Source organism: Delphinapterus leucas, chromosome 2 (assembly GCF_059928025.1).
Source record: "Delphinapterus leucas isolate spDelLeu-1000000601 "Yukka" chromosome 2, BTC_Dleu_Yukka2, whole genome shotgun sequence".
NCBI classification, from domain to species: Eukaryota; Metazoa; Chordata; class Mammalia; order Artiodactyla; family Monodontidae; genus Delphinapterus; species Delphinapterus leucas.
In genome coordinates this window covers 71,305,378-71,447,503 of record NC_143130.1, presented here as the reverse complement: position 1 = coordinate 71,447,503, position 142,126 = coordinate 71,305,378, and the positions used below count along the sequence as shown (strand labels likewise).

General features: G+C 51.3%; 1 protein-coding gene across 1 annotated transcript; it reads left to right on the top strand.

Annotated features, from left to right (window-relative positions):
* The first annotated feature begins 20,676 nt into the window (after positions 1-20,676).
* Positions 20,677-98,239, top strand: SMAD6 (SMAD family member 6). Its single transcript, XM_022579849.3, has 4 exons — positions 20,677-22,859; positions 30,482-30,538; positions 34,393-34,470; positions 95,735-98,239. The coding sequence occupies exons 1-4, from the start codon at positions 22,049-22,051 to the stop codon at positions 96,274-96,276; spliced, it is 1,488 nt and encodes a 495-aa protein (XP_022435557.2). The 5' UTR covers positions 20,677-22,048; the 3' UTR covers positions 96,277-98,239.
* The last annotated feature ends 43,887 nt before the right edge of the window (positions 98,240-142,126 follow it).

The following is a 142,126-nucleotide window of genomic DNA, read 5'->3' as shown; positions in this document are numbered from 1 at the left end:
CGGCTGCAGCCCCAGGAGGGCAGCCAACAAGGGGCCCGGCGGCTTATCGCTGCGCAGTGACTCTCCAGCGGGCAGACTGTCTCCGCTGCCGCTGAGCCAGGCTGATAAAGAGGACAGACCCTTGTGTTTACAGTGGCTGGGAGAGTGGGGCCTCCTGGGGGCGGCCCCATCTCCTCTGGGAACAGACTGTCTGTTTGCTGAGATACCATCGCATTCCTACAGCCCCAGGATGGATGAGGGCGGGATGGGGTGTGGAGATGGGAGGGAGGAGGACATATGACAGCTGCCGGCCCTCTGTTCCCCTGGGGCCCACACTGAGAAGGCTGACACTGGGTCTTCCGGTGGGTCTATGGTTTCCTGGTCTGATTGTTAAGCACTTCATAAAGGTCAATGATAGCCAACATGGGCATTTCTCTCTACAGTTTATAAAGTATTCTCAACATTTATCTTTTTTGGTCTTCCAGATAACCTTCCATTTAGGTAGTTTGGGGTCATAAAGTTTCATAGAAGAAAGATGCCTAACAAGACTGGAGCAGAGGACCAATGACGTGACCAGACATTGGAGCAGGGGCTCTGCATGACCCTCAGCTGACCAGGTCACCCCACAATAAAAGCCACCACTTACATAGCGCTTGCTGTGTGGCAGTGACTATCAAAAGCACTTGAGATATGTTAACTCATTTAATCTTCACAACAGCCCTTATGAGGTAGGTACTATCATTATACATTTTACAGATGAGGAAATTGAGGCAGACACAGGTTAAGTGACTTGCATACGTCACACAGGCAGAAAGTGGGAGGGCTGGGAACCCCAGCAGTATGACTCCAGCATCTCCAATTTAACCACTGGACTACACTGCCACCTTAAAGCCAGCTAATGATATGTATATGTCTCTACCCTGCTTACAAAGGCAGCAGGCGTTTACAACTGCAAAGGTGGCCTGGCTGAGGCAGGAACTGGCTTTGGAATTAGGCCTGTGTTCAACTTCCAGAACTGCCATTAATGACCCCTGAGGCTGACCCTCGCTTCTCTGAGTCTCAGCTTCCTTCTGTGGAAAGTGGAAACAGGACCGGCCTTAGCAGTGGGTGTCAGAGATGTTGTATGTGAAGGGTCTGAGACACGGTAGATTTTCGTTAAATAACTACTCTTATTACTGTGACAGCTGAGGTGGGGAGGTGACCTGCCCAAAGTTGAAACTTTAACGGAGTATCATTTAAAAAGAAAGGCCCGACCACTCAGCTATGGGAACACAGAGGAGGGGATTGGGTGGCTTCATAGGATGCACATATGGTTGGGACTCTGGCTTCAGAGCTGGACAGACTTGAGTTCGAATTCCAATATCCAGCCCTTACTTGCTGGGTAGGCTTGGGGAATTGCTTAACTTCTTTGAGTCTGTAAAATGAGACCACTAATAGAACCTTCCTTATAGGGTTGTAAAGAGTGGATGAGATTGTTCAGGATGGATGAGGGCGGGATGGGGTGTGGAGATGGGAGGGAGGGTGCACTGACAGGTACATGGCAAGTGCTCAATAAATACTGCTGCCATTATTGCTCCTGGGGGTGGGAGAGGGAGTGGTAGACAGAATAATTCTCCCCCGGACCAAAGACGTCCATGTCCTAATCCCTGGAACCTGTGACTGTGTTAGGTTATGTGGCACAGGCAAATTCAGGTTGCTGGTGGAATTAAGGTTGCTAGTCAGCTGACCTTGAGATGGGGAGATTATCCTGGATTATCACAGTAGGGCCAATGTCATCGCAAGCGTCCTTTTTTTTTTTTTTTTTTTTTTTTTTTGTGGTACACGGGCCTCTCACTGTTCTGGCCTCTCCCATTGCGGAGCACAGGCTCCAGATGCGCAGGCTCAGCGGCCATGGCTCACGGGCCCAGCCACTCTGCGGCATGTGGGATCTTCCTGGACCGGGCCACGAACCCGTGTCCCCTGCATCAGCAGGCGGACTCTCAACCACTGTGGCACCAGGGAAGCCCAAGTGTCCTTGTAAGTGGAGGAAGGAGGGAGAGATAGTCATTGTCAGAGTGACGTGAGTGACAAAGACTCCACCAGCCATTCTTGGCTTTGAAGATGGATGAAGGAGCCATGAACCAAGGAATGTGGGCTGCCTCTAGAAGCTGGAAAAGGCAAGAAAATGGACTCTCCCTTAGAGCTTCCAGAAGGTATGCAGCCCTGCCAGCGCTCTGATTTTAGCCCAGTGACACCCATTGTGGTTCAGACGTCCTGAACTATAAGGTAATAAAATTTGAGTTGTTTTAAACCACTAAGTTTGTGGTAATTTGTTATAGCAGCAAAAGGAAACTGATACAGGATGTGAGTTGGTCCTTGAAGACTGGCAGGATGTAATAGGCAGAGGTGGGGCTAGGACACACAGGAAGAGGAAACTGTACCCAGTGGCCTTTAGGCTAGAAAGCGCAAGGCATTTTTGTGTTCAGTGGGAAGCCCTGTGTGGTTCTTTGCAAAAACAGACACAATTCTCCATCCTAGTCCATATCCCCTAGTTACAGCTGCCTGTAACTAGGCAGCTCCCCCCATCGAGAGATAGAGTCTACTTCCCCATCCCTTGAATCTGCGCTTGGCCTTATGACTTGCTTTGATCAAACATATGCAGGTTCCAAGCCTGGGCCTCAAGAAGCCTTGCACACTTCTGGACTCACCTTGCTGTCCTTGGAACCCTGCCACCAGTTTATGACCAAGCCCAGGTGTGACAGGCAGCCCCTAAAATGGCTCCCAAGAATCTCCCCCTCCTGGGATTAATGCCCTGTGTAATCCCACAGTGTTGGCTGGGCCTAGTGCCTCGCTTCTAATGAGTAGAATACAGCAAAAGAGATGGGTTGGCACTTCTGCTATTAGGTTATGAAAAGACCGTGTGACTTCCATCTTGCTCTCCTTTTCTTACTCTCCTGCTGGCTTGCTTTGAGGGAATCCAACCACCATGCTGTGAGTGCCCTGTGGAGGAGCCCACACGGCGTGGATACGATGTCTCTGGTCAAAAGCCAGCGAGGACCCGAGACCCGCCAAAGTCACGTGAGTGAGCTGAGAAGCAGATCCTCCCCTATTTGAGCCTTGAGATGACTGAAGTCCTAGTTGATACCTTGCCTGTAGCCTTGTGAGAGGCCCTGGGTCAAAGACACCCAGCTAAGTGGCACTTGGATTCCTGACCCACAGAAACTGAGAAAATAAAGGTTTGTTGGTTTTAGCTGTGTAATTTGTTATGCCGCAACAGATAGCTAATGTACCACTAGGCTAGTCTGCTGGATTGAGTGACATCAGGCCCAGTCACTTCCTTTCACCCAGACGACAACCATACAACCACCAGACATGTGAGCGAGGCTGTCCCAGATCAGCTAGGCCCCAGCCAACCTGTTTGCTGCTTGCAGACATATGAGTGAGCCAAGCCAAGATCAGCCGACCCTGGCCCAGATCAGCAGAAGTTCTGCTGACCTTAGACTTGTTAGCAATAATAGACATTGTTGTTTTAAGCTACTGAGTCTTGGGGTTATTTTTTTTTTTTTTTTTACCCAGCAATAGCTGACTGATGTAACCTGTATTGCCAGTGGGTTATGGATGTAGTAGGAACTGAGGCTGAGAAGCTGGGTAGGGGCCTGAATGAGGAGGGATTTGATGTTAATTTGCAGGCAACAGGAGCAGGTTTTGGGCAGAAGGTTAAGATGATCAGAGCTGTGGTTAAGGAAGTTTCCTGTGGCAGCAGGGAATGGCATGAATCGGAGGCAGGTGGTCATTAGGAGGCTGCTGTCAGTGAGCAGATGAGCAGCGATAAGCCTGAAATTGGGTAGGGGTGAGGAATGGGAGACAGCAGAGGTAGAACCAATGGAACCTGCTCTGGATTAGGTTGGCGGCAGGGCAATGGGAAAGTGGGAGTCAACACCCAGGTTTTGATCCTGGGTGACTGAACGGTTGGTGGTGCTATTGACAGAGATGGGGAAGTCAGCATGGGGGCGTAAGGAGATGCATGCTATTTGGGATGAACAGAGGGTCAAGTGCTAAAAAGACCTTCTGGTAAGAGGCCCAGAGACAGTGATTCAATACTGCAAAGGGAGATTTATCCCCAGCCCAGTGTATCATCAGCTCTAGGGAAAGGTAGAGGATAGCACATTCAGACTGGGCAATCAAGAGAGATGGATAAAGGACTATTTACAAAGGTGCATGAAGGGTTTGGTATTGTGAGAGGAGTAGTGAAGTAGCCTGAGGCTAGCAATGGTGGGGAGCTGTTATCACCCCCTAGGACTGAGAAGACCCCAAGGGAGGGAGCAGGAACCAGAACCAGGAGAGCGTGTGGTATGGAGAGGGCTGCATTGCAGGAGCTGTGGGCTTTGGTAGAAGATGCAGATGACCGAGAAAGGAGGACACAGGGGATTAAATACCCTGACTGCTCCCTCTTCCTGTTCTGGGAGCACTTTCTGGTGTCCATTATTGGCTGGGTCCAACCAGGAGTCAGAGAGCAAGGTTGCCTGTTGATGCAGCCCAGACACATCAACCTCCCAGGACATAGAGAAGGTGGAGAAGGGGAAGGATGAATGGAAGATATCCAGCCACCTATCAGTTGAAATTTCTTTCTTTTTAAAAAAAATTTGTTGAAGTATAGCAAATGAAATTTCTCTACTTTAAGTCAATCAGTGACTCCGTTCTGGCAAATGAAATTTGAGGGGAATCTGCTAGGGAATTTCTGGAGAAAGGTTCTTTACTTTTAGGAAGGAGACAAGAAGAGAGCTGTTTCTCACTGTGTCTGATGTGATGCCTGGAACTGCAGCAGCTATCTTGCAACTGTGAGGGAAACCAGTCTAAGGCAAAACTGGCTTACAGAGGGTAGAAGAGAAAAGAGATGGAAAGAACTGGGTCCTTGATGACATTGCAGAGCTGCTGTGAGAATCTGTTCTATCTCTGTTTTGTTTTTTTTTAATGAAGTAATAAAGATTCTTATTGTTTGAACCACTTTGAGTTGGCTTTCCAGTTACTTGCAGCCCAAGGCTTGCTAATAACACAGCTGCCATCTACCATCTCCAAGCCTGTGTGCAAGCATTCTTGGCTCCCACAGACTGCAGGCCAAACCCTCCTGTTTTCCTCTGCTGAACACAGGCTTATACTGTGTGCATCAGATTCAATAGAATTTCAAATGCTTTTCTTTTTTTGTTAAATAAATCTTATTTATTTATTTATTTATTTTTGGCTGCATTGGGTCTTCATTGCTGCGCGCAGGCTTTCTCTAGTTGCAGCAAGCAGGGGCTACTCTTCGTTGTGGTGCACGGGCTTCTCATTGTGGTGTCTTCTCTTGTTGTGGAGCACGTGCTTTAGGCATGGGCTTCAGTAGTTGTGGCACGTGGGCTCAGTAGTTGTGGCTTGCAGGCTCTAGAGTGCAGGCTCAGTAGTTGTGGTGCATGGGCTTAGTTGCTCCGTGGCATGTGGGATCTTCCCGGACCAGGGCTCAAACCTGTGTCCCCTACATTAGCAGGCGGACTCTTAACCACTGCACCACTAGGGAAGCCCTCAAATGCTTTTCAGTCTGTGATGAAAGAAAGAGTCAGAAGTGGGGAGTGGGCTGTTATCTGCTATGCTGCTCTGTAGCTACAGATGGCTCCTGGTGGTAGCAATGACCACAGTAGAGAGACTTCCATGGAGGCAGGTGGTATAGGGTAGCTGGACGGCATAGGCCTTGCAGGTTGTCAGAACTGGCTTCAGGTCTAGGTCTGCTGCTTTCTAACTGTGTGACTTTGGGCAAGTTAATTAACCTCTCTGAGACTTGGTTTTCTCACTGGATGTGTTAAGGTTTGAATTAGATGAAAGGAAAACAGAAAACACTAATGCAAATCCTAGACCTGAGAGGCTGCCCTCGAAGGACTTCATCTCTCTCCCTTCCTATCCCTTTCCACCTCTGGATTGTGTGTGAGGGAGGTTGGGAAGGGTCCAAAGGGATATTGGCAAAAGAAGCAACCCAATCAAAGGAAGAATGTGAGCTCCCAGATAGCAGTGACTTGACTTGCCACATAGAGGGCATCCCCCCACCCCACCCCCAGTGTTTGATGTATAAATGTATGAATGAATGAAAGAAAAAGAATGAGTAAGAGGGCTAAAAAAATGGGGAAATTTCAGCCACAGAGAAAAAGGTTGAAGGAGGGCTTCATAAAATTCCACTGATCAATATCTATGGTGCAGATGGCAGATCAGTCAGGACAAGCTAAATAATGCTGTGGTAACAAACATCCCCCAAATTCCAGTGGCTTTACGACAGCCATGTTTAGGTACTACATGGTGAGTTATCAGGGTGGTCTGTTCTTCAAAGTCACTCAACCATCCAGCTGTGTAGGAAGCTCCATGTTGATATGCTTCCATAATGACAGCAGCAGGGAAAAGAGAATATGGCAAACCACACACTGGCTCTTAAATCACCTGCCCAGAAGTGTTGGCCAAAGGAAGTCACATGGACACATTTGAGTTCAATTGGGTCGAGAAGTACAATCCTACTATGTTCCCAGAAATGAAAGAACTGACTGTTTATCAACAGTTTTAATACCTACCATCAATGGTATAGGCCAGAGCGGGGCTTGGGCTGAATGCAGCTCAGACATGATTTGTTTGGCCTGTTCAGTACTTTAAATAATTTTATAAGGTTTCCAACAGGTATGACATCAATCTATAATCTATATCTGTATAATCTGGCTAAATTTGAAAAGTTGAACTATCTGGTGACAGTGAGCCCAGGTGTATTAATTAGGATTAAGTTGGGCAGATTATAACAGAAAATGTCAAAATAACAGTGGCTTAAATAAGATACATGTTTCTTTCTCATATAGAAGGAGCCAGGAGATAAGTAGGCAGCCCAGGACTGGGTAGGTAGATTCAAAAAGCCATCAGGGTCTTAGGCTTCTCTCTCGGTTCTGTTGTTTTCGGTGTATAGCTCCGATTTGCAAAGGTTGCTTCGTGGCCCATGGTGGCTTCCAGGGCTCCAGCCATCACATTCACACTCTAGGCCAGAGAAAGAAAAATTGAAGGCAAAAAGGGAGTCAGCTCTCTTTATACAGCCTTCCCAGAATTCCTGCACAAAGCTTCTACTTACAACTTATTGTCTAGATAGTCACATGGCTATACCAAGGGCAAGGGAGGATAGACATAGTCATGTGACTATGCTCAAGCCAAAGTAGTCTTTTTCCCCAGGATGAAATTTGCCCAGCTAAAATTAAATCATCTTTCTGCTATTAAAGAGAAAGGGGAAGAATCGAGGTTGCCATTGGCACTTAACAGCCTCTGCCAGGGGCCTGCAGTCCTGATTGTCTGGAGTAGCAGATGCCTCACTCACACTGGGCCTGAGCTCATGTGTTTCCCACAGACCCTACCATTCCCTGATGCCTCTCCAGCACTCCATGTCAATTACTATTTATCACTGGGCTTGTGTTGACTTTTTTTTTTTTCTTAGTGGAATTAAGAGGAGAAAGAAATATTTCCTATACTATGTCTCTGTTAAAAATCAAAAGAGTAAAAACTATACCAAGAGAATCATGTGCTTCAAGAAAAATGAGAGTGGAAGCATATTTCTCTGGGGAAGAGAAAAATATTCTTAGCTGTGTATCATGCAAACAAGGTATATTGAAAAAAATGCAACTTAATACACTCTTTTGAAACAGCTGACTTGCTTTACTCACCACTGTGGCCTGGCAAGCGTTCTACTGGTTGTATAGCTCCCTGGGAAGACAGTGGGCCTGAGATCTTCCTGGTTCTGTACAGCTCAGCCCTCTTCCTGGGAGGAGAACAGACCCATTTTGTCCAGTGTCTCTTACCCCTTATTTGGAATGATCTCGCCCTTCTTTGTATTCAGGACTTATTTTGAGCAAGTTCAAAACCGTCTTGCAAAGTTCAAGATCATTATGACAGGCAAAAATGCAGTGAAATAGCACACCACTGTCAGTTAATTACCAAAAATCCTTTAATAGCTGACATTATTATAAATTATATACCATTATGACAGGGACAGTTGGGCTCTCTGTTTTTCTTGCCCTCCATTGGAGCCCCAAACAATGCTGTCTTGTTGGGGAGAAAGACCTGGATGCACTTGGAGGCAAGTTGGGAGTTTACATGGGCGACCTATGCTGACCACAGCAGCCTGTGGGCCTCTAAGGACACCCTGTTGCTGGGTGGGGATGAGGCAGCTGCCTGAAAAGGCCTCAGAAACAACCCTTTTCCCATTCCTACCTGCCTGCCCCACTGCTGTGGCTACAAGAGTCTCTTCCCCAATGGGCCTCCCAACTCCCTCTGCCCTGTTCCCTGTTCTTCTCCCTGTCTAGGCCTACCTCAAAGAGGCCCTCTTCCAGGGAGCCTCCCCCGATTTTTCTTCCTAAAGCTCCAGGCACATGGTAGGTTAGTTCTCTTTTGTTTTTGTTCTTGAGTTGGGCACATAAAGTACACATCTTAAGTGTAAAACTTGGTGATTTTGTTGTTGTTGTTGTACGCGGGCCTCTCACTGTTGTGGCGACTCCCGTTGCGGACCACAGGCTCCGGATGCACAGGCTCAGCGGCCATGGCTCACGGGCCCAGCTGCTCCGCGGCATGTGGGATCTTCCCGGACCGGGACACGAACCTGTGTCCCCAGCATTGGCAGGCGGACTGTCAACCACTGTGCCACCAGGGAAGCTCCCAAACTTGGTGATTTATTACCTATGTGTGCACTGTGTAACCCTCTCCCAGATCAAGATATGGAATATAGGTCCTCTCTTAACTCAGAAGTGTTCCTGTGCATGAGAATCCCCTCTGGAGAATATGAAAAATGCAGCCTCTGGCCTAACCCAGAGATGCTGATTCAGTGGGTCTTGGGTGGCCCAGGACGGCAGATGAACAGCACTCAGGTCTTCAGGTGGAGGAGGTCTGCAGCCCACCCTTGGAGAAACGCACTCAGTGCTTGCTGGGGTAGGTCCCCTGTCTTCTTTGTTATCCCCCTGTCAGATGGGGGCGTGCTCTGCTCCCTTCGTCTCAGGACCCAGCAAGGTTCTGGGCCGAGAGTGGCATCCACAGGGGTGGATCCAGGCTGGTGCAGCCTGAAGCTAGGCGATTTGGGAGGCTGTCCCGGAGAAAAAGAATACTCTGTTGGGTGAGGGGCCTTGGAAGGACCTCCTACAAGTGAATTTTACCCTACTTTCAATCCACCTCTGGCAACCACTAAGAGTTCATGGTCTTAGATGTTGTCAGGGTGAGAAGTCCGTCTGCTGGACGGGACAGATCATTCCCCAGCTCACTCCTTCCACCCGCAGAAATGGCCACGGGGATGCTCAGCCCTGCTCCAGATTAGAATCACCTGGGGATGGTTAAAAAAAAAAAAGCCTAGCCCCACATCAGGTATTCTGATTTAATTGATCTGGGGTAGGGATTGAGCTTTAGTATTTTTTAAGCTCCCAGGTGATTCTAATGCACAGTCAAGGCTGAGAATACCTGAGCAGAGGCCTGGCTCTGAATTTTAATCTTTCTTTATCTGCTTCAGACTTATACTAAGAGTACATATATACTAAGAGTATATATAAGGCCAGGTGGCTGCACCTCCTCCCACTGCCTTCCTTCTGCCTTTTCTTCTGAAGGGGCCAGTACTCCTGGCTGGGGTTGGTGGCATCCACTCCAGCCATGTCCCTGGTCCACCTTCACAGCACCCGCTCCATCCCGGGGACAAATCAGCTAATAATATTGGGCATTTATTAAGCATCTAATGTTATTTCTAATCCTCATGGCAACACTGCATTTTAGCAGGAGGGAGGGAAACAGAACTCAGGAAGCCTTAGTGATTGCCTTCAGAGCCTCAGTGGGTAAGTGCTTGAGCTAGGATCACACCCAGGCCTTTAGGGCTCCAAAGCCCACGTGCATTTCCCTGGCCAGGCTGCTCCTGGAAGCAGTGCCTGTTTACTGAGCACCGGCCACGCCCAGGGCACAGGCCTGGGGCCCATTGATCCATTAGGCACAGCAGACACAGTGTCTAGGGCCCTCGGTAATTTTAGGAGGCCTACAAAATGCTTTAATTTTCATTTTGTTTGAAATCAGAAGAAAAGAAATAATAATGATAAACATACAACGATGAATCCAGCCTGGATTACACTTGTCTTTATGCCAATATACTTGTAAAATATATTATTTAATATTTTTTTATGGAAGAAGGGACCCATGAAGACAAGTGTCTAGGGACTATGGAATTCGCAATGCAGCCCTGCACACAGTCCTGGGCCCTGGAAGGCACTGACCATTGTGTTCCCCAGCCCTTCCCAGAGCACAGCCAGTGCTAGTGGGGATTGAGGCAAGAAATGTTTATTACACACCTCTGCATGCTGAGAGCTCTGGGAAGTAAACAAGAGCAACAGGTGTGTCCTGGTCTGGCTGGGAAGAGATGATGTACACACAGGAAACCAAGAGCGTGCTTTTTCCCAGTGTGGCCAGTTCTTCTATCTCTTCCTCTTATTCTTTTTGGCTGCGTTGGGTCTTGGTTGCTGCATGGCCAGTTCTTACTTCTCTCTCTTATTATTATTCTTTTTGGCTGCGTTGGGTCTTCGTTGCTGCACGTGGGCTTTCTCTAGTTGTGGCGAGTGGGGGCTCCTCTTCATTGCAGTGCTCAGGCTTCTCATTGCGGTGGCTTCTCTTGTTGCGGAGCATGGGCTCTAGGCACGTGGGCTTCTGTAGTTGCAGCACATGGGCTCAGTAGTTGTGGCTCGCGGGCTCTAGAGCGCAGGCTCAGTAGTTGTGGCGCACAGGCTCAGTCGCTCCGCAGCGTGTGGGATCTTCCCGTGTCCCCTGCATTGGCAGGTGGACTCCCAACCACTGCGCCACCAGGGAAGTCCCCTCTGTCTCTTATTTTTGTCATTTTATTCGTCACTTAGTTATGTCCTGCTTTGCAGGTTATTTAACTGTTTCATCTATTTAATGCTTCAATCAACTATTCTTTTGTGGATTTTTTTCCTTTCTTCAACAAAAAATTACTATTTTAATAATATATTTGTTATTTTAAAATATTGGATTTAATTGTCCAATTTAATTGAATGGGTAATTCAGCCCATGGTGCAGAAATTCAGAAGGTACTGAAGAAGGCTGAAGGCAGGGGAGAGAAGGAGGTTTCTTTTGCGCTGAACCTTTGGTCCTGTTTAGTTTGTGCCATGTGCAAGCATTACCTATCTAACGGCTGAAAACAAACAAGCAAACAAAACCCCAAACAGGTATGTGTTGAAAAGTTAATCTCCCTCTTACCCAGTTTCCAGCTTCCCTGTCACTCCCATCACCCCAGAGACAACCAACTTTCCCAGCTTACCATGGATCTTTCCAAAGACATTTTATGCATATGCAAGCATATATGTTTTTTAAAACATTTACCCAAATTGTAGCACACTGTACATGTTGTTAGTCACTTAAGGTCGTTTTTTCCAGTTATATATATATATAACATATATATATGTTTTTGAGATTATTTCCCTTTATAGGTTATTATAAGATATTTAATATATTGATAGTTCCCTGTGCTATACAGTAAATCCTGTTGCTTATCTATTTTATGTACAGTAGTTTGTATCTGTTAATCCCATACTCCTAATTTATCCCTCCCCGCTCCCTTTCCCCTTTGGGGATGTCTGTCCCCTTTTCTATGTCTGTGAGTCTGTTTCTGTTTTGTATATAGATTAATTTGTGTTATATTTTAGACTCCACATATAAGTGATATCATATAAAATTTGTCTTTCTCTGTCTGACCGCACTTAGTATAATATTCTCTAGGTCTATCCATGTTGATATAAATGGCAATATTTCTTTCTTTTTATATGGCTGAGTAATATTCCATTGTGTGTGTGTGTGAGTGTGTGTGTGTGAGTGTGTGTGTATATACATACATCACATCTTAAACCAGTCGTCTGTTGATGGGCACTTGGGTTGTTCCCATGTCCTGGCTATTGTAAATAGTGTTGCTGTGAACATTGGGGTGCATGCATCTTTTTGAATTAGAGTTTTCATCTTTTCCAAATATATGCCCAGGAGTGGGATTGTTGGATCATATGGTAGTTCTATTTTTAGTTTTTTAAGGAACCTCCATAGGGTCTGTACCAATTTACATTCCCACCAACAGTGCAGGAGGGCTCCCTTTTCTCCAGACCCTCTCCAGCATTTATTATTTGTAGATTTTTTAATGAAAGTCATTTGATGATAGCCTCTTTGTGGTTTTGATTTGCATTTCTCTAATAATTTGCGACGTTGAGCATCTTTTCGTGTGCCTGTTGGCCATCTGGGTGTCTTCTTTGGAGAAATGTGTATTTAGGTCTTCTGCCCATTTTTTCACTGAGTTGTTTGTTTTTAGTCACTTAATATTTTGATCTTTTCATACTGAGGGCTGCCTCATTCTTTTTCAACAGCTGGATGATATACCATAATTGATTTAACTAGATCCTCTATTGATAAGTTTGTTTCCAATCTCTGTTATAAAGTAAACTTATGGAGCATAACTCCCCACTCTTCCAGTTGTGCGTTAAGTAACTGTATATATACTTTTTTCACTATGTGCAAGCACATCTGTATGTCTGTTTAGAATGGAATCACAGTGTCAAGAGATGTGGACATTGTGCAGGGAGGGGAAGTTGGTACAACCTCCATGGGGAGGCCAATGTGGCCATACTTATCTAAATTAAATCCCTCCTCCCCAAACAATTTCTGGACCACCTCCTGGGTGCTGGGCTAGGGGTACAGAGGTGAGGAGCACTCAGGCTTTGCTCTTCGGGGGCTCTCAGGTTGGGACAGATCACTTGCAGCCCTGGGAAGGAGGGCTGTACAGATGCCAGGGCAGTGCAAGGAAGACAGCCATGGGCCTGTCACTCGGGAGAGAGGAAAAAAATGTTTGCTGGGAGGAAAAGAAGGAAGGGCACTGCAGGTAGGTGAACCAGCATGTGCAAAGGCCAGGTGTCACAGGGGAACTCTGGGGTGTTCTGGGGAGCAGGCCTTCTCTTGTTCAGGGTCCATGTGGTGGGAGGGGAAATGAGATGGAACCTGCACCTAACAGGGCTGGGAAGTGACTCTTTGATCTGTTGGTCATGGGGCTCCATTGAAGGGTTCTCAATGTGGTAGCCTCATGGTGAGAGAAATGCTAGAAGCCTCTCTCTGGCCGTGGTGTGGAGGAATGATTGAATGCCAATGTTTCTTCCAGTAAACTCCCAGTCCCTGAAGGACAGGCTTCCTGCACTAAAGGCCTTTAGCCCATAGCAAGTGTAGAAACAGGCAGTTGAATTATAGCCAAGAACCAAACTGAGCCATATTCCCTGGCATTGTCTCTGAAATGAGGGCTTCTGTATTCCCCTGAAGGCTGAGGGTTGTGAGCTTCCTCCAGGAGGCCCGGGCTCAGGTCTGGGCTCATGATCTGATGCTGCTCACAATGACTGTGACATTCTTTAGAAGTCTCTCATCTCTGTTCAAAAAAACGCCTCCAGGCTTCCCTGGTGACGCAGTGGTTGAGAGTCCGCTTGCCGATGCAGGGGACGCGGGTGCGTGCCCCAGTCTGGGAAGATCCCACATGCTGCGGAGCGGCTGGGCCCGTGAGCCATGACCACTGAGCCTGCGCGTCCGGAGCCTGTGCTCCGCAACGGGAGAGGCCACAGCAGTGAGAGGCCCGCGTACCGCAAAAAAAAAAAAAGCCTCCATTTTGCATACTATTCCCTGATATATCTAGGTTAGCTTTAACATTAAAATGGGATGTATTACAAATATAATATAAAGTAAGTTTCTCGGGACTTCCCTGGTGGCGCAGTGGTTAAGAATCTGCCTGCCAATGCAGGGGACACGGGAAGATCCCACACGCTGCGGAGCAACTGAGCCCGTGTGCCACAACTACTGAGCCTGTGCTCTAGAGCCTGTGAGCCACAACTACTGAGCCTGCATGCCACAACTACTGAAGCCCATGTGCTCTAGGGCCTGTGCTCCGCAACAATGAGAAGCCCGTGCACTGCAACAAGGAGTAGCCCCCACTCGCCGCAACTAGAGAAAGCCCGCACGCAGCAACGAAGACCCAACACAGCCAAAAATAAATAAATTAATTATTTTTAAACAAGTAAGTTTTTCTAACAGCTTTGAGTCAAATTAGCCCTCCAGAAAAATCCTTTGATTTCGAGGGGTCCGCCTAGTTTGAGAAGGATGGATGCAGGCAATCCAGTTTCACTGCAGCAAAGCTACAGTCCTCACCCTGGTCTCTGTGTAACTGCCTTCAGCTCTCTTAACCACCAGTAGACTTGCTGCACTTCACTCATCGATGCCTCTGTTCATTCATTCACCTAGTATTTCTGAAACCTGATAATGTGCAGGGCGTTGCCCTCTCCTATGACATCCACAAGGAGCAGAATAACAGTAGCGGCTCTAAATGCTTTTTGCATATATGATCTCAATCAATACAATGACCCTTTGAGGTACGTACTATTGTTATTAAACCCATTTTACAGACGGGGAAACTGAAACTCAGAGAGGGGTTAAAGGTAAAGTGACAGAGGCCACCCTGGAAGCAGCAGAGCCAGGATTAAGACTAGGCAGTCTGACCCCAAGGCTGCCCTTTTACCTCCTGTACTGTGTACACTGCGCAGTTGGGATGAGAAGCCTTAAGCACTGGGATAAGAGGCAAAGAGCCCTGGGAGCTGGAAAACCTCAGATCAACTTCCGGCTCCCTCCAAGCGGCACTGTGATCTTGGGCAAATCACCCTCCTTTCCTGGTTCTAGAATCTGCCCTGGCCCCCCCCTCCCTGCCCTATTCTGCTTTGAGCTACTTAGGCTATTTAGATAGCGGAGGGCTAAGTGCAGCCCGAGGGGTGTGACCAATAGCATTGAGAAGGGAAGTTTCTCTCGATTCTCTGGAGCTGCTGAGCCCTACAGTGTGCCAGGACCTTACTCATTTAACTCCCACCACAGTCGAGCAGGTCCTTTTTTTTTTTTTAAATTTTTAAATTATTTATTTATTTATTTTTTAAATTTTGGCCGTGCAGCATGTGAGACCTTAGTTCCCAAACCAGGGACTGAACTCACACCCCCTGCATTGGAAGCGCGGAGTCTTAACCACCGGACCGCCAGGCAAGTCCCCAAGCAGGTCCATTCTATTGATGAGGACACTGAGTCTCCCTGAGGTTAGTCGGTTGTTAGTTGAGTGGCTTAACCTGGTAACAACTAACTCCTTGCTTATTTCAATAATAATAGCTCCCATTTACTGAGCACTTATTAGGTGCCAGACACTGGGTAAGCATTTGAATCTTCAAAACAATCTCCCAATATTATTATTACTAGTTAAGTCTCAGGCTCCCCATAACCTGGGAATAATAATAGGCCCCTATTGGGGGTTGTTGTAGGAAATTAAGGAAGTTGCCCAAGGTCACACAGCTAAGAGGTAGCTGAACAGGATTTGCACCAAGGTCTGTTTGGTTCAATAAAGTGATGGTTAAGAACCATTACTCTGTGCTACCCAAGCACAGGCTGCCTGGAGTGGCAATAGTAAAATCGGCATTTGATTCATAGGGGCTATGGTAATAGGTCCCATAATTATAGACAGGACCAGGAAAAATCCTTGTCTCTGAGAGAGTGTAGGAAAAAGCAAACAAACAAAAAAGCCTAAAAGTGGGTGAGGGTAGGTATTGGTTAAACTGGTGTTCCCAACATTGCATGTATCCAGGTGGATATTAGGATAATTTCAGGTGATACACAGATAAACTTCCTATTTTATGTATTTATTTAAAAGTGATAAATATAACTAGCACATCTGTGACTCCATGGCTATTACTGCTTATGACAAGGCTAAATAAAAGTGGTGAACTGGGGCTTCCCTGGTGGCGCAGTGGTTGAGAGTCTGCCTGCCGATGCAGGGGACACGGGTTCGTGCCCCGGTCCGGGAAGATCCCACGTGCCGCGGAGCGGCTGGGCCCGTGAGCCATGGCCGATGAGCCTGTACGTCCGGAGCCTGTGCTCCGCAACGGGAAAGGCCACAACAGTGAGAGGTCCGCGTACCGCAAAAAAAAAAAAAAAAAAAAAAAGTGGTGAACTGATTTAAAAAATTAAGTAAATAAGCGTCAATAACATGTCTACACTGTTCAGATGTTCTTTCGCACTCTCAAATATGTAATGCAAGTCATGCTGGTTCTATCTTCAATATGTCCAGGATCTGACCTCTTCTCCCACGCCAGCATGGCTTCTCCTGGGCCACTGCAACAGTCTCCCACCAGGCCCCGCTCCCCGCCCTGCCCCTGCAGTCTGTTTTCCATATGGCGACTAGGGGGAGCCAGTTAAAACAGAAGGCAGATATGTCCCTCCCCCTCTCAGAACCTCCAGGGGCTCCCAGCTCAGAGGACAAGCCAAAGACCCACCAATGGCCTGTGTGACCCTATAATCTGCACGCCCCCTCCCCCTAGTATTTCTCCCATCTCATCACCTCTTTGATGGTCCTGGGACATGCCAGGCATGCTACCACCTCAGGACCCTTGCACTTGCTGTTCTCTGAGCCTGGAACATTCTTCCCCCAGATAGTGTCAGAGAGGTTCCCTTCACCATCAAGACCTTGCTCAAATGTCACCTTCCCAGAGAAGCATTCCCTGACCACTTTTTCTGAACCACATCTACCCTCTCCTGGCATTTCTGTCTCCTCTTCTCTGTTCCATTTTTAACCTTGGCATCTTTATCTTCCAAGATGCTGGATACCTGATGATTTTGTTTATGGTCTGTCTGTCCTCCCACTAGACTCCTTGAGCTTGGGAATTTTTGTTCTTGCTTGCTGCAGGATCCCTAGCACCTAGAACATGGCTTGGCACCCAATAGGAGCTCGATGAGTACATGTCATGTGGGTGAATACAAAGTTCCATTCGTGCACATGTGCATTTTTCAAGAGAGAAAGGGTCCAAAGCACTCATCAAAGTCTCAGAAGGGTTGTCTGCCGCCAAAGGGTACCCCAGCTCCCCTATTTGGGACCATGTTGGCCAATTAGATTTACTTTCTAAAGGGGCAGACAATACCACTTAGCCAGTTGGGCCTATAGTTTTTCTCCTGAGAGTTAATAAGTGAAGCCTTGGTTTATCCATTCGTTTTCTGTGAAGTGGGCTAGGATGAGTCAGTCTCCCTGCCAGTTCATCTCACCATAGCAAGAGGTGGCCCAGACTCCCTCTGTAATGCCTCTGTTCATAAGCAGTGGTCCCTAGAGCCTGCCTCTTCCCACCACCAAGAAGCAAGTTCTGCCTTGTATTATTTCTGCTGTTTCATACCTTGTGAATTCCCAGCTAATGTGGAAATATCCCAAGGGCAAAAGACCATGTTTTCTTTTCTAGGGTCAGATATTCAGAAGATGAACATTCAACTCAAGCAGCCTGGGGTTAAAGTCCCATCTCTGCCACTTGTTGGCTGTGTGACCAAAGACAAATTACTTAACCTCTCTGTTTCCTTCTCTAAAAAAATGGATTGTTTAAGAATAAGAACTTCCTCATTATGCTGTTGGAGGGATTTGATGAGATAGTGCATATAAGTGTTTGGTATGGGATGATGAGCATGGAGCTTGGTGAAGTGAGGGGTTTTAATCCAATCATGTCACAAATATTAAGTGCCTGCTATGTGACAGGTGTTATGCTAAGGACTGGGGAGAAGAAATAGGGCAGGTGCTGTCTTGTGTGAATTAGCTTCTTTGATGGTACAGACAGAGTGGCATCAAATGGCCTGTTTCTGACTCGCTCAGTGGGTCTGTGGGTGGCCTGTGCCTGACAGTTTCACCATCTCTAACCACGTGGGGCTTACATTCCAGAGGCAGAGGAGAATGGACACGGGGTTGCATGGGTTTATGAACTGTGAGAAAACACAGGGTACTTTGGGGGAATATTAGAATAATGGGGAGGGGGCAGATTTAAATCTCAGGGGTTAGAGTTATTTCTTTGTGAGTTACTTTGTGAATAACCTGGCTGCAGAGACCTGAGGAGCAGCAGCTGGGACCCTACCTTTCTCCTTTCCTGCACCCTCAGGGAATTTGAGCTTGTTCTCCAGAGGGGCGGTTTAGGAGGGTGCCCTAGGCTGAAGCTCTGAGGCCCTGCCCTCTGGGCACTGCCACACACACCCTCTAGTGGTCACAACACAGGCAGGCGCTAGGCTGGATGGGCCCTGGAATCCAAGGACAGTGGGACTGACTGTCACCATCCTTCTCTTCCTGATACTATCTCCATTGAGACTTGGTCTTCTTGGAATGAGGGATGACTCCAGGACCTCATGTCATTTAACTTTGGTAACCAACTGTAGCATGATTCCTATTCCCATTTTACAGATGAGAACCCCGAGGCTTAAAGAGGCGAGGGAGGTTAAGTAGGGTCAGTACTGAACTCAGGCCTACTAGACTCTGGTTTCCATGCTCTTCAGGTGTCATCCAGCTGGCACCTAATGGCACCCCACCCTCAATGCCACATCTCTGGGTGAGCAGGAGCAGAAGGCAAACTTTGTCCAAATTACTGCCCAGGGAAGAAGGCAGCCCTCCCCAGGAAGGTTCCTACTTCAGTCTCTCCTCGGCCTGAGGCCCCAAGCACAGGCCTGATATCCCTCAGGGTGCTCCACCAGGAACCCTGCAGAAAGGGATGCCCTGGTACCTTAGGGAGGTATGGGGGAATGGAGGGGGAAGGAGTCACAGTTCACAGATTTGCATCCAGGGGTGCTGAGCATTTGTGGAAGCCCTGAGAGGTAATCCATCCACCTGCTATCCTTTTCCTTTTGCTTCCCCTCACACACACATACCTCTTCCCCCAGCCAATGGGTTCAAATCCAACCTCTGCCACTAACTACAAGCTTGTGCAAGTTACTTAAGGTCTTTGTGCCTCAGTGTCCTTTAATGTAAATTAGTGGTGAATAACCATGCCTACCCCTAAAGTGTTGTTATATGGAGTCTGGGGCCTCAGCCCACAACACTTTGATTCAGCAGGTCCAGTGGACCACATTTTGGAAAGCAGTGTCCTGAAGGGTGTGCTCCGGCAACACAGACCCACACCACTTTCTAGCTGTTGGGGTGAGAGCACATACTGGTTTATGCCTCTCTGGTTTTAGTATCTTAGCAGTTTCAAGACTATCTTCATTTCAGTGGCAAATTAAATGAGTAAGTTTCTGTTCCTCAGTTTCCTCATCTGTGAAATGGAGGTAATAGTACTAATAGGATTGTTGTGAGAATGACTAAAATCTTTGTAATGCTTGCTTGGAACATGGCCTTGCCCATAGTAAGCACAAGCTATTATTGTAATCCACAGCCAAACCAGCAGATACCCTGATGAAAGAAAACACTTTACATCACATTAAGTTTCTCCTTGCATTTTAAGACGCATTCATTTCCCCAGGGGTCAGAAGTGACTGAAAAGGGGCCACAAGATCCGTTGTCCTCTAGGTGTTGCTTACACAGGTGTTTTGTTCACTTGTGAAAATTCACCCTGTTTGCTTACGATTTGTGCACTTAAAAGGCACTGTCTCCTAGGATCCTCATGGTTCTGTGAAGAAGGCAGGGCAGGCATCATCATCTCCGCTTTTCAAACGGAGGCCAAGACAGCTATTTTGATTGGGCCAAAGAAGAAAGGGATGAGGGTTGGGAAGCTTCTAAGTCCGGCCCTCCATTCGCGAGAGTAAACGCCTCTCCCAGAGGGAGCGGAGCGAACAGTACCTGGCTCCAGGTAAAGCTCAGCAAACGGTTCTAAGTCCTTCCTGCAAACACCGGCCTTCCCCCAGCGCACACACAACTCGGGCACGCCCGGGGACTAGCACCGCAGCACGCTCACAAGGCCAGTCCCACACGTGGGAACTCCCGAGGGAGGCCCGCGCGCCTGCAAACTCTCGGCCCCGGCGGGGGGAATGGCGTCCAGCCCCGGGCCAATGAGAGTAGCGGAATTTCTTTCATTCAGTGCTGGTCTGGTTCTTGCCCGGAAAGGGGCGGGACACCACGCCGGAGGCGGGGCCGCCGCGCGCCGGGGAGAGGGCGGTGCCCGCTCAGTGGCCCGGCCAATCGGCGCCGCGCCCGGGGTGGGAGGGGGGACCAAGCCTTTTTTCCCTCCGCGCGGGACCAATCCCGACTTTACAAGCTTGAACTTTTGCCACCCTCGGACTAGCAAGAGCGCCCGAGGAGGTACCCCGCCGCGCCGGCTCCAGGGGCAAGAGCGGCCTTAACCCTTACCTCGCCGGGCGGCTCGCTGCTGCCGCCGCGCTCCCACCAGCTCGCCCCGGATCAGGCGGGCCCCGGCCCCCCAACCCACCCCCATTGCCATGGTGAAACGTCGCTGGGGAAATCACGAGCCCTACCCACATCCCTCTTCGTGGTGCAGAGAATAAACTGGGGAAGGGAAGGGGGTGGAGGAGTCGCCCAGCCCCGGGACGGCTGGCGGCCCGCCTAGCTCCGAGGTAAAGAGACTTGGCGACAGAGAGGAGCCCGAGAGAAGACCTTCTCTGCCTCTACCCCACCCTCTGCAACTCCCCTACCTCGAGCAAGCCTAGAATCCCGCTGCGCGAGGCATTCCACGCCCCCCGGTTGGCCGGGCGGCCAACCCCTGACTTCGCGCAGGGGGTGTGGAAACCTCGTGCTATCACGCTAGCTCCCGCTACTCCAACAAATCAGCCGCCCCCTGCTCCCAAGAGACGCAAGCCAGGGAAGCATACACGCACACCCATTTTTATTAGCCTTCCCTGGGATGGGGGTTTGTACCAATTCTAAAGGGCAATGTGTGTTTGTAAGTTTGTGCACAAGCCAGGGAGAGGCAAAGCGCCCCGTTTGTGTCCGAGTCTTAGTGAGTCCGCCGAGCCCTCGAGCAGCCCGCCCGTGGTTTGTGTAACCGCGTGTGTGTGTGTGCGGGCGCACGCGAGCCAGAGAGCAGGCCGTGGGCGCTGTCAGGCTCGGGGCGGGGGGGCTGGGGCAAGCGTGGGGCGGGGGTCGGGGCTCGGCCCGCCCCGGGAGCCGGCCCCTCGGAGCCTCGGGCCCTGCAATGGGACGTGTTCTCCTTTAAGAGTTAAGAAACTTGAAACCTTGTTTGCGCAACAATCAGCGCCGCGGAGCCGCCAAAGTGTCTAGACTGGCATATGATGGGAGGCAGCCAATGACTCCGCGGCGCTCCTCCGGGGGCCCTCAGTGTGCGTTTGAGGAGAACAAAAAAGAGAGAGCCGAGCGGGGGAGCGAGCGAGGGAGACGAGCCGAGAGAAAGAGCCGCCGGGCGCTGCCTCGCCAGACCTCGCCGGGACCACGGGGCCACCGGGAGGCACTTTTTGTGGAGGGGGGAGGGGGGCGACCTCTGCAGCCGCAGCGTCCGGGGCGTCCGAGCGCAGCGTGGGGCGGGCTACGACCTCTGCCTCGGTGGATTGCATTTTTAATTAAGGATCCCCAGCAGCTCCTTGGGATTTTTACAGTTTCCACTCATGTGTTGACACCCGCGTTCTGGAGAAATTCGCTCCAAGTGCATCTAGCGCCTGGGACCTGAGACGGAGTTGGCTTTTCGTGCATGCAATTCCAGGGATTTTGGTTTTGTTTCGGGTTTCTTTTTCTTTCTTTCCTTTTTTTCTTTTTTTCTTTCTGCAGGGAGTAAGGAAGCCGAGGGTATCAACAAGCCTGCCTTTCGGATCCTGCAGGAAAAGCCCATGTAGTGAAGTGCTTGGGTTTTAAAGGCAGGGCTTCCCAGACACATTTGGGGGGTTCGGCGCGAGCGCTTTGTGCTCATGGACCAGCCGCGTAACTTTTGAAGGCTCTCCGGCCCATGCGGGGTCTTGCTGGCGGCGCGCAGTCTGCAGTCCCTCTAAAGCGCCGGGGCTGGAGTTGCTGAGCTGCCCGGGCGCCGGGGTCCATGTAGTCGCGGGCCGAGCGCGGACTGCGGCTCGGCGTGCGCGCGTTCCCCGCCGTCCTGCCCTGGCGAGCTCCCTCATGTTGCAGCCCTGCGGCGCCCCTTCGACGACAGGCTGTGCGCGGTCTGCACGGCGCCCGGCGGCAGAGCTTCATGTGGGGCTGCGGCCCGCGCAGCCGGCGCCTCGCTGAGGAAACGGACCCCCGGTAACCGGAGACCGCCTCCCCCCCACCCCCGGCGCCAAAGGATATCGTATGTTCAGGTCCAAACGCTCGGGGCTGGTGCGGCGACTTTGGCGAAGTCGTGTGGTCCCCGACCGGGAGGAAGGCAGCGGCGGCGGCGGCGACGAGGATGGGAGCGTGGGCAGCCGAGCTGAGCCGGCCCCGCGGGCACGAGAAGGCGGAGGCTGCGGCCGCCCCGAAGTCCGCCCGGTAGCCCTGAGGCGGCCCCGGGACGCGGTGGGACAGCGAGGCGCCCAGGGCGCTGGGAGGCGCCGGCGCGCAGGGGGCCCCCCGAGGCCCATGTCGGAGCCGGGGGCCGGCTCTGGGGGCTCCCCGCTGGACGTGGCGGAGCCGGGAGGCCGGGGCTGGCTGCCCGAAAGTGATTGCGAGACGGTGACCTGCTGTCTTTTCTCGGAGCGGGACGCCGCCGGCGCGCCCCGGGACGCCGGCGACCCCCTGGCCGGGGCGGCCCTGGAGCCGACGGGCGGCGGGCGGAGTCGTGAAGCCCGCTCGCGGCTGCTGCTGCTCGAGCAGGAGCTCAAGACGGTCACGTACTCGCTGCTGAAGCGGCTCAAGGAGCGCTCGCTGGACACGCTGCTGGAGGCGGTGGAGTCCCGCGGCGGCGTGCCGGGCGGCTGCGTGCTGGTGCCGCGCGCCGACCTCCGCCTGGGCGGCCAGCCCGCGCCGCCGCAGCTGCTGCTCGGCCGCCTCTTCCGCTGGCCCGACCTGCAGCACGCCGTGGAGCTCAAGCCCCTGTGCGGCTGCCACAGCTTCGCCGCCGCCGCCGCCGACGGCCCCACCGTGTGCTGCAACCCCTACCACTTCAGCCGGCTCTGCGGGCCAGGTGAGCGCGCCGCGCCCGGCGGGCCCTTGGGGTTCCCTTCCCGCCCCCTTCCGCGGCCTCCTGTCTCTCCTTGACACCTCTGGCGGGCGGGCGGGCGGGCGGAGCTGCGGGTGCTCCCCCGGGTGCCCCTGGAGCGTGGGAGCTCCCAGTGGAGGCGCCTCACGCTGGCAGGAAAGCCGGGGAGTGGGGATGTGGGCGCACACGGCAACTTCGTCTTAAGGCTCCGGCAAACTCAGAAGGGTGCGTGTTGGAGTTTTCTCTTCAGCTTCAGGGACCTGAGGCAGGCTCCGGCTTTCCAGACGGTGGAAGAGGAGCGCAGGTCTAGAAGAGGCCAAAGACTTGAGCGACCCCCTCCTCCAAGCCTATTTACCCCCAGTCCGTGCCCGGGCCTGTAGCATTTGTGTGTGTATGCCTATACCTACGGTATATTATGCTTTGTCGTATCCAGGTAGATATATGTCGTGAAATTGGGTGTAGGCAATTCATGGCTAGAGTCCAAAGTGTTTGTAAACTGTCCTACTTGTTCCTGTCTATACTTAGGAGCAAAGCTTTTGCGGGGTAACCCTTCTCAAGAGTGGAGACCACCCTCTTGCTCTCTTGCCTCTTGATTGTTGCCAGCATCCCTTGGGTGTCCAATGCCAGGACCTTCTGTCATCATCATTCTCAATCCTGTGCCCAGCTTTTCTAGAGAGCTGAGGGTCCTGGAGGTGTCTGGGTAGGGAAGGAAGCTGGATATTTTAGTACTTTTGAGAACTGCCCCCCTTCTTTGTCCTCTTCTTGGGATTTTTCTGCACACACCATCTACCCAGTCCTGCTTACCTGAGCAGGCCCTGGGTGCTGTAGCAGAGGTGAGGACAGAAGGAGACTCCAGGCAGGCCGGAAGCTTGCATCCTCACACACACCCCCCAGCGCCCCCTTCCCTTGCACTGCAGGGATCACACATTTTTAGCCTGTAGCATCTTCTGGGTGTATGCATCTTAAGTGGCACTGGGGGTTCTGCAGGGATGGGACTCTCTGAGGGTTATAGACTGTTGGGCCTGGGCAGGCTCTGAGTTCCTCCGGCCTGGCTCCTCTGGAGAGAGGCAGCACCCAGCCTGGGGGCATTTAAGAGGGTCAGATCACACAGGTCTCCTGACTCCCAGCGTGGAAGGGGAGGGTGGGGCTAGAAGCATGGATTGGTCCCAGGTGTCTTGTTGGTGTCTGGGGTGGTGGCTGGAGGGGAAGGACGGTGCCTCACTGGTGGTTCCTGAAGAGAGAGCACTGATGGGGGCTGGGGTGGGGAGAGGCAGCATTGATCTGGCTGCCCTGCGCCCCGCATGGTCAACTCCAGGCCTGATTCTCAGGGGCTTTGGGCAGTCGCTGGCCTGTGGCCCTCTGCGGGCTTTCTGTGCTCCTTGTTCTTCTTCTGACAGCTTTCCCTGGAAGTGGCTTTCTCTCCTCTTCCACCCTGGCTCCTCCCTGCCTCTGAGGAGGAGGGCCCTGTTTGTGGTTGCCCTGTCCCTGGTCCCGTTTTCAGGGGGAGAGAATTGGTGGGGGCCCCTCTGCTCTTCTAGAAGGCCCCGCTGGGCATTTCCTCTCTCACCACATCAGTCTGCTAGCGAGTATTTGTTGAGCACTTACTCTGTGCCAGGCAGCATGCTGGGTGCTGTAGTGGGGAGAGTGGAAATATGAGTAGGATCCATGCCCTCAAGAAACAGAATCTTCGGGTTGTGGCGGGGGGCGGGGGGAGAGTTGGGACAGAGATGGGGGAAGCAGGGCCAGGCCAGAGGGTCTGAACTCTCAGACCACTGTGGGGTGTGCATGTAACAGGAGCACCTCTAGGAGCCTCACAGCTCTAACCTGGAACAGGGCCTTGGAGGATGGATGGGTAAGGGGAGGTGGGTGTCGAGGGGGAGGAGGAGAGGGCCCGCTGGGAGTCAGGGTACCAGGCAGGCTCAGGTGTGAGGGTGGGAAGGGGTGGGGTAAAGAAAACTGGAGACAGGCAGGACCCACCCTGCCCGTACTCCTTGGATAAGTCAGCTTGGGTCTTGGTTTGAGTTTGGTGGCCTTGAGCAGTTTTAAGTTGATGGGCAAACTGCAGTGGAATGGTTCTGACCCATAGACCTGGTCCTAGGCTCTGCCCGGCCGGTATCGACAACTTGACCTTCGAGGAGTAACCTCTCCTCTTAGTCTTTCTGTGGGTCAGTGCGGGCGGCTCTAGAAACGCTCTCCACCTCAAATTCCAGACTAAGCATTGGCACGTGACTCCTCTCCTCCTCCCAGAAGGAGGCGCTGTTGCAGGGACTGTGCCTGTTCTCCTGCTACTTCGTTTGCCGAAGCCCCGCCCCCCACACCGCGTTCAAGCCACCCCGGGGGCCGTTGGGAGGACTGGTGGTCTGGGAAGAGTTTCCGGTAGGCACCAGGCTGACCCTCTTGCTCCATCCCATGCCTGATGGCTTGGGCCGCCAGGACTGAGGACTGGGGGAGCCCTTTGCTGTCCACCCCACCGCCGCCTCCTGGCCGCCAGCCTGGCTCCCGGAGCTGGGCGGGTGCATAGCTGGAGCTCAGCCGTGCGCGTCCTGATAAGGAGACTGCTCCTTCCCGGGCTCTGGGGGAGAGGGCTGGGGCACTGGGGCAGGTACACCCATAGAGAGTACGCTGGAACACCCAGCGGGCCAACTGAGGGACACCCACCGGCCCCCCAGTGCCCCCCAGGCCCCCACAGGGATCCCTAGTGAGAAGGCCCCTTTCTGGGCAGTGCGGCCCCCTGCTGCTCAGGGCAAACCCTGCTCCATCTTTCAACTTGCTTTGGGGCATTGGGGCCAATTCCCCTCTTTGGGCCTCTTTTCTCATCTGTAAAGCGAGGGAGTGGTGAACAGAATCTCTGAGGGTCTGCTGGGAGGATTCCAGGTGACACAGCCCTGCCCTCTCCCCCATGCTTGTCTCAGAAAGTGGGGTCCTGTGTGCCCAGCTCTGCCCTGGGCTTCCCGCTCCCGTGGGAGTCAGGCCCTAGCTTTCCCTCCCTCTGGTGTATCTTTCTGTCCCTGGAAAAGCCAGTTCGCTGAGCTTGGTGCCTATGTGGACGGAAATGTGGAGAAATACTTTAATCACAGTTCTAACCTGTGTTTATAGAGCTCCTTTCTCCCGAAAGTATCCATTAACTTTGGAATAAATCTCCTGCTCTTTGCTTCACCACTTTTTTTTTCTGTAATTATATTCAGTAAATTACTATTATCCAAATTGCGCCAGGGAAAGAGAGACGGAGCGAGAGAGAACTTCTAAACGACTGGAGGAGGCCGCCTAGGAAAACACAGGGTTCCCAGGCCAGGACTATAGGAATTAGAATGGGCTAGAAAGTTTTCCTTTTATTTGGCCTGGCATTATCCCTTTGAAATGAGATCAATTTCAAGTTGGGCTTCCAAGCCCCCGCCCTGCCCCTCTGGCGGCCCCTCTGGCGGCCCCTCGGCCCTGCCCGCCCTGCTCCTCCGAGCTCCTCCTTGGAGGTGAGGAAGGGGTGATAATGTGCAGTGTGCCTCTTGCTGGCGCCAGCCTGCCGCGCTGTTTATCTGGCTGCCGGGGGAATCTGGGCAATTAGGCTCTGCCGGCCTTAAAGCACCAGGAGCTTCTCTTCTGTGTTTCCCACCCTGGGCCTTGGGGTTGAGCCTTCAGGTCCTGGGGCTGGAGGGGAAAGGCACCCAGGAGGGCACCCCTTGGGAGGGTGAAAGCTGGGAGGCCCAGGGAGGTGCGTGGACCTTTCCTAAGCAAGATGCTAGGCTGCACAGATCGGGGTGGAAGGTAATGTCTTCAGCTGAAAGGTTACCAGGCAGTGGGAGAGGCTGTGAACTCTTCTGGCTTTAGAATTAGGGTCTAGATCCCGAAAGGCTAAGTACCCCCTGGGGGCTAACCAGAGCCTGAGCTGCATTGGGCTGAGCGCGCTAGCCTTCTGGTACACTCGGCCCCTGGCTGACTGCTCTCACTTCTGAAGGAAGTTGGAGGAGATTCCTGAAGTTGATGCCTGAGGCTGGCTGTCTGGGGGGGCTGGAGTTTCTGATCTCTCTTTCTCCCTCCCTCCCTCCTGCCTATGATCATTTCTTTCTGAGAGGCCTGCAGGGCTCTAAGAGTTCTCCCCTTAAAGTTTAGAGAACGTAAGTTATTATTTAGAAATCAACACAACTTTTCTAAGTACTAAGATAGCTTCTAAGACGGGAGTGTGGACAGAGGGCCTGGAGGCAGCCTACACTTTCTCTTCTGACCTTTTGTCCCACCTGAGTTCATGTCCTGGGGCTCCATCCTCCCAGATCTGTGGAGGGAGGGTGGATGTGTTGGAGTGAGGCCGAGGTGCCCGTTAAAGGTTCCTCAGTGTTGTTCATAGCAGCGTTATTCCTGAGAGCCAAAAGGTGGAAACAGTCCGAATGTCCATTAGCTGACAGATGGATAAACAAAATGTGTGATATAGTCACCCAGTGGAATATCATTCAGCCATAAACAAGAATGAAGTACGATAGAAGTGACAGCATGGAACAGCCTGGAAACCAGTATGCTAAGTGAAAGAAGCCAGACACAAAAGGCCTTCTGTTGTAGGAATCCATTTGTGTGAAACGTCCAGGATAGGCAAACCCACGAGGATAGTCAGTAGATTTGTGGTTGCCTGAGGTTTGGGAGTTGGGGGAATAGGGACTGACTGTGAATGGGGCAGGGTTCCTTTTGGGGTGATGAAAATGTTCTGTAATTAGTTGGTGGTATTGATCTCACAACTCTGAATGTACTAAGAACCACTGAATTGTATATTTTAAAAGAGTAGATCTTAGGGTATGTGAATGATAACTCTGTTGTTTTTTTTAAAAAGTAACTTGCTGTTGGTCCTGAACTGGCCTCCCCCTTTGTTCAGCTGAAGAAGGATAACATCCCTGTGTGGTCTTGGGTGGGCCCTTTACCTGCCTCCACCCCACTTGCCCCATCAGTTAAAATAAGAAATTGAGTTGGGGGGGACCTCTGACATTCTAAATCCCCGTGTCTTGGGGTGCAGTCTCTTTTTTACTTGCCTAGGATGGAAGTTAGTGATGTGCTTCCAATCTCTGTGCAGATCGTTTTGCTGGAACGAAGCGGGGTGTGGGTGCTGGTGAAGTCCCTCCTGAAAGCTTTGCAGTTCCTCACTGGCTGGTGTGTCTGATGTCCCAAGTCTGTAGATTTGCTTTCTGTCTCACTGATGCATTAGAGCCCCCAGCCCAGGTGTGGGCATGGGTGGTGGGTGTCACTCAAGGCCCAGACGGCTCCTGTGAGGGGGATCTTCATGAGCTTCCCCGCCTCCCCCTCCCCTTTACAGGTCCCAGGTAAGCAGCCCCAGGCAGAGATGCTGGGGTTGATTACAGTGGCTTGACTCCAGCTTCCACAGCCCATAGCTGCCAGGTTTCACTTTGGGGGACAGACCTGGGGGCAGATGTCCAGAGTTCCCTACTATGTATGGACTGGGCCTCAGCCAATTAGATGTTTGCAAGAGCAACCCGGACACAGGAGTTGCAGACCTTCTGATAAGTTAGTGGGGTAGTGGAAAGGACATGAGGCTGGGGGTCAGGATACCTGGCCTCTGGTTCTGCCTCTACACCAGCTCCCTGTCTGGCCCTCAAGGAGTCACTTCTACTCTTCAGGCCTCAGTCTTCTCCTCTGTACAGTGGGAGCACTGGCTTCAATTCTCTTTCCCTGTGGAGCGCTAGCCCTACCTGTATTTTGCCTCTTGTCCTGAGAGTCTGGTCTCTAGCCCCTCCAAGACTGGTGGAGGCAAATAGCCCCCCTCCTTGAGTCTTGTTTGAGGTCTCCTTTGGGTCACCCTTTTGGCCCCATAGGTCCTCTTTCTCCACACTTTCATCCACTGATGCCCCCAACTTTACCATTATCCTTGTCACCATTGTCTTTGTCCACATCTGTTTACTGAACACTTTCTGTGCATATGATGTACCAGACCCAGCTGGGATGAAGGGGTAGAAGATAGGGTGCCTCTTGACTGCCTGTCTCATTGGGTTGTAGAGCAGAGTCAGGCCTGGGCTCAAATCCCAGCTCCACCATGATTGGCTGGGGAACAGTGGGCAAGTCAGTCTTCTCATCTGTGAAATGGGAATGATAATGGTCATCTTATTTATTTTTAAGAAAGGAGGAAATGAAAATAGGCACCCAATGAGCATGATTAAGCACTCTGTACCTAAGGTCCAAAAGAATAAAATACAATGAATGAAATTGAAAGTTCCCAGCACAGAGAGAGACACAGGGTACACATTCAGCAAATGTTTGCTTCGCTCCCAGTGGCTAATCCATGATTCATTTTCCTTCTCCCTAACTCCAGTCCACAAAAGACTCCCTGTTTCTAGACTGCAGCGCCTTCACTTTGTTGAAGTCATTTCTAGCTGGAAAAGCCGGGGTGGGGAAGAGGTGAAGCTGCCTGCTCCTGCGACTAATTGTGCCTTATTATAATCGTGAAAAACACTTATTACCCCTTGTGTCATTCCAGATACCTGCCTAATAATAGTTATTACCACTTTACTACCACTGAGAGTTTGTTTTAGTTTGCGATTTGATGGCCTTTAGTTTCTTTTAAGGAAAATGAAGGGTCATTTCATTCGTGCAAATTGTTACTTAGTTAAGCAAATTGTTACTTCCCAGAAAGCAAGAGGCCTAAGGAATTCTTCTGAAGACAAAGTATATGTTTTTAAGGACAAGTATTTTAGGCAAATGAAAGGAAACCCAGAGAAAAATACCATAGACAATAAAGAATCGCAGAGGGTCTGATCTGGAAGGCCACGGAGATTGTGTGTACCACCCCTTCTCTTTACAGAGGGGGAGACTGAGGCCAAGAGCTGGCAGTGACTGGTTTAAGGTCTCCCATCGGGGGAGCTGGATTTGGCTTCCTGGGTTCCAACCAGTCATGTCCTCCTCCTTGCCCTGAAGGTCATTTGCTCCAATGTAGTTTGTTTGAAAGGGAGCTCCTATGTCTACGTGGGCCTCTGCAGTCAGTCAGTTCTGACTAGAGTTGCCAAACTTAGCAAAGAAAATTACAGAATGCCCTGTTAAGTTTGAATTTCAGGTAAACAACACATAACATTTTAGTATAAGTATGTCCCAGATATTGCAAGGGACATACTTATGCTAAAAGTTTATGCCATGTATATCCAAAATTCAACTTTAACCAAGCATCCTGTATTTTAACAGGCCACCTTAGCTTTGACTTTCCCTGTACCCCTGTTTCTCTCAATATAATAATAATAGTTACTGTTAGTGGAGGTATTTTTCTTCAGTACCAAGAGCTGTATTGAGCATTTTACATATATTATTTCCTTTTGCCCTCCTGGCAAAAGGAGGTCTCTATGATTATTGTCCCCATTTTAGAGCTGAGGAAACAGGCTCAGAGAGGTGAGGTAACTTGCCTGAGGTCACACAGCCAAAGGTCACAGAGCAGGGATTGAGCCCAGGTCTGTACCCCAAGTCTGTGGCTTTCCCTGTTGGCCAGTGCTGTTCCAGGGGACTGGGGCAGCAGAGGTGCTGGGTTCCTGGGAGCTGGGTTTATTATTTGAGGAAACCAATAATCAAAAGCATGTAGAACCCCCATGTGTGAACTCTCCCATCCCAGCAGTGACATGTTGTCTCCTGTCTTCCAGAATCACCACCACCCCCCTACTCTCGGCTGTCTCCTCGCGACGAGTACAAGCCACTGGGTAAGTGTGTCCTCCTTCTGACCTTTGGGGAGGTGCCTCCTTCCCAGGCTCCCACAGGGCCCTGCCTCAGTGCTGAAGGGCCAGAGAAGGAGGGGAGGGAGGGATCACCAGCCTGGTTGCCTTTGAAATGGGGTGGGTGAAGTTTTACAAACACAACCCCAGTTGGGCCAGAGCCGACCCAGCCTTTGCAGTGCCTTTGCAGCGAGCTATTTACTTCTTGAAATTCCTCGCTCATCATTAACCTCTCTGTGACCTTTAACCATGGGCCTGTGGGAGACGAATGGGTTTCAGCTTCAACGTCTTGTTGATGCTGGTGGGTTGATGTTTCTGTCTCTTTTCTCTCCTTCCCTCCCAGCCTTACGTGGTTCTCCTTTGGTGTGTATTAATTAGCACTATGACAGATAGGCTGAGCACGATCACTGTTGAGACGAGCTATATGTTCCCCCCGCTCTTCTAAGCCAAGAAGTTCACCTGGGCAGAAACAACAGCTGGAACGTTTAGAAAGCAAGTGTCTTGGTACACCAAGCCCCTGGCATGGAGGGCACCCCTCAGTGGTAGTGTCATTGTTGGCAGGGCCCATTCAGAGGTAGAACGTGTTTTCTGTAAAGCCTTGGGGCTAAATGAGCAGCCCGTACGCTGGGGTAGATGCATGTGGTTTTAAAAGTAGAAATGGCTCATTTCCTGGCCCTCCTGGTTCCTCCAGCGGAGAATCCCAGTGGTGGGGTGAGTATGGCCTGAATAGTACCGGGAGAGTGACTTTGTGACCGTGGGACTACCGTGGGTAGCTGCCGTGGGACTCGAGCTTTAAATGTCAGATGGCGTGGCACTGTTGCTGACACATTCCACCAGTGACCACAAAAAGTGGGTTTTGTTTTGTTTTTGGTAAAGGCCTCTTCCCGGTAGCGTGTGTCAGCATCATCTGGGAGGTCACTTCTAAGTGTCATAAACTCTGAGGCATCCAGTCCAGTTTTCCTTTCAGGCCGCCCTGTGGAGACAGGAGTGCCCACCGGGTCCCTTCAGGAGTTTGTCCTTCTCAGTCTAGGAGGACAGAGGCTGCCCGGTGACGGTGTATGAGTCAGTGGCTTAACGATGGCAACTTCCTCATTGTTTTTCCTGAAATGTGGTCATACCGTGGATGGAGGAGCTTCATTTAGTTCTCCGGGGAACTGGAGCGATCATCTGGTGGGACCCTGTCACTTTGTAGACAAGGAATCAGGCCGAAGGTCAGGGAGAGCCACCCAGCTGATGAGCAGTGGGGCTGAGGCGGAAACCCAGAGCAGCCCCTGTTCAGCTCAGCGGTTCCCCATCCTTCCCTTCCAGGCCCGTCTCAGCATTTTTCTTTTTTTCTTTTTTCTTTTTTGCGGTACGCGGGCCTCTCACTGTTGTGGCCTCTCCCGTTGCGGAGCACAGGCTCCGGACGCGCAGGCTCAGCGGCCATGGCTCACGGGCCCAGCCGCTCCGCGGCACGTGGGATCTTCCCGGACCGGGGCACAAACCCGCGTCCCCTGCACCGGCAGGCGGACTCTCAACCACTGCGCCACCAGGGAAGCCCAGCATTTTTTAAGTTAACATAATTGCACTAGTCGCTTAGAAGATCCCTCATTCTAGTAGAGGAAAAGGAAAACCCTCAAACATTCTTAGTAAATGTAGCACCTGAGCTTGAATGTCAAGGATCATTGCCCCAAGGAATCGTGGGTCAGCCGGTGATAAAGCCACAGAAATCAGGACTCCATCCAGCGGGGCAAAGTGACCATTTGGAAATCAGCAGGTGTCCCGGTTATTTTACAAATGGGACAACTGCGACGGAGAAAGAGGAAGTGACACTTGCTGGTGGTCATACAGCTCAAGGGTCCAAAAGTGACAGGCCACCATTTGTTTTTGTGTGGCTCTTGAGCTAAGAGTGGTTTTTACTTTTTAAAACGGTTAAAAAAAAAAAAAAAAAACCCACCAAAAGCAGAAGCATGTCTTTTGTGACATGTGAAAACTATGTGAAATTCAAATTTCAGAGTCCATAACAAAGTTCTGCTGGAACCCAGCTGTATTGTCTGTGGCCGCGTCCGCAGGACAGCAGCAGAGGTGTATAGTTTTGCGATGGAGATTGTAGAGCTCACCAAGCTGAAAATATTCACTACGGGGCCCTTTGCAGGCAAAGCTGGTGACCCCTGATTTTGCTGAGTAAGAGTGGAAGTGGGACTCGAACCCGGGGCTCCGGCTTCCAGATGAGGTTCTTCCTTGGGGCTCGAGCAGTGACCAAGGTTGGAGTGTTCTTTTTCTACAGCAGCCTCGTCGGGCCTCACTAGAAGCACTAGACGTGAACGTTTAGAGAGTGCATGGCAGGGACTTATAGCTGCGAAGGATGGAAAACACCCATCGCCCCCACTCCTGGAACGTTCATAAAGCTGTCTGTGTTGGCTCCACAGCTGTTCACTAAGAAACAGGGTTCAGCCTGGGGTGTTGCTACTTCGAACAATAAGTGGCAGCAAGACTTGGGGCCTGAACACTTGGGGAAGATTAGGTCTGAAAAGCAAAGAGGTTCCCACTTAAGCATTGAGGTTATTATCTTCTGTCCCTATTTTCCTCCAAACACATTTGACCAGCAGATAACTTTTTCAGGCCCCGATAAATAGTCCGAGTTATTTTTTGTATTATTTTCTTTTCCTTGCATTGTTAGTTTTTCATAAACAAAAAGTCATTTCACTTCTAAGCCACTGGGATCACATAAAACCAAAAAAACCAAAATGAAACCCAGAACACCCAGTCAGCATCTGGCAAGTGGGAGACGAGAAAGAAAAAGGCCAAATTGTTTAAGGTTTCATCTTCCCGCTCCCCAAGCCACGTGGTAGAAGGAAAAAATTCCTACAGGATCGAATGGAATTCTAGCTAGCTAGGGCCTAGGCTAACGGTTTTTGTGCCAGAATTCCCCACCTTGGAGTGGCTCTCCTGAGCCAGGTGGGACCAGCCGAGCCACATCTGGGTTGTGCTGGGTGAGAAGATGAAAGATACTACAAGCCTCACAGAAAGAACATGCCTTCCATCTCCTGGACAGACCTGTCCCTTAACGGGGACAGCACCCCGTTACTGGTAGCAGAGGCAGAGGCCCAGGAAAAACTTTCCAAGTCGGCCTGCCCCCCGAGGCATCCGCTTGTCCCGCTAATAGCTCAGCGTTCAAGAGAAAAAGTGCAAAAGAATTTCCCTTCCCCATCTAAGTGCACTGCAGACAGGGGAAAGCAAATAGCGCACGCCATGTGAGGTACTTAAAACTATTTAAACAACAATGAACGCCTTGAAAAAAAAAAAGAAAAGAAAAAAATAGTCTAGACATTGAAAGTTGCTCTGGGAGTGGGTTTGGATGTGAGGGTGGGGGAGGGGAGAGAGAAAAAAGTTAATCTGGGAGCAAATGCTTGAGCCCTTAATTAGAGGGGTGTAAGCGGGACAGAGTAAGGATGGCTGGTAACTTGTTAAAACAGAGTTTCCCCAGCTCCAGAGGGAGGAAGGAAGGAAGGAAGGAAGCAAGAAGGAACAACTTCAAGAATTTTAATGGTTGTAATTAAGTACAGCAGCTATGAATTGTTTAGGGGCTTAATTTAACCTTACCCAAGAAGGTTCCAAGTTACTACTTGCTCGGTCCCCTGAACTTGGGTTATTTCTGTGGCCAGAGCAATTGAAACTTTTTCAGGTGCCAGGGCTGCAGCAGCCAGCATTTTCCAGAAGGGTTCCAGGGTTGGCTGGCCTGGTCTCGTGCGATCGTGGGGCAGGGAGTGGCAGAAGAAAGTTGTGGGGGACATGCTGCCTTGAGAAAGAAGAGAGGAACACCCCACAGCCAACTTAAGTTCTCTTTCTCTTTCCTCCTGTAGATCTATCTGATTCCACATTGTCTTACACTGAAACGGAGGCCACCAACTCCCTCATCACGGCTCCGGGTGAATTCTCAGGTTGGCATTTCTTTTTTCCCTGCATGTTGCCATTGTGTTGAACTTTATAGGAGGGGGACAAGTGGCAGGGGCCTGACGGAGGTCTTGTTGATGTCCCCCCTCCTTTTCTTTTCCCTGGGCCTCCCACCCCTCGAGGAGAAGACTGCCAGGGTCTTCATCACAGGTGTTCTTGGGGTTAAGAACAATCTGTATGAATGAGGCCTAAGGATGAGAACTTTTCAAGTGCCTGGCAATCCATGCTCTGACCAGTTTTTTCTTGTGGACATGATAAAAACCCAGCCCAGTTCTCCATCCTGATTTTGCGAGGGGTCCTCTCCCCAAGCTGGCTGAGAGGCAGCAAAATGGATGTGTTTGTTTACATTTGTCTTCTTGGGTTTCTCCTTCTGTCCCTGCTCTGGTGAAGGACCGATGCGCAGGGTCAGAAGAGGGGGAAATGGAGTGGGTAGAGCGATCATGGGGAAGAGTCTAGCAAGCGAGGAGTTTTCCAGAGGCTGGTGGTTTCCGTGTCTCTCCCTGAGCACTGGGTGCTGGGCTAGGAAGCAGAGAGAACCCTGATTTGGAGCCTCCCCTACTTCCCACATTGAAGACTTGGCCATAGGGACCCTCACATTCTGGGGAACACTTAAATCAAGCTTTCCTTGAGAAATGACATGTTGGTGGTGACCTGGGGGCTTCGAGGGCCAGGAGGGGCTCAAGTGCCGAGGTCTGTGGGGCCTTTTGGGAGCATGGCGGGTAGGGTGCGCTGTGAGGACAGCTGGGGCTTGTGGCCTGGCTCTGTGCTGTGTTGGGTGACAGCCCCTTGGGCGGGAGATGCTTCCCCAGCAGGCATGGCTGGATCTCTTTGAGAAGGCCTGTGTTTGCCTGCATCTGAGCCGTCCACCCCGGACCCCACACCCTGTCATAATGGCAACAACAGTCATTGTAGCTCTCTATTGAGTGTTTACTTTGGGCCACATGCTATACTCGGGCCCCTGTAGAATCATCATCTCAGAACAGCAGTAAAGTGACTTGCCCAGGATCACGTAGGAGCAGAGCCATTTGCCACTATGTCACTGTGCTTCTGACCACTGTTCTGTCCCCCACTTCTCTGCAAGGGCTGGATGTACCTCCAGTGAACTTATTTCGCACGAAGCTCTGTCATTCCTGCCGTACTCTCCCCACGCCTCTACGGGTGTCACAGTGTTGGCTGCTCAGGGCTGCCTGTCCAGTCCCTGTGTCCAGAGCCCTTCCCCATCCGTTCCATGTTCCATCACAGCCGTGGGAGATCACAAGAGTACGTCTGTTTCGAAGATAGAGAAACTAGAAACCAGAGCAGGAAGTGACTTGCCCAGAGGTACAGTAGAGCTTATGGCGCAGCTGGTACTGGGGTCTAGGTCTTCTGGGTCCCACTTGCCTTCTGGTCTCTGGTGGCCCCTCTCATTGGCCCACTTTGTTTTCATCCCCGCCTTTTGGCCTTACTTGTTAAAATGTCTTTCCCTGAAAGACCCAACCAGATGAACGCAAGAAGTGGACGTTTTAATCCATTCTTCTTCCTCTGTGCCTACGTGGTTGGAAGCCACATATAATTTTGAAGCAAGAGGCTTAAAAGTATTTCTGAATGCGAGATTCCATGTCCCTGCCAACCGTCAGAGTGTACTTAACTTAGATGGGTTGCGCTGGCGTTGGTTGTGTGGACAGATGGGTAGTTTTTCATCATCTCTTCCCCTCCTTGTTAATGACGGAAACTGCTGTGTGTGGAGGTGTCTTACGGGTTCATGGTGTGTCCTCAGATGTGATCTCTTTTGATCTCTGTCATCCCAGAGCTGGCCTGGTGTGTGACACAGGCTGGAGAGAGCAGACCCCAGAGCACCTGCAGGAGGCCCCTCCCTACATCCGGTTCCCAGGGGAGAGCACCCTCTGGAGGTTGGAAGGTCTCCGGAGACCCTGAGGCCATTAGGTTGGGCTGCCTTTGGGGCCCAGTGGGCCTGTGTTTGGGATTCCCACGCAGCTATCCCAGAGCGACCTTTGGTGCTGACTGGTGAGAAGGCCCTGATGTGATGCTCTTTACCGTGGATGAGGATTGCATGGCTCTCATGAGGAAACCTGGCATCCATGGCCTTGGGATTCTAAGGGACTGAAGGAACTGGGGAGGAAGTTTGGGATTTCCTTTTGGGGGCTGATTGGCCTGGGTTGCAGGTGGTCTCGGTAGGCGTTCCCCATTGTAGTCATCCAGGCCCCTCCCAGGGATGGCGTGGGTCTCCTCCCACTCTGCGGGCTCACAGTGCAGCTTTTGTAGCTTACTTGTGCCGTGGGGATCCCAGGACCGATGGGTGGGCCCTGCCCCTGCCTCCTGGATGCGTGTAGAGCTGGGGCTGCGGGTGGCTGTCACCTTGGAGGACAGGCTCAGGGAGGGAGGCCCTGCAGGGTGAGCAGAAGGCCCAGAGGGGTCTCAGTGGATGGTGAAGCAAGACTCATCCTGCAAAGATGGGAGGCAGGCAGGAGGTGAGGTCAGAAAGCTGAGGAGCACAGGCAGGTAGAATATGCGCTGGGACAGACCAGGCGTTTGATGCTCAAGGACGGATGGTGAGGATGCTGATGCCGACATTTATTTATTTAACGTTGACGTTCACTACTTAGCACTTTGCTGACTGCTGGTCCTTCTTCATCTCGCTGACTCCTTATCACAACCCAGTGAGACGCATTTGATTCCCCCTGTTTCAGAGGTGAGGAAACCGAGGCTCATGGCCAGGCCAGCTGCCCAGATTCCCAAACTGTAAGTGGCAGGCTTGGGGCGGCAGACTGAGCGGTGTGACTGCGCAGCCTTCCACAGCAAGGATCCCCATCCTTCTCCCTGAGCCACACCTGGCAAGGTGGAGGGATCAAAAGGAGGCCCGGGACAGCCTGTCCTGATTGAAGTACTAGGGACAGGGCTGGGGCCTGGCTAGAGGCACAGGGCCCTGTGCTTCTCCGTGTCCCCACCGGGTGAAGCTTGCCCACCACCCGGAGACCACCCGAAGCCCCCTCTGTCTCCCTGCATCCTGGTGGGGGGGGGGGGGTTGGGCAGCGCTGTCCCTGAGAGCCTGGCCTCTCTCAGCCTCTTGGGATGGGTGTTGCCGGAGCAGGGTGTCTGCAGCTCCGGGACGGAGGCTGCCCTTGTTTGTCTTGCACAGTGACAATCCCAGCGCCCGACCTGAGGCTGGGTATTTTTATCCAGCGCCAAGGCCTCTGCTTCACTTTCCCGTCCTGTTGCTGAGGCCACGTTAGGGGAAATGGGGGGATTTTGAGGCTTAGTCACAGCCAGGGCAGTTGAGGATGCATCGGTGGGCAGGGTGGGGGGCAGCAGGACAGGAGACTGTCTTGTTTCAGCCTTCTGCTGAATGCTTGACACCCTCTCATCTGATCTCTGCGTCGGCTCCAAATGTCGATACGTGATCCCCACTAAACAGACAAGAAAACTGAAGCTCAGGGTGGCAAGTGACTTCACCAAGATCACCCAGTAGGGGGCCAGAACATGGAGCTTCCACTAAGTAAAGACCCTTACACCTGGAGTCTTCAGTGGGATTTGGAAAAATTGAAAGCCTAGAAGTCCCCTTTTGGGGTGCCTTCACTTCAGGTCCTCGACACTCTGGTTTCCTTGCCTAACTGCTGCCCCTTGACTGTCTAAGGGGCATCCTCTTCCTCTCTGCAACATCTCCAACGCCCCCCCCCATTCCCTTTATTTTGATTTAGTTTGCGGAGGAAAGCAAGATTAGCTGGTTAAATTCATACTAAGGTGTGAGTGGCTGGTGGGCAACTCTTCTTGGCAAATTAAAGGCAGGATATGCGATAATTCAAAGAAATTGCAAGATCAAGGGCCACATGGGAACGACCTCTCTGAGGGCCGGGTTGTCTTGGCTCCAGGCTAGAACAGAATGAGCGTGACACAAGGAGCTTTTTGCCCTGGATGAGGTAGGAGGAGCTAGGCCAGGCTCAGTGCTGGGTGCTGAGTGAGCTCTGGGAGTTGACCAGGGCCCAAGGTGATGGGCTGCGTTTAGAAGCCAGGCCTGTCTGACTCCAGTGCTGTGGGGCTGGAGCATAGAGCACTGGGCAGACTTCTGTAGGAACCAGTAACTCCCCTCTAGTATCCTATTCTAGTGCCTATTGGATAACCATTCAAGTGCTTTATTAAGCGCCCGCTGTATGCAAGACATGGTGCAAGCTGCCTGTCATGGGGACCACACAGTCCCTTTGTCTGACTTTGGTTGTGTGTACCAGTATCTCAGTCCTTGGAGCATGCTGGTTTCTTTAGAGTGTCAGTGAGGGCGAGCCCCTCACTTTGAAGAGAAGGCCCGGGAAGAAAAGGAGCTACTCAGGACAGTGTGGAGAGTTGGGGGCTCAGCTGGATGTGGGTATCTTTCCTCCACCAGCCAGACTCTAAGCTCCTCAAGGGCACAGATCGTTCCCCAGGATTCGTGCATTCTGTAGATTGGCAGAGTTTGGGAACAGAGGCTCAGAGAGGTTAGGAGAGCGTCTGAGGGCCGCACAGCAAGCATAGGAGGTGGAGCCAGGCCATAACCTAGATGGGTCCATGCTGCCCACCCACCTGCCACCTTTCCTCTCAGTGGTCCCTGAGGAGGTTCCCCTTTGTGGTCAGTGCTGTCTGATGTGTGTCAGTGCTCACAGAAGCCAGGAGAGGAGTGAGTTAGCGCAGTATCATTTCCTGCTGCTTCCCGATTCTAGGACCCAAGCTTGCTCGCCTCAGAGGCCCTGGTCCAGAGCGACCCTAGAGTTCCTCATTCTCCGAGGTCCTCAATTCAGCTCCCTCAGTGTGTGCTGAGCCTCTCTAGCAAGGTGGGCTGAAGAGCATGGGCTGCGCACCTTTGGGCCCTGGGTTCAAGTCCCGGCTCTGCCATTTCCTAGTTGTGGGGCTTTGGGGCAGCCGCTTAACCACTCCCACCCTTGGTTTTCTCACCTGTAAAATGAGGATGAAAATAACAATGTGTCACCTTATGGTGAGAGTGAAATGATGCCAAGTGAATCAGCCAAGGCTTGGCACACATGTGGTAGGTGTGGCCATTATGGTGTGCCAGGCACTGTGCTTGGGCTGGAAGCACAGAGATAAAAATTACATCATCTCTGCCCTCAAGGTACTCACAGACAGGTGAAGACACAAATAGTAATAATGAGAAGTGGAATAAGAGGCAGTAAAGAGAAAGAAGGGCTTAGTGACTGACTCTTGGTATGGAGGGGAGTTGACCCAGGAAGACTGCCTGGAGGAGGTGATCTCCAATTGGGTATTATAGAATGAATAGGAATCTACCAAAGAGGCAAGGTTTGGGGGGTGGGAGATGCGGTCCACGTATAAGGAAAGCAAGTGCAGAGGCCTGGAAGTGTGAAAACAGCCTGATATTGAGAAACCAAAGGAGGGTAGAGGAGTTGGGAAGCAAGGTGCCTGACGTTAGTGGGAGACGAGGCATGAGGAGGCCAAGGCCTGGGTAATGAAAAACTTTCTGCTATAATATACAGAGTACACAGGTAAGTGTCTAGCTTGGTGAATTTTTACCAACTGATCGCACCTGGGTGACAGGCAGGTCCCGGATAACATTGCTGTCACATGACTGCTCAGTCCCAACATGTGACAGTGCTCAGAGCCTGTGGGTCTACGGGTGCCACGTGTTGAGTGAGTGGTTTAGAAGAGAGAGTGGGAGGGCAGGGGGATTGAGTTTTAGCTGAAAAGAGGGTTCCATTTGGCTTTGGAGAGCAGGAAGGACGTTTTACCTGGAGTTTGGGGCAGACGGTGCCCTGACACTACTCGCCTTGAACCTAGGTAGGTCCCCTTGGGTTAAGAGGTGGCCTTGGGTGTGGCCCACTCCTGCTCTGCCTACCCACTGGGTCAGGCTCCAGCTTGGAAATTTGTGGATGGGTTGCAGGACTAACGCTGGGCTCTTGGGACCAGCTTACCATTTCCAATTCCGAAATAGCCCCAGACTCCTTGCCTCCTCGTGGGGCAGGGGTGGGGAGAGGGCACACTCACCTCTGCTCTGGTTCCTTGCATCATATCTCTGCCGTGTGTTTTTGTTTTTGTTTTAGCTTTGGTCAAGAAAAGAAAAAAAAAAAAACCTTCTTCCCTCCCTAAAACCTCCCAGGTATCTCACAGGGGGACCTGTTCTTCCTGGACTGGTTTTTTGGAGCTGGAGGAGAGGTGGTGAGGGGGTCAAAGGCAGGAATGACAGAGGACCAGGCATTTGTGGAGGAGGCCTGGCCAACTTGGTTTGCCAAGAAGCACGTAGGGTGGTGAGCACTGCACTTGCGTGGATTCCAGGCTTGGCCTTGCCCTTTACCCTATGGTGTGACCTCAGGTAAGCTCCTCACTCCCTAGTCTCAGTTTGCTCAGCTGTACATTGGGGCCATTGGGCCACCGATCTCAGGGGCCCCTTGAGGCTTATGTGTTCCAGGTGGAGGGTACCAGCTCCTAGGCCTTGAGGGGTTGTACAGAGAGCTGGGGCTTCTGGCCTGCAGCATCTTAGCTTCTCATCATTGTCTCAGAGCCAAACTACAGCCTGGGACAAGGCCATGCAGAGGGAGGGGGTTCCAGGCGGAGGGTACCAGCTCCTAGGCCTTGAGGGGTTGTACAGAGAGCTGGGGCTTCTGGCCTGCAGCATCTTAGCTTCTCATCATTGTCTCAGAGCCAAACTACAGCCTGGGACAAGGCCATGCAGAGGGAGGGGGTTCCAGGCGGAGGGTACCAGCTCCTAGGCCTTGAGGGGTTGTACAGAGAGCTGGGGCTTCTGGCCTGCAGCATCTTAGCTTCTCATCATTGTCTCAGAGCCAAACTACAGCCTGGGACAAGGCCATGCAGAGGGAGGGGGGTTGGTGTACTGCCCCCTACCCCGGCAGCCCGGTCCCAGAGTATGAAAACTTGGGGACTAGAGTGAGGGTACACTTAACTCATGACAATCCAAGGCCCAGAGAAGGCGACTGATTCACCAGAGATCACACAGCTTTTACATCCTCCAGGGTCCCTGACAAAGGATCCCAGGGCTGGTGCGTTTTCTGACCGTAGGCTTTGGGGTGACAAGTCAGTGTACTGAACATGTATTAAGAGCCTACTGCATGCCAGTGCAGCTGCTACAAAGTGAAGAAAGCCAGGACCTTCCCCTTTAGGAGCTGATAGTCTAGGAGGAGAGGTAGATAACAAGCAAAGAATGGTGAATGATTTTGCTGAGTGCTGTGGAGATGTGGGCAAGCCTTAGCACCAGCACAGAAACAAGAGCAGGGGACTCTGTTGGGGTGGGAATGAGGTGTTCAGGGAAAGCTTCAAGGAGAAAGTGATTCTGAGTTGGGTTTTGTAGGATGACTAGGAGTTCACCAGGAGGACAACAGGATATAGATGGCCTGTCGGATAGAAGGAATGAATAGCTTGTACAGAAGCAGAGAGGTATGCAAATAGCACTGTGTGTTGTGAGTTTATTTGTGGCTAGAAGGTTAATACATGAGAGATGGAGAATAGGGTAAGATGAATCCAGAGATGTTGTCCTAAATCTGGAGGAATGGACTGGAACCGAGAGGTAGTGGGTACTGGGCCCAGAGGACCTCTGGGATATACTTGGTACTGAAGGGGCTCTGGACCTTGCCTAGCATCCAGCACAGGGCCTAGCCAATAGCCGGAGGTCATCGTGGGATAAATAAATGAATGAATGGATTTTTGCCTGGGACAAAGAGATCTAGAAAACAGAGAGAACACATAAAAATAAAGACAGATCATAACACATTTAATAATCAGATTTCTGAATCCTCCCAAGAACTCTATGAAGTAGCCACTTTTATTATAAAAGGAGAAGGAACTGTGGCTCAGAGAGTTTAAGTAACTTCCTGAGGTCTCCCAGCTAGAAAGCGGTGAAACTGGGATCAGACCCAGGCAGTCTGGCCCCTGTTGGGTTCCCCAGGGTCTGGCGAGGTACCCTCTCTGCCCCCTGGAAGATACAGTACTCCAGTGATTCTTGGTCTTCTTTTGTGGGGGCTTTTGTGTTCCTGGGTACCCGAGATTCGGCATGAACAACTGTCACCGGGTCCTAGAGAGACTCTGCTCGTCGGATGGTTGCTGGATGAATACATGAGTAAATCAGTGAGATGGTGGGTGGGTGGATGGGCTTCTGAGTGGAGGCTGCTGGGCTGAGGGGGGGCCCTGTGCCCATCCAGGGCTGTGTGCCTCTGAGCTGGAGGCAGATGGCCCCTACCCCTCACTCTGCCTCGGGTGGCCTGCATCACTGGGGGAACCGGCAGGTTTTCTGAGGAGACCTGAAATTCCAGAAAATGCACTTGGTTGCATCCAGCCTAATCACAACCATCTGTCTGCCGGGCCCCATGGCTCGCCCTCCTCCTGTCCCCACTGGCACGCTTTCCCCGGGTGTCTGTAACAATTGGGAGCTGTGCTCGAAAGTTTCCTTGTCAGGGTAGAGCACCTGTTGCCAAGAGCTCCTTCTTTGATGCAGAAAATATATCCCGAAGGTACTTTGTCAGATGTTTTTATATTAAACATTCTCCCTCCGTGGCCCTTGGCTGCCAAGGGAAGCGGAGATGCATCGCTTTTCCAGTTGTCCTTTGTGGAAAGAATTCCTGGTGTTCACGGGCCCTTCCCCTATGCCCTCCCCTCCTCCCTCCACCCCCCCTCCCCCAGTCAGGGCCTGGCACCCCCAGCCTGAGAGGGGAAGGGCCTGGGGGGCTGGCACCTCTGCAAAACAGGGTCCGCCCTGGCCCGAGGGAGGGACGCTACCCTCACCCCGTGGTAGAAGTCTCTGGAAAAACAGAGGTCTCATGTCTGGAGCAGACATCAAAGGCACTGTCCCAGACTGCAAGGTGAATCATCGCCGAGGCTTTAATTGATCTTTAAAAGGAGAGGGGGAAACTCAGAGATAGGAGCCTGGAAGCCGTTTTAATCTGAGTCGTCCAGGGTAGCGCCAGCTCTGGACAGAGCAGGGAGGAGCTGGGCTGCCAGGCCTTCTGTGCCAGGTGGGGGGAGAAGGTGGAGAGGTGGGCTCCCGTCACACAGTCACACAGCCTGAAATCGGGAAGGGAAGGGGCAGAGCCGGGAGCTGCATGGCTCCTGAGCAGCCCGGGGAAGCAGCGAAGTTGGGGGAGGAGGCTTTGCTGGGGCAGACGTGGTGAGTGGGGTGTGTTGGGAGAGGGATGGGGGCAGGGTGCAGCTTCTCTGGCTCCAGCTCCAGCCTCTTGGGGTGAAATGGGGCACCCAGCAGCCTGTTCATGTCAGGGTGTGTGTGCCCGGCAAGTCCCAGACTGTGTCCCCCACCCCGCCACATTCTACCCACATTCCCCAGCCCTCCTGTCCACCGCCTTACGTCCGGCACTGAGGGGACACGCTCCCCAGCCCCTTGTTAGGTCCCAGCCTTCCGCTCAGCAGCTGTGTGGTCTTCCGCAAACTGCACATCTGCTCTGGTCAAGTTTTTCCCTGCTGAGCCGAGGGATGTGCAGGGTCACTCCCAGAGCTACCCGCAGGGTTACAGCAAAAGGCGACGGTGTTTCCAAGACAAGGCTGCTCTCAGAGGGCAGACGTTGGGAATGGGGTTTGGCGGGCTTGGCTGTGAGGGCAGGGCCTGGGTCATCCCCACCTAGCACCCAGCTCAGGGCCTGGCATGCGGTAGATGCTGGGATTGTTTTTTGATTCACAGAAGGCCCGCCACCCCACAAAGAGTTTAAAACAAAATGGAACAGATTTCACAGAGTGGCTCTGGCTTCTCCACATCCCCGGACCCTCAGCTCACGTTGTCTGTCTCGAGCCCAAGGAGACCCTATTTGGTTTGGGGGGAGCCTTGTTTCTGGGCCCCCTGCTGCTGTTTGACCTGGGAGAGGAGCCGAGGAGGGCAGGAGAGGGTCCAGGTGCTTGGGGAGACAGACCCCGTCTCCTCCAACCTGGCTGCCCAGCTGTGTCTTAGCTCCCTGCCCTCTTCCCTCTCAGGGCAAAGCCAGACAGAGCCCTGGGGGCTTCCTCTGAGTTGAAAGTTAGTGACACAGCTGGCCCGGGGGCCCAGGAGACCCGGGTCCCAGCCCTGGCTCAGTCCCACATCTCTTGGTGGTCTCAACCTGCTTCCACTCGGCTTCTTTATCTGTAAAATGGGTCAGTTGGTCTCACTCATTGGTTCTCAACCCTCTTTGCACGTTAGAGTCCCCTGAAGAGTTTTTACAAAGCTCAGGCCCCACTCTAGAAATGGTTGGGGGGAGACTGGGCATCAGGGTTTTTAAAATTCCGCAGGTGATTCTAATGTGCAACCAGGGCTAAGAACCGCAGATCCAAATGGACGTAGAAGGGATCTAGAGCATCTGGGCCATCTTCCCCTCAAGACAGGAGCCTTAGCTTGGTCACTTCTGGGATGGGCGTGTGGCATCTTAAAGCAGTTGGCTGCCCGGCTCTAGTCCCATCAGCTACCACTCGTGTTCTGGGGGTTAGTGGTGGGAGAGCACCAGTGAGGTCACGTCTGACCCTCCCTCTGAAAGTCACCAGGTGCCTACTCAGCACAGCCTGGTGAAGTGGGAGTTGTGACCTCCAGTTTTCAGGGAAGAAAACTGAGTCTGGGAGGTGGTTAAAGTGATGCTCAGAGACACTCAGCTAAAGGCAAGCATCTGACCAGTGCCTCCATGAGAAGATTGCCGTTTTCATCTTGTGCAGGAAAGTGGGCTCTCTGTGGTTGCTCAGGAAAGCGGGGGACAGCCCCACCTGAGCCCCGAGTCCCTCTCCTTGCCCAGATGCCTCCCTTGGGTCTGAACAGCTTTACTAAAAAATAAAATAAGCCACTTAGCCCTGCCCAGGTCTGCTTCTAGACCTTGGAGTAGGATGTGGAGTGAGGAATATGAATGACAAGGGATGCTCGTGAACTCAAGAGGGCAAGGGTGAAAAGCCCAGGCCTTGGAGCCAGACAGACCTGTGATTTCAATCACTTAGCCTCAGGCTTCCTGGTGGCTCAGTGATTAAGAATCCACCTGCCAATGCAGGGAACACAGGTTCGAGCCCTGGTCCGGGAAGATCCCACATGCCGCGGAGCAACTAAGCCCGTGCGCCACAACTACTGAGCCTGCGTGCCTAGAGCCCGCAAGCCACAACTACTGACCCGTGTGCCACAGCTACTGAGCCCGCACGCCACAGCTACTGAAGACCGCACGCCTAGAATCTGTGCTCCACAACAAGAGAAGCCACCACAATGAGAAGCCCGCACACCGCAACGAAGAGTAGCCCCCGCTCGCCGCAGCTAGAGAAAGCCTGCACACGGCAACGAAGACCCAACACAGTCAAAAATAAATTAATTAATTTAAAAAAATTCACTCAGCCTCCCTTTTGCAGCCTTGCCTCACTCCACTTCTGACAAGTGGGCTGGGCTGCACCTCATGGATGCCATGGAGATCCCATATGTACCATAGGTAGCAAGGTAGCTGAGGAACATTTAATTTTCTGTAAGTAGTAATTAAGTGAATTGGTAACCACGTATTAGCATGAGGGATAGGATTGTGTGAAGCGGATACCCAAGGAAGGTCCTTCCCAAGCAACTTAGAATCTAACTGGGAAGATTGGGGAAAAAACCGCTTCCTAGAGAGGCAGGGAAAATGCTGTTTCCAAAGTGCATAGTGTGGGGCTGGGAGACAGCTGCTTTCCAGGGTGGCTGCAGGGCATGCTGGGAGAGGGGCTGGGTCAGGAGGCAGGGGGTGTGTCACCAGGAGGGGGAAAGGGCACCCCAGAGCCAGGGACATGCTGGGCAAAGGCAAGGCCATGTGATGATGCTTGCTCTGGGAAGGGGAGCAATCCTGGCAGGGCAGTAAGAAGTGAGGCCCAAGGGGAAGGCCTTGAATACCACTTCAAGGAAGGCCACACTTTTCTCTATGGTGGGCCACGGCTGTACATCCCAGAAATACTTTTGATTGCTAGGTGCTTTAGAGAATAGGTTTGCATGGCTCTATCTTGACTTGGAACACTGTTGACTAGTTTTCCTCTTTCTAGAGTTGGTATAAACAGAAGCATACACTGAGGGCTCTTCCTTTTTCTGTTTTCTTTTTTTATTGAGATATAATTGGCATATTGCATAGTATTAGTTGTAGGTGTACAAGGTAATGATTTGATACGTATGTGTGTATATATTGTGAAATGATTACCATATAAATTTAGTTACCATCCATCCCCTCACATGGTGACAAATGCTTTTTTTCTTGTGATCAGAACTTCTAAGATTACTCTTAGGAACTTGCAAATATGTAATACTATAATGTTAACTACAGTCACCGGGCTGTACATTACACCTCCAGGCCTTGCTTATCTTATTGCTGGGAGTCTGGACCTTTTGACCCCCTTCATCCACTCTTCCCCACCCCCACCTTTGGCAACCACCAATCCTGTGGGCTCTTCTTCAACATAGCAGATATTTGTGAGGCTCACCCGTACTATCGTGAACATCTGTGATCACGCATTCATTGCCGGGTAATACTGTATGGGCACAGCCATGGTTCTCCTAGGCTAATGTATCCATTTTACTCCTGATGGGCACTTGGGCAGTTCCCAGTTTCTGGCTCCTACTGGTGATGTTACTAATAAATATTCTTGGACAAGCCTTTCTGTGGACATAAGGAGATGCTTCTCTTGGGTAACATACCTGGAAGTGGCATTGCTGGGCCTTCCATCAAACATGTGGTCAGCTTTATTCCATGCTTTACCAGACTGTTGTCCAAGACCATGACAGTCAGAAACACTTTTAAGGTTTTGGTTCATCCCACCCATTTTACAGATGAGACCAGAGAGGGACAGTGCCGGTCCTGGGCCCCACAGTCCCCAGGTGGCAGAGCCCGGTCCAGACCTGGGGTCTTCCCACTCCGTGCCCAGGCCTCTGCCCACATGGAGGTGGTGCTCAGCCCGCCACTCAGACATCTGACCTCAGGTCCCATTCCCCACCTCCCCGCTACCCCCCAGGCAGGATTCTAGGTCCATATCCTTTCTGAAGACCCTGGGCACTGCACTCTGGGAAAACAAAAAGGAGAAAAGAGTGAAAGGAAACCAAACATTGGAAAAGAAGTGTGTTTCCAATAAACTGGGCCTTTCACCAGTAGCCAAAACATTACATTCCTGTACCCCGGGAGCAGCCGGTCGGGTCTGCCTCTCCGGGCTGTAAATCTTGAGGGCGCTGGGTCGGGACTTTCGCCTCGTCCGGGGACACACAGACGGGCAGTGTCCTTGGGGGGCTTTGGATCCCTGGGGTGGAGGGTTGGGGGACATGTCACTTTTACAGTGGGCTGGCTTGGCCACTGCAGGGCCCCTGACAGCTGGGCAGCTGGGCCTTTCTGAGGGAGCAGTGTGTGAGTTACTGTAAGAGATTTTCCTCCCCTACCCGCCCCCTCCCTTACTTGGGTGCTTTGATGGGTTGGAGGTGTTTATAGGCTTGATTCATGACCAAGTTACCAGGGTTTTCCACGGAAATAACTTATTAAAGGGGCCATGCACACAGCGACATTGAAGTCTGGAGAGGGGGCGCATCAAAGGCGCCCATGGCCGGGAGCTCCAGACGTGAGCGGGCAAGGAGGGGCAGGGAGGGAGCGGACCTGGGCTGCGGGAAAAACACTTGGGCTAAAGCAAACACTCCCCAGACAAACCCAAATTCAGGTCCCTGGAAAAAAGTGGGGAGAAAGTGAAAGCCCCACATCCCAGAGCAGCCCTTCATCGGACCCTTATGCCCAGATGTGGGGACACATGTGGGTGCCCGGCATGATACCCGGACTTTCTGCTGTCATGCCTGTACCTCCCCTTGGCCCAGGGCTGGTCCTTGGGAGGAAATGCCTTTTGCCAGGGATGGGTGGGGGAGAAGTTAGAGGTAGAAGGATTTTATGGTTCTTCCCTTTCCCGATGGCGATGGTGCCTCTCCTTTGATTTAATTATATCTGGTTCGTCTTTGTCAGTAAAATCCTTCCTTTTCCAGGAAGCCTTCAGGGATTACGTAGTCCAGAGTGGCTTCTCTCTTTTCTGAACTTTCAGTAGTTTTCATCTGTACACCACTCTCTTGCTGTGGGTTGATTTTGCACTGAGTCTGCCTGCTGTCCCCAGCCAGACTGTGAATGCCTTCTGGGCAGGGCCTGGGCCTGCCTCTGCCCCTTAGGGAAACTGGTGGTCCTGGTGCCTGGCATCGCACACCTCATGCAGGAGGACGTGGATTGAAGTCATTCCCTGCAACTCAGTCCTTGCTCTTCGACAATAATAATAACAATGACAGTAGGAGAAGTAATAATAATGGCTAAAATTTGAGTACTGCAAAACGTGTGTTTTTATTCCTCAAGCTCATTCAGTCCCAATAAGGTAGGTTCTATTATTACTTGCCCTCATTTTTCAGATGAGAAAACTGAGGCTCAGATGGGAGAAGCAATTTGCCCAGGGGCAGCAAGCTAATAAATGGCAGAGCTGAGGTCTGAACACACATCCACCTGACTGCAGAGCTTCTGTCCTTGGACAAGTTAATTTACCTCTGTGGGCCAGAATTACCCTCACATTTATCTGACTGGTTGGAGAAACAAGACGAACCCTCGTGAGACTACATGCGGTTTGTTTGGTTTGGTTTTTTAAGGTACCGTCTGCATACAGTAAAACTGTTTGAAAGCGGACTGTCCTGTGAATTTTGACAGTTATGTAACACTATTACATAATCAAGGTACAGAACATTTCCATCACCCCTCAAAAGTTCCTTGGTGCCCCTTTATGGTCAGCCCTTACCCCATTACCCAGCTGCTGGCAACCACCCATGTGTTTTCTCTCTCTCTAGTTTTGCCTTTTCCAGAACATCCTACAGATGTAATCATGTAGCAAGTAGCCTTTTGTACCTTTTTCTTTAACCCAGAATAATGCTTTGAGATTCATTCATGGTGTCGCACGGGTGGACATTTGGGTTATTTCCAGTGTTTTTGGCTGTAAACGTTTGTGTTTAGGTTTTTGTGTGAACATAAGTTTTCAATTCACTTGAGTAAATACAGGAGTGGGATTATTGGGTGTAGGGCTGAAGGTATGTTTAACTTTATAAAAAATTGCCAAACTGTTTTCCAAAGTTTGTACCGTTTAGCCATCTCACCAGCAGCGTGTGAGAGTTCCAGTCACTCCTCATCCTCACCAGCCCTTGGTATGGTCAATTTGCTTTTGAGTTATTCTAATAGATGTGTAGTGGTATCTCATTGTGTTTTTTTTTTTTTAAATAAATTTATTTATTTATTTTTGGCTGCTTTGGGTCTTAGTTGCTGCACACAGGCTTTCTCTAGTTGTGGTGAGCAGGGGCTACTCTTTGTTGTGGTGCGCGGGCTTCTCATTGCGGTGGCTTTTCTTGTCGTGGAGCACGGGCTCTAGGCGCGCGGGCTTCAGTAGTTGTGGCACGTGGGCTCAGTAGTTGTGGCTCGCGGGCCCTAGAGCACAGGCTCAGTAGTTGTGGCACGTGGACTTCAGTAGCTGTGGCGCACAGGCTCCGCAGCATGTGGGGTCTTCCCAGACCAGGGCTCGAACCTGTGTCCCCTGCATTGGCAGGCGGATTCTTAACCACTGCGCCACTAGGGAAGCCCTCTCATTGTGGTTTTAATTCACATTTTCCTAATGACTAGTGATGTTGAACTTCTTTTCATGTGCTTATTTGCCATCTGTATCTGTGGTGAAGTATCTGTTCAGATTTTTGCACAGTTTTTCTTTTTTTTTTTTTTTTTTTTTTTGCGGTACGCGGGCCTCTCACTACTGTGGCCTCTCCCGTTGCGGAGCACAGGCTCCGGACGCGCAGGCACAGCGGCCATGGCTCACGGGCCGTTCCGCGGCATGTGGGATCTTCCCGGACCGGGGCATGAACCCGTGTCCCCCGCATTGGCAGGCGGACTCTCAACCACTGCGCCACCAGGGAAGCCCCATTTGCACAGTTTTTATATTGGGTTGATTGCTTTTATATTGAGTTTTGAGAGTTCTTTATATATTGGTTATAAATCCTTTAAAAGATATGTGTTTTGTAAATGTTTTCTCCCAATCTGTGGCGTCTTTTCCTTTTCATAATGGAGTCTTTTGAAGAACAGAAGTTTTTATTTTTGCTGAAGTCCAGTCGGTCATTTGTTTCTTTTCATGTTTTTGTGCCATATGAAGAACCTGCCAGACCTAAGGTAACAAAGATTTTCTCCTATGTTTTCTTCTAAAAGTTTTAGGTTTTACATTTAGGTTTATAGTCCATGTTGAGTTGATTTTTGTTCAAGGTGTGGGATAAGGGCCTAGTTTCTTTTTTCTTTCCTTTTTCTTTTTTTCACCTGTGGAGGTACAATTGTTCTAGTAACATTTGTTGGAAAGACTACCCTTTCTCTTTACCCAAATTATGTTGGCCCCTTTGTCAAAAACCAGTCGATCATTTATGTGTGTTCTCTTTCTGGACCCTGTTCTGTTTCATTGTCTGTCCTTTTACCAATACTGCACTGTCTTAACTATTGTAGCTTCATAGTAAGTTTTGAAATTGGGTAGCATGAGTCCTCCAGCTTCATTCTTTTTTTAGAGTTGTTTTGGCTGTTCCAAGCATTTGCATTTCCATACTAATTTTAGAATCAGCTGTTGATTTCTACAAAATCCTGCTGGGATTTTGTTTGGGATTGCATCAAATCTATAGATCAGTTTGGGCAGAATTGACATCTTGAAAATATTGTCTTCCAGTCAATGAATAGGGTGTATCTCTCCATGTATTTGGGTATTTGATTTGTCTCACTGGTGTTTTGTAGTTTTCGGAATACGGATCATGCACGTGATTGTTAAATTTATACCAACGTAGTTCACGTTTCTTGGTACTGTTATAAATTGTAAAACATTTTCCAGTTATTCATTACTAGTATCTAGAAATACAATTAACTCTTATATATTGACCTGGTATGCATAGGATTTGAATGGCTTTGGTGCTGGGTGCCATGTTTCAGAGGAAGAGTTGCAAAGGGGAGAAGTTTTTTCTCCTGGATTCTCAGCAACATCACCTCTGCCCCCATGACATTCCCTGAGGTAGTCGTGTGAATTTATCCTACCAAGACAGATGTGACATTTTGGGCGAGTTGCCTCAGACTTCGGGTGTCAGCTTCCTGTCTGTAAAATGGAAGGCAGTGGAGACAGCTGGATCGGATGACCTGGTGAGATCCTTTCCAGCCCTGAGCCTGCTGTTCACAGAAACCACAGGGTGGGAGCTTGGCAAGAGAGCTGAGTCCTTACCTCAGGGAACCCTCTCCTGATTTCGCAGAACGGAGGGGGCAGGGGACTTGCCTGGGGTTGCCCGATAGCTGATGAGAGGACAGGTCTCCTCTTCCCAGACCCAGGCCCTCACCCCTGATTTGGACAGGGAAAGACAGCCCAGTGTGGTGACGGGAAGGTGACTCCACCTACGGGAAGGAGGGAGAGGCTGGCGAGGCAGCTATCAGTGCCAGCCGCCAAGAGGCCGCTGGGAGCTGTGACCCTCAGAAGGGGCCAGTTCACGTTTGGCTGTTTTCAATGTTTAAAAGCATGGTGCTTGGAAATGCGGGTTTTGGCTGACCTCGCCCTGAGTGTGCAATTTAAAGGCCTTTGTAACTCTTTGGTTTGGAACCGGGTCCGGGCATGGCGAAGGGAAAACACTTGAGCCCGTGAGTACTCGTTCCAGTTGCCCTGCCTCTGGGAGAGGAAAGCAGCCTCCTTCCCTTCGTCACTGCACACAGCCCAGGAACCTAAAGGGTACAAGCAGGGAGGAGAGGACAATGGAGGGGAAGAGCATCCTCGGCCATAGAGGCCCTAGCCTGGCCTGGATGTAACAGTGCTAGGAGCAGCTCGGCACCTTATCCCCCATCAGCTTTGATTTTCCCGGCACCTCGCTTGAGTTCTCGTCCCTTTTTTTAAAATTAATTAATTAATTAATTTATGGCTGTGTTGGGTCTTCGTTTCTGTGCGAGGGCTTTCTCTAGTTGCGGCAAGCGGGGGCCACTCTTCATCGCAGTGCGCGGGCCTCTCACTATCACGGCCTCTCTTGTTGTGGAGCACAGGCTCCAGACGCACAGGCTCAGTAATTGTGGCTCACGGGCCTAGTTGCTCCGCGGCATGTGGGATCTCCCCAGACTAGGGCTCGAACCCGTGTTCCCTGCATTGGCAGGCAGGTTCTCAACCACTGCACCACCAGGGAAGCCCCTCGTCCCATTTTTACAGATGAAGAAACTGAGGCTCAGAGAGGTTTCAGAACTTACCTGCCAGGGCCGCACAGCGAGCGAGTGAAGGGGCTGTGACTTGAACCCAAGTTTTCTCTGAACTCAGAAGCTGGGGTGAGGCAAGGGGCTGCTCATGGGCATAAGGTTTCCGTTGGGGTGATGGAGAAGATCTAGAGCTAGACAGTGGCGTGGCTGCCCAGCATGGTGGGTGTTCTTAATGCCACTGAATTGTATGTTTAAAAATGGTTAAAATGGTTAACTTCTATTATGTGTATTTTACCACAGTTAAAATAAACCCTGGTGTGCCTTTCCCCCCATCCGTGCTGCCTCCTGCATAGCAGACTCCTTGGCATGGCAGAGGGTGGACCCTTGCTGCTGTGCCTCCCGGTTGGTGGGACCGCCCAGGGTCCAGGTAGAAGGGCAGGTAGGGGCTTTGGCCAGCAGATAGCCATGGCTGGGTTGGCCTTTCCATTGCCATCCCCTTCTTTAAGAATAGAGAGATGCTTAAACCCTGGCAGCATCCCCAAGAGGATGCTGGGACACTGTCCCAGAGCTCTTGAACCACACAAAAGAGGTGGGACCTGGGGTGACCGTGGTCTGCCGGCCGCCAAATCCACGCCATAGTCCAGGGCTGGGCTGGAGCCAGAATGGCCTGGTGCCCGCCTGGTTGGCCTCTGGTCCCTGTCCCTTGGCACTGCTGGGAGTTAGGACTCCCCCACAAGGGCCTTCCCCTTTGGGAGGGAAATCGGAGAAGGAAAGTCAGAACCTTAACTGCTCACATTTTTTTAGAGATGCATAATGAAGGATGCAGGGGGAAACGATAGGAGGTACTTTAGCCAAAACAAACAAGCAAATAAGTAAAAGGGGCTAAAATGTAGCAACTTAATAATTGTTGAATCTGAGTGAGAGCTAGCTTAGGTCGGGGGCTCTGAGAAACAGAGCCTGAGATGGGGATTTGGACACGTGCAGCTTATTGGGGGGCTTCTTCTCGGGAGAAGGGAGTGAGGGAAGCAAAATGGGGCAGCAAGGATGTGGGCTTAGCTGGAGTCCAGCCTCAGCCTGGTCCACGGGGGGCTCTGGAGCGGGAACTGCACCCCAGAGTTGGTCACACCTTGAGGCAAGGGATCAGCCTCTTGTTTCCGTGTCAGTTACTCATTGGCTGTGGGTGGGTGTGCACGCACACACACACACACACACACACACACACACACACACGCACACACACTGGGAGGGGGGACTATAATCGCCTGACCAGGACAGTTCTCCCAGTAAGGGGCACCTGCGAACCATTAGCAGCCCAAACCTCCCAGTAGCTGGGGACAAAGGGGACCTGGGAGGGGCATGTAACATCATCCACTCCGTGGGTATATAGGAGTTTATTACTATTCTACTTTTGTTGTATGCTTGAAATTTTTCATAATGGGAAAAGAATCTCTACTGAGACAGGGTTCTGAGAAGAAAGGAGGAAAAGGGTAACTTTCACCCAGCGAGTGCTGGGTTTATGCTCAGCATATCACCGCTTTCTTTCACCTGGGTTATTTCCCTGGTGCAGATGGAGGAGTTGATTTGGGACATACTTAAACTAAAAGTTATTCGTGGTTTATCTGAAATTCAGATTTTAAGTGGGCACCTTGTATTGTTATTTTACCTGACAACCCTACTTAGGCACATATCTTGTAAGTGGTGGAGCTAAGATTCATATTCAAGTGGGGCAGACACCAAAGCTTACATTTTTCATCCCGGACGGGTACAACGCTAACAAAAGGTTTTTGGAGGCAGTATCTTGCTAGGGCCTCAAAAAGGTCCTGCCTGACGGCAGAGCCCAGTTAGAATCAATCAGGGCAGCTTTGAAAAATATTGATGCCTGGGCCGCACCGCTTTCATTATTCACGAATGCGGAAAGGAATACACGAGACCAAGAGGGAACCTTGGTCTGGTACCTGGAAAGTACCCAGGGTGCCTGCCCTGGCTGGGGCCCAGGAATGTGCTGGGGTGAGGCAGGGAGTCTGGGCCCCCGTTCATCACCTCCCCAATTCAGCATCCTCCCACGGCTCCCTGCCACCTGCAGGCGGAAGTTCAGCCTGGCACACAGGCCCTACCCCAAACTACCAGCACGCCAGGCTCTTTCACAGCCCCCAAGCCTTCACTGCTTCCTCCACTTGGAATGCACTGCCAGGCTGTTTCTGTCCACCTGGCCAACTCCTCTGATTCCTTGCAAAGGTCCAACTCATGTCACTTCCTCTCTGGAGCCTGCCTTGGCCACCATGGCAGAACTGGTCATCCCATCCTTCATCGACTCATGGCACAGACTCAGTGATAGCAGTTCACGTCTTAGCAGGGATGAATGAGGGGTCTTCTGGTCCCTTTCACCGCTAGCTCGGTACTTCTCCGTGTCCGAGGGTAGTGCCTGGTATGGGGAGGAACTTGGTAAATGCGTATTGAATTGAAGGGAGAAGGAAGGATTTTGTAGAGGGAGTGGGGTTCCAGCTTTCCTCCTTACCCCATTGTCCCCTTGGAGGGTCCCCCTTTCCTGCCCTTCCTCTTGGCTGGTACCTAAGTTCGTTTGCCTGGAGCCTGGGCCCCACGTAGCCCAAAGGTAAACAGGTTTAAATGACCTGAAGGAGGAAAAAAAAAAAAATGCAAGCGAGCCAGGAAGTTGCGCAGTGCCAGCCCTGGACCTGGGTAGGTGGAAAAAGGCCCCTATGGCAAACCTGGAGCCTTGGAGCCAGGCCCCAGCCAGCCTGGGCTGAGCCTTGGCTTCCCAGAACTCCACTCTGGATAAACACGGAAGTGGGGAGCGCAGCCTCCCCACTTTTGAGATGGGCCGTGGCCCGAAGGGGGCTAAGGAGCTGGGGAGGTGGAGGGGGAGCCAGGACCCCACTTAGGAGAGGGAGCCCTGAGGCACTTGCTCTTTTGGCATTAAAAGAGTGGCTTAAAAAAAGAAATTGTTGCAAAATACACAGAATAGAAAATTTTAACCATTTTTAAGTGTCCCATTCAGTGGCATCAAATACATTCACATTGTTATGCTACCATCTCCATCCCTTTGTCTCGCAAAAGGAGAATGGCTTTTTAAAGCCTTGTGTTAAATTCTGTTGAAAATACACACTGAGAGGCTATTTTCACATCACTGGCTGGGGACACATATAAATAAAACAGCCACTGGCCCTTAGGGAGCTCTCTTTCTTGTGGGACAGATAGGACCAAGGGTCCAAGGGAGGTGGGCAAAAGAGAGGGGTGAGGGCACGGGTGAACGTGTGTGGCAGGGCGGACATTGCTGGTCTCAGGCTCCGAATGGGACACTGGGTGATGGTGCATACGGACCACTCATAAATATATCTGTTCATGTCATCCCCATGAAAATTGGGGGTGGCGGTGCATGAAAACGAGCCTCACGATAATCCAGGAAGTTCAGAAATAGAATAAAAAAAAATCACCCTCACACAATTGCCATGCTCCGTTTCCCCTCTGTCCTTCAGTGTCTTGTCTCCCGGGTATATTTTCACGCCGTCTCGGTGCAGTGGCAAAGAAGAGAACATTTTCCTTTCTGCCCTTCTTACCTAATGTCATCTTAGAACCACTTTTCCAGTGTTGCACAGCCCTGCCCCCCGCCCAAGGCTTCCAAATGTTTGTGAACAACCCTGCTTTCTCCAGGGAGCAGTTCTGCCATTTTCCCCTCCAGGGGGTAGGGTGGGGTGAGGGTGCTGGCTCCATTTGGGACCAGAGAACAGGTTCAGGTGGAGGGGCTGAAATGTAGAGGGAGTAGCCCAGGCACTTCGGCAGCTTGTGGGGCACCCACTTTTTTGACGAAGCTCGTGGACGGTGCACGCCGGGACTATCGATGCAGCATCTTTGAGTCCATGCATTGCACTTGCAGGCATCTCTCTCTTGGTCCTGTATCACCTGTGGGGGGAGCCAAGGCCCTCGCCTAGCTGCAGACAGAACCCAGGTGTGGATTGCTCAACCCGGCAGCCTTTCGGACACTAGAGGTGGCCCGGGAACGTGCGGCATTATGTGTCCATCTTCCTAGGGCGCGGATCCTCACTCCCAGGGCTTCCAGCAGGAGAGAGCCTCAGCCAGGCCTGTCTGTCTCCCAGAGCAGCTCCCTCATCTGCACAGAGGGATGGGGGACAGGAGGTTGGGGGTCAGCAGTGGTGGTGTTTGGGTTCACTTAAAACACACCCATTTGCTTTTGTTTTTCAAAGAAGCATATGGCTCATTAATGGAAAATGTGGAAAGCATAGAAAAGCGCAAAGAGGTAACCCTCCCCCGCCAGAGATAACCACTGGGAACATTTTGGCTTATTCTGTTTAAATTGTTTTTCTGTTAAAAAAATACAACTTTGTATCCTGCCTTTCCCCCCTCAGCATTAGTAAATATTTCCCTGCCTAGTTAACACTTTTCGTAAACATTGTTTTTGATGGCTGCCTTCTCTTCCAGCCTATGGATCTCCCAGGGCTGATTCACTCGATCGTAAGCTGGACACCTGGCCTCCCAGGTGGGAAGATGAACCCCATGCGTGTGGATGGCTCTTGCTTCTTACCCGCCGCTTCTCTGTGTTGTGTTGCTCCCTGCTTGAGCCTGGCCCAGGGAGGTGGACACTCTGAGTTGGGTGGTGCTGACCACCCCCTCCTTTGAGCTTCGGCAGCCCTGAGCACAAATAGTGTGGCTCTCCCAGGTCACCTTCTTGGAAGCCTTCTCAGGCCACCCCAGCTTGGGGTGGCCAATGGGTGTTTGCCCTCCTCTGTCAACTCCCAGGAAGGAGGATACTTTGCACATCCTGCCTAGATTGTGTGTGCTTACAGGGTGGCCATCGCCCCTGCCACGTCTGCCCTCTTTTTTTTTTTTTGGATGCACCGTGCAGCATATGGGATCTTAGTTCCCTGACCAGGGATTGAACCTGTGCCCCCTGCAGTGGAAGCACAGAGTTTTAACCACTGGACCACCAGGGAAGTCCCTTGGTCTGTTTTCTTGCTTGCTTTGCAAAGTACTGGCTTTAGAGGAGGCCTTAGTATTCACTAGCTGTGTACTTTGGGGCAAGTTCTTTAACCTCTCTGAGTCTTGGTTTCTTCATCTGTAAACGCGAGTGGTAATAAGGTCCTGTTTGCCTTGTTGTTGTGTAAATGAAAAGAGATCACATACACCAGGTGCCTGGTATTGTCCGGGGGCCTGCTGGGTGCTTGATAAGTGGTGGGGTTGTTTTGAGTGGACACCTTGAGGTTGTACTGTCCTGCCGTCTCCCCACTAACCCGCAGGAGTGAGCAGCCCAGTGGGGAATGGTTGACCTCGACTGTGGTTGACTCAGCTACAGTTGAACGAACTACCTTTGTTCCCTTTTCTTCTGCCCACACTTTGGTTGGGGAAACTGAGGCCACCCTGAAATTCCGCCTACACTCCATGACTCTTGGCAGATCCCCTGAGGGTGGCTTAGGAAACGTCTTTGAAGATTCAGGAACACACTGGATACATCCGTTGGTGAGCCAGGGAAATTAGCAGTAACGAGCTCATTTTGATAGCAATGAGCTGAGTCTCCCTCCAGCTGCCAGACATTTACAAGGCTGGCTGGGTGCCGGCGGCCAGAGGCCTCCAATGGCCCTCACCCCTCGCTCTGCCTTCCGGCTGGAAATAATTCATATTTAAAAAATAACAAAAATTAAAAAAAAAATCTCCATCTCCTCTGGCCTTCTGGTTCCTTTGGGTCCAGGTGGGGAGATGGTGGATGCCTTTGCCCTGTGAACTCTGCTTGGGACAGTCAGACAGGAAAGGATCCTGCACAGGGTCCTCTGCAGCCCCAGTGTCTGTGGTCTCAGCGCCCCACGGGGTGTCCAGCCAGCCCTTTGGGCAGTAATTGGTAGTCCCAAGATTGGGACTCGGCCACGATGCTCTTGCTGGTTGACCCTTCCCCAGGGGGAAGGAGTGACTGGTGGGCTCTTTGCCCCCTCCTTGATGCAGCTGGTGGTTTTCAGGTCGCGCCTGGCATTTCTGACCCTGTCCATCGTTGGTGCCCCTTCCGGAGCCCCAGCCTTACTTAAGGAAGTCCAGTGGGTCGGTGGACATGGCCTTTCCCCTGGGCTGCCCACTTGGCTCTCTGGCCTGAGACCTGGCTCTGCTTCTGGCCTTGGGTGGGTGCGTTTACTGAGTTCTTGCCTGAGTCCTCAGCGCCGAAATTCTTTTCCCTGGAGCCCCCACACTTGGAAGTCCTGCATTCCAGAGCGGCTGCCCCTGCACGGTCAGCATGTGGTAGGCCACACCCTGACTGTGTGACTTTTCCTTCTGTGGGCCTCAGTTTCCACATCGGGACATAACCATGCCCTGCCCTTCTATGAGTCACTCCTGCCTTGGCTGTGGCAGCTGCCCAGAGAAGGCTGAGCGGATGAATGGATCCAGCCAGAGACCCTGCAGGGCCTATTCCTGTGGGACTCTGAGAGTCCCCTGCAGTGCGCAGTGAGAATGCAGCAGCTGAGACTTTGCTTTCTTAGAAGCGTTGGTGGCTCTGTGGTGGTACAGGTTTTTCCCAGCTTCCCACCCAACCCCCCACTCCCAGCCAATCCCACAAGGTTGACGTGGGCTGCGTTCTCTTGGGGTGGCTGGCGGTGGGGCTTGGTGAGCAGAGGCCTCTGGGCTGGCATGGAGTCAGTTTCTGCATCTGTAAAGTGGGTATCTACCTGAAAGGGCTTTTGTGAGTGTGGAATGGGGAGGATGTACGACACCTGTGCAGGTATTGTCTTTCTAGCTATCAATGTCACTGATGTCCTTGTTAGATGAGCAAAGGAGGCTCCTACAGACATTAGATGGCCCAAGCCCCACCCCAATAGCATTTCCTCTTTCTTCCTTTTTTAAAGTAATACATGATTAATGCAGAACATTTAGAAAACAAAAGCACTGAGGAAAAACAAATTACCCTTAACTCTACCACGCTGAAAGGAAATTATTATTTAACTAGCTTGGAATATTACTTTTCACGTTATCCTCTGTCTTAGCAAAAAAATGGGAAGTAGAAATCTGAATATATAGATGTACATACTGCCAAACGAAAGGAAGGGAGTCATTAAAAGTATATATAGCTGTCTGTAGTGCTCTGTTTTGCTCTTAGCAATATTGAGAACAGTTGCTTAATTCAGCACATATTCAGTGTGCTTTTTAATGTCTGCTTAGCATTCCATCTCATGGATGTGCCATATTTACTTACCTCTCCCGGGGCCTGGACATTTAGGTTGTTGCAGTGATTGTTTTTTTAACTTCAGGAACATTGCCTCCTGGTAAGCGTCCTCGTACATACGTCTTTGTGCGCATCACTGGGTATTTCCTTAGGATAAATTCCTAGAAGTGGGACTGCTAGGTCAAAGGCCATGCACATTTAAGGTCAGAGTGCTCTCCGGAAAGGCTGTATCCGTTTTCTCTCCCAGCAGCGGTGGAGGAGAGGGCCCGGATCTTGTAACTCACAACCCTTTGCTATTTCCAAACCACGAGCCCAGAAAGGGTTGAAAAAAAAAAAAAAAAACCACCGTGCTGGGAGCAACTTCCTGCCAGAGGAAGGGAGGCATTTGGTAAATAGTCCACTCCCAGTTTTTGAGTGGATGCTCTGTGGCGTGCCTCTGGCCAAGCCATTTGGGAGCAGAGAAGAGAGCCAAGACCTGGTCCATGTCTCAGGTGGCTTCCCATCCACCTGGATGGGGAAGATGGTGACTACCTGAAAGGCCACAGGAGCATGAGCGCAGGACGTGTGACAAGTTCAGGCTAAGGGCGGGGCCCCAGTGCCTTGGCCGCCCTTGGCGTCTGGTTCGGGGCTCACGTGGACTAGACCTACGGTGAATGTTTGTTGAATAACAAAAAGCAGCTTGTTACCAGCGGAAGCTGATATGAGCTCTTTGAAGTAGGGTTTGAGTCTTGTTCACAGCTGGCTACACCCCGAGCCTAGAACCATGTCTCTCCTCTATAAACACCGGCTGGGTGAACCAAGGCTCCAGGGGACAAGCGAATCCAAGAACATGGTGGAGGATTGGTCCAGATCTCCACAAGAAAACGGACGAGCCGTCCATCCCCCACGCCTCTCGTAGATGCCGGAAAGTGCCGCACAGGGAGTCTGGGTGCCAGTTTCATGCCCCCGATCCTGTGTGACTGGGGGCAGTTGCCTCACTGACTGACCCTCAGTTTCTTGAGGGACTAGACTTTGTTCTCGGGGCCCCTTTCTGGCTCTCAGGCCAGGAATCTGGGTGCCCGTGGTCAGGATGGGAGCGAGGAGGGTGTCAGTTGGCAAGACTCTTGCCCCACACGTCCAGCAAGATGGGGGGTCCCCAGGTGACCTCTGGATGGATGGCAGCTGCTGCCCAACCCTGGTCCCTGCCGCTGCCTCCCACCCCACCGGTCTGAGGGCCCTCGAGGTAGCTGGTGGCACTCCCCTGGGGAGGGGATATGGAAATAAGGTGACCAGGCCCTTCCCCAGTGTGCCCCTCTGTTTTGAATAAGGTTGTGGATTGTTTATTTGGAGAGGAGAGGCCCCAGCCAAACATCCTGCTTTTCAAGTCCGGAGCTCCAGCCCCAGGCCGTCCAGCCCCACCACTGACCCGGGAGGACCCTCTTGCAGCACCCAGGCTGGCATGCCCTCTGCCCCTCAACTTGACTCCGATCTCCTCTCATCTCCCTTCCTGGGCCCCTGCAATAAAATAGCTTTTGGTGACTCCCTTTTCCCTCCTGTTCTGCTCCCCTCCACTCCTTTCCCTAAACGTCCCCTCTACTCAGGCTAAGAGAAGGGCTTCCTACTCCAGGAGGGCACTTTTATTTTGGCAAAACACTTTCCCATCTTGGACTTGAATCTTCAAGGTCTGAGTGCTGAATCCATTTTGTTAGTGAGGGCACTAAGAAAAGCGAAGCCCCTTGCTCAGGGCACCCGGCCTGTCAGCGGCCTAGCACAGGACAGACAGTCAGGCTGGGAAAGCTGGGACTCCAGCCCAGCCTCTGCCTCCAGCTTGCTGTGTGACATTGGACAAGTCTCATTCCCTCTCTGGACCTCAGCTTGCTCATACACAGCATGAGTGGATGGTCTCTTGAGTTCTTTTCCACCTCTGCTTCTCTGTCTCTAGGTGAGGATCATGTGACATCAGGTGGGGAGGCCCCTTGCAGTGCCTCCGGGGCCTTGTGGCACCCCTGCCCCTCCCTTGCGCCCCACTTCCTGCAGCCAGTTTGGAGCCAGAGACAAAGGCGTGCTCCAGGCGGAAGGTGCAGCCAGTGGGGATGTGGGCTGGTGCCTGGCTGGCGGGCCCTGATAAGAGGCCGAGGCTCCCGGTGAATCAGCTGGAGGTGCTGGAGGTGGGGGGAGATAGGGCAGGCTGGCACCGCTCTCGCCAGCCTCTGCCCACACCCTCTGGGGCCTCAGACAGGTGAAGGTTTCAGGGCACATGCAGAGAGACAGGGACCCCAGCAGCTGTGCAACTGTGATGACTCTTGTCCTATTATGTGTTTGCAAGCCTGAGGGTTTTCTGGCCCCAACAAACCTGGGATCTTCCAAAGGCCACGTGACCCTGGGGCTCTCTCCTGGTCGCGGGACAACGTGTGGGATGGGACGTGTGTGATTTCTGGAAGTTAAAGGTCTCCCTTTCCGGCGAGCCAGCTCTTTGTTCCACATCCTCAAGGACCCTGACTTCAGCCTATTGTTCCTGCTGCTGACACAGAGGCTCCAAGTTCCTCTCTGGACTTGTGCTGGGGTGGGGGGTTCCTGGTGTTGGCGGTGGGTGGCTGGGGGTTGGGATCTGCGCGTACCTGCTTATGAAAAGTCATCCGCTCGTTCAGGGAGAGCGTCATTTGGGGACACCCTCTGGCTGTGTGGGAGACTGAGACAGCGACTTCCAGGCTTTTATGTCTTGAGTTTTGTCAAACTGAGGCTCGGCCACTTCTGGCTGTGGCTGATTTCATGCCCTTGGTGGGCGTGATCATTAAACTGCTCGGGTGGCCAGTCAAGGACGAGGTTCAGTTTGACGGTAGCTGACGGGAGGCAGTGCAGAGAGGGCTCACTTCCAGATGTGAACGGTTACGATGACCCGCTAGTGAATCCAGCAAGTCCCCCCAGTGTGGCTTCATGCGACACTGGAGTCAGACTTCGGTGTGAGGAACTGAATTGTCCAGAGTTGGGAGGATGATCTCAGAACGCAAAGACATTGGCTCTGTAGGGTTAATTTCATTTTAACGCGTAAGGAAGGGAAAGGGGTATTTAAGCTACTTTTGGGGAATGCTGTACGGTTGGATGTTTATTATATCAGTTATTTGTATAACAGGCCTAATACAAAATTCCTTCTGGCCTGATTTTCCACTTACAAAGAACAACCCAATTGAACCAGTAGATCTTGCACGAGAGGATCCAGCCAGGAAGACAGAGCTTCTTAGCTCCAACTGGCAGGTGGGGAGACTGAGGCTTGGCAGGAGTCGCACAGTTTGCTGTCGGGATGTGGATGGGCCCTGCGCCTCTGGCTGCCAAGGCCTGACCCTTGCCACCATACCTGCCCTTCACTTGAGAGCCTCAGCTGCCCCTGCTAACAAGCTCGTCCTTGATTTGGGCCCCTTTGGTCAGTGGGAAGTTCTGGCCAGACTCCTCAGCGCCCCCGTGGGGAACCCAGCCTGCCGATCCCAGCTGGTCTTTGAGGGTCCCTGGCCCCATCTTCTTGGCTGTCCCTTGGGAGTAGAGAGGTTTCATGGTCGGGGGCTGGAGATGCCCCCGTTGACAGAGCCCACTGGGCCAATGGTACCTCCTCATCTGTCCACCAGAATGGCTTCTTCACCTGAAGACTATTCACAGATACAGTAGTTCTTAATTCCGGATTAGCTTTCCCTTGCCATCATGGTTTCCCCCGTAGTCATGTATACTTAGTGAAAGTTGAAAAGTAGGCAGCGTAAATTTGATAGAGGTTGGACAAAACACCCCACCTGAGAATGCACAGCAAACAGAGGGGACCTGGGGATCATCAGACATAGGGGATGTCTGTGGAGGCTGCTTCTGCTCCAGCCACCATTTCCTCAGAGGGCAGACCGCAGCCACCTGTCCTGTGTAGGAGCCACCAACTCACCCTTTTCACCCCTGCAGAGATGGCCTAAAGTTTCCCCCTGAGAGCCCCTTGGTTCCCCCACCTCTCCCCTCCCACAAGGCGGTGTTTGGGGGGGCACACACAGCTGCCCCCTGCCCGAATCATGAATCCTGCCTGGGCTCCATAAATCACCCTAAGAGCACATTCCTTGGGGGATTTGTAAAATAATCAAAATATTTGGGGAAAAGACCTTAAGATTACTTATGGCTATTAGTGGGATCCATATATTTTGGCACCAAGCATGGCCTAATTGAAAAAATATGTGTGCTTGGTGATTTCTTTCCATCTTTTTTTTTTTTTTTTTCTTTTCATAAGGAGTAGGCCCAGAGAGAAGAGTGGTTAGGGAAAAAAAACAGGGAGGAATTGAATATCAAAAGGGTTTGTGTGGAGGAGCTGTTTACAGAATTATGGAAAATATAATGCTAAATGGAAAGTAAGCCCTGCCTATATAGTCCGGGATTATTAATAGAACGGAGTTACCAGGCACATAATGAACCTTTTAAGAGACCTGGGACAACTTTCCCCGTTGCAAAACAAGTTTCCTTCGAATAGCACCATTCACGCAGCTAAGGGCATTGGGTTACAACAATAAATAAAAATGAACAGTGCCCTGAGAAATTCAAGGAATGCACCAACGATTCAGTGATTTAGTATGAGAAAACACTACTTAAACATTTAATTGAATCGCATACTTTCATCTTTAAAACGCAAGCGTTTGAACTGCCACCTGAATCTTTCTCTTTGCTTCATTAGATGGCAAGGCTCCTTGGGGGAGGGGTCACGCTCCCACCCCCTCCCCAGGTTTTTCCGCTTCCCTGCTGCACCCTAACTCACTCTTGCTCGAGATCATCGGGGAAAAGGAGACAGGACAGGCGCTTCCTTGCAAAGCTGTAGGGAGAGGCCTGTGTGGGATGTGCTTTTCCAAAAGCTTTACTTGCGGGGACTTGGTCTTAGCTTTGGAGCCCTGGGTCAGTCACCGCCCCTCCCGTAGACTCAGTTTCCCCTCTGTTTAATGAGGGGCTTGGATTAGAGCCTCTGATTGGAGGTCTTTGTCACAGTCCACGTGCCTGATGGCCAGTCTGATTCAGCGGGCTCCCCAGCTGCTCACTTCGTGCCTTCCTGGTTAAAAATTCCTGGAATAGGAGCTTCCCTGGTGGCGCAGTGGTTGAGAGTCCGCCTGCCGACGCAGGGGACACGGGTTCGTGTCCCGGTCCGGGAAGATCCCACATGCCGCGGAGCGGCTGGGCCCGTGAGCCATGGCCGCTGAACCTGCGCGTCCGGAGCCTGTGCTCCACGACGGGAGAGGCCACAGCAGTGAGAGGCCCGCGTACTGCAAAAAAAATAAATAAATAAAAAATTCCTGGAACAGAAGCTCCTGAGGGCCCTTCCGGGTCTAGGAAACCAGAGGGCAGGGACGCAGTGACCACTGGGCACCTCTTGGGACCAGGCCTGCTGAACGCTGCCTCACTCAATCCTCTTGGGTCTAGAGACTTCACGATTTTAATTGTGGGAGGTGGGCTGGGCTGATACCTGCCCCAGGAGGCCTGGCCCCAGGCCGAGTCCTGGAGTCCAGTCTGTGTGTGTGGACAGTGGTTCTGAGATGTCGGGATGGCAGAACCGGCCAGGGCCTGCTGACAGATTGGGTTTGGCGTCCAAGAGAGCGAGGGGAGGCCGTGGGTCTGCAGCACATCTCCCAGACTTGGCTGGGTGCTGTCATCCGAGGTTAGTATGTACACATGGGACACACATACGGGTACTTCCTCAAGTGTTCACTGTGGCCGGGGCGCCTGGTCTTTCCGTAAAGATTAACCAGTGGCCCTTTACTGATTCCCTACCTCGTCCAGGGCACGCTCTGAGCTGCCGTGGCGGGGACACAGAGGGCTTCTCTCAACCCTGCCCTTGAGGAGCTTGTAATCTGTTTTCACACCTAGACAGAAGAGCCACGTGACCTTGGGTAAGTCAGCTCTCAGTAAGACTCGTGACCTTTATCTAGACACCTAGGAAGCCCCCTGGTACCACACTCTTCTTTTTGTGTGAACAGCTTCACAAACTGTTTTATGTCTTATTTCCCAGCTAGACTGGGGCCTTCTCTGGACAAGGACGAGCGTTCCATGTGATGACCCAGTGAATGAGCCATCTCACGTTCATTTCGCTCCATTTATGGGCACCTCCCCGCAGCTTGGCCTGGGGCCTCCTGTAGGGGCACAAAGCAGGGGAGACCCAACTCTGGTTCCCACAGAACTTCCCATCTCCCTAGGAACTTGGGCCTGGGAACAGCTACCGTAGCTACGATTTGTTTGGGGCCAAGGCAAGGTTTTCTTAGTTTGGGGGTTCCCAGAGCAGACCCTGAGACAGAAATTCAATTGCACGGTTTATTGGGGCAGGGGGTTGACTCAGGAAACATCAGTGGAGTGTGGAGAAGGAACAGGGGGTGGGGAGGCCAGGCGTTATATGAAGCCAGTTACCTCTGTGGGTAGGAGCAGAATCCTGCTAGGGACTTTGGGAAACAATATGGAGCTCACCTCAGAGTTATCCCAGCCGAGGGGAGAGGGAGCTGGGGCACCAATCCACCGTTCCTTGGGTGTTCATTCCTGGTGCTTCCAGCTCTGAAGCAGAGTAAGGCCCCAGCAACCTCTCAGGCACGTCCTGGGACAAGAGCAGGTGCTGGCATTTAGAAGCTGGGTCGTGCCCTGAACCGGTGCAGGCTGAGGGGATGTGGGCAGAACACCAGCAGTGTTTGTTGGACACCCTCCATGTGTCAGGCCACCGGTGGCCCCAAGACCCCCACCTTGACCAAAGTTTGTTTTCAGCAAAGGAGAGCCCGACAAGCCCCTGCCCTTTGGAGATGAAGCACTGAGACAGGCCCTGTGTTTGAGGTTCTCTGGGTGAAAGTGCTCTGCACCTTGTTGAGTTCTGTTCTGCGGGGGGTCGGAGGAGGATGGTGGTGATCGGGTGATGGTGGTGATCGGGTGATGGTGGTGATTGTAGCTCTGCATAGAGGGCTCAGACCATCTTACTCCAGAATCAGAAGGCAGGGCCAGTCGCTACCCTATGGCCTTGGGGAAGCCACTGAACCCACCTTGCCCACTTACCGTGAGCCCTAAATGGTAGCCAAGTACGGTGCTCAGCCTGCTGCCTGGCACAAAGATACTCAAGAAAAGGTCACTCCCACTCGCATCCCTCACAGGCTGTTAGCACGTGCCTTTCTGCAGCCCTTCCAACACGCTGTGCGGTGGCCGGCGGGAAGGGTTCTGTCACTGCCTCTTTCACAATAGGAAACTGAGGCTCATAAGAATTAAGACCGAACCCGGGACTCCTTGAGCCCCCTGGGCCACACTGTTTTCCTGACATGACAGGTGTGTGTCGAGGTCAAAGCAAATCACAAAGCCAGCCTGGGAGCGGGGAGGAGATAGGCCGGCCACGTGCTCTGGCTGTACTCACCTGTCTCGAGCAGGTCTTGGCATCAAGATATTCAAGGCTCCCTGGGACTCGAGCCCCTGATTTGTGCGTGCTGCGTCCTCAGCGCCTTGATCGTGCTGGGCATAGAACAGGTCATGAGTGCCAGAGGGGCTTTGGCGGTCAGCCAGCCCAAACCTTTGTTTTGTTGGGAAGAGGAAACGGTCCCAGAGACACCAGTGACTTCCCCGAGTCACAGTGACTTCTTGACGACCAGACTGCAGCCAGGTCCCAGGTGGCTGGCATGCTTTCTTCCTACTCCTTCCGTAGGAAGCTGCTATGTAAGGTATGCTTTGTTATAGTTGCTTATAAACATAATAAATATCCCTTACATTTAATAGTGCCTTTAAAAAAAACGCAGCTTACAACCCAGCTTTTCACTTGCTCCTTAGGAAACCCATTGAGGGGCAAACAGGCGTTTTGCCCGTTTTCAAGCTGCAGCACCTGAGGCTTGGGAAGCTTACTGGGGTCTTGAGATCCCCAGGGCAGTGATCTTTCAGCCATACACAGGTTTTAGTGGGTCAGGACGGCCAGGGGCAGTGTCGGAAGTCTTGACTGTGAGGTGTCCTCCCTGCCTTCTGACACACCATAGACATTTTGGGGCGGAGGGCTTCTGGGAGAGAGCCCCAGGCTGGTGCCCGGAAGGCTGGGCTTCAAGGCCACCTCTGGCTTGGCTTTTGCTATGTCACTACAGGGAGTCACATCACCTCTGCGCTTTGAGTTCTTTCACTAGGCTAGATGGTCACATCACCCTGCCAGCTCTAGCCTCTTCCCTTAATGCTCACAGTTTGATGGAAGCAGACACCTAATTTAAAAATTACATACAGAAATCTTTTTTATAAAGATGTGAACAGATCGCTCTGGGATTCCAGTGGGGGTTGCCTAGGCCAGTGTGGGAAGGCTTCATGGAGGAGGTGACCTTTAGCCCTGGCACGGGACAGTGAGGGACATTCCAGGGAGAAGGTACAGGGGCATGACAGTAGCATTTGCCAAACATGTATCACATGCACTGAGCTTTACATGTATTGTCTTGTTGAATTCTCACAACAGGCCGCCCTGGGAAGGTTGTTTAATTATTTTCATTTGGCAGACGAGGTCATTGGGCGACAGAGAGGGGAGGTAGCTTATTTGGGGCCACATGAAGCAGGTTTTAAAGCCCCTCATCTTCCACCTCTCCGAAGCCTCCCATGTCACTGCCACAAAGGCCCCGAGGCCCAATCAGACTTTCCCATCACTTTCAGGATCTGAGATCTGCAAAAGGTGCCGAGGCTGAGTGGTCCTGTAAGACAGTGTGCCCAGGCTGGGAGTGGCGATGCCAGTGCCACAGTGCCAGCAGTTTCATCCCCCAGCCTGCCCATGTATCATCCCAGCTGCGGTATCTGGGCACAGTTGGGCCTTCTGTGAGTCAGGCGTCTCCAAGGAGCCCCCAGGGTTCCTCCCTGCTCCCAGACCCCTCGGCACTGCCCCTCGGGCACCATCTCTCCACTTCTGCCCTCCTCCTGCCTCAGCTCCCTCAGGAGGCCTCCAACCTCCGTCAGAGGCAAGCAAGTATGGCCACGGTGGCCTCCACATGCCTGCCCCGCTCCCAGCTGTCTGGGTGGCCTTTTTTAAGGATCCTTCCTCATGGGTGTGAAACATCAGGGGTCACTCAGCTCAAGATTTTATTGGGCAGCTGGGGTGGCCGAGGCTCTGAGAAGGGAAGTGACTTGCTCAAAGTCACACTGCATTAGGGGCTGGGCCAGACCTCCTGGTGATCCCTGGTGGGGAGTGACTGTGGTGGACCCTGCAGCCCTCCACCATGATAGGATGGCTAATGGGATCCAGTATGTGCTTCTCGCCTGACACAACTCAGGCCCCCCCACCCCAAAGAGCCTCATGAACTTGAGAAGGAAACTTAGAATTTTTTTCTCCCCTTGCTGCAAGGGTTTCGCTAGTCTTTTGGAGAATTGCGGGGACGTGTCTTGCTGAGGGAAAGAGCCCCAGCCAGGTGATGCTGAGGCTCCATTTCCTCACCCAGCTTCCTGGCACTGCCTGCCTTCACCATCAGAGGGCCTGAAAGGCAGCACGTGGGGTGCTTGGGGATTGAAGCTCTGGGGTCAAATGTCAGCCCCACCACGCTCACCGTGGGTGGTCATGGGCTCATTTGTCCTCTGTAAGAGTGGGGATAATGGGAGCCCCACCTCAGGGGCCTGAGTTAATAACAGGCATGTAGGAAGTGCTCCATGAATGGGCGATATTGTTATCTGGTCCTGGGAGACAAGGGGGCATTTCTCATCCCTCCTCTCTCTCCATCTGACTCTTGCGTTCTCCAGACTCGCTCAGTCCCTCTTACGCAGTGGCCTCTTGCTTGTGCTCTCTTTAAATCAAGGCAGGGGTCGCACTCAAACACACACTTGCAAAAAGGTCAGAGTTTGCCCGGCTCCAGGTGACACTGCCTGGGGAGTTGGCTCATTGCACTGCTGAAAGACTTGGCTGCAGTTTGCAATATGCAGGGGTTCATACTCACTTCTTCCCTATCTTCCACTGGCGCACAAACACACACACACACACACACAATTCACCCGAACCCTCGTGTGAAGTACATCCGGTGGTACTTGGTATGAGCTCGATAAATGCATGTGCCGATAAATGCACTGGTGTCCGTCAGTGATGATGGTACCAGGTGGTACCTTTTGTGCTGCGCATTATAGGGTTGCGCAGAGTAAGTGCCTACTAGCTGTTCAGCACAGAGTTGGGTATTTTAATAGAGTCTCCCATAATCCTTATAACCATTGGGTGTAGGAGGAGTATAGTTCATTATAATCCCCATTTTATAGGTGGGTTCACTGAGGCTTAGAGAAGAGGCACATGTGAACTTAAGGTAACAGCGCAGGGGTTAAAAGTCCATTTAATGATACAAATGCACTTATTTACAGAACAGCAGTAGACTCAATTTATGGTTACCAAAGGTGAAGGGGTGGAGAGGGAGAAATTGGGAATTGGGGATTAACAGATACACACTACTATATGTAAAACAGAAAAAACAACCACGACCTAATGTATAGCACAGGGAAGTATATTCAATATCTTGTAATAACGTATAATGGAAAAGAATCTGAAAAAGAGTATGTGTATATATATGAGTCACTTTGCTGTACACCTGAAACATTGTAAATCAACTATACTTCAATTAAAAAAAACTCATGTTAAAAAAAATGATCTCATAAAAAAAAAAAAGTCCATTTAAGACAAGAGGGCGCAAAGGACAAGATGAGCCTTATGGCTGCCTTCAGAGCAGCAGTGAGGAGCTGGGGGAGGGAAGGGGGAGCTCTGTGGTTTGGGGGTGCAGTGTGTCTCACCTCATCAAAGAGGTAAGACTTCACCTGGAGCTAGGGATAGGCTGCTTTGTTCTTGTCCCGAGTCCCCCCTCTGCTGTTTGCCTGCTGTGTGACCTTAGGCAAGTCCCTTTCCCTCTCTGGGCCTATAAGGACTGCACATTCATTCAGTCTGTCTTTGGATTTTCTGGAAACTCCGGCAGACGTGTTCAGAAAGGGGCTGTCTCTGTTGGTTCCAGTGCTGTCCTTACTCTTCAAAAACTCCTTAGGACTGTGGAGGTCATGGCCCAGCTCTGAGGGTGACCTTCCTGTTGAGGAGTCACCACCAGGCTGGGAAGCTGTCAGAAATTTGTTTGCTCACAGGAAGGTCCCAAGCATGCCCTCATGGATTCATAGGCCTCCTCAGCATGCCTGCAGGGCCACGCTTCCCAGAGGCCCCACCCTCCGTGAAATAACAGACCATGGTCACTGACTGTTGCTGAGCCTCAGTTCCCCTTTTTGTACCAGAACCAAGTAGATGATTTCTTCTGGCTCAAGTCTCTTGTGATGAAAATATTATTATGCTAAGGTCATCCTTGGATGATGCCCCAGGGCCGTGAAATTGCCACTGCAGCCTTCTGCTTACCTGTAGAAATGGCCCTACCTGGGCTCCAGGTAGAAGAGCCCATAGCATGTCCCTGGGCTTTGTGGGTTCTCTGTGGCTTACAAGGTGCTCACCACTGATCTCCCAGCACTAGCCTGGGCAGGACAGCTGCTGTTACCACCCCATTTTAGGGATGAGGAACTGAGGCTCGGGGCGGGAGGAGTCTGCCCAAGGTGAGGGGCTGGGTGAGTGGCAGGGCCATCGCAGTGGGGTCCGGGTGGTAATCTCCCCCTCCCTGGGCAGGGCTGGGCTTGGCCTCCACCTCTGCATGGGGCTCCCAGCCAGGGGAACCCACAGTGGGGTTAAACAGAAAGGCCTCCTGGAGGAAGGAAAAGATTCCCAGAGTTCTGTGCTTCAAGCCATTTTGGTAAAAAAAAAAAAAAAAAACCTAATTAGAGGTGACAATGGTGACTTTGTCTGTGTGCTCACTTTTTCCTCCCTCTTCCCCACACCTCCCCCTTCTCTCTGTCCCTCATTTGTTATATCCATGGGAAAACTAGGTAATGTTATAATTACTGAAAATATTGTGGGTCCTTGGAAGCTAGGGGGAGGGGCATGCCTGGGCGTGCAGGAGGCCCTTTTTCCCAAAAAAAAAAAAAAAAAAAATTTTTTTTTTTTTTAGGCTTTATTTTATTTTTTTCCTTTCGTTTGGAAATGGAGCCCTTTGCAGTCATGCCGTCACAGTTAAAATAAGGTTTAAATTACAGGCCAGCCCGTGGCTCTTCCCCTTTCTTTCAGAATTTTTGCCAACTTGCAGTTTACTTAATGAAATCCTGCTATTCCGTTAACGGGGATATTTTTTGCAGATGTTGGTTTAACTTAGCTTTGCAAAATATGTGAACTGTACCGTTTCTTCTCCTATTTTTAACGGTTTCAGGATTCGAGGTCAGCAACTCCACCGGCGCTGCCATGCCTGCAGTGGTGTTTACTCCCATCCTTGAAAATATTTGTTTTCCATTGCTCTGTTTGCCCTCTCCTCCATCCCACATACCCACAAAGGGGAGGGGTCCCATACACAGCAGATTCTCCCAGAGGAGGCTCAATCAGGTTTAGTAATGGATGGAATTGGACTGAAGGGACATCAGAGTTTCTTACAGTCCAACCCCCTTGTTTGGAGGGAATGGAGGCTCAGAGTGGGGAAGTGACTCGCCTAAAGTCACACAGCAAATGAGGAGCATAGTGACTTGAGGCATCAGCTGGGTTCTCTGGACAGAGGTGAGAGTGGGGAGCAGGGGGTGCTTCCCTTGTGGCTATTTTGACTGATTCTTCTCCCTAGAAAGAGACTCACCACCACCACCCCGGCCCCAGGAGCCTTGGGCTTGACTTTCATGTGCTGGGAGGGAAGTTCTGCTTCATGTCTCCCTGAGGCACTGTGGCTAGTGGAGAAAAACCCCACCAAGAGTTCTGAGACTTGGAGTTGTGGGGAAGGGCTTCTGCTGCTTGACTGTCTTCCGTGACCTGGGTAAATTGCTTCCTCTCCCCAAGCCTCAGTTTCCCCATCTGTACGGTGTAGGTGAGAGTCCTCGTCTCCTCTGCTGTTGTCAGGATCTAATGGAGGAGGTCGGTGTGAGAAGGTCTGGCCTGAAGCCCAGCAGGTGTTCAGAGAATGCTTTTATAACATCCTCACACACTGCCAACTCTGGTCCCCATGGGAAGACACGGGAGGAGAGGTGTGACATGCGAGTGAACCTGGTGTCTGTGGGTACCAGGATCCGGGTCAGACATAGCAGGACACACCCCTTCCCTTCGATGGGGGACCTCCTCCAGCCACCCTTTCTTTAATGACAGGGACTCCCATGGAGTCAGGAGAGAGCAGGCAGAGGCCCAGACTGGCATGGGACTTGCCAGGGGCAGAGTCTGAATCCGGGGCATCACTCCTGGTGGCTCCCAATGTACGGTCCAGCCCCCTGAGGATGGGTCTTTGCGTGAGCCCCCAGGTTGGGGGCTGGTGCATCTTGATCCCGGCCCCTTTCAGGGCCTTGCCCCCAGTCTCTTGGAGGGTTCGCCTGGCTCTAGTGTTCTGGAGTGTGCTGGAGGGGGCTAAAGGAAATTCTGGAGGTGGGGCCAGCTGGGAGCATGGGGTCGGGGGTGGGGTCGGGGGGTGGGGGGAGCGGTTCAGTGCTGGAGGGCGCTGGGCTGGGCCTTCCCCTATCACTGCATTCCGCACACACGCCCCAGATGCTGGAATGGCCACTGAGCTGCGAAGGAAGTGCTGGCAGGACAACAGAGCCGAGGGCGGGCGGAATGCGATGGACCCGGGCACTGGGGATCGGGCCCTCTTCAGACGTGGAGATGACCGGGCTGGGGCCAGGGAGGGAGGGACGGCCACCTTGGCAGGCCGGGTGACCTCAAGGAGCAGTTTCCCATGGCTCTGAGGGGCTGGTTTCTAGTTAAAATGATGGAGAGGGCCAGGGACCCTCCTTGAAGCCTACTCCACATTATACAGACCCCGTTTATATAAAGTTGTTGTCTTTGTGTATGTCTGCGGGTGGAGATGGTGGGAGGAAAGTGTGTCTGGAACTTTCGTTGCCTGAAGAATTCATCACACAGATCCTTCTATAGTCATGACCCTTGGTTCCTTAGCACTCTCCTTTTTATTACTAAATACAAAGTAACATGTCATCACACAGTCAATACAGTTATAGTCTCTTTATATAACATTCGAAATACACTGGTAAAGCAGAAGTCTCCCTTTCTTCCCCATCCCACTTACCTCCTGAGAGTTAACTACTCTTTTTTTTTTTTGCCGCGCTGGGTCCTCGTTGCTGCGCGTGGGCTTTCTCTAGTCCCTGCGAGAGGGGGCTACTCTTCGTTGCGGTATGCGGGCTTCTCACTGCGGTGGCTTCTCTTGTTGCGGAGCACCGGCTCTAGGCATGTGGGCTTCAGTAGTTACAGCACGCAGGCTCAGTAGTTGTGGCATGCGGGCCCCAGAGTGCGCGAGCTTCAGTAGTTGCAGTGCGTGGGCTCAGTAGTTGTGGCAACGTGGGCTCTAGAGCACAGGCTCGGTAGTTGTGGCGCACGGGCTTAGTTGCTCCGCGGCATGTGGGATCTTCCCAGACCAGGGATCAAACCCGTGTCCCGTGCATTGGCAGGCGGATTCTTAACCACTGCGCCACCAGGGAAGTCCAGTTAATTACTCTTAAGCTGAGCAGGATGAAAACAGCAACGAAACAGAGTAGATTATTTTTTAATCACGGCAAGTCCGAACGCTGGTGACAGTAAACTTCACAAAAGCTCCCAGACTGTTTTTATAAACCCAGCTACATGCTGGATTTTCAGGAGAGACACATCTAAACAAAATCATATAGGCAGGTTGAAACTGAAGAGAACTGGTGGGGAAAGATACACTAAGTCAGTGCTAAACAGAGAGAAAGTAAGTGCAGCAGTATTAATGTGAGGTAATATAATTCCAGACAAAAGGGCATTAGAAGGAACAAAGAGGCAAATTTTACAAAGATCAAGGGTTGGCAGACTTTTCTGTAAAGGGCCAGATAAATATTTTCGGCTTTGCGGGCTGTTCGGCCTCTGTCCCACTGCTCAACTCTGCCATTGTGGCATACACAGACAGCATATAGCACAATGCCTGTGATTGTGTTCCAGTTAAACGAGTGCCCAGAACAAGTGGAGGGCCACATTTGGCGTTTGCTGACGCCTGACATAGATCAAAGCTAAATTATTATATCTCAGGGAGATATAATAATCAAGGATCTTTATACACCTAACAACATAGCTTTGAGATCTCTAAATGAAAAGACAGATAGAAATAAAAAGGGAATTTGACAAACCCGCAGGAGAATGGGACTTTAAAGCACAGTGCTTTCAGAAGCTGACAGATCCAGTAGACAGAGAATTTTATGAACAACACTGCAAATATGTTGCAATATGTGTATTTGTGTATTTACAGGTGCTTGTCCCATTGTACCATGCCAGGTCCCTGCCTCACCCCTTGGATTTTTTAAACTAGAGTGGTCTGTCTTGTCTCTAAACGGGCTGGACGAATCAAGATGAGGTAAAAAAAAGCTCTGCATCTTCAGCATTGGGTGCTTCCTGTAGTCCTAGAGTTCCCACTTATAATGTCCACCTGTCTCTCAGTATGAATCACACCCAGTTGTAGGCGGGGTCGCCACCCTGAATGAGCTAGTAGTCTGTGGGGTGTAGGGATGTATGCCCATGAAACAGTGGAGAACCAGTCAGGCCGTGACCCTCCTTGCCCACCACCTTCCCGTGGCTACCCATGCCCACAACACACCCCAGGGGCTCAGCCCTAGCCAACCCCTATAGACTCTCTTTTCTCCACGAGCCCTTCCGTGTTCTGTGATCTGGCCTTAGGAGACTGCTTTCGCCTTGACTTCTGCCCGTGTGCCTTCGCCCAGGCCGTCCCTCAGCCCTGGAGCGCCTGGCCGTCCTCCCCACCCCTTCCACCCCTCCGGGGTACCAGTCAGCATCCTCCTTCCCTAGGAGGATTTGGTGGCCCGACCTTCTTTGCCTCGCTGCCCCTCATTTACGATGTTCTTGGTGGTCCTGTCCTCTCTTCCCCTGGCTTGGAGCTCCAAGGGCAGAGGTGTGCCTGGTCCCCTGGCCCCACAGGAGACCAGCATTGTGCCCTATGGGGGCTCTGGGCAGTGCTTGTGCATGGAAGGGGGCATCTGTGGAGAGAGCGCCTCCCTGCCTGCTGCACGCCCCCCGCCCCCCACCAGGAGCAGAGGTTGGACTGCCTCTTTGTGAATCGCAGCACCACCCCTTACCAGTGGGTGACCTTGGATGGGTCAGGAGGCCTCAGTTTCCTCCTTGTCCATCAAATGGGCAATTAATAATATTTACACCCCAGGGTCGTTGTGAGACATAGGTGCCTGGCACATGGTGAGCTGGCAGGACATGTCAGCTCCTAGCACAGTCGTTCCCTGTCCCACGATTCTTTGTCCTGGCTGCCCTTGATCCCATTTCACATATGGGGAACCCAAGGCCCAGAGAGACTAAGGCCATTCGTCCCTAATACACAGCTAGGAAGTGGCAGAGCTGGGATTGGAGCCGAGGCCCTTGATGCTGGATCCCATGAGGAGGTGCACGCTGTCCCAAGGGCCTGTCCTCAGACACGCCCAGGTGCACTGAGTCAGGGCCATCCGTGGTGGCTCCAGAGTGTCGCCTTCCCTGCTGGTCTCCTGGCCCGGCACTGGGACCGCCACGTCTGTGTAATGCTAGGAGGTCAATTTGGTTTGGTCTCCTTCCTGGCCCTGTCATCCCTCCCTCGGGGAAGCCAGCTCTCTCACTGCTGTGCCAGGCTTCTGAACCCTCTGCTCGTGGGATAGTGACATATCAGCCAGAAGAGAGGCCTCTTAAATCTTGTGAAAAACATAGATTCCCGGGCTCCACCCAGGACCCGTGAATCAGAATCTCCAGGGGCGGGGCCTGGGAATCTGGACATAAGGGCCCAAAGCAGGGGAAACACTGGCTCTTTTAACCCTTTTGTTTTTCGGTTGAAGAAGCCGGCCTTCGGAGAGGGGTCTGCGTTGCAGGGAGGCCCAGTGAGCCTGAAAAGCCCTCCCTGGAGTCTAACCTGAGTCACAGCTGCTGCCCCTTCCCAGCACTGTCCCCCCGCCCCATCCCCCCAGCCTCGAATCTCTAGGAACCCTGTACAATGGAAGTGGTTGCCAGTGGGTGTGCAGAGACCTTCTGGAAACTCAAGCTCTGCTCGGAGACTTCCTGTGTCTTACAATGTTATCTTCAGAATAGGAAACTTTGCCCCATTTTTGCAACGCACATCCTTTGCCTGAGAGTCTGTGGTGGTGCCGGCCAGCCGGGGCGGGTCACTCCTCAGGCAGAGGCGGGGAGTTGTTCTGACAGCCATGCGAGGAAGGACTCTCTCCCTGCAACTCACAAGAACAAACAAACAGACCCTTTTGCAAAAATAATTCATGTTGTCCAGACTCATCAGGAGTATTTGTTCCTTGTGCCCAGTGGTATTGATAGAACCAAGTCATTCCTTAGAGACAAGAGCACTAGCTGTGAGACCCGGCTCTGCTGCTGCCTAACCTCCAGCAAGTGATTGCTGCTCTCTGAGCCTCGGTTTCCTCTTCTGTAAAGGGAGGAGGTTGGGCTGAATAAGTTCTAACGCTGACACTGAGCAGCTCCCCAAGAATCCTTTAGATACCCCTACTTCCTCCAAGTTTCTCTTTGAAATAAGCATGCTTTTGCTGTTAGACAGTATGTTCCGGAGCACCCTATAATTTTCCGAGTTTCCACCAATCCAAGACTGGTATGGCCTCCCCCACCCTCAACTCTCAGACATTCACATGACCCACCAGGGCGATGGGTGGATTCCCCAAGTGACAGGTACCATTTTGAATTGGGAGCAGGGAAATGCCCCTCAGAACTCACAGGGAGTGGGACTTCTGCAGGCTTGCAGTTAGTTACACGCCCGGGCCAGTGCGCACCTCCTGGGGGCCAGCTGCAAAGAATGTTGATGCTGTTTCTTTAATTCCCCTCAGACTGGAGTCTTAGGGAGGGCTCTTTTGGTTTGAGGGAAAAAACATGTGTGTGTAGCCCACTAAATAGCTTGGAACTGACCAGAACGAGCGATGTTTACAGAAACAAGAGCCTCTCTGATTTCCTTTGACATCGCCGTTATTCTCTCCTCCCTCCAGCCTCCAGCACGCCCCTTGCCGCAGAATTGATTATTCCTTCTTCCAGGGAGTCCGGGTTGGTGCACCCTCACACACAGTAGGCATTTAGCGAGCGTGAGAGAGGAGCCCTACCTCGTAAGCAAATACTGCTCTTGCCTCTCCGTGGCACTTCTGTTGGCTGGACCCCAAACCCACAATGAGTGGTTCTTGAAAACATCCTTCCCACTCTTTCCCCTCAGGGAATTTGCTTTCAGGGTTTCAGGGTGGGGCCCTACATGTTCCAGGCCTGGGCAGGGCAGCTCTCGTGGCTGGGTGGGAGAGGTCAGGAGGGGCACCTTGGGAAGGTAGAGATGGTCAGGCTGGCGTGAGTGACCTACTAGGATGTGGTTCTTTATAAGTAAGTGAGTCGGTCTGCCTGTTTTACGGTAAAGGCCATGAGGAGGGAGAGGGTTAAACCAAGTGGATGCCCAGATTCCAAACATATGGGTGAAGATCCTTCTGGTCAACCTGCGGGTCAACTACAGAAGCCATGGTGTCTGTGGCAGGACGTCCATCTGGGGGCAGATGCATGCGTATGGTAGGTCCCAGCCTTCATATTTTTGTTGGTCTTACCTGATAGCAGTATGTGAAGCCCAAGGAGGGGGGTGCAAAGGAACTGGCAGGGAGAGGAGAAAAAGCGTCCGCCAGCACACCTGGCTTCCCTGCCCCACAAGACACAAGATGAGTCTTCCCCGCAGGGCATAGCGGAGAGGCCCCTGCTAGCCTAGGGAGCACCTCTGAGGCGGGCTCCATCACCCAGTGGGTCCCACAGGGTCTTGGTGATCCAGAAGATGTCTGGAATGCGCAGAGGGCAGGAGCCGCAGAGCGGTGGTCTCGGGGTGGGAGTGGGGCTCTGCTGGGCAGCTCTGGAACTAGGAGATGGAAGGTGCAGGGAGAAGGACCATCTTCTGACCTCGAGGCTGAGCCTGAGGTCAGTGCCACTCGGAGGGGCTCTGCCTTCCTCTGGGCTCCGCAGGCGGGCGGTCTCCGGGGTAGCGCCGGGACAGGGGCACCCGGGGAGGCTGGCGGCTCCGGGTCTTCTTGGCACAGCTCCCCCCACGTGCCCAGAGACACAGGCGGCTGCTCCTGACTCGGTGGCCTTGCGGACCCGCCTGGCCGGAATCTGCCTTTCGCCTGTCAGTGCCGCCTCCCCGACTTGGCAGGGCCATCTCCTCGAGCTGGAGCAGCCCCCGGTGTTTCCAGCTTGGCCCTCTGCCCGCCTCTCTGGGGCCTCACAGTCTGTCCTCCCGGGCCAGGACCAACACACCCTCTCAGCTTGACGGCTTCCCGGCCTTGCCCGGGCCTCTTCCTGCCACCCCAGACTCCCTGCGCTGAATCTGCGGTCCCCTCACCTTGCCTGCTTCTCAGAAAACATCAGTGACCACCACCGCCCGCCCCCGGAGGTGAAATGCGCTTCCTCCCAGGGAGAAAACATGGGGCCTGGCTCATTAGACATCACCAAGGAGGCCATAAACATCCCGAGTTCCCCTACTGCAGTTGACGCCTGAGGGGTTTCCACATGGGGTGGGGCCCCTCCCTACCCTCTCTCACGTGGAAACGCCCCAGTTGGCTGGGTCCCCTGGCCATACCCTAGGAAAGCAGCCCTAGGAAACGCTGCTTCTTTCAGATGGGCACGGAAATAACTGGGTGGCATGTTGGCCTGTGGGAGCCAAGGGCTACCTCTCCTTCCTGGACGGCCGCTGAGGGACCTGGGGGTGCTGGAGGTACAGTCGCCCAAAAGTGGCCTCCTTTCCAGTTGCACAGAAAGGGAACACGGACAACTCAGGGACTCATCAATTCAGGCGACTGGATGGTGGCTGATTGGAAAGGTTACTGTCTAGAAACCAAATTTTGTGATGTTCGAATACCATAGACGGTGATGCTAACCGGGGATAATGTTTCCCGTTAGAGGTCATTCGGAGATCTGCTTTAGTGCACAGATAAGAGCGATTTGTGATTGGTATGCCAGTTGTTTATACAGTGCTAGTAGGATAAACAGTTCTCCTGAACCTTATTTATATTTTGCATTTGTTTATCAAAACTTTTTTTTTTTTAACTTCAACCCAGCTGCTTTCGGAATTATTACAAACTCTGGATTTATGGGTCCTAACGAACGGTACTTGATGTATGTGCATGATCATTTATCTCTCATGCTTTAACCAAGAGCCTCAGTGCTCAGGGTAAGGGAAGCCAAAAGTGTCCCTTCCTCCCCAGAATGTCAATGTTATAGGAGGGCTTGGGGGACAAATCGTTTGTTTTATCTGATCGGAAGCAGACATGTCATGGAGTAGAAAGCATGAGATTTCAAAGAGCTTTCCTAGACTACACCCTAAGGGATTAAGTCCCCGGAGCTTGACCGGGACACACTGGGACACTGCGGGTGAGGTTGACACACTGTGGGGTGTGTGTGGGGCCAGTGGGGGATGGAGGAGAGGAGGTGACCAAAGGATACTTTCCAGCAACAGCACATGTTTATCCCTTTTTATGACCTGACATGTTCCCTCTATCATTTTTGTCTTTCACCGGCCGTACAGCTTACCTTTGACATTCATCCCAGTAGCATTGGCGTCAACCCTTCAGCATTACTTCTAATCAGGAATTAGTGGTCCCACTTGGCCCAAGGCTTCGGCACCCACCTCAAGAGAGCCGTGGTCTGATTTCATAATTGGACCTCACTGTCACGGGGGGCTACCTTTCACACCAAGGCTGGTCACCTTGCTCTGTTTGATCCCCACATTTCTTGGGGTGTTTGTCCATGCAAAGACCTCCCATAGACTTGACCCAGGCAAGGAGAGGCTCACACTTCCATCCTCTTCCTCACGCCCAAAGTCGCCTGAACCACTTGAATAAACCTGAACTCGGCTGTAGCCTCTCCTGCCTTCTGCTCACCCAGCTGCCTATCAGTTTTCTTCATCCAGTGAGGATAAAGCGAGCAGGTGATGGCGGCGGCAGCACCTTCCCGTGCCCAGACTCTGGATTGCCTCTTAGCTTGTTTTAAGTCTTGGTGTCTCTCTTTCTGGCTAGTGAGAATTCTCAGAGGGGAGGGCTCCCCAGCTACCCCCTTCCTACACACACACATGCACGCACGCACGCACACACGCACGCAGCGGCTTGTGTGTTATGGGAGGAGATGTGGTCCCATTTCACACCTGAGCAACCGAGGCACGCTTTGCTTTTGCACACAGGTAGTGCTGGCACTGTGGGATGGAGTTGGGAAAGGGGACTTCTGGGTGTTTGGGTTTTCTCCTGTTATTTTTAACTCTGGTTTTAAGCGTCCTTTCTTGGCAGCTATGGCCACAAGATAGGGCTGGGATGTTGTGAGACGCTTGATGTAACTAAAAGGGCCTGGCCTGTGAGTTCCTGACGGAGGAGGAAGTGGTTAGGTGGCCAAGAATGCAACCTGCACCTCCCAGATTAATTAATAATTGAGCGCTGGCCCCGGGCCAGGCAGAGCCAGCCGCCAGAGATACAGTGAACCCAGAGTGGTTAACTACAGTGGGGGAAGGAAGAGTTTGACTTGGCCTGTGGCTAAAAGGGAAATTCACAATGGCCATGATTTATGGGCTGAATTACTTCAGGTCCTCCTTAGTGGGCCCAACTTGGGCATGTGCTCCAGGAAAGCAGACACTGGTGGCCTGCAGAGTCATTTGTGCCCACGGGGAAGGGAGGCAGTAGAGGTGTGGGGGGCTGGGGGCGGGGCGCGGAGGGGCAGGCACCAGCGGCGGCGGAGGAGGTACAGGTCTCAAGTGGAGGAGATGGCCGGGAGAGAGACTGCACAGATATCTGGTGGAACCAGTGTAGGCTAGAAATTGAGTGCCCCTTGGGTCACACTCTGCAAGGAGGGATGGAAGGAAGAGTGGGTGTGGAGTCTGGCTCCCCTGGGTTCACATTCTGGCTAATTGGCTTTGTGACCTTGGGCAGGGGACTTAACCTCCATTTCCTCCTCTGTAAGATTCTGCACCTCCTAGGATTGTTCTCAGGGTTAAATGAGACGGGGTATGTGGACGGACAGTGGCCAATAGCAGCTGGATTCCCATAGGCTGACGGGAGACGAGGCCTCAGTAGCGACCCAGCGATGGCAGGATCATTACTTAGCAAAGCTCTGCTAATGTTCGCTGAGCCCATGCATGCCAGGTGTGTGCTGCTTGCTAAGGTAGACACGATTATTCAGTTCCCTTCCCCCAGAGCCTCTTCAGGCTTCCCCATGATTCAGGAAAGGCACTCCTTCCTCCCCTTATCACACAGGTCCCCGTGGCTGCAAACAGCCCTCAGGAGGGGGAGGCAGTTCTAGAAGGCACTTGGGCATTGCCATTGGTTGGGTTCTGCCCATAGGTCTCCCTGGTCCCCTTGTCTTTCCTAGAAGACAATTAAGGATTAAGAATTGGATCATGGCAAACAAGCCTTGTGCCCCTCTTGGCTGAAAAGTTAGCCTTGGGAATAGGAGGCTAAACAGAAGCACAGTTGACAGTTGTGACAATTGCGCTCACATTATTGCTGCATTGACTTGAGTCGTGCAGCGTGTGCCCATGTGTACCTGGACACAGACTAAAGAATTACTCTGAGAAACTGTTACTGAGCTGATGACTCATTTTCCCAAGATGCTTGGCTGGGGGTGAGCGGGGGTGGGGCACCACGCAGACAGTGGAAGGAGCACCTTTGGCCTCCGAAGGCGTGGATGAGCCCTGGTCCTCCTTCCTGGTTAACCCCCTGTGGGCAGTCACCCAACCTGTCTGGGCTTTATATTCCATAACCTAAAATGGGCTTGGAGAATTGGAAAACCCTCCACAGTTAGAAACAGTATTCCTCCATCACTATCAATGGGGTAGAGCCACCTTCTTGGCTCGGGCTACAGGGGCTGTGAGAACCAAGCTTGGCCTCCTTCTGCTTTGGAAACGGGTCCTGGACTTGGGGCTGAGGCATGGGGCGCAAGTCTGTGGGGCTGTGCCCACCCACCCGCTGGCCTGATGTGATGGACGGACCGCCTGGCGCGCTCCCTTCTCTGCACCTCTAGCCCCATATCAAACAAGCCATCCCTTTCCAGGCAGCTTGGAGCCTGGGCACGGCTGGTGCCGAGCAGCTTCAGCTGCTTCAGTGTTACGCAGTAGCACAACCACAGACAGGAGGCCGGCTCGCAGGCGTGAGCTTCTGCCAAGCCCTGGGTCATCTTGCAACATTTTTGCAGGGAACCTTTAAAGCTCATGTTACTGTGCTCTTTACAGCAGATATTAGCATTTAATTGGGGCTTAATGGTCTCTCCAGTCAATATTCGCTTTTTGCTTATTATAAAGCACTCTTGTTTGTTCCAGAAATGTATGTGATCCAGGCAACCCTCACTTTAAGAAAATCCAGTATGTAGGACCCTGTGTTCGCTAAAGAGGTGTGGATCATGTACCTTTGTGTTACAAAAGGATATTTTTAAGGGAAGGATTTAATGCAAGGATTTAATTTGAATGCCCCCACCCCGGGACTTTAATTTGGGGGTGTTTATCCCAAAGTGCATCTTTAATGTAAATAAAGCAGGTGTATTTGACTTGCAAAGGTCACATGATACTGGCTCGTTGGTAAACAACACCAGGCTGGTGTTAGATGAGGCTTATTTTTGAGAACTTTGCAAATAAGAAAACCAGCTCCCCATCCTATTCTTTGGCTCTTCCATTGACAGCCATGCTCCCTGTTCCATTCACCCTCATAGACTTAGCAAGTCTGAGAAATTAAATCCACCCCCATTGCCAGACAACTGTAGGCTTTAGGCATTTTTTTTTGTTGTTTTTTGTTTTTTGAGCCACTGAAACAAGTGTGGCACATAGCGAGCTCATCTGGCATTCCATTGGTGGGGCTGCATCATGAGGATCAGCAAGTAGGGATGCTGCTTCTCCCTCCCCCGCTCAGTGTCCTGGCTTCTGAGCCTCAGTGGTGTCATCTGTTCAATGGGAACGGTACAGCTGCTGCATCTTTTTCAGACCCGGGGAAAACCCGATGATTTCCCAAGTGCCCTCCCAGCTCTTGGATGTGAAATTCCATTCAGCGCCCATTGTTGACAGCGCCCTGGTCCGGTGGCAGGGTGCCAGGTCTCAGGGGGAGGAGGGGCAGAGATGAGTGACGCCTCATGCCAGGCCAGCCAGCTTGCAGGTGGGTGCGGTGGAGACACACGCCCTCCTGATGATGGCATCAAAGAGTGTCATGGAGGAGGGGCCGTGCAGTGCAGACGCAGGGACTGAGGAAGGCTTTTCAAAGGAGGTGACATCGGGGTCTTGATGGTTGAGTAAGAGTCTGACAAACTTTGGGGAAGGGAGGAGGAAACTCGTGTTCATCAAGTGCTAGTTACCGTTGTTAGGCCCGTCATGAACCTGCCCCCTGCCCTCGACCCCTTTGAGTGAGTTACTATGCTGGCTTCATGGGTGTCCAGTGTGTGCCCCACTCAGGGCCCGTGCTCAGAAGGGGCCTCAGCTCAATTTAAGGCTATGCTTTCACCACTGAAATTCTGAATACTCTTTGAACAAGGAGCCCTGCATTTTCACTTTGCACTGGGCCCCCCAAATTCTGTAGCTGGTCCCGGCCCTCAGAGACATAGTCGCCTGCCCACAGTAACCCAGCTGTTAAGATCTGCACTAGTTCACCTCTCTGCTGCCTGTGGTCTCAGGGAATCTTCCAGATCAAGGGAGAGTGGGATGGACAAAGTACACACAGAGTGGGGTGTTCAAAGCACAGGGAACTAAGGGATCCCAGTAGCAGGGGTGCCTCCCCTGGGATGTTTCTGCACCAGGGCAGGTTCCTGCCCCGCAGAGCTGCTGAGACAGGCTCATTGAGGGCAGTTTTAAGGTACTTTGCTTTTACGGCTTTACATTGGGTCCAAGTAGAAGTTTAAGGCAGGAGGTTTGCCAATAAAACTCAAATTGTATTTGGGAAATAAAAGAGAAACGGAGCTGTCCTGAATTCCCCCAGCTCTGGTAGCCTGCAGGGCAGGAAAGTACCCCCAAATGGGCTTCCTTGAAGCACACCGCCAACTGCCACAGATCGCGCCCCCCAACGCACCTCTGATACATGCCCAGGCTGTCCCCATCTGAATCCCCAAAGGGCCGATTTTCTTCAACAGGGAAGTCAAGGTTGGGCTGAGTCAGTGAACTTTGGCACTTGAAGCCTAAGGTGTGAAAACCCACGCTCCGCCAAGACAGGAACCCAGAGAGCAGCCAGGGGCCTGGTTCTTGTGTGAATTCAGGAGTTTGGCCATCGGCAGGGCAGACCCACAGCCAGGGAGGACTGGGGGGCCCCTTCCCTTCTCACACCCGCCTTCTCTTTCCTGGGGACTGAGGTACCCAGCTTCATTATCGTGCACAGTGTGTTTTTAGAATCTTTCCAGGGGCAATATGAAAAGCCAGGCTTTCCCATCCCAGGGGGTCTCTGGCTAAGAAAACAAACAAACACACTCAGAGTCTGACTTTGTGATAAAACAAAAGAAGACCTGGAATGGGAGCAAAGTTCAGAGCCTTTTGCTGCAGAAACTGGTTCCTTCTGGAAAACGTGGGGCTGATTTTATAAGCCGCTTATCGCTGGCTCTCCCCTCCCCTCGAAGACAGACGCTTTTCACCATCCTTCCCTCCAGGGCACAGGGAACCAGAATTCTCCCACCCGGACCTGGTTCCCTGTTAGAAGTCTGAGTGGTTCCCCTGCCCTGCCTCCTTGGGGTCTTGTCTTTTCTGGCTTAGGGTGTTGGGCTTTCCTTTAGGAGCATCGGGCCAGGCCAGGCCGGCACACCAGTGTTTCTGGGGTAGAGTCTGAATGCTCAGCTCTGATGGAGAGTGATCTGATGGCGGCCTCTGTGGCTCTCAGAAGGTGGAGCTGCCTGCAGAGTGTTTTTAAGAAGGGAGCTTGGACCACAGAGTACCGAGGTCTGGGGAGAAAAGCCACTGCCCACTGGGCCCAGGGAACCTGGAACAATCTTGCCAGGGAGGCAGGGCGAGAAGGATGCTGACAGAAGTCATAGGTCCTGGTAGGTGCCAGAGAAACTACCTGTGGAGGAGACTGAGCAGGCCTGTGTGTATTAGGGCCCAGGTGAAAGCTTGTTTTATGTCAGGGTTACAAGAGGAGTTCGTCTTTTCAGGATCTGTTTTGACTACTGCACAAGATAGATGAATGGAAACCTTCCCCACCTCAGCCCAGGCCGCCACTTTGTTCAACCAGAGACCTGGGGCCGAGCAGGCTGGGGTCAGGGCGCCAAGGCCAGAAGAAAGGCCTTCCTGCCGGGCCCAGCAGGCCTCTCTTTAGAGAAGGCCAGTTACGACTCAGCTGGGCGGCCACTGACTATCCTCATACTCACATCCCTCTAAACCCCTCAGGGCAGGGGCTCCATGGACTCCCCAGAAGAGCAGAGGGGGCAGATGAGGCAGCACCAAGGGCACAGCAGAGAGGAGCTGGGCTCAGAGGCCGTCGGTCAGGGTTCCCGTGCTGCATTGCTGTGTGGCCTCTGTCCCTGGGGTCTGTCCTCTGAGAATGGAGGTGATTCTGCTTCCTGGACTTGGTGCAGAGCACAGAGCACCCGGCAGCTCCCACACTCCAGTTACTCAGCCGGGGTCAGCAGCCCTTTCCCAAGGTCACCCTTCGTTATTGCAGTGCATTTAGAAAATGCTCATTGTGTTGAGGAGGGGTGGTGGGAGTGCATGGGAGAAACTGTACTTACTGCGTAGGGGACCATAGATAGCTGTTATATGGCATGGTTTCTGAAAACCCCGTCTTCCTAGAAGGTGGGCGGCGTGTGGTGGGGTCCCCACATTGCCACATCCAAGGGCCACTTTTAACATCCAGTCTTTATAGAGTCTCCACGTGCCAGCTTGGAGTGGACACGAGTGGGTTATTACAGCACAGTCCCTGTGCCATTACCCGGCAGGCCTCTGGACGTTTGCAGCCCATAGGTTGCAACCACGGGAGAGTAATGCAAAGCCCCCTGTCTCTAGATAGATGTGAGCTTGAATCCCAGCTTTGCAACTTCCTAGCTGAGGACTGTGGACACACTACCTGACATTCAGGCCTCAGCTGCATCTTAAGATGGGAATTACTGAGAGGACTGACAATATGTTGAGATACTGCATTTAAAGGGCTTCGTACTCTGCTTGGCACTTGGTAAAGGTTCATTAAATGTTGGCTAGTAAATCATCATCATTACTATTACTACTACTAGTACTAGCTGGCTTATTTTATTGTTATTATTACTACTACTACTAATGCTCCTCCTCTTATTTCCCCTTGGTTCTCAATTCCATTGGCGCATTGCAGGTATTATTATTACCTAATATGAATACCCTTATGAACTATACAGGCTGAGTCAATCTATTAAATAATTTATGCAAATAACATATAGAGATAAGATGGTGGTAATAATACTAGTAAAAAATAATAGCTGTTACTTATGGAGTGCTTATTTTGAACCAGGGATTATTCAATGCACTTGAAATTAATCCCAGCAGCCCGAGGCAGTAAATTCTGATTGCATCCCCATTTTACAGATTAGGAAACTGAGGCCCAGGGGGTGAAGTCACTTACCCAAGATTTCACCACTAGTGAGTGGCAGAGCTGAGATTCACATGCAGGCAGCTTTGCTTCCGGGTCCTGTGCAGGAGACACCCAACTGGTCCTAACCACTGTATTGCGCATTTTCTTTCTTTTTTTTTTTTTTAAAAAAAATTAAGGGTACTTTAATTAATTTATTTATTTTTGGCTGTGTTGGGTCTCCGTTTCTGTGCGAGGGCTTTCTCTAGTTGTGGCAAGCGGGGGCCACTCTTCATCGCCGTGCGCCGGCCTCTCACTATCGCGGCCTCTCTTGTTGCCGAGCACAGGCTCCAGACGCGCAGGCTCAGTAGTTGTGGCTCACGGGCCTAGTTGCTCCGCGGCATGTGGGATCTTCCCAGACCAGGGCTCAAACCCGTGTCCCCTGCATTGGCAGGCAGATTCTCAACCACTGCGCCACGAGGGAAGCCCCTCTATTGCGAATTTTCCCTGTAACCTTGGCAAGTTCCCTTCCCTCTTTGGGCCTCAGTTTTTGCATCTGCAGAATCATGAATTTTGGCCACATGGATCACGCATTTCCTGGCCTCCCTCCTCCCCTTGCTGTCATTCTCCTTTTGCACCACACGCAACACGCACGCGCACACACACACAGAGCAGAGAGGCTGGTCGACTGTCTGCAAAGTTGTGGCAAAGCACAGTCCTTGGCCCCAGAGACCAGCGGCTGAAAGAGCCCCCAAGGTGGACCCCGTGCAGGCAGTGGCGGTGGCTAGACCGCCCGTGATGTAATGACCGATTAGGAACTTCCTCTTGGAAGCCTGGCTTCCTCCGGGGGCCAAAGGTGCTGGAGCTGAGGTGGGGGTGGGGAGGGGCGGGTGGGAGCGAATAAGAGGAAACTCCTGTCAGCTGGGCCCTGCTTTTGGAAAGCGTTCAGCGGAGAGGCTTGTTCTAAGCTGTTGACCATTAACATGGCCCTGTGCACATTCCTTCTCTGCTTTTACTGCCGGATCCCAGTGGATAAAGGACTGGTCTCCCCCTCCCTTAACAAAGAAAAAAAAAAGAGCTTCTAATTAATGCTGTATCTCTGGACTTGTTTCAAAACCTGAAGCCATTTCTGTAGCTTAAAATGACAAAGGAAGGTTAAGTGGAAACTTCTTTTTCCCTCTTTAGTTTGATAACAAAAACTACTTATCTAATGGGCAAACAAGGCTTTTAAAGGGGTGTTAGGTTAACCAGATGCAGGGCCACGTAATTACTCCCAGGCCTGGGAGCCTCAGATGAAAAAGCTGCTGGTTGGATGGGAACTTAAAGCCACAGGCATGACATGGGACAGAAGAAAGGAGTTTTCCAGGAGGGTAGGAGGCCCCAGTGGGGCCCTGTGCAAAGGGGATTGGAAAAGCCAGCCCTAGGCTCCTCTCTGGCTCTGCCAACAACTTGCTGGGTGACCCTGGGCAAGTCACTTAACTTCTCTGCGTCTCTGAGTCTCCCTTCCCAGCTCTCGATGGGGACTGCCCATGTTTCATCGCTCATTGAGGTGCGGCTGGGCCAGCCCCAGGAGAGGCAGGGAGGCTGCTGAGGCCCAAGGGGGTGTGAAGCAGCAGCAAAAGCTTTGAACATGGAGGAGCATGAGCGGCCCAGCCAGGCCCTGGAGACCCGGGGACTCAGGGTCCAGCTTCCTGCGAATGCTCTGAGCCTCCACATCCAGCTTCCTTAGAGTCTAAGGGGTCGGAGACTTTAATCTGGGCATGTCTCTGGTTTGCCTCCCAGGATGGGTGAGTCCAAGGCGGTCTGGCCCAGTGGACAGGGGGGAATCACAAGGAAAACAAGCTGCATTGCGTATGCTCAGGCTTTTGGAGCATGCAGCCCACGGGGGAGCACACAGGAACGTTCCTGCCCTTTGTTTTGACAGAAAACTGCTGATTCGAAGAAGCTAAAGGCTTGCTTGGGATTTCAGCTCTCCCCGCCTCCCCCAGACGCAGTTGGCCCCCTTGGTGCCCCAGCACCCCAACAGAATTACACGTTGGGCTCGAAGCACCCTTGCTGGGCAGAGAGGCCAAGAGGAAGGAACGCCAGCCGTCGGAGGGGCCGGCTTCAGTGCAGGGGACCTACTGTCAGGCCAGTCTCTTCCTGCCCGCCGCAGGCATCACCACCCTCTGGTGGCAGGAATGTGGGTGCCACCGGGCGGCCAGGCCGCCCCTCTCTGGCCAGGAAACACAGGGCTTGCCCCTTGGACCACCTGGGAGCCCTGCTGGGACCACTCCAGGATGGCCACAGAGGGCTGGCCTAGCAGCACATTTCCACTATCTTCATTGTAATTCTTTCAAGGCACCATACGTACAATGAAATGCACAGCTCTCTAGTGCATAGGTTATGATTTTTGACAATGTCTACACCTGAGTTCCCACTGTACCAATCAAGATATCAAACATTTCCAGCACCTAAGAAAGTTCCCTCGTCCCCTCTCCCCAGAAGTAATCCCTGTTCTGATTTCTGTCATTGTAGGTTAGTTTTATATACTCAAGAATTTCGTATCAGTGGAAACAAACAGCACGTCTTGTGTGTCTGGCTTCTTTCACTCAGCCGGATGCATCTGAGATTCACCCACATTGTGGTGTGTTTCAGTAGTTTGTTCGTTTTTATTGGTGAGTCGTATTCCACTGTATGGATGAGCCTTATTTTTGTCTCTCCATTATCATAGTCTGTTTGGGCTGCTATGATAACGATACCATAAATTGGTGGCTTAAATAATGCATATTTATTTCTCACAGTTTTGGAGTCTGGGAAGTCCAAGATCAAGGGGCCGGTAGATCTGGTGTCTAGTGAGAACCATTTCCTGGTTCATAAATGGCTGTATTCTTGCTATGTCCTCACACGGTGGAATGAGGGAGCTCTCTGGGGTCTCTTTTTTTTTTTTGCGGTACACGGGCCTCTTACTGTTGTGGCCTCTCCCGTTGCGGAGCACAGGCTCCGGACGTGCAGGCTCAGTGGCCATGGCTCACGGGCCCAGCCGCTCCGCGGCATGTGGGATCTTCCCGGACCGGGGCACGAACCCGTGTTCCCTGCATCGGCAGGCGGACTCTCAACCAGTGCGCCACCGGGGAAGCCCTGGGGTCTCTTTTAAAGAGCACTAATCCCATTCATGACCTAATCACTTCCCAAAGACCCTACCTTCTAATGCTGTCACATTGGGGTTTAAGATTTCCAACATGAATTTGGGGCGGGGGTGGGCACACGCAAACATTTAGTCCATAACATCCATCCTCCTGTTGATGGACACCTGAGCTGCTTTCCAAGTTTGGGTGATTACGAGTAGAGCTACTGTGAACGTGCATGAAATCAAAGAAATGTAGAGCTCATTGTTCAGAAAGGAAGACTGAGGCCAGGAGAAGGGAGATGGCCTGCCTGATCAGGGCCAGGAGGCTGGACACCGGGCTGCAGGCCTCCTGACCCCCGGCCTGGTGCCTCTCCACCAGATCTGCCCCAGACATCGCGCCAGACCGCACCTCTCCTCTCCCCCTTCCCCTGGAACCCTTCCAGCTGGGACCCAGAGTCTGGCTGGGAACTAGGCCAGGCCTTGAGCAGGGGGTAGCGAGCAGGAGTTTCGGTCAGAGCGCGGTCATCTTTGATGTTGTTCACTCGGGTCTGACTCCGCGGTATTTATTTGCAATTAAGGAGCTGGTTCCTAATTAGGCTGATGGCGGGACCACAGCCCTGGAGCCACGAGAAGCAAAAGATCTTCTGCAAGAGACTGTCCCCTCGCGGCCTGAGTGGCAGCCCAGGCCGCAGACGAGAGGTGTGGTGGGTCGGGTGGGGCTCTGTGTCTGTGAGGAGTGGAGAGATGACCCTGGGTTTGGGGGTGCCTGCCTTCTCACAGAGGGCGGGTCAACTTGTTCTGAACACACGGCATGAGATCTGAATACGTGTGTGTGTGTGTGTGTGTGTGTGTGTGTAAATAGAACCCCAGGAGCACTCATCTGTGTCCCCCACGTTCAGTTATTCATTGCTTCACCCTTCATTCCTTCGCTTACTGAGCATCTCTTTGCATCTCACGTACCGGGCTGGGAGCTAAACCTTAACATTTGTGAAGTACTTTACCGTTTGCAAAGGGCATTGCCGTCCATTGTCCTATTGTAACTTCCCGTGCTGGTGACCCTGGGTCATGACCCGTGACACCCCTAAGGAGCCCTAGCCTTGGAAGGGTTAGGCCAGCGCTGGGACGGATAAACAGACAGCTGCTTCTTTCTGCTCCCGATTGGTCTGCTGCCAGAGTTGCTAGAAAATCCAAAGATGGACTGTGCCAATGAGGCGCTCAGTCATGAGCAAGTCTGTTTTACAAATGGGGATACTGAGGCTTGGGGACATTCAGTGGCTTGTTCATGGCCACATATCCAATCAGTGGTGAGAGCTTAGGTCTGTCTCACTAGGAAACCTTTTGGATCATGTGACAAGCATTAGGTTAGAATCTGGGGTCTCTAGTTCTGGTCCCACTTCTGCCACCCACTGCTGTGTGTCCTTGGGCAAGTCACCCGGTACCCCCGGGGGGTGCCATCTTGGAGGCACAAGGACATTGGACTCAATTGATAGTTCCCACAGGCCAGCCTCAGGACTAAGTTTTCATTGGCCCATGGTGAAAGAAATAAGAAAATTTCTTATAATCTAAATGTATTAATTTAAAATTTTCTGACTTACGTCCTACCTATTTTGTGAGTATCGAATTACTTTCTTTTGTGCTAGTGATAGTAGATGGTCTTGGGGTTTTTAATAAGTCTGTATGTGACAAAATAAAACAGTGGTAACCTTATGACATTCCCAACCCCTCCATTAAACAGTGTATTGGTTTGTGAAAGCCCAAAGCATCAGCGCTCCCTGGATGAGATGATGCCGGGGGAACCCTCCAGCTCTTGGAGCCCAGAGACTCTAAGAGCTAGGTGGAGACGGGGATGCCCCAAGCATGGTGATGGGCTCACCTGCCGGCCTGCTCTCTCAGGATCAGACCTGAGACCCTAGTCCTTGCCCAGCACCCCCTTGGGCCTGAGGGCATCGGTCCCACCTGCTGGGCAGGATTCCTGTGGGGGGTAGGGGTGAGGGCAGTGTGCCAACACTTGGGATCTATTTTATTTCCTTCCTTCTTCCCTTGTAGGTGTTCTAAGAGCACCCTGGGGATACATGCAGACTTGGGACAGATGCAGAAAGGACTAAGACCCACCCCTTCTTCCCTGAGAGCTGAGGCCAGCCAGGGGCACAGACACCTGCTCAGGCCAAGGGAGGGACTGCATTTAAGGCTCTAGGCGCACAGGAGGGAGAAGTCAGAGAGGGCTTCTCAGAGGCGGCAGTCCATCCCCTGGAATTTGGAAGACGTGGCCTGGAGCCCAGGCCTGATGAGTTATTACCCAGTCTGTTCAACCAAAGAGGCCGCGGAAAGTGAGGCCTGGCCCGGGTAGTGTCCCTGAGCACCACGGATGGGGCAGGCTGGGCCCTAGGGCAGCTCCGGGGCGGGGGGAGGCGGGGTGAGGGGCTGGGGTTCATCCCCACTCACAGGGTCCCACCCCCCTGCGAAGAGCGCTGACTGGGGCAAGGCCGGGGACACAGGTGTTGATGAGATGGGGGTAGAGGGTGAGGGCGCATTTGGCTCGGCTGGGGTGGGAGGTACTGAGAGGAGGGGGACAGGAAGGCCCACTTGGCCTTGAATTGAAAGCCTTTTAGGAGCTGGGAGGGAGGAGTTACCCCACCCCCTCAATCCCATTACCCCCACCCCCTGACTGTTAAACTGCTTCTTTGCCTCTTACAATAGCGTGGCTCCCTCCTGGGGCAGAGCTGCCACTTCATGACTCGGGTGGCCCTCTCTGAGCTTATCTGTGGAGGGGATGGCAGCACTCCCTCACTCAGTGGGACTGGCTGAGTCTTCAGGGAATGAAGACCTTTCGTTTCTGGGGCGGGCAGTGACTCACCGGCTTGTGGGTGAGCACCTCTAGGACTCACAGACCACGAGAGCAGTCGTGGTTACAAACGGGGTGAGGTTTCGAGAAGGAGGGCATTTGCTTGGTGCATGGGTTTTGGGGGGTGTCTGCCCGGAGTATGGAGAAGAGCTCCCCTCGGGAGTGTGGCCTGGCACTGATGCTGGCTCCAGCACTCACTAGTGTGTGCCCTTGTCCGGTTATGGCACCTCCCTGGGCCTCAGTTACCACACCTGTGAACTGGGGTGATAACAGGTGCAACCAAGGCCGTTGTGAAGAAGGCGCCTGGCTCGTGCAAGGCACTCAGGGATGCCTGTTGTCTGTCTTGTCACCCGACATTCTCCAGGCATAGCTTCTTTGCTTCCCCGCCTCTCTGTGCCTAGTGCAGTAATGGAGTTCTTGTTGCTTGGTGAGAAGGTTGGTGTTGCAGTTTCACGGCCAGGCTGGGATGGTGCTGTTCTCCTGGCTCTTGGAAACTCTCAGACCAGTGCTGGATGGATGGATGGAGAAAGGGGCAATGGCTTGGGGTGTTCCTAGCTGTCCACCTGCTGGGGCTGGCCTAGTGCCCGCAGCTGTGTCACCTACCACGGGCTAGAGCTGTCTCTCTGCGCACTGGCTAAGGGGCAAGTCAGCTGAGGGCAGGGAGCAGGGCCTCTTTCCCCCATCCCGACCATCAGCTAGAACCACGAGGCGCCTGGATGGGGGACTGTGAGAAAAAACGATATGTCCTCAGGGGCTGGCCTGGGGACCTGCGGCTGGGATCTTAATGCCAGGCAGAGGGCAAGGGGCATGCCCTTTGGGACTGTGCCCAGCCCCAGGCCACAGCAGAGCAGGCAGCCCACAGGAGGCCCCTCAGGTGGACATTTTCCTGCTAGGTGGGCCTCCCAGCACGTAAGAGAATGTCAGGAGCCCTGTCACCCGGCTGCTCTGGGGCCTCTAGGCGGGGCTGGGCTGAAGGCAGACAGAGCTGACCTCACCCAGGCTCCTGACGGAAGTTGTTGGCAGTGCTTTCTCCCTCAGGTTTGATTGGACTTTTTTTTTTTTTTTGGCGATACGCGGGCCTCTCACTGTTGTGGCCTCTCCCGTTGCGGAGCACAGGCTCCGGATGCGCAGGCTCAGCGGCCATGGCTCACGGGCCCAGCCGCTCCGCGCCATGTGGGATCTTCCCGGACCGGGGCACGAACCCGTGTCCCCTGCATCGGCAGGCGGACTCGCAACCACTGCGCCACCAGGGAAGCCCCTGATTGGACTTTAATCTGTTTCTTTTGGAGAAGCCGAGCCATAAAGGGCCTCAGTGCGTCCTCATCAGGCCTCCAGCAGACCTTCGCCCTCTGCAAAAGCCCCAGCCAGGGGCCTGTGTGGGAACACATAACCCCACCGGGCAGTCATGGGTGCCCACCTGCTTGTCAGAGCCCTGAGCTCAAAGGAGAGACCAGATGTCAAAACGCTTCAGAATCTGAGAAGCCGGCCACACCCGAGAGCAGTGAGGAGGGGGCTGCCCTTCAAGATGGGCCCCTTGCCTATACCTGGTATTACGCCTGGTCTCAGAAAATTGTTAAATTCATGCAGACATGTAGAGATGCCCCAAGCTGGAGTGCGGAGGGATCCCAGTCATCATCCAGGCCACCCCTTTGCCGTCTGTGGGGAAACTGAGGCCCGGAGAGGAGCCGCTGGCAAACTGGAGCCCTCGAGGAGCGATTTCCTTTTGCACTTAGAGACCCTCTGCTTCTCTGTCTCACAGAGGCGGCTACAGTTCTGGTGGAAAGCTGCACTTCCTGCCCAGAGAGCCAACTTGAGGCGCCGGGGGTGGGGGTTACTGGGAGACCCTGCGTAACGCTCCAGGCTGAGGCTGGGCGCCGTCGGGCAGCCGCGATTCCCATTCTGGGCCGGAAGAGATCCTGGGGGCCACATTCCCCACCGCACCGCGCCTTCCTATGCCTGAGTCCCCTCTGAGGGGCGGTTTATGCCCTCTGATAGCTTCACCCCGCTCTGTTCAGGTTGAGGCTTGGACTGACCGGGTTCAAATCCCGGTGGTGCCACTCGCCGGCTGAGTGGCCTTGGGCAGGCTGCTTGGTGGCTGCCAAGTCTCGGGAGCTCATCTGTAAAGTGAGAAGGCGGCCTCCGCACAGTTATGGGAGGACCCAGTGAGTCACGTGCGGAGTGAGGAGTGCAGAGCCCAGCACCCGGAACAATGTAGGTGCTCACCAGTCAGTCCCTCCCTTGGGTGTGTGGGTGTGTGTCCCTCTCCTGCTGGCTTGTAAAATTCTACAGGCAGGAGCCGGGTGTGGCTCGTGTTTGGGTGCCCACAGGCACCTGGCACAGTAGGTGCCTTGCCTTCGTGTGTGTCTGGGGGTGGGGTGGGCGGTGAGGTCCTGCTGTGGGTTAAATCTGAGGACGGCCTGGCCCGCAGTAGTGCTCCCCATGTCTGTTGGGCGCCAGAGACCCCCCTCAAAGCCCACCGGCCAGGCGGCAGTGCCACTTCCGCTGCCCTGGAATAACACCCGCGTGCCCTGTGCTTGCCCCGCAGACGCCAGCATGTCTCCGGATGCCACCAAGCCGAGCCACTGGTGCAGCGTGGCCTACTGGGAGCACCGGACACGGGTGGGCCGCCTCTACGCGGTGTATGACCAGGCCGTCAGCATCTTCTACGACCTACCTCAGGGCAGCGGCTTCTGCCTGGGCCAGCTCAACCTGGAGCAGCGCAGCGAGTCGGTGCGGCGCACGCGCAGCAAGATCGGCTTCGGCATCCTGCTCAGCAAGGAGCCGGACGGCGTGTGGGCCTACAACCGCGGCGAGCACCCCATCTTCGTCAACTCCCCCACGCTGGACGCGCCCGGCGGCCGCGCCCTGGTGGTCCGCAAGGTGCCCCCTGGCTACTCCATCAAGGTGTTTGACTTCGAGCGCTCCGGCCTGCTCCAGCACGGGCCCGAGCCCGACGCCGCCGACGGCCCCTACGACCCCAACAGCGTCCGCATCAGCTTCGCCAAGGGCTGGGGTCCCTGCTACTCCCGGCAGTTCATCACCTCCTGCCCCTGCTGGCTTGAGATCCTCCTCAACAACCACAGATAGCGGCCCGCCACCCGCCCCGCCAATGGGGGCCCCGTGCCCAGAGACACAGCCCCCACGGACGACCCCCCCCAGATATCATCTACCTAGATTTAATATAAAGTTTTATATATTATATGGAAATATATATTATACTTGTAATTATGGAGTCATTTTTACAATGTAATTATTTATGTATGGTGCAATGTGTGTATATGGACAAAACAAGAAAGACGCACTTTGGCTTATAATACAGATATATTTTCTTTCTTCTCCTCCTTCCTCTTCTTTATGGTTTTTTTGTTGTTGTTGTTGTTTGTTTTTTTTTTAAAGAAAATGATACAGCAGAGCTAGGTGGAAGAGCCTGGGTTTGGTGTATGGTTTTTGAAATATTAATGCCCAGACAAAAAGCTAATACCAGTCACTCGTTGATAATAAAGTATTCGCATTATAGTTTTTTTTTTTTTTTTAAACTGTCTTCTTTTTAACAAAGAGGAACATGCAGGGCTTCTGTGGGTTTCTGACCCACCAGGCATCCCGAAACTTGACTTCAATCTTTTACCAGTTAAAGAGTAGAGGGAATTACATTGAAAAGGGAGGAAGGGGTCTTCCCTGGTGGCGCAGTGGTTGAGAGTCTGCCTGCCAATGCAGGGGATACGGGTTCGAGCCCTGGTCTGGGAAGATCCCACATGCTGCGGAGCAACTGGGCCCGTCAGCCACAACTACTGAGCCTGTGCATCTGGAGCCTGTGCTCCACAACGAGAGGCCGCGATAGTGAGAGGCCCGCTCACCGCGATGAAGAGTGGCCCCCGCTTGCCACAACTAGAGAAAGCCCTCGCACAGAAACGAAGACCCAACACAGCCATAAATAAATAAATAAATTTATTTTTAAAAAAAAGGGGGGGAGGAAGGTCATATGTTTGCTCTTAAGGCCAGAGAAGGTTCTGTTGTTCCTTCCCACCCATGGCTGTAGTGTGTCCACAGGATTCAGGGGGACTAGGGAGAGTACATGGGCCATCCATCCTAGGTAAACTCTTCCAGTCTGATGGGGGAGGCTCATGCTCTGGCCTAGAGGAACTCTCAGCCTGATGGGGAAGACTTGGGTCCATGCCTCTCATCTCTGAGCTGTCTGCAAGCTAGAAAACATTAATTCTCACCACTTTGGGGAAGTGGCCTGTGGAAGAAAGACTGAGATGGTGGGTCTTGAACCCACCTACCACCTCACAGAAGCCACCTGAGCCCCAGGGTGAAACTCCTTTTAGGACCTAGATAATCTACCCTCCCATCCCCCCACCAAGTAGCTCAGAACCTGCCCATCTGGAACTGTAGTCATGATTGATGCAAAGGCAGGTGGTTTCTTTCTACTCTATAAAAGGGAAAAGTTAAGGTTCTGGAAGGGTAAATGACAAGCTCATGAGACAGATCAAGGTTAGAAGTTAACCAGAGCCATATCAATTAAATCAGTTTCCTCTCTTGAGAAAACTCAAAAAAGAAGGCCTTCTTGGCCAGATAACTAAGGTGAATGTTACATTGTATATCTTCTTTCTTGGAGATTTACATTAGCCTATTAAATGCTCTGAGAAGTCCTGTGTGTTATCTATTGCTGCGTAATAAATGATCCTAAAACTTGGCAGCTTGAAACAACTCACATTTATTATCACACAGTTTCTGTGTTCAGGAATGCAGGAGCAGCTTAGCTGGGTGGATCTGGTTCAGGGTCTCGTGAGGCTGCAATCAAGCTGTCTGCCAGGGCTGTAGTCATCTGAGGCTTAACTGGGGCTGGAGGACCCACTTCCAAGCTCGCTCACGTGGCTGTTGGCTGGAGGTCTCAGTTCCTTGCCACGTAGGCCTCTCCATTGGACTACTCATGACGTGGCAACTGATCCAAAAGAGAGAGACCAAGTGTGAAGCTGCTGTCTTTCCTAACCTTATCTCAAAAGCGTCCTGCCATCACTTCTGCCATATTCTGTTGATCACACAAACCATTCTTGCCGCAGTGTGTGTGTGGGGGGGGGGTTGGGGTGGGGGGACCACACAAGAGTGTGACTGCCAGGAGGTGGGAATCATGGCCGTCACGTCCTCCAAGAACTACACTCTTTCACTTGGTTTCCCAAAGTTATATTCCAGTGGACTCCTTCCCCACGCCTGCTAATTCTGCCCCCATACCCAGGCCGGCCAGCCCAGACCCTTTCACTCTACTCTACCACCCTCAGACCCGAGCTTCCCGGGAGGCCCTCCTCCTTCTGCTGTCCCCACTATCCAGGCCTTGGTCCTCCTGGGGCGCAGTGAGCAGAGCGGTGCTGTGCTGTGTGAGGATGGGCAAGGAGTCACTGTTTCTGTCTTCTTTTCAAGTCAGTGACAACTGACACTAACTCACTGTTCGTGAGTCCTTCCTACTCGTGAAGTGACTTTGATGCATCCTGTCTTCGCAGAAACCTCTGCGGGGGTGCTCTCTGCCATTCTCCTCTTCCAGGTGGAGGAATGGATGCTTACACAAATGCTGTCATTTGCCCAAGCTCCCTGGGGGGGAAAGGAACAAACCTCTGTCTCAGATGTCGGCTGGGTGTCGTCTTATGTGCTGGTTGTGATCGGCTTTGCTGGAGTGGGCCTGCCCCTTGGGGACGGTCCGTGAGCCTGAAGGGCTGAACTCTGGGGGCCCAGGGGCCTCAACCTTGCAGCAATCTTGGTCCAAGGCCTGCCCTGTCCTGAGGCTGAGGACCTCCCTAAGGTCTTTGGGTGGCCTCGAGTGTTAGAGAGAAGGCCTGGTGGCTGCCTTTCTTTGTGGGGGTCTGAGACTCCAGTTCTAGCCCCTCAGTTCACACAGGGAAACCAAGTCCCAGACAGAACAGTCTGAGTTGCTGAGGGCACAAGTGGCGCTAGGACCTGCTGTCCTCCCCCTTTCCCGGTTGTGGTGCTGGAAGAAACTCTGTGGTTTCCCCCAGACCACCCAGGGATCCAGTGACTCAGGCTCCAAAGAAGACACTTTCTAAACAAGGCCCCGTCTCTGGAGAGCGTCGTGGGAGCCTGGTCCCTGCAGGCCCTGGGAAGCGAGGTGGGTGGGACTTACTGCCCCCAAACCCAAGCCCAGGCCTGGGGTGAGGGCGGAGAGGGAATGGATTTCCTTCTGTTGACTAGGTTCTTTGAGAGGCCTTAGTCCCTCCATTGCTCCTTCGTCTCAGCTTCACAGCCCACCCCCATGTCCAGTCCCTTCCCTGCTTAGTCTCTGGGAATGTCTGTGGGTAGGGGCTGTGGAGGGATGGATCTACGAGTGAGGGAAGCACAGCTGGGAAGAGGGGGTGCCTGGAGATCTTGTGTTCATGCTTCAGGTGAGAAAACCCAAGGCTCAGAGAGGACCATGAGGAGCCCAAGGTCACACAGCAAGTACAGGGCAGAGCTGAGCCTAACACGCATGTCTCGAGACTCCTGGTCTGGCTGCTTCCTCTGTGTCTGGGCATGGATTCCCCCAGTGCTCTGGAGGGCATGCACACACCTCTGTTCACCTCTGTGAACTCCCCCCATCCCCCCGCCACCTGTTCTGGAAGCTCCCGTCCCACACACACATTTCAGGGGACTTCGTTGTTCCGGCTGCCTCTGGCTGCAGCTGCCTGTTCTAATCTAGACTCTGCTACTTACCAGATAGGTGATCTGAGGCAAGTTATATACTTAACCTCTCTGGGCCTGAGTTGCCTCATTGGAATAACAGGAAGAGTATTTGGGACTTCCCTGGCGGTCCAGTGGTTAAGACTTCGCCTTGCAAAGGCAGGGAGTGCGGTTCGATCCCTGGTCAGGGAGCTAAGATCCCACATGCCTTGCGGCCAAAAAAAACAAAACATAAAAAACAGAAGCAATATTGTAACGAGTCGATAAAGACTTTAAAAATGGTCCACATCAAAAAAAAAAAATCTTAAAAAAACCCAAAACACAATAAGAGTGTTTACATCCTAGGGTTGTCAGGAGGATTAACTGAATTAATGCCTCTTAAGCACTCACAACTGGCAAGTATTAAGAAGTCAGCAAGTGCCCCCTGGTATTATCTTGGGGCCTGGAAGGTAGCCCAGGTTGGTGAAGAAAACCTGGGTTGGGGTCTCAGCAGGTATGAGGACTCAAATCCAGATCTCCTAAGCCGCTGTTGCCTTGGGCCATCAGCTGACCTGTGTGAACCTCAGTTTCCCCAGCAGGAATAGAGTCAGTGACCCACTGGGACATCCCTTGTTGGGGACGCCAGGGCCTCCCCCTGACAGCTGCTGTGGCCTCTTACTGGGCTTCCGTCCCTCTCCCACCCCCTCCAATCCACTGTTGACCCAGAGTCATGGTCTGCACCCAAATCTGACAGTGTGGGTGTCACTGTCAAATCTGTCAGTCCTCCGAGTGACAGTGACCTCTCTGGTGACTGCCTGTGCTCTCAGGATACAGAGAGCCTGCCCGTGCTCCCTCCTGCCAGATCCAAGATCTGCCCACGCCGCTGTCCCCTCTCTCCTCCCTGGGAGTCTCCTAGAAGCCAGAGATGTCTTATGTCCCTTTGGCCCCCCTGGCCCTGGTCCAGCCCAGTGCCGGGCACAGAGGATAGGCTCCCTGGATGTTTGTGGAATGAAAGGGTCATGGAGGTAATAGATGTGGGTGTGTTTTATAAACTCTAAAAGAACGAGCAGTCATCCAGAGGGGGGTGTGTTTATTAGTATCATGTGTCTCCATGACAACCCCAGCTGGCTTCTCCTTACAGGCCCCTAAGAACCCTCATCTCCTCCCCTAGCCTCAGGCCCCAGGTCCTATAGTCATTCTACCCTCCTGGGGATGTGGTAGCAAGAATTCCTGATGGCGTGTTCCTTTGATGATTTAGAACACAGACTCAGAGAATGGCTAAGCTGGGAGGGCCCTTAGAGGACATCTAGTTCCATTCCTGTCATAGAACTGAGGCTCAGAGAGGTCAGGGTGGTGACCAGGGTCACACACCAAGGCAGTGGCCAATGGGGGCCAAACCCTTGACTTGGGGCTCCTTCCAGAGCTGATTTCTCAGAGATGCTGGAAAGGCTTCTGTGTAGACAGGGTCAGCCTGAGCAAAGCAGTCAAGAGGCAAGAAGGGTAGGGGCACAGATCATTTTTTGGTTTTGTTTGTTTTTAATTGTGGTAAAAAAAAATTACATATATATATATATATATATATATACATATATATAGCATAATTAATCATTTTTAAGGGTACAACTCAGCGGCATTAAGTACATTTGCATTGTTGTACAACCGTCACCACCATCCATCCCTAGAACTTTTTCATCTTCCCTATGCTTTTGTTGGTGGCGGTGTTATCATGGTCAAATACACGTAACATAAAATTTGTCACTTTAACCACCTTTCAGTGTGCAGACCTGTGGCATTAAGTGCATTCTCATTCTTGTGTTCCCTGTGCTTTTTAATACAAGGCATATGGAGGCAAAGTTTTACAGTTCTTCACCCCGGGGTCGTGAGGCCTTTGCTGACTTCAGGCAACCTGGATGACCCAGGGGAAGTTGTGTGTCACCTTGGCCTGGTCGGGGGTTTGGTGGAGAATGCTGGGGAAGAGGGTGTCCAGTCTAGGCTGACCGTCACCCGGGATAAAGGCTAGAACAGCCTCTCAGCCTTGCTGTTTTCAACACAGGTCACAGCGAGGCTAGCGGAGTATAGATGAAACGCCTAGAATTTCTGAGGGTGACACTGGGAGCTTATGTGATGAGTAGAGGACACGGATGGTTTTTAATGTGACCTCCTTGGACTTCCTAGGGGCACCGTGGGAGACCTGGCTGAGTGATGCTGGGAGAGACCCCTCTTACTGGGCTTTAACTTCCCTTCAAAACTGAAAGGTCTAAACCAGATGGCTTGATGGTGCCTTTTGGGGGAGCCCAGGGGCTCTAGAGAGCCCCTGATGCTCACTCCAGAATCTAGGGTGGGCTTTCCTATTAGATCTGCTGAGAGGAGCTGAGACAATTGCTAGTAACAGAACCCTTACTTTGTTTAGCAATAATTATAGCAGTTATCATTTACTGAGGGACTTGTTATGTACTAGGCACTTTGTATCACCTCATTTAATCCTTATTTCTGTTTTATAGATGAGGCTCAGTGGAGTCAAGTAAGTTGCCCAAGGTCACACAGCTAGGAAGTATCAGATGGAGGATTCCCACCCAGATCTCTCTGGTTCCAGAGCTGGTGTTCCTGCCCACCCTCACCCCCAGTCCTGCTAATGAATGGCAGCAGTTCTGAACTTGACATTCCATGGCTACTGAGCACACACAAGCTTTGGAGGCAACTCCCAGGGCTCCAGGCCCAGCTCTGCCTCCAGCTAAGTGACCCTGGGTAAGTTACCTAAGGTCTCTGAGCCTCGGTTTCCTTATTTGTTAGAATGGACACCTCCTAGGATAGTTAGGAAGATGAAATTAAGTGGGTTTATATTTGTAAAGCAGTTAGAATAGGGCCTGCTTGTAGTCACATTTAGCATGTGTTGAATTTTTAAAATACTGTGTTTATTGCCAGCTTTTTGAGGTCAGTTTTGTTTGAACCAGCAAATTAATTGGAAATGTTTATTTGTAATAGTTTCACTTTCTATTTCTCATCTTTGAGCAGTGAACAAAATGGAGCTTTAGGAATGCCTAGAAAAACACACACATAAACAACACTGTGTACACGCATGCAGTCTAAGATGTCCTTTCCTTAACATTTCAACAGAAACACATCTATTCATAAGTTTCTGTAGAGAAGGGGAAAAAAATCTTCTCCATAGGCCATAGAATGTTGGCCAAGTTCCTTAAATTGTCTAAAATGGGCAGCATATCGGTGCTTTCTAAGTGTGTGTATTGGAAGCAGACCCTTTGGCAATGGTGACCCCACTCCCACCCCTGCTCCCTCTTCCCTTTCCTCGTCCACCCATGGAGGGAGGATGGTTGCTGTTCCTGGACCTGACGACAACTATTTTGACTCTTTAAGAATCCCCTGCTTTGTGTTGCCCAACATATAATGTCAATACATGTCAAAAACCACATCAGTTCCCCAGAAAGCCGAGTGGCGCCTTGGTGACAGGCCTTGGCTGGCTCCTAGGCTCTCCTCACTCTGGGGCTCCAGGGGGTTGAGGTCTGACCCTTGGGGCCACTTGGCCCCATCCGGGCCCACAGCCAGGATCTCTGCCAGGCCCTGGCTGTGCTGAGGGGTGTCCCTGCCACGATTCACAGGGAAGAAGAACCAGCTTGAGCCACACAAGGTTTCAAATTGAGGAATCGTCAGTTTGTGTATTTGGGATCCCGTTCTGTCTGATTCTGAGCCTGCTGATTCCAGGGGTGCCCCGCTAGGGAGCAGGCAGTGTCATCGAACACCTTCTGTGACAGTTTCTAGGCTTCAGGGCTGGGCTCCCAAGCGACCGGGAGAAGCCAAAGGCCTTTGAGGTGAGTCTCTTCTGGAATGTGCCATGGCCGGGGAGAGAGGGGACACAGAGCCGCTGAAAATCATCTTTGAACACGAGATTTTGCCACCTTCTCCATCAAGCCTTACGCCCGAGCTGCTGCTGCTGAAGACGCAGGGCCAGCTTTGGAGAAAAGTGAGAGCGTGTGGATGTTTGAATCTCGGCTCCACCATTTTCCAGTCTCTGTGAACCTGGTCTTTTCATGTGTTTCCTCTGGGCTGTGATTTTCTCATACGTAGAATGCAGGTGTTATCCTCTGCCACAAAGGGACCAGATGAGAACGTTTGTAGTGTTGGGCGACAACGCTCCATGGGTCTCTCTGAGGATCTCGCAAGCAGAGGCACTGACTGCCTTCTAGACTCTCTTCAAGGATATACGATAGCCAACAGACTTAGAAGATAGAGATCGCGTCTCCCTCTTGTGCAAAGCACCATGATTTTACTGCCCATTATAAAAGATTTGGGTTCCCTAAGCTCAGGATTCCTCTCCTATAAAGCACCCCACTGAGTGTGAAGGGGTCGCTTGTCTCTCTTTGCACCACAAGAAAACCAGTACTGCTCACATTGCCAGTGGTGCTGTGAGTAATAAAAGTCTGTTGTCTCTGACCCAGGAGTCTCGTGTCTTCCACCAGCGTCCAGGAAACAGGGCAAGCTAACTTATTGTCTTACAAATAGGCTAAAATCTCAGATCCTTCATAGATCTTGACAGTGATGAGAAAGGGATGCTGAGAGAGACATGGCTCTCTGAAAGAGGAAAAAGGAGGGGCTTGCAAGCCGATTAATGGGATTTTGAGGGAAGTCCATGGAAATCACTAGCAAATAGGTTGACCAAGTTGTATGGCCAAGTGGGCAATAGATGGCCCTCTATTTTATGGCCTTTTAATGAGGAGGAATTGGGGAGGTGGTTGCAGGCTGAGTACTAGGAAGGAGGTTCAAAGACAGCTGCCAAAACACTGCCCTGGCCGTGGCTAACTCTCCGGGTGGTGGGACTTCCTCGTCAATCTAGTGTTCTGCCTCCATTCCTCCCCCATGAAAACAACCACCACTAGGATTTCTCCTGTGTGGACTGAGGTCACTCTTGCCTTTCAGATAGCAGTTAGGGAGACGGGCACTTATGCCAAGAAAGGAGGGAAATTCACCACTGCTATGGGGAGAAACCAGCAGGATTCTTAGAACTTTGGCTCGTTCACTTGGAGACAAGAGGGTGGGACAGGTCACACTCGCTAGGGAAGGATGATGACTCAGCCCCTCATGCAGTCTGTCATACCAACTTTAGATCCAGGCAGAGATGACAGTCAAAGGTCTGTGAGTCCCAGCTGCTCTAAGGAAGTTTTGACCTTCTTGGGGAAATTTCCCCGAGACAGACAAACTCCCAGAGGAAACCATAGGTGGAGGATGGACAGGTATCAGGGCTCTTACTGCTGCAGGTTGGGTTTGTCCCAATGGTGTCTACTGGACGGCTGCAGCTACTCAGCCTCAGTGGGCAGATCTCAAGACTGTTCTCGCAGCTCCAGCCAACACTGCTCTTGATGGAGCTTGCTATAGTTTTACTGTCTCTTAGATTTAGCCAATGACCTAGCTGTTTCATCTACTGCTTGGAAAACTACAAGCTGGCAGGTTAAAGACACCTCTCTGTAGGGTCACAAACTGTCACGACAAATTGATTGAACTTTGTGGGTCACTCCTGCAGACGCCTACGGGAAAGGTCTGTTCTCTGATGAGACCGACTGGCATGCCTGCCCTGCCCAGGCTGCCCCCACTGCTGCCTGGACCTATCATCCCACGACTACCCTCAGAGGCCTGAGCAAGTAAAGGATGCCATGTTCCTACACTGCACACCGACCTGTGACTGCCGCCCAAAGTTGACCTGGCTGCCTCGCAGTGGGCACGGGTCCTGACCGCTTTTGCGAGATTGACTGCCCTGGACCTTTGACCGCGTCTTGGGGCTGTGGGTGGGTGCCTCCCTGCTGCTGACACATTTTCAGGTTATGGTGTTGCTGTTCCAGTCTGATCAGCCAATTCCGGCCGCAACGTCGTGGCACCTGAAACTGATCGGGGTCATGTTTTCAGCTTTCGGGACCATTTACAGTTTAATAATGGTGCAACTGTATTGCAGAAGGCACTTGACCGTGGGCTGACGGTCAAGGTGTTCATGACTGTCCCTGCTCCCTGCCATCCATAGGGATGGTCTTGTCGAGTCAACATTCCCAACTTTATCTCCCTCCCCTCCACTTGGTCCATACACCTGAGTAAGGCAGTTTGGTCTTTGATTGTGGCTGCCCGCAGAAAGGGATCATCCACTCTGGGCCACCTCCTGGGTGATAACCAGGATGAAAAGGGCAGGGGTTTATATGGAGATTCTGCCCTAACCATTCCTGGGCTGGCTACTTCTTACTTTCCCTGAAAGCCCAGCCTAGTTAATGCAACCTATGCTTGGTAGTCTGACCAAAGGGGATTCAAATGGAATTCGGGTTAAATTGTATTAAAATGCCCTGTCACTAGCGTACCTGGCCCTTATGGGAGAAAGGTCTGGGTACAAGTAGGGGATGAGTGGGGAAAAGATGAAAGTATAGACACTGGGAGAGAACACGCAGCTTTTCTGGCAGTGGAGGAAGAGCAGCAACCCAGCACCTGGGAAGGGAACACCTTGGACACCAGGATCTTCCTCACGATGGACAGCACCCCGTACAACCCTCCCACACTGATGCGCATGCCTTAAATTTACTGCTTGGTTAACCACCTGCCGCCAGATAGCTCTGACCATAATTTGATCGCCATTTCCCTTAACCTTCCCAAACCAAGAAGTTATAAGAAACAGCATGAGATAGCCCCAACTCCTGCACCTCCCATGCAGAACACCTGTCAGCACCTCTGAATGTCTGCTCCCATCACTCAGGCATCTGGTCAGGCTGATAAATGCCATCTAACTGGTGGTGTTGACAAACGGGACAGGTTGGACTGACTAGTTCCGGGAGATAGTTTCTCTAAAAACAAGGCAATTTGTTACACAGCAGTAAATAACTAATACACCACCAGTTCTCTCACTGCATGCCCACGGCAGTGCTTCAGCATCTGTGGGATGATGCCTGCTTTATAGATAAGAACCAAAAGCTCTGAGAGGTCAAGCGATCACCTGAAGGTCACACAGCCAACTGATGGTGCTGGGTTGTTACTGGGTCTATCTGATTCTTGTTCCAGTGCTCACTAGCTTTCCCTCAGCCAAGGCACTGGGATTCTTTCATGTGCCTCACAGACCCTGGCTCATAGCTTTTCATGCCTCTCAGCCTGTGCCCTGGCTCTGGACACCATGCTTGGGAGGCTAAAAAGACTAGGGGAGCATGGAGTAGCCAAGGGGCTCACTAACACCTCCTCCCCATATGGGGATGGTCTCAGTTTCTTCATCTGTGAAATGGGTCTAAGGCCTGCTTTGACAGCGTGGTTGCAAGGAACCAATGAACTCAGGAGCAGGAAAGTGCTTTGGAAAACTAGAGGTACTGATGGGAGCATTGATGTGGTCTGAGACGTGACTTAGGAGAGAATAAGGGCTTGACAGAGGGCTGGGATGGAGAGAAAGCAGAGTGGAAAGGGCTAGTCAGACACAGAAACTGGGCCAGCGTTCTTTTATAAGCTGTAGTTTGTCGGCTGCGATGCCACCTGCCTTCCTGTGCCCGAAATCCTGGACATTCCTTTGGGTTAAGCAGGGCCTTTTCTAAGCTCTCGTTTTAAAACACTTGTCTTCTTTAGGGCGGTGGTGTTGTACTGACATATAAACTGAGCCTCTCCCACAGGCGAGGACCTTACATACACGATCTAATGGAATACTCACACTGGACTCTCACACTACCACTTTTTATAGGTATGGCTGTCCCATTTTACATATATGGAAGAATGAGGCTAGGAAGAGCTCAGTACTTTGCCTAAGGTCTCGCGGGAGGTAAGGGATAGAGCTAGGGTTCGATTGAGATTGCTGTTGCTTCAGACTCTGGTTGCCTTTGGGCTCCGTGGTTTTTATATCCTTGACCTTCACCCCCAGAGAAGCCAAGCACGCTGAGTCTGGGGCCTGGGCCGAGGGGGCCCAGAATCCTCCCTCATGGGTGGGATCTCATAGTGACTGAAGGCCAGGTGTGCACAGGCTGAACTTGTTCAAGGACAGACTTCCAGGCTGGAAGGGGCAGCCCCAGACCACCATGGCTCTGGCACATCGTAATCTTTCTGTGACATTGCCACAGCCGCCTTATAATGGGTCCCTCCACAGGCCTCCAGGAGCTCCTTTTGTTCCCCTCGCTACACTGCGGCCAGATGGACCTTCCTAGAATGCAGCTTGGCAAGTCATTCCTCTGCCTAAAGCCATCCATTGGCTGCCCATCAAAGTCCAAGCCCCTTATGGGATGTATCGGGCCCTTTTTGGTCCCCTCACGCTCCTGAGGCTGAACCAACAGTGGTCCCTAAATAGGCCAAACTGATTTGTGACTCCAAGCCTTTGCTTAAGCTGTTCCCTCCTCCTAGATACCCTTCACCTGCTCCAGTGCTTAACTGTCCAACTCCTTTCCTGTCATTAAGAGTAGTCACCTTATAAGTGTTTAATGTATGTATTAGGAGATACACACATGTGTTACAAATGGATGGTGGGAATCATCTTCTCCCACCCAGGCCCCCTTGGGTCACCTGTTTGTTGGGTGCTTTTATGTCCTTTAATATGTTCACTTCTCAATGCTCCAGCTCACTGTCAGTTCCTCTGGGACCCATCCCTTAACAGCCATCCCTTCACCTGGCCCAGGTAAACCTGCCTGCGGAGACTCACACAGCACCCAGATGTCCGTCCTTGTCTGTTGATTGGCCTGTTTTCTCTCTACTTGTGAGCTGCTTGAGGGTGGTAATGGTGCTATGGTGGTTTCTGTGTCCCCAGTGGGGGACAGAGAGCCCTGGTGCCTGATGTATATACGTTAAAGGTATTGCTGGAGGACTGGGGGTGTCTTCAGGTGGTGACGGCCCAGTGCCAGGGCTGCTACACTTCATAGAGTCCCCTAGAAAGGAAGGTTTGCTTCACGAGTGGTGCTGGGGAAAACAAGGAGATAGAGGAGGGGGGAGGGGAGGAGAGTGAATAGCTCCATTTTCACCTCACCCTATAGAGCAGAATGAATTCCAGATGGATGAGACTGCAAAATGTGAAAACAATGAAACTACGAAATAGCTAGAATAAAATGTTCATGATTTTGATCTCTGGATGGGAAGGGTCTCTTTTTTTTTTCTTGGAAGGGTCTCTTTAAGCACAGCAGTAATGGAAGAAATAATAAAGAAAAAGACGTATATATTTGTGTGCTTAAAATTGGAAACTTCTGTACATCAAAACATCCCATAAATATAATTAAAATAACAACACATATGTAAAGAGCACTTGCAAATCAAAAAGAAAAAATTTAAGAACCTCAGTAGAAAAAAAAATGGGCAGCAGACACAAAAAGAAAATTAACAAAAGGAAAAAAAACAGTGACTAAGTTTATGTTTATGTTTAAAAGTAAGTGACTAAGAATATGTTTAAACTCGTTAGAAAACAAAACCTCAATTAAAACTGCGAGATGTTATTTTTCACTTATCACCTTGGCAGGACTATAAAAAACAAATAGTGCTCAACGGGGCTGAGATGAAGTGTGATGAATAAGATGAATGTTCTCTTTCTATGCTGAAGGGCTTGCAAACAGGGGCAGTTTTCAGGAAATCAGTTTCTCAATATGGATCAAAAGGCTTAAAAATGTTTATGCCCTCTGTTCCAGCAGTTCTGCCTCTGGGGATCTTTCCTGAGAAATACTCATTTTTTATGGCAGCAAAATTTCTAAAACAGTCTAACTGTCCAAAAATAAGGAATGACAGAAATGATGGCACATCTATGTGACAAAATGTTATGCAGCCTTTAAAAATCATGTTTAACTGCTGATGGCACTTGTGCCTGAGAAAATGGGAGGGGAGCTCAAAGTGCACTTGGAGAGTTTTTTCTTTCCACTTTCTATTTTTCTGAATTATTTACCCTACCGTAAGCATGTGTTATTTTTATAAAGAAAAATTATCATGTTTTAGAATATTTTCAATTATTTGGAAAAGTTATGATATAATGCCAAATGGAAAAAAGCAGGTGATACGTCTACATATATGTAAAATACTTCATTTACATATATATACACATAAATAATGCAGTAAGCACTGAATTCGGTCCCTGGCACATATAAAGTGCTGACTATATACATACATATCAATATTGTGATATTAATGCATATACATGTATATAAAATATAACCAGTGAATATTCCTGGGTTGTGGACTTAGGGGTGGTTTCTGCATTCTTTTTTTTTTTAAAATACATTCTCACATTTTTCAAATTTTCTACAATAAGCATGCATTATCTTTATTATATTAAACTTTATTATAAATTATAATTATAAAAAGACTCTCCACTATAAATGTTGAACCAAAGGGATTTGGTGTTGTCTTAATTAAACATTTCTATCTGCCAGTGTTCTGCTTACTTGAAGTTTGACTGCATTAAATGACAATAAATGACGCTTACATTTGTATAGTGTACTTCCACTGGCTCAACTGGCTCCCTTGACCCCTGTAGCACCTCTGCAAGGTCCTGAGATTAAGGGAACTCGACAAGACATACTGGGAAATGTGGACACACATACACACACACGCACACAATCTGCTGTGACCTTGGGTGAGTCACAGTCTCAAGGGCTCCAATCTCGTATAAGCCTCACGCTGTGGCTTTAGATGACCAGGCCACAGCATGGCTTTCTAACTGGGCTTCCTGGCCTCGCTGCCATCTGGCAGGCACAGGTGGGAGCTGGCAGGGCAGGAGGGGAGGAGAGGAGCATGCCCACAGTTCCCAGAGAGGTGATGGGGTGCATCTCCCCTTTCATTTGACTTTCAGAGAAGACCTCCTGGCTACTGTTCCTGGGAGACCCCACCCTGACGAACGAGGCTCCTATCCCTCCGGTTGCCCCACAGACCCACCCTTCTCAGCCCAACAGTGGGTTTGGCAAAGAGAGGACATTTCCTTGGAAGAACAGAAGACCATGTCCTGCAGGTGCTTCCAGGGTAACTGCTTTCCGTTCTTTCAGTCATTGGGTTCATGTGTGATTTGTTTCTGGTGTGCTCAGGATACAGAGGGTTCTCAGAGCCTCAGTGCAGAAACCCTAGTTCACAGATAGACTAAGAAGTCTTTGGGGGAAAGGGGACACAGCTCAAGCAGGATTATGGGGCAGCATTGCACTAGACTTGTTGTTCCTACTCGCTGGAGGCCACGCCATAGAGGAGAGTTTAGGAAGAGAATAATGACGATGATGATGAAATAACTATCGTTTATTGAGCGCCATCTATTATCTCATTTAATTATCCCATCATCCTGTGAAACAGGTAATGTTGTGTCCAATTTACAGATGGTGAAACTGAGACTCAGGGAGGTGAAATAACCTGTCCAGATACTCAGCAAGTAAATGGCAGAGTTGGAATTCAAAGCTAGGTGGTTCTCCCTCCTAAACTAATTTCCAAAACTTACCTGGCTTATGGTATTCTCAGTGGGAATTGTTTGAAATAGATGGATTTAAGGAGTATCTGCTGAACGCCAAGCCCTGGCTTAGGTGCTTTTTATATGGTATCTCATTTAATCTCCAGAACAGCGTTTGTGGGGTATGTGTAATTACTCCCATTTTACAAATGAGAAAACTGAGGCTCAGATGTTTGTCCAAGGTCACACCGAGCCAAATAAAGGTCTTTTTAGGGAAGCAGTCCCGGGGAGAATGAATCAGGAGCAACCTGGACCTAGGATCAGAGCCCAGGAGCCAGAAAGGAGTAGGGAATTGGGGTGATGGTGCAGCTAATTGGATGCTGTCTCCACCCGCAGAAGGCAGCAGAGGGTCCAGGGGTAACTGTGATTTTGGACAAGCCACGCCAGCCTCAATTTCCTCATTTGAAAAATGGGGCCACCAATACCTTACTGTACAGGGTTGTCAAGAGGATTAAATGAGATAATGCACATGACATGCTCGGAGCAATGCCGAGCTGACGAATGTGAGATCCCGCTCCTTCTACCCACTTTCCCTTCTCTACTGGTTTCTGTCAGTTGGTCAACATTCCTGGCATCTGTAAGACCGGCCCGGCATCCCACCCTACCCGTCCCCGTCCCGGACCCAGCACCAGTGTGTCATAAGGGTTTATGGAACGAGAGCCGGCTGAGCTGCTCCCTGGCTGTTTGAGCTTATGCAGCTCACTTATCCTCTCTGGGCTGCAAGGGTGGGCTGGGGGCGGGGGGTGCTGACTGGATCATCTCTGGGGGCCCCACCGTACCCAAGTAAGCCCATTATCCCCTGGCTCTCCCTCCCCTTCACCCCGACCCTGCACACGAAGGCTCTGGGGGCCGAGCCAGCTACCCACTCCCCAGGGACCATCCCTGAAGGCATCTCCAGAGGGTGATGCACGTGCCAGGTGACAGACATGTCACCTACACGTGCCAGGTGACAGGCCCATCCTTCTTTCTCCCACAGCTCCTGGTGGGGCCCTGCCACTCCAGCAGGGGACAGGAAAGTAACTCAGCCTTCACAACCCCTCCTCAGACTCACACACTCGCAGCCTTGCTTTGGGAAATGGGTGGTTTTTATTTCTTTCCCTTTTTTTTTTTTTTTGGTCTTCAAGCACTCTTACTCGTCTGTCCCTGGGCTGTCTCTCCCACAGGCCTCTGTGGTCTGGGCCAGGAGCCTGTGGCCAGCCCTTCTCCATCCTCTCTCGGCGGAAGGTCCCGCCATCAGGGCGGGTTGTGTGGCCCTACTGTGCGTGGTGGGAAAGAGGCTGGCCTCTGGAGGCCCCAGCTGGCCCCTTATTATATTGGCTTCTATTAAATTGAAACACATAGCACATCTATTACACAATAAACCACAGCTATTTCATGGATCAAATTAAGTTTTATTTGGGCAAATTACAACCTTTCCTACAGTCGTGCCTTTGTGAGGCCATTCCTTTTTAATAAAAGCAAGCATTTCTGGGGCTGGCCTTCCTGGACCAAAGCTCCATGGTGGGTTGGGGGCTCAGGCCAGGGCTGGCAAGAGTGTGTGTGTGTGTGTGTGTGTGTGTGTGTGTGTGTGTGAGTGTGAGAGAGAGATGGGAATTCTTGGGGCTCCTCTTGGGAATGGATTTATCCACCTTCTCCCCCTGCCTCCCCATCCTGAGGTTGCCATGGAAGTCTGCAGAGAACTTCTCATTAAGCAAGAAAAAAGCAGCAGCAGCAACAGGAGGAAAGCATTTCCCGGAATCTGGGAGGAAGCGTGAGTCACTGGGGCTGCTAAGTGAGCCCTGCGTGGCCACTGCAGCGCCTGCCCAGGAGGCCTGGAGCGTGGGGCCAGCCATCAGGACTGTGCCAGGCCTGCCCGCATAGACATGCCCGCTGCCCTGGCTGACGCAGGCTCTAGGAATGCAAACAGAGACGGGTGGAGGGGCCTTCTGAGGGCCGGGGCGCTGGGCCAGGCAGGAGGGAACGGGCCTGGAGGAGAGGCCTGTGGAGGGGCCTTGGGCCTCAGATGAGCCCCTCTCTGGTGTCCTCGGAGCCCAGGCTGCCGGGAGGGCTCCTACCTCTCGGCCTGACCTGCCCTGGCACTGCCAGCTCTGGCCTGGCCTCTAGGCTTCCCGTCATGGGGCAGGGGCAGGAGTTACCCTAGATCAGAGGATCTCAAAATTGGCGCCTGGATCAGCATCACCTGAGGACTGGTCAGAAATGCAGGTTCTCAGCCCCCACCCCCCAGCCCTACTAAATCAGAAACTCTGGGGGGTGGAGTCCAGAGAGCTGTGGTTTAACAAGCCCTCCAGGTGATTCTGATGCACACTCAAGTTTGAGGACCGCTGCACTTCATTATCGGTAAGTCAACTTCAAACCCACATTTGCTGGTTATTTATTGACAAAATTCAGAGGTAATGCTTAAGGAGTGCCTCTTGTGTGCCAGCTTCCAGGCTAACCTCTTTCCACGTGCTAACTCATTTAATCCCCACATCAACCCTGTGAGCTCAGGTTGTCATCATCTCTCCATCTTACAGGTGACATAAGCGCTGCTTTTCAGCCAGAAGCCAGTGTTCTGGGACCTCAGAGGTGATGGGAGATGCTGGGCCCAACTCACATTTGGCCCATGTTGATGAACTAGTTTACAGGGCTGACCTTTCCCTGGGTAGCTTTTTCATAAATGCCCTTCAGAGGCTGCCCTGCCTCATAAGAGGTGGCGGTGGGGAGAACTCTCACTCCAGAACTGGGAGTACAGGGGGAATCAGGCAGGTGGAGTGTGAGAAATAAGAATGATGAAAGAAGATGGGCCTGAGATGCAGGGTCCTGTAGAATCTTGTTTCTTCAGATGTGGTCCCTGGAACAGCAGGATCTAACTTCCCCAGGAGACTGTTAGAAATTCAGAATCTAGGATCCTGCCCCAGACCTGCTGAATACAAATCTGCATTTTAAAAAGATCTCTCTGGGTTTGTGTGCACATTCGGGTTGAAGAAGCATGGGGTGGGGCACACAGGCATGTGCCCCAGCCTCTTCCTGCCACACAGAGGGACAGGATAACAGGATCTGGGATCTGCACCAGCCTCAGCCCAGCTCCTGTGGGGCTCCGGCTCCCGTGTTAGCACAAGCATCCCCTGAGGACCCTGGAGGGAGCCTCCAGCCCTTAAAACCCACAGCCAAAGTATCAATAATACAATGGGAGGGACTCTCCCTCTAATGAGCCCTCTTCTCAAGTTCCAGGATCTTCACTCCTTTCCCCTCTCTTCCTAGAATGTGCACTCTGGGTTCAAACCCAGGCTCCGCCACTTACTGGAATTATTGTTGTAAACTTCTCAGTGCCTTGATTTTCCTTTTCTGTAAAATAGGGTAACAATATTTCCTAGATCATACAATTTTGTGTGTGCAGATTAAATCTGTGAATACACATAAAGTACTAGGAACAGTGCCTGGTACATAACTCCATGAACAGTAGCTACTTGCTTTCAGCCTGCCTTCTTTCCCTCCTCTGGCTGGCCCTTGGGCTGGAGTGGGATGGAGGAAAGGTGGGGCTGACCTGTGAGGTGTCAGTGCCAAGGCAGGGCTACTGGATTGGCTTCTGAAGGTGACAGGGGCTCCTGTGAGGGGGAAGAAGGAAATGTGTTTGTATGATACCTGTGATATGCCAGGCTCAGTGCCAGGCATTTCCCTCCTCTCCACAGTTGTACCAGGGAGATACGGTTATTAGCTTACAGAAAGGATTGAGGCCCCAGAAGTGCAGTGACCAAGGTCACACTTAGTGAAGGATAGAGCTAGTGCTTGATGGGTCTGCCTGGCCAGCCTGACCTCAGTCCCATACCCACTTCATATGACCCCATGCTTCCACCTCCACTACAGCTCAAGCTGGTCCCTCAAGGAGATCGGGGGATCCAGAAGGTCAGAGTTGGCAGAGGGATGAGGAGCCAGATGCGTCCTGGGGATGTGGTTCACAACTCTTTCCCCAGAACCTCAGTTTCCCCTGGTGTTACCTCACTCTTGCAAGGAACAGGGAGGGTCTTCTGAGTGGACCTGTAGTGAGGTTAGCTGCTCCAGGCTTTGCCCCCCACTGCCCCCAAAACAGTCTGCCCTTCCTTCTGTTCCATGACTGGAAGGCAGGCTTTTGGCAAATCTGTTAAGACCCCAGGAGGGGGGACCTCTGGTTTCAGCGCCCACGTATCAAGCGCTTGGAAGTTGTCCCTCCCATCACCACAACGAGAAAAAGCTGAACAAACTGGAAGTCAAAACTTTTAGATCCATCAGAGGATTAAGGTCCCAGGGCAGACTGCCACTCTGAAATCTGGAAAAGCAGGTGGATACAGAGAATCACAGCTAAGATCAGCTTACCGAAAGCAAAAGCTACCAAAGCTAGTAACTGTTAGGAACACTTAAATTGTAATTTTTTTAATTAAAAAAAATTTTTAAATTGAAGTATAGTTGATTTACAGTGTTGTGTTAGTTGCTGGTATATAGCAAAGTGATTCAGTTATATCCATACATATATATGTATATATATTCTTTTTCATATTCTGTTTTTTAGTTTTTTTAATTTTTAAAATTTTATTGAAATACAGTTGATTTACAATGTTAAGTTCTGCTGTACAGCAAAGTGATTCAGTTATACATATATATACATATGCTCCTTTTAATATTCTTTTCTTTTATGGTTTATCACAGGATATTGACTATATTGTAGTTCCCTGTGCTACACAGTAGGACCTGGTTGCTTATCCATTCTGTATGGATAGTGTGCATCTACCAGCCCCAACATTCTGCTCCACCCCTCTCCCAAACCCCTCCCCCTTGGCAACCACAAGTCTGTTCCCTATGTCTGTGAGTCTGTTTCTGTTTTGTAGATAAGTTCATTTGTGTTATATTTTAGATTCCGCATTAAGTGATATTATCTGGTATTTGTCTTTGACTTACTTCACTTAGTGTGGTAATCTCTAGGTCCATCCATGTTGCTGCAGATGGCATTATTTCATTCTTTTTTTTTTTTTTTATAAATTTATTTATTTATTTATGGCTGCCTGGGGTCTTCGTTGCTGCGCATGGGCTTTTCTCTAGTTGTGGCGAGTGGGGGCTACTCTTTGTTGCGGTGCGTGGGCTTCTCATTGCGGTGGCTTCTTTTGTTGTGGAGCACGGGCTCTAGGCACGCAGGCTTCAGTAGTTGTGGCATGCGGGCTCAGTAGTTGTGGCTCGCGGGCTCTGGAGCGCAGGCTCAGTAGTTGTGGCGCACGGGCTTAGTTGCTCCACGGCATGTGGGATCTTCCCAGACCAGGGCTCGAACCCGTGTCCCCTGCATTGTCAGGCAGATTCTTAACCACTGCGCCACCAGGGAAGTCCCTATTTCATTCTTTTTTATGGCTGAGTAATATTCCATTGTACATATGTACCACATCTTCTTTATCTATTCCTCTGCCGATGGACATTTAGGTTGCTTCCATGTCCTGGCTATTGTAAATAGTGCTGCAGTGAACATCAGCATGCATGCCCCCTTTCAAATTATGGTTTTCTCCAGATATATCCCTAGGAGTGGGATTGCTGGGTCATATGGTAGTTCTATTTTTCGTTTTTTAAGGAACCTCCATACTGTTCTCCACAGTGGCCGTACCAACTTACATTTCCACCAACAGTGCAGGAGGGTTCCCTTTTCTCCACACCCTCTCCAGCATTTATTGTTTGTAGATTTTTTGAGATGGCCATTCTGACCGGTGTGAGGTGATACCTCTTTGTAGTTTTGATTTGCATTTCTCTAATAATTAGTGATGTCAAGCATCTTTTCATGTGTTTGTTGGCCATCTGTATGTCTTCTCTGGAGAAATGTCTATTTAGATCTTCTGCCAAATTTTTGATCGCGTTGTTTGGTTTTTTTGTTGTTGAGTTGTATCAGCTGTTTGTATATTTTGGAGATTAAGTCCTTGTTGGTTACATTAAATGGTAATTTTTAAAACTGCTCTTTTGAGGTATGATTGACATACAAAAACTGTACGTATTTAATGTATACAACTTGATGAGTTTGTATATACATATACATCCATGAAAACATCACCACAATCTATGCCGTAAACATATCCATCACCTCCCAAAGTTTCCTCCCTCCCTCTTTATTTTTTTATTATTATTTTTAAATTTTATTATCTTTATTTTTAAATTTTTCTTTATTTTTAAATTATTATTAAACAGTAATTTTGATGAACTGCTGGAAGCTGAGTGTGGACTAGCTTGAAATTTAAAAACTTAAAATAGTTTTTAGGGGGGACCTCCCTGGTGGTCCAGTGGTTAAGAATCCGTCTTCCAATGCAGGGGACGTGGGTTCGATCCCTGGTCGGGGAACTAAGATCCCATATTGCTGCAGGGCAACTAAGCCCGCACACGACAACTACTGAGCATGTGAGCCACAACTACGGAGCCCACTTGCTCTGGAGCCCATACGCTGCAACTACTTAGCCTGTGCACCACAACTAGAGAGAAGCCCGTGCACCGCAATGAAGGGCCTGTGTTCCACAACTAAGACCCGACGCAGCCAAAAATGAAAATAAATAAATATTAAAGACAAAACAAAAGCAAGCAAACAAAAAAACAAATAGAGGCCCAGTCTTAGGCCTACCATACATTCAGGAGTTTTACCCCCAGGAACCCTACCAGGTTCACATGGTAAAGATCAGAGAAAAATCCCCTCTCTTTTGGGCAGGAGAAATAGACCTTTGAAATACGCCGAGAACTTTTTCCATAACAAAGGCCTGTCCCTCTGAGAAACTACTTTACCAGAGCCTTGTCTGACCTGGAGGAAGGGCAGTTAAACAACTGCAGCCCTCTTTAGCCATACTGTCCCATTTAAGGGGAGAAAAAAATAAGGGCTAAGATATGCTTCTAAAGGTCACAGCCCAGGGACTCAGACCAACTAAAAAATCTGAGATTTGGGCTTCCCTGGTGGCGCAGTGGTTGAGTGGCCGCCTGCCGATACAGGGGACACGGGTTCGTGCCCTGGTCCGGGAAGATCCCACATGCCGCGGAGCGGCTGGGCCCGTGAGCCATGGCCGCTGAGCCTGCGCGTCCGGAGCCTGTGCTCCGCAATGGGAGAGGCCACAACAGTGAGAGGCCCGCGAACCGCAAAGAAAAAAAAAAAATCTGAGATTTAATAATAAGAATATAGAATGTTTTCCCTCCCCAACATCTTACTGCTAATACAGCAGGTCTTCAGTATAATAACAGTGGATTACAGCTGAAAGAGCTGCAGACGCAGGCTCTTTCTAAGAAAGAGTTCTTAGGGAAACCCAAAGATAACAGGGGAGGAAAAAACAAACAAACAAGGAAATTCTAGGGAACTGAAGCCTCTGATACCTACAGCTACAGCAAACCTTAAACACAGATCAACTCCGAGCCAGATTAACATAAAGCCTTATACTAAAAGTCTCATTACCTCAGTACCCATAACCTGATATATCATGTCTGGCTTTCAACAAAAAATTAAATGGCATGCTAAAAGACAAGAAAAAACTGTCTGAAGAGACAAAGCAAGTGTTAGAACCAGACTCAGATATCACAAAGATTTATGGAATTAAACAGATAGAGGATTTAAAATAACTTTGGTTAGTATTCCAATGGAAAAAGTAAATAACATGCAAGAATACATGGGGAATGTAAATAAAGTGATGGAAACTCTAAGAAAAGATCGAAAGGAAATGTGAGAAATCAAAAACATTGTACCAAAATGAAGAATGTCTTTTTTTTTTTTTTTTTTTTTTTTTGCGGTACGCGGGCCTCTCACTGTTGTGGCCTCTCCCGTCGCGGAGCACAGGCTCCGGACGCGCAGGCCCAGCGGCCACGGCCCACGGGCCCAGCCGCTTCACGGCATGCAGGATCCTCCCGGACCGGGGCACGAACCTGCGTCCCCTGCACCAGCAGGCGGACCCTCAACCACTGCGCCACCAGGGAAGCCCAAAGAATGTCTTTAATGGGCTCATCAGTAGACTGGACATGGCCAAAGCAAGAATCACTGAACATGAAGATATGTCACTAGAAACTTCCCAAACTGAAATGCAAAGAGAAAAAAGAATGGAAAAAAACAAAAAGAACTGTGGGACAATTACAAAAGGTGTAACATATGCATAATGGGAATACCAGAAGGAGAAGAAAGAGAAGAAGAAGAAGAATAAATATTTGAAGTAATAATGGTTGGTAATTTTCCAAAATTAATGACAGACACCAAACTATAGATCTAGGAAGCCTAGAGAAGACCAAGTAGGCAAAAATATAAAAATATCTACACCTAAGCATATCCTGTTCAAAAACCAAAGACAGAGAAATCCTGCAGAAAACCAAAGACAAAGAGAAAATCCTGAAAGAAGCCAGAGGAAAAATACACTTTACCCACAGAGGGATATATCGGGCTTCTCTTCAGAAGCCATGCAAACAAGAGGAGAATGAAGTGAAGATTTTAAAGTATTGAAAGAAAATAAAACCCCGTCAACCTAGAATTCTGTATCCAGGAAAATTATACTTCAAAAGTGAAAGAGAAGTAAAAATTTCTCAAACAAAAACTGAGGGAATTTGTTACCAGTGGGCCTGCCCTCCAAGGTATATTAAAAGAAGTTCTTCAAAGAGAAGGAAAATTATGTAGGTCAGAAACTGAGATCTACATAAGCAAAGGAAGAATATCAGAGAAGGAGTAATGAAGATAAAATTAAATCTTTTATTTTTCTTATTCTTAATTGATCTAATAGACAACTGTTCAAAGTAAAAATAGCAAAAATAATAGCAAAAAACCGGCAACATAAGTATTGGGTGACTATAGTATATGGATAGGTGAAATGAATACCAGCTATGTTATAAGGGATGGGAAGAAAAATTGGGAATACTCTGCTATAAGGTACCATGAAGCAATATAGTTATTGAAAGTGGACTTAGATTACTTGTAAATGTTTATTGTAAACTCTAGGGCAACAACTAAAAAAATTTTTAAAGAAATTTAATTGATGTGCTAAAAGCAGGGAGAAAATGGAATCATATAAAACCAGATAAGTCAGGAGAAGAAGGGAAGATTAAAAAAAAGAAACAAATGCAACAAGTAGAAAACAATTATAAACATGGTAAATATTAATCCAACTATATTAGTAATTACCTTAAATATGAATGGTATAAATATACCAGTTAAAAAACAGAGACTATCAGGCAGAACAGAACAGGACTCAATTATCTTTTGTCTACAAGAAGCCCACTTTAAAAATAAACAGATGAAAAGTAAAGGGATTAAAAAAAAAAAAAAGTAAAGGGATAGGGAAAGATAGACCATGCTAACACTAATCAGAGAAAGCTGTAATTTCAGACAAAGCAGACTTCAAAACAAGAAAAGTGCTCAGGGATAAAGTGGAGCATCACATAACGCTAAAAGGATGAATTCTCCAAGAAGGTATAACAATCCTTAATGTATATGCACCTAACAAGAGAACATCAAAGTACATGAGGCCAAAAACTGATAGAACTGCAAGGAGAAACAGACAAAACCATTATTATATTTGGAGACTTCAACACCCCTCTATCATTCATGGACAGATCCAGTAGGCAGAAAATCAGTAAGGATGTAGTTGAACTAAACAGCACCAACCAGATCTAATTTATAGAATACATCATCCGACAACAGCAGACTACACAATCTTCTCAAGTTTACATGGAACATTCACCGAGATAGACCACACGCTGGGCCACATAACCCACCTTCACAAATTGAAAAGAATGCTATCTGGGGGATGGGCATTTGGTTCTGTTTCCCAAGAGACCAAGTTTGTTTAGGGAACAGGGCCTCTGAAGCCTGACAGACGTGGGGAACCATCCTAGGTCCATCACTTACCTGCTATGTGACCTTGGGTCAGTCATTTAATCTCTTCATCTGTAGAGTGAGGACAATAATAGTAACTACTTCATGGGTAGATGTTACAAGCATGAAATAAGACACCCCACGAAAAGTGATTTAAACCCTCCCTGGCCCAAGGTAAGACCTCAATCAACTTTCCCCGCTCACTCATGGTGTTAGTAAGGGAGAAGGAACACAGTCTGAGCCCCTGTGGACAATCTGTGCACCACCCCCTGCTGGTCATGGGAGACTCAGACCTCAAACTTGGGCTCCCCTTTAGTCCTGGAGGTGCGTCACCTTACCACCCTCAGGGAGCAGGTGCCACCAGCTCCTGGCAGGTGGGAGTACAATGTGAGGCAGGCTTAGCTCAACTGAATTCAGGGGCACAGGGTGGGAAGGGTTCCTGAGATGGAGCATTTGAGGAAGGTCTCAAAGATGGGAGTCCATTCCAAACTGAGGACACAGCCTGAGCGAGGCTTGGAGGGTGGCTAAAGCACAGTGCGTTCCAGGCCTGATGAACAGGCTGGAGTGGATCATGGACCCCAGAGATGGTCAGGGTGCAGAGGTCACTTGGCCCAGTCATCTTGCCTTGGAGATGAGGAAACTGAGGCCCAGAGAGGGAAGAAGAGTCCTCCCAGTTGTCACACTACTAGATTTGCTTCCATCCTGGGACCTGACTGAACTTGGAGAATGCAAATTTTGATTAGAAAGAATGGTAATTTAGCGATGATGAGGGAATAATATTTATTGACTGGTGGATATGTGTCAGGCACTGCTGTAAGGGCTTTATAGGGGATATGTGATTTTATCCTCACAAGTAACCCTTTGAGGTAGGAACCATTATTTCCATTTTACAGTTGAGGAAACTGAGGCCCAGAGAGGTTACTAATGCCTCCTCAGCGCTTTTAGGATTTTAGCGGACACCACTCACTGCCCCGTCCACATCCACCGCGGCATTTCTCCCTTGCTGGCAGAGCAACCACACTGTTCCTCTGTGCCCGTATCCCACAACTGCAGCTTCAGGAGAGGCCTGCTCCAGGGGAGGCTCTTCACTGGCCTCAGCCACTTATGATGGTCCATTCCTCCTATGAGAGATTGATTCAGGGACAGGCATGGGATGCTTTCTGTCCTGTTAGAAGTGGAGGGAAGTTAGGGGAATTCTGGAAGGAGATTCTTTTTTGTTTTTGCGGTACGCGGGCCTCTCACCGTTGTGGCCTCTCCCGTTGCGGAGCACAGGCTCCAGACGCGCAGGCTCAGCAGCCGTGGCTCATGGGCCCAGCCGCTCGACGGCATGTGGGATCTTCCTGGACCGGGGCACGAACCCGTGTCCCCTGCATCGGCAGGCGGACTCTCAACCACTGCGCCACCAGGGAAGCCCTGGAAGGAGATTCTTGATTGTAAAAGGGAGAGAGAGAGACCTGGAACATATAATGGCCTCTCTTCCATCTCTGGACATTGTGGTGTCTACGTGTGATGTTGGAGCTATGGCAGCCACATTAGGTCCATAAGGGGACAAGTCTGAGAATAGTCTGACACACTGAAGATGGCAGAGTAGATGCAGGTATTAATGGGGTTCTTGAAGATGTGGATGGGCTGCTGAGTTAACTAACCCAGGATGCCCTTCCTCTCATCTCCCTGACACATGAGCCCTTACATCTCTTATTTGCTAAGCTGGTTGCATCAGTGTTTTCTGCTCCTTGCAGCTGAAAGCATTTTTGTTGGTGCAAGGATGAACCCCAACCCTCTTCAAATGTCACTCAAGACTCAGAATCCCGGCAGCTTTGTTTCTCATCAGGATCAGCTGTTCTAGCCAGCGTCGAAGACTGGCTGATCCCAGGATGGGCCACGTTCTCCGGGGCCTCCAGGTCTTTGCCTTTGCTGTTTCCTCTGCTGGAGGTGCCCTACCATGTGTCGGGCACACCCCCCCTCTCCTCTGCTGAACCGGTGGCTCTGTCACCTTCTGTGCAGCCCCACAGCGCCGGTCTGTGTGGCCACCATCACTCTCGTCACCCAAGTTCTCCCCTGTCAGTTTATATATCTTCCCCCTTTCCTGGACTGAGCTCTGGACCAAGGGCAGACCCTGGTCACATTCATTTCTGTGCCCTTGTCACCCAGTACAGCATACACACCCTCTAAGGGGCTACGGAATAAATAAAGGTGTGGGAGCTCTCTGGGTCCACCGGAGCTCCCGAGGGAGACTGGGGAGGCAGAGCCCAGGACACCAGCAATAGTAACAGCCATCGTCAGTGAGCCAGTGAGTCTCCTGTGCTCTCCATGAGATCACCAGTCTTCTTGTTTTATAGATGAGGAAACCAAGGCGCAGAGGGCTAAAGTGACGTGCCCAGAGCTGGGATTTAAATGCGAGTCTGTTGGTCTTCAGCAAAGTGAAAAAAGATATATATTGAATTGTACATATATGATTGTGTATGGGAGCGTGTGTGTGTGTGTGTGTGTGTGTGTGTGTGTGTATAATGTGTGTTTAATTGCCTTATAGTAGGAATATTGGCAATTGACTTTTCCAATTTTCTCAATATTTCTCATTTTGTTTCAGAAGCGTAATGGGGAAAATTTTTAAATATACAGCCAAAGGTTTAGAGAATTAATGTTAGGTTGGGCTATGTGCCCTGAGGACTTCATTTTCTTAAAGATTCTGTGGTGGAACAGGAAACCCACATCAGTCTGTGTTCCCCAGATGCTATCTGAACCATGTAATGTCAAGATTTCCTGATCCCCTATTCTCTAATCTGTGCACTCATGAATCTGGGGACGTTTTCATTTGTTTTTTCTTCCCTCCCTTCCTTCCCTCCTTCCTTCTTCCTTTCTCTTTCTTCCTTCCTCTTTCTTTTCTTTCTTTCTTTTTTTTTTTTTTTTTTTTGGCCAGAAAGTGAGGTTAAAGAATAAACACTGGGCTTCCCTGGTGGTGCAGTGGTTAAGAACCTGCCTGCCAATGCAGGGGACACAGGTTCGAGCCCTGGTCCTGGTCCTGGTCCTGGAAGGTCCCACATGCCCCGGAGCAACTAAGCCCGTGCACCACAACTAGAGAAAGCCTGCGCGCAGCAACGAAGACCCAACACAGCCAAAAATAAATAAAATAAATAAGTTTATATTAAAAAAAAAGAATAAGCATTGTTGACATTTTTCTAGCACAACTTAAATTTTTTGCACTTAGAAAAGGTTAAATCATTAGGTTGTTGGCATGTGGATGGGGAGGTAGGAGAAAACTCATCTCCAAAAATACACCTCTTTTCTTTCTTATTTATATGAAACTTTGTTCTGAAGGCTTCTCAGGGGCCAAAGAACAAGCACACAAACAAAATCAGGTCATCACCATTCTGCTCTCTGCCCCTCGCCCAGCTGGACCGTGGGTGGAACCCTAGGACAAAGTTCTGGGGGGCACCAGGAAGCAGAGCCAGTGCACCCCAGGAGGGAGGCCCCGCGTGCCCTGCTCAGCCTCAGAAGTGGAGATAAGCAGTTGGAATGAGCAGCCAGGCCCCCCATCCCAGCAGAGGGTCCGTGCTCAGAGAGGGGAGGCCCCAGTTCCCGCCTCCGTGAGATGCGACTGTTGTGAGAACCCAGTGGGATGACACAGGCGCCCGGTGGGAGGGAGGACCAGGCTGGGCCGGGAGCTCAGGCGGTGTGGGCGGAACCCAGTCTGTGAAGATGGGCTGGGTGGAGGGAGTTTTTGCAAGTCAAAAAGCATGTGTTTTGAGAACCCCTTGTTCTGTTCTCCGCTTGGGGATCCCATGCTCCTGTGAATCACTTCTTCTCGCGGCACTGGTGTTTTCCTCATCTCGCATCAAAGTCACATGAACCCTTAGTGCCCCTTTCTGCTTCCCCCTGGGCTGGCCGCCAGTGGCTGCCTGTCTTTGTCGTCTTGAGGCCGCGTGAGGGTCAGACAAGGAGGCTGCGGGGCAGTGTCCTCATCCCGGGAAAAAGCCTTGCCCTGGACTTGCCAGGTGTTAAGCATCTAGCGTGGGGCAGTGGAAAGAACTCTTGATTTAATCAGAAGCCCCGAATCCCTCTCAGTCCCGCCATGAAGCTGCCTGTGCCACCTCAGACCTCAGCTGCCACCCTCCGAAATGGGACGTCTGGCCTCAGCGTCGGGAAAGGAGCTGAGCCGTTTCTTGTGGGCCCCCCTCTCCATCCGGCCCTGGTCCCCGGCAGAGCTTGAGGCAGTGGCAGCTCCTGGGTAACGCAGATCAGATGCAGCCCCTTCCTGGGCCATGCTCGGAGGCCTTCCTCCTCCAAGGCCTTGGGGATATTTGAAACTCCGTGGAGTTTGGCTTCAGAGCCTGGAGTGGAAACCACAGCTCCATTACGTGAGCACATGTGATCTCCCTGGGAGAAGAGAGGCAACTGGCCTCAGAAAATGAGAGACGAGCTGGAGGTCTCTGGCTCCGGAGGACACTTAGGACGGTGTCTGGGAGCCCCGGGGAGGGCAAGTCCAGCGCATTTGGCCAGGCCACCCTGGTGTGACCTTGGAGTTGGTGGGCTCCCTGATACCAGAGGATGGAGCAAAGGCCAGGGCCCATTAGAGGGTAGACTTGAACCCTGAATGAGAGCTGGACGTGCACCAAGGAATCATTCTATCTCCCCCACCCCAATGTGATCGCATATTTTGAAAGCTTTATGTTTGCCAGACAAATTGTTGAGGAAGAAAAATTCCTTTGAAAGGGAATGGCCTCCCCCTCCCCCTCCCCCTCGTCCAGGGCAGACCAAGCAACTAAGTTTACACAAATGAGTGGGAAATGATTCCAAAGTCACTGCCAGTTAAGATACCCCAGCTTCTACCACTGCCTGGTTGGGGTAACTTTGGGCCAATAATTTTTTTTCTTTTCTTTCTGGCTGTGCAGCACGCAGGGATCTTAATTCCCCAACCAGGGGTCAAACCCACGCCCCCTGCAGTGGAATCGTGGCATCTTAACCACTGGATCGCCAGGGATGTCCCTGGGCCAATAATTTAATACCTCCAGCCTCAGATTCTCATCTGCCCAGTAGAAATACTGAGCCTCACCTCAGGGGGGCTCTAAGATGTGCACGAAGGGTCCAAGCAGAGGCTCACAGAGACAGGTGGGTGTTACTCCCAAATGACATCGATTAACCCTCACTTCCCATTTCTAAGTAATCCGAGACCATTCATAACAGCTCATCAGCACTGTGGTTGGCAAAAATAACTGAGACACCCCTTGATGGTGGTGGTGGTCCAGGCTGAGGCAGCCAGTTGGTGGCCTGAGACTAGCACCTCCTGGCTGGAGTGATGGTCGGGGACGGGCACTTTGAACACTGCTGATGCTTGGCCGTCATGACTCTTAAGGGCAGAAACCAGGGCTGAGACCATCTCTGCCGGCCCTTCCAGCCTGAGGTTCTTTCTCTCCAGGGGTGGAAGCTCAGGCAGGGTACTGGGACCCCAGGCTTTAGTTCTGCTTAGCATCCACTCACCTGGGGTGCTCTGGGCTGGTTACTGGGCTTTTTCTGTGTGATACAGAACTGACCTGCTAGGTCACTTAGCAACCTCAGTTTCCTCCTCTATGAAATGGGAATAGCAGTCATGACAGGTCCCTAGCAAAGTATTGTGAGGGGTAGGGAGAGCGGTCAGTGGGTTTGGTTGTGTGATCCTTTCCACCGTGCAGGGGAGACCTCACGCTTCAGGGCACCAAGGAACCAGAATGCAGAGTGGGTGGCTCCTCTCAGGGATCAACTCCTAGGAGAAGGTATACTCTTGGCACAGGGTCCGGGAGTGGGTGGGGCAGGTTCTCAGTAAATTGAAGATTTGTGGAAGGAAAGAGATTGGACTTGGTAATGGACTTTGAAACAGGCCACCCAGGCCTGATAGTGCAGGCTTTTCTACCCCTGCCAAACCATGCCTTTCCTCATCCATCTCTTCATTCATGCAGCTACTCATTCCACAAATACTTCCAAGGCACTCTCTCTGTGTCCTGCACTGGGATACAGCACTGAGCATGGTGCCTGCCCTCATGGAGCTCCCACTCCACATGGGGAAGAAAGACCTTAAACAAATGGCTGCACACATCAGTACAAAGTTACAACACTTAACAGGAGCGAGGAAGGAAGAGAGGGGATATTGCAAGTGCGTAGCAAAGACCAACTCCTCCTGAAGGCTAGTACTTGCTACCTGCCTGGCAGGGCCCTAATCCCTTGACATTGTCTCACTGAATCCTCGCCACGTCCCTGTGGGGTGGGAGCCATCATTACCTCCATTTACAGAAGCAGAAACTGGGCAGAGCCCAGATCTCAATTGTTCCCCCAGTTCTGTGCCCTAGGAGGGCAGGCTTCCGTCTTCCTTTTTCCACAAATGAGGAAACTGAGACTTTGGCCGGAGTCAAATATTTTTCTCAAGGTCACAGATAGGAATAGCTGAGTTCCCTGGTCCTTCTCCTCCTATCAAAGTCCAATCAACCTAGGACAGAATTTTTAGCCCAGTGAAGGGAAATCCTCCCTCGAGGAATGAACGCATGGTCTAGTAGGAAAGATGGACATTGTGGAAGATCAATTGTATTCATAGTCCCATAATTCTTCACCCCTCCCTGTATCTACATCCTTCACCCAGTAACTCCACAATGCCCTCCAACCCGGGATAGAGTGTTCTGCCCAATCTTTGATGCTGGGCTCAGCTCTGTGACTTGCTTTGGCCAGTAAGATGTTAGCCCACTTGGTGTAGAGGCTTGACAAAGCACTCGCAAGTTTCCTCTTTTGCCCTTTCTCTTCTGCTGTGGTCATGAGAACATAACAGCTAACTTGCTGAGTGACTAAGACATGTGGCCCTGGGCCGAGTCACCCCATCATCCCAGCCGAGGCCATTGTAGGTCAGCAGCTGACCCCCAGCTAGGATCAGCTGAGCTAAATGAATGAACCAACTCATGAGCTGAGAGAACGTTTGCCACTGAGGTTCTGGGTTGTTTGTTATGCAGCATGACTGTGGCAGTCAGTGACAGATGCAGACGTGTATGTGACCAGTTCGACTGTAGATGCAGGTGCTAAGGGCTCTGCACAAAGCAGGGGAGGAACAATACATTCTGAGCTGAGAGGTCAGAAATGAGTCATAGAAGCGCAACACAAAGCTGAATCTTGAAGAAGTAAGAAAGTGTCACAGGCAAATAAAGCAGGCTCAGGCATGAGGTGTACAACTACAAGGTGTGTTTGGGGAAGGGCTGTTTGTGGCTGGTACACGTAGGGCAATGTGGGAAGTAAGCCTGGGCTGCTCCATCAAGGAGCCCGATGGTGGCAAACCCCGAATGCCAACGTGGCAATGCTAAGTGGGCAACAGAGAGCTATGGAAGGTTGACAAGCTGTGAGGGAGTGCAATGGACTGAATGTTTGTGTCCCCTCAAAATCCATATGTTGAAATCATATTAGGAGGTGGAGCCTTGGGGAGGTGATTAGGTCATGACGGATAAACCCTCATGTATGGGATTAGTGCCTCATAAAAGAGGCCCCGGAGAACTCTTGCTCTCTTTCTGCCATATGGGACACAACGAGAAGTAGGCCGCCTGCAACCCTGAAGAATGCTGTCACCAGAACCCAGTCATGCCAGCACCCTGATCTTCCACCGTCCAGAACTGTGAGACGTAAACTTCTGTTGTTTTTAAGTCACCCCGTCTATGATACTTTTTTATTTTTACATAAATTTATTTATTTATTTTTATTTTTTGGCTGCGTTGGGCCTTCGTTGCTGTGCGCTGGCTTTCTTTAGTTGCCGTGAGCAGGGGCTACTCTTAGTTGAGGTGCGTGGGCTTCTCATTGCAGTGGCTTCTCTTGTTGCGGAGCACGGGCTCTAGACACGCGGGCTCAGTAGTTGTGGCACGTGGGCTCAGTAGTTGTGGCTCACGGGCTCTGGAGCACAGGCTCGGTAGTTGTGGCGTACGGGCTTAGTTGCTCCGCGGCATGTGGGATCTTCCCGGACCAGGGCTTGAACCCGTGTCCCCTGCATTGGCAGGCGGATCCTTAACCACTGCACCACCAGGGAAGCCCTGTGATCCTTTGTTATAGCAGCTCTGACTCAGACAGGGAGGTTGACGCTTGTTTTGTTTTGCTCCTCTATTCAGGTGCCAAGCCCTGCACGTTTGGTCCATGCTGGTGCCCCACTCCCACCTCTCTGGCCTGATTCTGACCTTCTCATTGGGGCTTTTGCTCATCCTCTGTATGGAATCCCAGACCAACCCCAACAGTCCTTCCCTAGAAAAAGGTTAATTAGAACTTCCATCTCACAAGAGCCTTTTCTAGCATGAAAGTCAAGAAATTCATTTTTGAAGCTCCTCTAGGACAGGTCTTTGCAGCTGGGAAGGCTGTGACCTTTAGAGTCTGAGACGACCTGGGTTCCAAGGCTATGTCATCATGTACTGAGGGCATGACCCTGGGGAGTCCCATCCCCTCTCAGAGCTCTCCTAGCCCTCACTGCCTTGAATCCTCACTACGCCCTGGAAGGCCAGTATCCCTGAAACTTAGAGGCTCAGAGAGGTGGGATGATCTTCCCAGGGTCACATAGCTAGAATGCAGCCCAGGCAGGATGGGACCTAGTCTTTGTGTCCAGGTGCCATTGGGACTTGGCACCTTCTGGGACTCCTTCCTGAAATCCTGTGAGGTAGGATGGTACATTTTCTCCAAAGGCAGTTGCCGAGAATTTCTCCCTACCTGAACACATAGGATGCTCCTCCTGGAAAGAGGAAGGCCTGTTCCCCCAACTCCCTCCCCCACCCCACCCCACCCCCGCCTTGAATCTCAACTGGCCCTGTGCCTTTCTTTGACAAAGAAAATATGGCAGAAGTGACTCTGCCAGTTCCAGGCCTAGCCTTAAATGGCCTAGGCCTTCTGCTTCCTCTCTCTCCTTTGGAGGCCAGCTGCCATGCACAGCAGCCTTGGCAGACTAGAGTGATGGGAGCCATGTGGAAAGAAAGGCCATGTGGAGGGGAGCTGAGGCACCCCAGCACAGGCATATGAGGGAGGCCTTGTAGACGTTTCAGCCCAGCCACGCTCCCAGCTGGACCCAGCCATGCTGACTCCACGTGGAGCAGGGGATCCTCCCAGCTGGCCCACGGACTGTGAGAAGTAGTAAATCACCATTGTTTCAAGCCACTAAGCTATGGGGTGGTTTGTTACACAGCAGAGATAACTGAAACAGGTGGCCCCGTGGATGCCTGGGTTCTGTAAGTCCCCGGGGACCTCTGACCCCCTCCAGAGCCCTGAACCCTGGTTGCCATGGTTCCCAGGCAGCTGGTGAGTGTTTCCACCTGTTTTACTCTTTCTAAGGAAGGTGAGAGGAGTTGTGTGGTTCCCCCCACATCCCATTTGAAGTCGTGCCTATGACAAGCTAATGGAGCTCCTATGACAGAAATGACAAGCTAAGAACTTGAAGTCTGTGGTCAGACTCCTGAGATTTAAGTCCCAGATCTGCCACTTTCTAGCTGTGTGACCTCGGGCAATTTACTTACCCTCTCTGTGCCTTGGTTTTCTCATCTGGTAAATGAGGTTAATGCTCATGCCTATCTCATAGAGTTCCTATGAGGATTAAATGCAGTAATATACACAAACTCAAAATAGTGCCTGACTCATTGTAAACCCTCAATAAATATTATCTGTTGTTTCACTACTACTAGTATTACTAGGCTCCAGGGATTCTGAGCTGGATATTTCAGTATTCTGGAGAAGTATAGCTGACACCTAAACAGGAAAGTTGTAATACAGAGGGATAAAAATAAAAATAGGAACATGGTCAAGTCTAGGAGGGATTTCTTCTACCTGGGAATTAGGAAGTCTTCCTGAGGGAAGTGACAATTGAGCTGGGTTTTAAAGACTGACAAGGAGTTTGCTGGCTTTATCAGTTAGGTTTACACTTGGCTCTGAAGGAAAACATAAACACAAAATAACAGTGGCTTAAACAAGATAGAAGCTTATGTCTGACTCAAGTAGAAATCTGGTGGTGGGAGGCCCAGGGCTCATAGGGTGCTCCACGGTGACAGGTACCCAGGTTCCTCCTATCTTCTTGTTCCATGTGCTTGGGCTCTAGCCCAGGCTCTCCTCCTGGTGCAAGGTGGCTGCTGGAGCTCCAGCAACCATGTCTCTTTAAGGACACTCCTGAAAGTTGTACACTGCACTTGGAAGCCATTGTCTAGGCTCTGTCCCATGACCAATCTAACTGCAAGGGAGACTGAGAAACATATTCTTTATTTTGGGTGGCCATGTGCCCAGCTAGCTAAGACTTGGGGGTTCCATTGCTAAGGAAGACTTGGGGAACAGACATTGGAGGTCATGACTGGCCAAGTTGGCCACACAGAGGACAGATGTTAGGAAAGGATTCCTACTAGAAGGAACGGCATATGCAGAGGCCCGTGTACATGAAGCACATGGCTGGTTCTGTCTCCACAGGGCCTTTGAGGGTCTTCACTCCTCTCCTGAGGCAGTCACTGCTTCAACGTGGCTGCTTCCATGGACTTGCCTTTAGATCAGCTTCTTGTCAGGCAGACACGTCCCACTCCCAGCTCTTCTGTTACTCTGGAAACTCCCACCTACCCAGTGTGTCCACGGGAGAAACTGAGATGCCCGGAGGAGCTTCTGGTCACTGAGGAGACAGAGCTGTGAGTGGAGGGGCCACAGGGAGAACGGCCCGAGCTCTCCTCGGCCTTCTGACCTAGGCCTGGACAGGGGCGGGCCCATTCCCAGGGCTCCCAGGCCAGGGGAATGATGTAAACGAAGGCCAGGAGGTGGCTCTTAAGGCACTAAGGGGGCCCTTGAAGGGAGCTCTCGGGGAACAAAAGCCCACGTGCCTACAGGTCACATCACACGGATGTGCCGGTCAGTCATGGCGGGCTGGGGCCATGGAGTCAGTGCTGTTGGAGATGATTGGAAGGCACAAAGGACAGGATACTGAAGCGAGCAAAGGAAAGCACAGGCCTCACTCCCAGCCCCCTCTGGGGCTGGAGGCAAAGAGTGGGAGATCCACCTGGCACAGGTCTTTGTGTGGAACTCCAGTTCTGCCTTAGATGTGCTGAGTGACTTGAAGCCTCAGTTTTCTCATCTGTAGAATGGCGCCTGCTTCTCAAGGGCATGATGAGGGTTCCAAATGATGGATAGGAAAAGCCTGTGTGAGAGCTCAGGTGCTGTGCACAGTGCCAGTTACTGCGGAAACTTCTGAAAGAAGGGCCTCCCACGGGCCTGGGCTTTCCACGAGGCAGGGTTGCCTGGCCTCCAGGGCCTAGCTGGGGCCTTGGTTTCTCAGGCAGCCGCCCTTGACCGCCTGTGCACCCCCGCCCTCACCTCCTAACCTTTCATAGCCTCTGGCTCCAGGAGCTCCAAATGCAGACTCAAGCCTGCAGCCCAGTCCCCGCTAACAGGCCGTCTTCCAAGAGCCTGGAGACTCAGGCGATGGTGGCCTGGTGGCTAGAAAACCCCAGTACTAAAGTGAATACTCACCCAGTGAGGACTCACTGCTCACACGCCACAGCGACTAGGCAGGCAACCCATGTGGAAAGAGGCTCAGGTGGGTGGCAGGCAGCCTCTTTCAGACTGGGGGAGGGTGTGCCCACCCAGCTCAAAGGAAGCGTCTTTATACACTGTATTCAAAGCACCAGCACTAAGAGGCAGAACTGCAGACTGGAAGCTTTGTGACAGCCAGCTTGGAAGAGAGCAGTACCCATTTGCTTTGCTTCTGTGACAGAGGTGGGGTGGGGGTCCTGAGTCTGACTTGAGGGTAGAGTCTGAAGCATGCAAGAGACGCCTATTGTTTTGTTTGTTGAGTGTTGCCCCCTTGCGGGAGCTGCTCTCCGTCATCATTGGCCACAGGTTTCCGGCGGGATTTGCCATATTGATTCTCCCCAGGTGGGGATCACCTGACCGCACTGAGCCAATCTCTGACTTCTGCAGAGAATTTGGAATCAGAACCAAAATACTTCAGCTAAGGCCGGCTGTCTTCACATCTAGAGGCCCGGGGGCTGTTGACAGCCGTGCTTTCTACTACTGGCTGGAGAGGTGGACGGAGCCAGGGGCTGTGAGGAAGATGAAGAGACAGCAGAGAGCAACAAGGTAAGAGAAGCGGGGGAGCCCCGCTGGGCACCCCGCAGGGCTCTTAGCCCTGGCTGCACCCTTTCCTGAGGCCGACTAGGTCCTGGTCCGCTCGTCTGGGGTTCCAGAAGGTACACCCCGGCTCCTTTCAACAACTTCCATGACCCCATCCCACCCCTCACCCCCTGCCAGTATCTTCCTTCTCTTGCTGTAGCTAGTTTAGGTGAGTTTGCGCTTCTACTCAAATAATCCCACCGATATGAAGAAAAGCCGAATAAGCCCTGTTTTTCTATGACTGCCACTCACTGAGCCAGCTGCTTCACCTGCATTATTTCATTAAATCCTTATGATGACTCTGTGAGGTAGGTATTGTTCTTATTTCCATTTGGCAGATGAGAACATTGAGGCCCAGAGAGGCTAAGCCATGTGTCCAGAGTCACACAGCAGACAGGAATGAGTCTGGGCTGGCTGATTCTAGAGGCCAAGTAGGAGTCTTCCTGTGCACTTACCCTCTCTGCTGGAGGGGGTTGCATTTGAAAGTCACTGGCCTGGAGGGTTCTGTCGGGCCTCATGCAGAGCCTGTGATTCTGTGGGCTTGTTCGACTCTGTTTTCTTAAATAGGTTTGAACATCTTGAGAGAGAGCCAACCTGGTTGGGCTTTAAGTTTTCAGAACTGGGCTGGAGGTGGCCTCCTTGGGGAGCCCAGCCAGGGCCTGGCCGAGCCCCCGGACCGGGCCGCCTGTGGATGCTGACATCATGTCCTGCCACAGCTTTGAGGCCCACCTCTGAGCCACAGAGGTGGTCCTCCCCCAGACCCCAAACCTAAGTCACCCCCTCCAGGAGGCCTTTCAGGGCCCAGGCGGCTATGACCTTTCCTCTATTCTCCCTGACACTCATTTTGCCGTGGTCCCGTCTCAGGACTCTGGAACCTTTGACTGGGTTCTCCTGCTGAAGAGTCGTGTTGGAGAAAGCCGACGCTTGGGATAAGCTTGGCCCCTGTCCCAACCTTGGGGGGCGGGGGAGCTGTTTGTCTTTGGAGGCAGAGAGAGAAGACCCAGCACTGGCTGGGCCATGGGAAGCCATGGGGTCTTGGAAGTAATACCAGGGGACCTGGCAGCTCCAGGAGGCTCAGGGGAGACTCTCAGGGGCCTGGCCGTGTGTAGACAGGGGGAGACAGAGACAAAGACCAGCTGTCCCACCCTTTAAAAATCTTTAAAATTTGCTCATTTGAATTCTATGAATGTATAGTTTTCAAAGTAAATGGGATCATATGATATGTTTTATATCCATCCATCTATATCTATCTATCAGTAGATAACAGACATCCTTCCAAATGAACAGAGATCTATGTCATTCTCGTTATAGAATGGGCAGCTCAAAGAAAACTCAGGACTGGTTTCATTGTGAATGTAGATAAAAGAATTCTAAGCAATATATTAGCAAAAGAAATCTAGCACTGTAGTCAGTTAAAAGAATAATACCTCATGACCCAATAGGAGTTGACTTCGGGGATGCCAAGATGGTCGCTCTTGGGAACTCCGCCAGCAGTGTTCACGGCACTGACGGATAGCGGAGGGAAGCCATGTGATTCTCTCAGTAGATAGTAGAAAAGGTTTGCATGCCGATTGGTAGCCCGTCCTGATAAAGCAGTGAGAAAGAATCCTAAACATGGCCAGAAGTATTTAGCAAACAGAGGGGCAGGTGTATTAAAGGCATCCTTGTTTAAGCCCAGAGCATACAAGGCTCAGTGTCCAGCCCATGATTGTTATTCCATGTTGTCCCAACTAGAGGCCCAGGTAGAGTGGAGGTGAGTGGGGACCAAGGGCAGTGGTGGAGGAGCTGGTGCCAGTGGCCTCTGGGCTTTCCTCTCTCTGGAGTCCCTTTTGCCAGAGGTGAATTTACCCTGAAGCTAAAGCAGTTTCAACCTCAGGGCCCCTCACTTGCAGCAGCCCTTCCAAGACTCTGTAACCAATTCTATATTCACAATTTGGTATTCTTGTTCTTAAAACAGCCCTTGAGCTGTTTCAAGCCTCAGACCCTCACACCTGGACCCTCTTCTGACTCCAGCTCAGCTCTTTCCCCCTGGATTTTAGTCACTGCGCCACCTGGAGTCCCCAGCACCCAGCCCAGTCCTGGCCAGGTGTGTAGACAGGTTGTGGAGTGAATGAATGAGGAAAGCAGAGGAACATGACTTGTCCAAGGTCACTCTGCTGTCAGTGGCAGCGCCGAGACCAGAGCCTGGCTCTCTACCCACCCTGTGCAGGGACCCGCCCACCTCACCAGGTGGCAGCTTGGCTTGGGTTTTGCCCTCATGACGTCCAGGAGGTGCTGGAAGCATAAAGAGTGTTGAGTTCTGACCTTGGGTAACCAGAGAGAGACCCGGCTGCGGGAAGATACCCAGGCCGCCCATTGCATGTGGCTGTGGGGCTGGCACCTGTGTTCCTGACCCTCCACCCGCCATCCCCTTAGGGACCCTGTAGCCAAGCGTTCTGGGAGCCACCCTCGAGACAAGCCTAATCCCTGAGTCCTCTCCCTCCCTGGGTCCTTCAAGCCATGTTGAGTTTCTGTCACTTCTGGGACAGCCTTGAGGAGGGGGTGAAACAGAGAACAGACAATAAACATGGCCGTGTGCCTTCCCCACTCAGGCTGTACTGTATTAAACGGAAACAGCAGCTTGAACGACAAGATGATCCCATTTTTGTGAAAATAAGTATATATTGATATATGTGTATTCACATGGGGGGAAATCTAGAAAGACATACACCTGAAACTTTAACAAAAGTGATCTCCAGGTAATGGAATCCCAGTGGTTTCTCCTTTTTCTTTTAGCTTTTCTGTATTTTCTAATTTTTCTATCATTTTTATGTGTTACTTGTGGAGAGGCAGTGTAGTGCAGCGTTTAAGAGTCAGGATGGAGTTCGCATCCGAGCCCTCCCTCATTCTAGCCGTGTGTGTGCGCGTGCCGGTCACTTGAGGTCTCTGAGCTTCGGGCTGTTCATCTACAAGATGAAGTGGAGGTGAACATTGAGCCTAACTTATTACAATGGAAAAACATGCTGGACCCCACCCGGTGATGAAATTTAATACCACTAGTAATGGGGCAAACCCACCCGAGAAGCACACAGCACCCAGGTTCCTGCTGGAAACCATGACCCTGGATCTAGTCTTGAGGAAACGTCAGACAAATCAAATAGGGTGACATGATGCGAGGCATCTGGCCTGGACTTTTCAAAAACGCCAATGGCATGAAAGGAAGGAAGAAAGAAAAAGTCTGGAGAACTATTCGAGGTTAAAGGAGATGCAAAAGGTGATGCTTGATTGGATCCTGAGTAGGATGGGGAGGCTACGAAGGGCATGATTGAGACAATTGGACAGATTTGCAGATGGAGAGTACATTAGATAACAGTATGACAATGTTAAATTTCCTAAGTGTCATCACCGTATAGGGACGGTGTAGGGAAATGTCCTCATTCTGCAGAGGTATTTGCTGAAATACTTAGGGAAGAGTACAATGTTGTCTGCAGCTAACTCTCCAATGGTTCAGAGATAAAGTAAATGTAGCAAAATTGAATTGAACAGAATGCCCAGCACAGGGCGGATCTCAGTCCTGGCAGCCACTACTCCACCCAGCCTAGAGCTGCCTCTGCCCTGTCTCCTTTTCCTTCCACCCCCTCCCCTGAGCCCCCTTTCCCAGAGGAGGTGGCCACAGGGGACGCTCTGGGAGAACGGCAGGGTGCAGGCCACAGGCCATCTCCCTGATATTCAAGCCTTCCCCAGACTCATGTTCCAAACAGCCTCATTCCACCTCTGCCCACACGCCCTGGACCCTCATTCATTACAGACACGCGTGGGCCATCCCCCTCCTCCAGTCTGCTCACACAGTTCCCTTAGCCTAGAAAGCCACCTTTCCCTTTCCTGTCAGTAAAATCCAACTTACCCTTCAAAGAAAGCCCACTTATGTGCTCAAAGGGCTACCTCTTTCCCAACCCAGGGAAGAAGCATGCTTTCCTGGAATGGCCCCCCTTGGGCTGTTATCCCATTCTGCAATGCCCAAGTTGATTGGTCACCTCCACGAGCCTGGGAGCTCCAGTTCGCAGGGACCAGGTTGCAACCACCCCTGTGTCTCTAGGACATATCGAGGGCCTGAGCCATAGGAGACACCCTCCATGTGTTTACTGCCAAAGGGTTGGGTGCCAGCACGAATCCACTGCCATTCTGGAGACTAGTTAAATACACGTTGGTATGTTCATGTAATAGAATTACTATACCGGTATCAAAAGAATGACTTGGACTGGTATGGAATAATCCAAGATATAACAATAAGTGAAAGCAGTGAGCTACTTACTATTTGTGTAAGAAAAAAAGCATGTATACTTGTAGTAGCAAAGGTTGCCTCAGGAAAGAGGCAGCGGGGGCTAGGGGGACGGGGAGGGAGTGAGAGTTTTTGAGTTTGTGTCTTGCATATGTGAACCTATTTAACAAATCTACATGATTTAGATTTATAATAGAGCACCCACTCTTTGGGGGAGGTTCAGGGAACCCCAGAAGTTGGATGCTGAGGAAAGAGGGGAGAAGCAGGTGAGCATTGTCCCCGGTGGAGGAGGAGTCTGGGCTGCTTGCCTGCGACTCTTGCTGGAGGACCCTGACCTTGAGAGGCGGGCAGCAGCCTCCCAGAATCCTCAGCGCCATAGGCATTTCTCACTTATTCGAGTGCCATCCTCTGGGCCCTGCAGCATCTTATGCCATGACTTCACTGGAAATGTCCTGCCTCCATTTTCATGTGTGGAGTCCTACACTCACCCAGTTCCTGCCTCTGGCCCAGTGTTCCCCTAAGGCCCCCGTCAGAGTCCTCCCTCTCGTCATCCTGCTCCCCGACGTCCTCAGTGTTTGCTCCGAAGTCCTCAGAGCTGAGCGGGCCCAACTGAGAGGGAAAAGGAGGGAAGGGCATCTAGAGATTTTGGCCCTGCTGGCCTTTCTCAGGCCCAAGGCTTCCTGCTGCCCAAGCCCTTTGCTTGTTCGTGTGTTGGGACAAAGGACTGCCCACCCCAAGCCCACACTCCCCTTTCACTACGGGGAAGCAGTGGGAATTTCATGCCTCCTGGGGCCCCTTTGCACGGGGAAGGGACTGGAACGTGTATATAATAGGATGCATGGTTAAAGAAAAGTTATTCTGCCATTTGTTAAAATGGTTAAAACAGGTAAGGAAGACTTTATTCGGGACTATTGCCATAGGTGTCAAGACTCTCACAGTAGTGGGGAGAGATGAGGCTCAACACTGAGTACAGCAAAGACAGCCAGGGTTTATAGCCAACAAGCAGAATGAGGGGTCAGTGGATGGAAAATTACTAAGAGGAGACCTCAAGGGGTGGGGCGATTCTTACTAAACCAAATTAACAGGATTCTTGCTGAAGGCAGGCCAGGGTGATCAGATACCAAGGGTGGAGGATTCTCACTAAACTGATTTAGCAGGATTCTTGCTAAACTTGGGCGAGGTAGGCCAAAGACAAGGCCCAAGGACAAGGCCTAGTTGAAAAGAGGGCTCAGAGGAGCCTGTCTGAAGTTTGGTCAAGGACAGAGTCTTTGCCACAATATTATAGGATCTGGGGAAAATTCCCGTTTTTATAGCTGAGGAATGGAGGCCCAGAGCAGTCATTTGCCTGGGGTCCGCTTTAACCCCCCTCACCCCCAGGAAGCTCAGCCCCAAGACTCCTGCTGCATCTGGCCCACAAGCTGTGGGTAAAAGGGTCTGAGCTCCAGCCCCGCTGTGGCTGCCAACTCATTGCTGTGTTACCCTGGTTTAGTCTGGCCCATCTCTGGGCCTCGCAATGGGACCCAAGAACAAAGCCACCAGAGTACTCTGGCCAAGCCATGGGAGCTCAGGGGAGCCGGGTGGTCCAGGCCTAGGACGGGCAAGGCAATAATTAGCTGAGAGCTCCTCTGGAATGTTAAGTACCCAGCCCTGGAATGCAGCTCCTGCCGGCTGCAAATACCCCCCACCATCAGACAGGCCCTGCAGTAAGATAAAAATCAGGGTGGACAGGCACTGGGGACCCTGTCTTGGGAGCCCTCCCCTACATTTCTCTGGCCTCTCCCAGGATCTCCTCCATTTGGAATTCCCTCCATCTTAGGGCTCGCTTGGAACAAGCCTTTGCAGATGTGGTAGGGGCTTCTAAGATGACCCCTGCCTCCTGGATCAGTATAATCCCCTCTCCTTCAATGTGGGCTAGACCCAGTGACCGCTCCTGACAAACGGAGGACAGCAAAGTGATGGAATGTCACTTCTGATATTAGGTTACAAAAGGACCACGCCTTTCATCTGGGGCATGCTTTTGCTCTCTCTGAGGGAAGCCAGCTGCCAAGCTGTGAGCTGCCCAACAGAGAGGCCCATGCAGCAGGGCTCCGGCCAACAGCCAGCGGGATCAGCGAGGCCAGCAAGGAGCCGAGGTCTGCAGTCCAGCAACCCACGAGGCCCCAAATTCTGCCAATAAGCACGTGAGTGAGCTTGGATGTGGAGCCATCCCCAGATGAGCTCAGATGACTGCAGGCCTGGCTGACGGCTCGACCGCAGCCTGTGAGAGACCACGAGGCAGAGGGCCAGCTAGGCTCTGCCCAGACTCCTGACCCACAGAAACTGACTTGCCCAAGGTCACAGAGCCTGGGACTGCCAGGTCCAGGATTGGAACCAAGGTTTTCCAACTCTCAGCCCAGTGTGCAGGGCCCTAGACCAGTGGTTCTCAAACTTTAGTTTGCATCAGAATCATCTGGAGGGCTTGTGAAAACCAAGAGCTGGGCCCCATCCTTGGGGTTTCTGATTCTGTAGGCCTGGGTGGGGCCTGAGAATTTGCATTTCTGACAAGTTTCAGGTGGTGCTGATGTGGCTGGCGGAGGACCACACTTTGAGAACCAGCGCTGTAGACTCTCTGTCTCCCACATCACTCTCCTGATGGGCCCCCAAAGCACAGACCAAGGGCAATTTGCCACGTCATGAATGCCTGTCTAGGCACCATTTCCTCTGAGGGAGTGGGGTGTGGTTGAAGGAACCACAGAGGGCAGTGCCCTGTCTTGTTCATCTTTGCAACTGTTTCTGACCCATCAAACCCACAGATACATGTGACATTCCACAATTTTATAAGGTTACATTTTGGGGAAAAATTAATTTCTTTTTATCAAAACCATACCAAAAATATTTTATTTTGTTCAGATGATCAAGTATTATATGCAGGAATAGTTTTGTTAAGGAAACTACCAATAGGACATCAATAGGAAGTGAAATAATTCCTTCTCTGCTGTAATGTTTTCCATGTTTTGTCACTTAGGGGCTGGCTTTACCCATCATTGTATTTTACCTTTTGGGCACTAAACCTTCTTAAAGTTGTTGCTTTGGATACTAGGTAATTGGTAGATCTATTGATATAGATATAGATTCATATGTGGATGTGGATTCAAATATGGATACAGATGAAGATGTAGCAGTGATGTTCCCTAAGGAGAAAGGACATGCTCCCTCCCTCTGCTTCCCTCTGCCCAGAATGGAGATTGTGGGGCAGCCAACTTGGACACATCAAGATGGCAGAGCAATAAGGTGGAAGGGGCCTGGATGCCTGGACAAGCTCGTGGAGTAGGATCTCCATTCCTGTCCTAGACAATCTACCCCTAGGTCATCATAGGAGAGAGAAGTGAACTCCACTCTGCCATGGCTCTAATACATCACACGCACGTGTCCCCCCAGCAGACCACAAGCTCCTTGAGAGTAGGGCTAGAGCCCCCATCTTTCTTCCTACGGCTCTCAGAACAGGGCCTAGCACATTTCAGTTCTGGTTCTGGCCCTTAGTAGCAGGCAACCCGGGGCAAGTGACCTCCCTGGCCTCTTCTACAAAATGGGGCTAAAAAACATTCTCATAAGAGTCTCATCGAGCTTAGTGAGATGATGTGCATAAAATACTTAGCCCTGTACACCTAATAGGAGCTAAATAAATGGTGGATATTATCATCTATAAGTTTTCAGAAATCGGATCCTGTCCCCTCCCACCCTGCTTTAAACCCCGACTTCCCTTAAGATAACATCTAACCTCCCTACCATGGCCCTAAGACCTTTTATGCTTCAATCCTGACCACCTCCCTAGTCTTATCACTCATACCGTGAACTCTACAGCCAGATAGAGTTGCTCTGGCATCCCGTCTTTTCCTAAGGTCAGAGTAAAGGGTGAGAAATGGAAAGAAAAAAAAAAAAGTGAGAAACGTACCAAGTCCAAATGACCCTTGAAAATCCCTTAAACTGCACATAGGGACAGTATCCAGACCTAGTACCTCTCAGTGAGGCAAGTCCAAAACAGGTTTCCTCCAGTGTAGAAACAGGGGGCTATATCTTCAGTTGAGCCCCAGATAAAGTAGCTGGCTTGTGTTTAGGGGCCTCATGAGACCAAAAGTATGTGTCTTTCATCAGCATCACATTCAGAATGAAGCGTTCATTGATTCTTCTCTCCTGTACTCCCAGTCCTTGTAACATGCACTGCCTCTTACGTCCGAGCCTTTGCACATGCTGTTCCTTTTGCCCCCAACCCCCCACCCTCCCTGCCTCCCCCTCCACTTAGCCTGGCCAATCCTCATTCCTCTTTCAGGCCTCTGTGCAGGTGCCACTTCCTCAGGGAAGCTTTTCCTAACTTCCATCCCCTGAAGCTCCTCTGTCCTGTGCAGCAGGCCTCCCGCTATACAGTCAGCCCTCCCTCATCCATGGTGTCTGCCTCTGCAATTCAATCAACCCTGGATGGAAAATATTTGGGAAAAAAAAGCCAGAAAGCTCTAAAAAGCAAAACTTGAATTTGCTGTTGGCCCGGCAAGGCAATTATTTACATAGCATTTACATTGTATTTACAACTGTTTACATGGCGTTGTATTAGGTATTATAAGTAGTCTAGAGATGATTTAAAGTACACTGGAGGACGTACGTTTGTTATTTTGGAACTACTACCCCATCTTATATAAGGGACTTGAGCACCCCTGGATTTCGGTATCAGTGGGGGTCCTGGAACCAATCCCCCCAGCCCTCA

Excerpts from the sequence above, each read along its gene's own strand:
- SMAD6 (XM_022579849.3), top strand. The coding sequence starts at position 22,049 with ATGTTCAGGTCCAAACGCTCGGGGCTGGTGCGGCGACTTTGGCGAAGT. Across the intron at positions 22,860-30,481 it reads CAGCCGGCTCTGCGGGCCAG|AATCACCACCACCCCCCTAC; the intron begins GTGAGCGCGCCG and ends CCTGTCTTCCAG. Across the intron at positions 34,471-95,734 it reads GGCTCCGGGTGAATTCTCAG|ACGCCAGCATGTCTCCGGAT; the intron begins GTTGGCATTTCT and ends CTTGCCCCGCAG.